The following is a 144179-nucleotide window of genomic DNA, read 5'->3' as shown; positions in this document are numbered from 1 at the left end:
TCTCTCAGTCAGGGTCTGGTGGTGATCTGTCTGTCATCTCTCAGTCAGGGTCTGGTGGTAGTCTGTCTGTCTGTCTTCTCTCAGTCAGGGTCTGGTGGTGATCTGTCTGTCCTCTCTCAGTCAGGGTCTGATGGTGATCTGTCTGTCCTCTCTCAGTCAGGGTCTGGTGGTAGTCTGTCTGTCATCTCTCAGTCAGGGTCTGGTGGTGATCTGTCTGTCATCTCTCAGTCAGGGTCTGGTGGTAGTCTGTCTGTCTGTCCTCTCTCAGTCAGGGTCTGGTGGTAGTCTGTCTGTCATCTCTCAGTCAGGGTCTGGTGGTGATCTGTCTGTCATCTCTCAGTCAGGGTCTGGTGGTAGTCTGTCTGTCTGTCCTCTCTCGGTCAGGGTCTGGTGGTAGTCTGTCTGTCTGTCATCTCTCAGTCAGGGTCTGGTGGTGATCTGTCTGTCATCTCTCAGTCAGGGTCTGGTGGTGATCTGTCTGTCCTCTCTCAGTCAGGGTCTGGTGGTGATTTGCCTGTCTGTCTGCCTGCCTGTCTGTCTGCCTGTCTGTCTGCCTGCCTGCCTGTCTGCCTGTCTGTCTGCCTGTCTCTGTCTGTCTGTCTGTCTGTCTGTCTGTCCTTTCTCAGTCAGGGCCTGGTGGTGATTTGTCTGTCCTCTCTCAGTCAGGGCCTGGTGGTGATTTGTCTGCCTGCCTGTCTGTCTGTCTGTCTGTCTGTCTGTCTGTCTGTCTGTCTGTCTGTCTGTCTGTCTGTCTGTCTGTCTGTCCTTTCTCAGTCAGGGCCTGGTGGTGATTTGTCTGTCCTCTCTCAGTCAGGGCCTGGTGGTGATTTGTCTGTCCTCTCTCAGTCAGGGCCTGGTGGTGATCTGTCTGTCTGTCTGTCTGTCTGTCTGTCTGTCTGTCTGTCTGTCTGTCTGTCTGTCTGTCTGCCCTCTCTCAGTCAGGGCCTGGTGGTGATTTGTCTGTCTGTCTGTCCTCTCTCAGTCAGGGCCTGGTGGTGATCTGTCTGTCTGTCCTCTCTCAGTCAGGGCCTGGTGGTGATCTGTCTGTCTGTCCTCTCTCAGTCAGGGCCTGGTGGTAGTGTGGGAGCTTCAACTTGAGCGTCGTGGCAGACCAGAGAGGGTCAGTGTTTCCTGGGAACACCGTGGCCAGACGCTCACCTCTCTCTGTTGGGACACCGCAGCCCTCAGGGTGTTTGCTGGGGACAAGGGGGGTAAGGTGTCCTTCCTCCGCGCTGGATCCTCCAAACTCGGAAAGGTAGTGGGAAACTAACCGTTTGGTTTTATTTTGGGGAGGTGAAAGATATATTAGCCTGGTCCCATCTCTATTTGTGCTGTCATGCCAACTCCTATGGTCTTTGTCATGCCAAATGTCTGGCATGAGAACACTGGTAATGGTTGGCTGTACAGCAAATCTGGCACCAAGCTAGGAATAGCTACTGCACTTAATGAATTGATTATCACGTACAGTTTTTTTTTTCCCTTTCCCATACCGTGATCTATTACAATCTCCATCTCACATATCCTATCTAGTCACATGATCCTTTGTTCTGTGTTGTCCAGGGCTCAGCGTTTGTGATCTTCCCCGTCCAGACCATCACTACTGTGGATTCCAGGGTGGTTCAGCTGGGTTATCTGGACGGACGACTGCTTGTGTCCTCTCTCAGCCGTTGCTACCTCTGTGACACAGAGAGGTGAGTGTGGGGACATAACTGGGGGGCAGTAGGCCGCCCAGATGTTACAGAAGTGTCGTGGAAGCATAGAATAAGATATTTTTTTATATTATATATTTAACATTTAAAAAAAATATATATATATAACATTTTAATATTAGTGAGTAATATTATCTGGTCTATAAGGTTAAAGGTACCACCCAGTTCCTCTCGCGATCCACAGAGAGAAGTTCTGGCGTGTCGGGAATAAGGAACGTGACGGGGAATACGGAGCGTGTTTCTTCCCTCTGAGCCGCGGCGTGACCGCTGGCCAACAACCTCCTCCTCTGCTGTACTGTGCCAGGCCTGGGTCTAGAGTCTGGGAGGCCAGCTTCAGTGGAGATGTCCTCAGCACGCACCAGTTTAAACAGCTGCTGGCCGTACCACCTGCACCTCTCATCAGCTACAGGTGTGTGTACAGTGGCCTTCAGGAAGTGTTCATACCATTTTTGACTTATTCTACATTTTGTTGTGTTACAGCCTGAATTCAACATGGACTGAATAGTTTTTATTTTATTTGTTACCCATCGACACACACTACCACATAATGACAAAGTGAAAACATTTATTTTGTTTTATTATTTATTGAAAATTAAATCCAGATATCTAATTTACAGAAGTATTCACACCCCTGAGTCAATAATACTTCATAGAAGCACCATTTTGGTGGCTATTTACAGCTGTGAGTCTTTCTGGATAAGTCGAAGAGTTTTCCACACTCCAAGATAGGCACTTTATTCATTTTTTTTAATTCATCAAGTTGGTTGTTGATCGTTGCTAGTCAGCCATTTTCAAGTCTTGCCATAGATTTTCAAGCCGATTTTTAAGTCCAAAACTGTAACTAGGCCACTCAGAAACATTCAATGTCGTCTTGGTAAGCAACTCCACTTGTTTTTACCCATCTACCAATAGGTGCCCTTCTTTGCGAGGCATTGGAAAACCTCCCTGGGCTTTGTGATTGAATCTGTGTTTGAAATTCACTGCTCGACTGAGGGACCTTAGAGATAATTGTATGTGTGGGGTACAGAGATGAGGCAGTCATTCAAATATTATGTTAAACACTATTATTGCACACAGAGTGAGTCCATGCAACTTATTATGTGACTTGTTCAGCACATTGTTACTCCTGAACTTATTCAGGCTCTTCGCCATAACAAAGGGCTTGGATACTTATTGACTCTAGACATTTCTACTCCTGAGCTTATTCAGGCTCCTCGCCATAACAAAGGGCTTGGATACTTATTGACTCTAGACATTTCTTAAAACATAATTCCACTTTGACATTATTAGGGTATTGTGTGTAGATCAGTGACCCAAAAATATATTTTTTTAAATTTGGGCTGTAATGTGTGTGTGTGTGTGTGTGTGTGTGTGTGTAAACTTCTAGGTCCTAGAATCTAGGGGGATTCACTCTGTACATTGTAAGCTAATATATATACAGTACCAGGTTTTTTTTTAAATTTAATATTCTCTACATCGTATAATAATTGTGAAGACTTCAAAACTATGAAATGACATATGAATCATGTAGTAACAAAAATAGTGTGCAACAAATCAAAATATTTGAGATTCTTCAAATAGCCACCTTTTGCCTTGACAGCTTTGGAAACTCTTGGAATTCTCTCAACCAGCTTCATGAGGTAGTTAGTTACCTGGAATGCATTTCAATTAACAGTTAAAAATTATTTGACCAAGATGGAGGGTGATGGTGTGCTGCATCAGATGCCCTGGCCTCCACAATCCCCCGACCTCAACCCAATTGAGATGGTTTGGGATGAGTCGGACCGCAGAGTAAAGGAAAAGCAGCCAACAAGTGCTCAGCATATGTGGGAACTCCTTCAAGACTGTAGAAAAAGCATTCCAGGTGATGCTGGTTGAGAGAATGCCAAGAGTGTGCAAAGGTAAAGGGTGGCTATTTGAAGAATCTCAAATATATATATAACACTTTTTTGGTTACTATGTGTTATTTCATAGTTTTGATGTCTTCACTATTATTCTACAATGTAGAAAATAGTAAAAAATAAAGAAAGAAAAATCCTTGAATGAGTTGGTGTTCTATAACTTTTGGCCAAATAGCTAGCATTTCGGTAGCACGACTGGGTAAGATGCTTCAGGAGGGCGGTCGCGTGTTTACGAGGCAGAGGTCCTGGGTTCGAGCCTCTGTATGAGCAGAAGGAAGCTGTACTCACTTTAAGCCGTGTGACGTCCTTTACACTAATACTGTTTTATTTTCATCTGCAGAAGTGAGCCCCATTACAACCGAGCCCAGAAGAGTTCCCAGTCCATAGCCTTCCCCAGACTGTTATACTTTGGGGATCAGAACCTGCTGACGTGGACAGACTCGGCTATCTATGTCTTCACTCCTCAGAGTGGCCAGGTACTGCTGTGGACCGAGGTCAAAGGTTAGTAGCAGTAGCTTTTAGGTAGTAGTTCAGCGTTCTCCAGTAACAACAAACTAACTACACTGAACAAAATATATAAACGCAACATGTAAAGTGTTGTTCCCATGTTTCATGAGCTGAAATAAAAGATCCCAGAAATGTTCTATACACACAAAAAATCTTATTTCTCTCAAATGTTGTGCACAATTTTGCTTTCATCTCTTAGTGAGCATTTCTCCTTTGCCCAGATAGGTGTGGCATATCAAGAAGCTGATTAAACAGCATGATCACAGGTGCACCTTGTGCTGGGGATAATAAATGACCACTCTAAAATGTGCAGTTTTTGTCACACAACACAATGCCATAGATGTCTCAGGTTTTGAGGGAGCGTACAATTGGCATGTTGACTGTAGGAATGTCCACTGCTTCTTCACCTTGTGGGATCGTCGGGGGAGGAGTCTGTCTCATCCATTCCTCTGTCACCTGACACGTGACCACCTGTTCACCTTCACTGTCAGTCATCCTACCTGTCCAGCTACCCACACAGATTCCACTAATCTTTCAATGTGTAATGGCTATTTCTGTCTGTAATAAAGCCCCATTGTGGTGAAAAACTCATTCTGATTGGCTGGGCACCCCTGCAAAGTCATGTGAAATCCATAGTTTAGAAATTGTTGCATGTTGCGTTTTTATAATTTTGTTCAGTGTAGATGTTGTATTTCAGTGTACATTTCAGATCTGTGACTATTTATGTCTCCTAGATGTTTCTAGATGTTTCTCCACTACCCTTCAGGTTAAAAAGCCCCCAAAAAGATGAATTTAATGTTCTGAAAAGAAAATGGACACTCAATTATTTTTCTTTTTTTTTTTTTTCTTCTCCAGACGTGGTTGAGATAGCGGTGTACCGCAACGAGCTGTTCTGTCTCCGTGGCGACGGCCGCATGTCCCACCTCTCGCTGTTGTCTGTGGAGCGGTGTGTCGACAGGTTGCTACGCAGGGAGGCGTGGTCTCTAGCGGCCACGGTCTGTGTGATGTTTCAACATGCGATCGCCCCCAGCAAGGTGAGACTCGTATTACTGCAGGTTTTTCACCCCAAACCCTGTCCTCAAAGTACTCTAAGGGCGTTTTGAGCTGTAGTTCGAATCAGACTTTTTTTGTTACCTTGTATTTTTTTTCTTCTCATTTGGTTCAGTTGGGTTTCACAACTACAGTGTAGTTTAGTAGGATGGAGGCTCCTTAGCTGTATGGGTCTGTAACTACTACAGTGTAGTTTAGTAGGATGGAGGCTGTATGGATCTGTAACTACTACAGTGTAGTTTAGTAGGATGGAGGCTCCTTAGCTGTATGGGTCTGTAACTACTACAGTGTAGTTTAGTAGGATGGAGGCTGTATGGATCTGTAACTACTACAGTGTAGTTTAGTAGGATGGAGGCTCCTTAGCTGTATGGGTCTGTAACTACTACAGTGTAGTTTAGTAGGATGGAGGCTGTATGGATCTGTAACTACTACAGTGTAGTTTAGTAGGATGGAGGCTCCTTAGCTGTATGGGTCTGTAACTACTACAGTGTAGTTTAGTAGGATGGAGGCTGTATGGATCTGTAACTACTACAGTGTAGTTTAGTAGGATGGAGGCTCCTTAGCTGTATGGGTCTGTAACTACTACAGTGTAGTTTAGTAGGATGGAGGCTGTATGGATCTTTAACTGCTACAGTGTAGTTTAGTAGGATGGAGGCTGTATGGATCTGTAACTACTACAGTGTAGTTTAGTAGGATGGAGGCTGTATGAATCTGTAACTACTACAGTGTAGTTTAGTAGGATGGAGGCTCCATAGCTGTATGGGTCTGTAACTACTACAGTGTAGTTTAGTAGGATGGAGGCTGTATGGATCTGTAACTACTACAGTGTAGTTTAGTAGGATGGAGGCTGTATGGATCTTTAACTGCTACAGTGTAGTTTAGTAGGATGGAGGCTGTATGGATCTGTAACTACTACAGTGTAGTTTAGTAGGATGGAGGCTCTATAGCTGTATGGATCTGTAACTACTACAGTGTAGTTTAGTAGGATGGAGGCTCTATCTGTACGGATCTGTAACAACTACAGTGTAGTTTAGTAGGATGGAGGCTGTATGGGTCTGTAACTACTACAGTGTAGTTTAGTAGGATGGAGGCTGTATGGGTCTGTAACTACTACAGTGTAGTTTAGTAGGATGGAGGCTCCATAGCTGTATGGATCTGTAACTACTACAGTGTAGTTTAGTAGGATGGAGGCTGTATGGGTCTGTAACTACTACAGTGTAGTTTAGTAGGATGGAGGCTCCATAGTTGTATGGATCTGTAACAACTACAGTGTAGTTTAGTAGGATGGAGGCATCTGTAACTGCTACAGTGTAGTTTAGTAGGATGGAGGCATCTGTAACTGCTACAGTGTAGTTTAGTAGGATGGAGGCTGTATAGCTGTATGGGTCTGTAGTTTTACTGATGAAAAAGACATTACAGACCAGACTTTACAATTTACATACATTTAAAAACATTAATAATGTAATGTATCTATCAGTTCCACATACATGTCAGTACACACACTCAACCAGTAGGTCACATGTCAGTACATACACTCAACCAGTAGGTCACATGTCAGTACACACACTCAACCAGTTGGTCACATGTCAGTACATACACACAACCAGTAGGTCACATGTCAGTACATACACACAACCAGTAGGTCACATGTCAGTACATACACACAACCAGTAGGTTACATGTCAGTACATACACACAACCAGTAGGTCACATGTCAGTACATACACACAACCAGTAGGTTACATGTCAGTACATACACACACTCAACCAGTAGGTCACATGTCAGTACATACACACACTCAACCAGTAGGTCACATGTCAGTACATACACACACTCAACCAGTAGGTCACATGTCAGTACATACACACACTCAACCAGTAGGTCACATGTCAGTACATACACACACTCAACCAGTAGGTTACATGTCAGTACATACACACAACCAGTAGGTCACATGGGGGAAAGGTGTTGTGCCGTGAGGGACAGACCTCTCCCCATCTCTTCATTACAGACAGACCTCTCCCCATCTCTTTATTACAGACAGACCTCTCCCCATCTCTATATTACAGACAGACCTCTCCCCTTCTCTATATTACAGACAGACCTCTCCCCTTCTCTATATTACAGACAGACTTCTCCCCATCTCTTTATTACAGACAGACCTCTCCCCATCTCTTTATTACAGACAGACCTCCCCCCATCTCTATATTACAGACAGACCTCTCCCCATCTCTATATTACAGACAGACCTCTCCCCATCTCTTTATTACAGACAGACCTCTCCCCATCTCTATATTACAGACAGACCTCTCCCCATCTCTATATTACAGACAGACCTCTCCCCCATCTCTTTACTATGGGACAGACCTCTCCCCATCTCTATATTACAGACAGACCTCTCCCCATCTCTATATTACAGACAGACCTCTCCCCATCTCTTTATTACAGACAGACCTCTCCCCATCTCTATATTACAGACAGACCTCTCCCCATCTCTTTATTACAGACAGACCTCTCCCCATCTCTATATTACAGACAGACCTCTCCCCATCTCTATATTACAGACAGACCTCTCCCCCATCTCTTTACTATGGGACAGACCTCTCCCCATCTCTTTATTACAGACAGACCTCTCCCCATCTTTTCATTACAGACAGACCTCTCCCCATCTCTTTATTACAGACAGACCTCTCCCCATCTCTATATTATGGACAGACCTCTCCCCATCTCTATATTACAGACAGACCTCTCCCCATCTCTATATTACAGACAGACCTCTCCCCATCTCTATATTACAGACAGACCTCTCCCCATCTCTTTATTACAGACAGACCTCTCCCCATCTCTTTATTACAGACAGACCTCTCCCCATCTCTATATTACAGACAGACCTCCCCCCATCTCTATATTACAGACAGACCTCTCCCCTTCTCTATATTACAGACAGACCTCTCCCCATCTCTTTATTACAGACAGACCTCTCCCCATCTCTTTATTAGGGACAGACCTCTCCCCATCTCTTTATTACAGACAGACCTCTCCCCATCTCTTTATTACAGACAGACCTCTCCCCATCTCTTTATTACAGACACACCTCTCCCCATCTCTATATTACAGACACACCTCTCCCCATCTCTTTACTATGGGACAGACCTCTCCCCATCTCTATATTACAGACAGACCTCTCCCCATCTCTTTATTACAGACAGACCTCTCCCCATCTCTTCATTACAGACAGACCTCTCCCCATCTCTTTATTACAGACAGACCTCTCCCCATCTCTTTATTACAGACAGACCTCTCCCCATCTCTATATTACAGACAGACCTCTCCCCATCTCTATATTACAGACAGACCTCTCCCCATCTCTTTATTACAGACAGACCTCTCCCCATCTCTATATTACAGACAGACCTCTCCCCATCTCTTTATTACAGACAGACCTCTCCCCATCTCTCTATTACAGACAGACCTCTCCCCATCTCTTCATTACAGACAGACCTCTCCCCATCTCTTTATTACAGACAGACCTCTCCCCATCTCTTCATTACAGACAGACCTCTCCCCATCTCTTTATTACAGACAGACCTCTCCCCATCTCTATATTACAGACAGACCTCTCCCCATCTCTATATTACAGACAGACCTCTCCCCATCTCTATATTACAGACAGACCTCTCCCCATCTCTCTATTACAGACAGACCTCTCCCCATCTCTTCAGTACAGACAGACCTCTCCCCATCTCTTTATTACAGACAGACCTCTCCCCATCTCTATATTACAGACAGACCTCTCCCCATCTCTTTATTACAGACAGACCTCTCCCCATCTCTATACTACAGGACAGACCTCTCCCCATCTCTATATTACAGACAGACCTCTCCCCATCTCTTTATTACAGACAGACCTCTCCCCATCTCTTTATTAGGGACAGACCTCTCCCCATCTCTTTATTACAGACAGACCTCTCCCCATCTCTATATTACAGACAGACCTCTCCCCATCTCTATATTACAGACAGACCTCTCCCCATCTCTATATTACAGACAGACCTCTCCCCATCTCTTTATTACAGACAGACCTCTCCCCATCTCTATATTACAGACAGACCTCTCCCCATCTCTATATTACAGACAGACCTCTCCCCATCTCTTTATTACAGACAGACCTCTCCCCATCTCTATATTACAGACAGACCTCTCCCCATCTCTTTATTACAGACAGACCTCTCCCCATCTCTATATTACAGGACAGACCTCTCACCAACTCTATATGGGGAGAGGTCTGTCCTGTAATCTTTACAACCATTGAATCTATATGTTTTGACCATGACAGTTTACAATCTAAGGTAACGCCAAGTAATTTAGTTTCCTCAACTTGTTCAACAGCCACACCATTCATTACCAGCTTCAGCTGAGGTCTAGTACTTAAGGAATGATTTGAATATCCTCCGTGCTCATCTGTTTACCGTTCCCAGGCCAGGAAGTCGATTCCCATCGACCGACTGGATCACCTGAGGTCACAGCTCAGTGTGACCACCCACCTGGATCTGATTGGCCAGCTGGAGGAAGTGGTCGCCAAGCTGGAGCCTCTAGACTCGGCCTCCAGCAGTCGCAGGAGCAGCATCTCCTCTCATGTGAGTCTGCCTGGAGGTCCTGTTTGTCCCTATCAGGACCCAGTAGTTCTGAACTATTAAAGGTAGTTGAAGAGATGTTATATTGGTATCTCACGATTTACATTATGTTCAGTGTATCTTAATTTGTTTAATGTCTACATAAAGACACTTTTATAACCCATACACAACACGGCAGGGTAGGCTAGTGGTTAGAGAGTTGGACTAGTAACCGAAAGGTTGCAAGTTCAAATCCCCGAGCTGACAAGGTACAAATCTGTCGTTCTGCCCCTGAACAGGCAGTTAACAGTTCCTAGGCCGTCATTGAAAATAAGAATTTGTTCTTAACTGACTTGCCTAGTTAAATAAAGGTAAAATAAAATAAATAAAACATGCAGGTCCTGTTTGTCCCTATCAGGACCCAGTAGTTCTGAACTATTAAAGCATGCATACATAACAAGCAGTGCAGAACATAAGCCTTTATGTCCTCCTTATGAATGTGTAATGAAGTCTTTGTTGGTACCCTCAATCTATTCTTTATTCAGGAGAGCTTCAACGTCCTGGACTGTGGCATCTACCGTGTCATTAGCCGGCGAGGCAGCCAATCAGACGAGGAGACCAGCTCCCTGGTCAGCCAATCGATGCTTGAGGAGGAGCGGCTGAAGGAGTTTAGCTTTGTTCAGGAGGAGGAGGAGCAGCAGGGGGCGGAGCAGCAGGGGGCGGAGCATGGTAAGAGACTGGTGAAATGTTCTGTTTAATAACCCACCAATAGCAGCCCTGAGGACGTTCTCTGACCAAACAGGGGGAGGGAGATAACAATGTTCTGTTTAATAACCCACCAATAGCAGCCCTGAGGACGATCTCTGACCAAACTGGGGGAGGGAGATAACAATGTTCTGTTTAATAACCCACCAATAGCAGCCCTGAGGACGTTCTCTGACCAAACAGGGGGAGGGAGATAACAATGTTCTGTTTAATAACCCACCAATAGCAGCCCTGAGGACGATCTCTGACCAAACAGGGGGAGGGAGATAACAATGTTCTGTTTAATAACCCACCAATAGCAGCCCTGAGGACGATCTCTGACCAAACAGGGGGAGGGAGATAACAATGTTCTGTTTAATAACCCACCAATAGCAGCCCTGAGGACGATCTCTGACCAAACTGGGGGAGGGAGATAACAATGTTCTGTTTAATAACCCACCAATAGCAGCCCTGAGGACGTTCTCTGACCAAACAGGGGGAGGGAGATAACAATGTTCTGTTTAATAACCCACCAATAGCAGCCCTGATGACGTTCTCTGACCAAACAGGGGGAGGGAGATAACAATGTTCTGTTTAATAACCCACCAATAGCAGCCCTGAGGACGATCTCTGACCAAACAGGGGGAGGGAGATAACAATGTTTTGTTTAATAACCCACCAATAGCAGCCCTGAGGACGATCTCTGACCAAACAGGGGGAGGGAGATAACAATGTTCTGTTTAATAACCCACCAATAGCAGCCCTGAGGACGTTCTCTGACCAAACAGGGGGAGGGAGATAACAATGTTCTGTTTAATAACCCACCAATAGCAGCCCTGAGGACGTTCTCTGACCAAACAGGGGGAGGGAGATAACAATGTTCTGTTTAATAACCCACCAATAGCAGCCCTGAGGAAGTTCTCTGACCAAACAGGGGGAGGGAGATAACAATGTTCTGTTTAATAACCCACCAATAGCAGCCCTGATGACGTTCTCTGACCAAACAGGGGGAGGGAGATAACAATGTTCTGTTTAATAACCCACCAATAGCAGCCCTGATGACGTTCTCTGACCAAACAGGGGGAGGGAGATAACAATGTTCTGTTTAATAACCCACCAATAGCAGCCCTGATGACGTTCTCTGACCAAACAGGGGGAGGGAGATAACAATGTTCTGTTTAATAACCCACCAATAGCAGCCCTGAGGACGATCTCTGACCAAACAGGGGGAGGGAGATAACAATGTTCTGTTTAATAACCCACCAATAGCAGCCCTGAGGACGTTCTCTGACCAAACAGGGGGAGGGAGATAACAATGTTCTGTTTAATAACCCACCAATAGCAGCCCTGAGGACGTTCTCTGACCAAACTGGGGGAGGGAGATAACAATGTTCTGTTTAATAACCCACCAATAGCAGCCCTGAGGACGTTCTCTGACCAAACTGGGGGAGGGAGATAACAATGTTCTGTTTAATAACCCACCAATAGCAGCCCTGAGGAAGTTCTCTGACCAAACTGGGGGAGGGAGATAACAATGTTCTGTTTAATAACCCACCAATAGCAGCCCTGAGGACGATCTCTGACCAAACAGGGGGAGGGAGATAACAATGTTTTGTTTAATAACCCACCAATAGCAGCCCTGAGGAAGTTCTCTGACCAAACAGGGGGAGGGAGATAACAATGTTCTGTTTAATAACCCACCAATAGCAGCCCTGAGGACGATCTCTGACCAAACAGGGGGAGGGAGATAACAATGTTCTGTTTAATAACCCACCAATAGCAGCCCTGAGGACGATCTCTGACCAAACAGGGGGAGGGAGATAACAATGTTTTGTTTAATAACCCACCAATAGCAGCCCTGAGGAAGTTCTCTGACCAAACTGGGGGAGGGAGATAACAATGTTTTGTTTAATAACCCACCAATAGCAGCCCTGAGGACGATCTCTGACCAAACAGGGGGAGGGAGATAACAATGTTCTGTTTAATAACCCACCAATAGCAGCCCTGAGGACGTTCTCTGACCAAACAGGGGGAGGGAGATAACAATGTTCTGTTTAATAACCCACCAATAGCAGCCCTGAGGACGTTCTCTGACCAAACTGGGGGAGGGAGATAACAATGTTCTGTTTAATAACCCACCAATAGCAGCCCTGAGGACGTTCTCTGACCAAACTGGGGGAGGGAGATAACAATGTTCTGTTTAATAACCCACCAATAGCAGCCCTGAGGACGTTCTCTGACCAAACAGGGGGAGGGAGATAACAATGTTCTGTTTAATAACCCACCAATAGCAGCCCTGAGGACGTTCTCTGACCAAACTGGGGGAGGGAGATAACAATGTTCTGTTTAATAACCCACCAATTTCAATGTCAGACTAAAATGACAAACCCAAATCTAACTTCCGGTAGCTCAGAAAACTGAAGCAAGGAGATGAGTATACTGAAAGTAAGTATTCTTGAAAGGAAACACTTTGAAGATTGTGGAAATGTGTAATTAATGTAGGAGAATATAACACAATAGATCTGGTAAAAGATACAAACGCCTCCAGCAACACATAAAACATCACATAAAACTATGACAAATGCTTTCAACTAGTGGGATAATGGGCAAGGTGAGTGGTGTTGCCGTGTGATAAGCAGTGTCCACTTTGTCAAAGACAGGGGCGTTTAAATATGTTGCTTATCCATTCCCAGCATGCCTCTCTCCATGGTGCTGTTGGAGAGGCTCGATGTAGCAGATCTAAGCCTATGGTAGGAAGAATATAACACCATTTAGTTCTGGTAAAATATAATACAAACAAATTCAAACTGTAGAACCCAGTTCCGACCAAAAATGAATTTTATCAAACAAACTAAGCTATATTTTATCTAAGGATGACAAATCAGAGCAAGATTACTGAATTGTAAGTACATTATTTACCTTCAGAGAGGAATGTATCAAACCAGTTGCCGTGATATAAGTGTCTTGTTGTTGTGCCCTCTCCTCAAACAATAGCATGGTCTTTTTTCTTACTGTAATAGCTACTGTAAATAGAACACCGGCAGTTAGATTTACAATAATTTAAGCTTTCTGTCCATAGAAGTCTTTCCTAGAAAGTTGGCTGTTGTTTACAACGTCATTCTAGTCACATGATCGGATATTGAACAACAACTGTCCCGGTTTAGGGACACCGATCCAGTAGTATCATCCTCTACACATTTACCACATCAGTTTTTTTTTGTGTTTACTGTCATCTTATTTATATTTTTTTGGGCAGTGTTTTTTTTTCTCCTTTTTTTTTCTCACTTTTTACAGCATCGTCTGCTTGCATTCTCTCATCCTCCCTCCCTCTCCTCTCATCCTCCATCTCTCCCTCCATCCCTTCTTCCTCCAGATCCCCAGAGCGGTGGTGGTTTGGAGGTTACTGAACCCAGCGGTAACCACCAGTTCCACCTCCCCCTGTCATTCCGCCCCAAACACTCCCGCATCGCCCTGCAGGCCGTCAGAGACAGGTGATACATCCATCTACAGAGCCTAAAGAATCCTCTGTGACGTGATACTTTTATCAGTCCAATGCTATGGTATATTCCTGTAACTTAGCCTTTAATTAACCACGATGAAAATCCTTAGAGGTTAAAAACCAACTTATGAATCACCTACTGATAGCCTACACGTTCTTGATAGGTGACATGTATCATTCTTTGTGTGGAAATCTTGTGGTGGCTAGTAATGAACACAATATAGATATCTCGAGTTAGTCCTTTGTGAAAATAAGTTCTTTACTAACAGGTTGTATGTAGACTGAAAGAGAAGTGAAAGTCGTCATTTTTAAATAACTTTGCTTCAAGGTGAAACCAATGAAAATGCAGATGTTCACTCTGATAGGTGGAAAAGGGAAGTAACCCTAACAACCACATTCAATAACAGTTTTTTTCCCAGACTTACATTCATTGCCTTTCGTCTACAGATGCATTCGGTACGTTTCACTTCACTTACGATTCAATTCAGATTCCACATTATTACGCTGTTTGTATTGTGTTGACCGTTACTCTGGTCTTAGTGTCTGTAGTGTTGACCGTTACTCTTGTCTTAGTGTCTTTAGTGTTGACCGTTACTCTTGTCTTAGTGTCTGTAGTGTTGACCGTTACTCTGGTCTTAGTGTCTGTAGTGTTGACTGTTACTCTGGTCTTAGTGTCTGTAGTTACATGTGACTGAGGTGGTGTTGACCGTTACTCTGGTCTTAGTGTCTGTAGTGTCGACCGTTACTCTGGTCTTAGTGTCTGTAGTGTTGACCGTTACTCTGGTCTTAGTGTCTGTAGTGTTGACCGTTACTCTGGTCTTAGTGTCTGTAGTGTTGACCGTTACTCTAGTCTTAGTGTCTGTAGTTACATGTGACTGAGGTGGTGTTGACCGTTACTCTGGTCTTATTGTCTGTAGTGTTGACCGTTACTCTGGTCTTAGTGTCTTTAGTGTTGACCGTTACTCTGGTCTTAGTGTCTGTAGTGTTGACCGTTACTCTAGTCTTAGTGTCTGTAGTTACATGTGACTGAGGTGGTGTTGACCGTTACTCTGGTCTTAGTGTCTGTAGTGTTGACCGTTACTCTGGTCTTAGTGTCTGTAGTGTTGACCGTTACTCTAGTCTTAGTGTCTGTAGTTACATGTGACTGAGGTGGTGTTGACCGTTACTCTGGTCTTAGTTACATGTGACTGTGTCACTGACTGTACCAGGGTTTCTTTTTCTAAACAGTGTTGCCATGTCTTGTGGTCAGGTAATGTCAAGATGTTTTTATTTAACATTTATTTAACCAGGCAAGTCGGTTAAGAACAATTTCTTATTTATAATAGCGGCCTACCAAAAGGCAAAAGGCCTCCTGCGGGGACAAGGGCCTCGGGATTACAAATGTAAAATATAGGACAAAACACACATCACAACAAGAGAGACAACACAACACTACATAGGAGACCTAAGACGACAACATAGCAAGGCAGCAACACAACATGACAACATGGTAGCAACACAACATGACAACATGGTAACAACATGACAACAACATGGTAGCAACACAACATGACAACAACATGGTAGCAACACAACATGACAACATGGTAGCAACACAACATGACAACAACATGGTAACAACACAACATGACAACAACATGGTAGCAACACATGACAACAACATGGTAGTAACACAACATGACAACAGCATGTTAGCAACACAACATGGTAGCAGCACAAAACATGGTACCTACATTATTGGGCACAAGACAACAGCACGAAGGGTAAGAAGGTAGAGACACCTTAAACTGTTGTATGGTTTTGTCTGTTTATTCTTTACCTACTACCGATACTCTACTTATGATGTGTCCTGTAGGAAAGATAAAGAGCTATATATATATATATATATATTTATTTTTTTCTAAAATGTTTACTGGGTCTATGTCATCAGCGACTCCATACTCCGTAGATAAAGGCACTACTTTAGACCAGAGGACGGTGGCATTTCAGAGTGGGTGTCACAGCAGAGCTTTCTACTACAGTCTAGATTCTAACTGTCCTGTGTGTCCTGTGTGTGTTTCTTTCTCAGTGTCTCCAGTTTTGTGAAGAAGACTACTGAGAAGATCAACACTCTCCAGATGAACTCTGACCTCTGGCCACGTCCCCCTGACCCTAAGGACGGGGGTCAAGGACATGTGGAGGCCATAGCTACCACTGTACCGTTCCCAGAGGACGGTGACCACGAGTGAGTTGAGATATTGGCTTGCTTTTTTTCTTCTTGTTCTGATCTATACTATTGATTCTATATACTATTGATTCTATATACTATTGATTCTATATACTATTGATTCTATATACTATTGATTCTATATACTACTGATTCTATATACTATTGATTCTATATACTATTGATTCTATATACTATTGATTCTATATACTACTGATTATATATACTATTGATTCTATATACTATTGATTCTATATACTATTGATTCTATATACTATTGATTCTATATACTATTGATTCTATATACTATTGATTCTATATACTATTGATTCTATATACTATTGATTCTATATACTACTGATTCTATATACTATTGATTCTATATACTATTGATTCTATATACTATTGATTCTATATACTATTGATTCTATATACTATTGATTCTATATACTACTGATTCTATAGTCTATATCCTATAGTCTGTCTTGGACAGCTTTAGCGACGTCCGCGCAGTAGGAAGCTGTCGTAATTTTCAAAGCAATGAAATGGATTTGATTCCAGACCAAATTATTGTCTCTCCCCCCCCCTTATTTTCCCTTGTGGTGTGTTTTACTCAGGGAGTGTCTGGACCAAGGAAATGCAGAGACTGATCAACAGGACCTGATAACAGCTACAGAGAAAGGGATGTGAGTACAGAGCAACACTACAACCCTGTTTATTATACAAGACTGTACAGTACATGGTAACCCTAGATACATACCCCTCTAGGACATGGTAACACTAGATACATACCCCTCTAGGACATGTTAACACTATACCCCTCTAGGACATGGTAACCCTAGATACATACCCCTCTAGGACATGGTAACACTAGATACATACCCCTCTAGGACATGGTAACACTAGATACATACCCCTCTAGGACATGGTAACCCTAGATACATACCCCTCTAGGTCATGGTAACACTAGATACATACCCCTCTAGGACATGGTAACCCTAGATACATACCCCTCTAGGTCATGGTAACACTAGATACATACCCCTCTAGGACATGGTAAAACTATACCCCTCTAGGACATGTTAACACTATACCCCTCTAGGACATGTTAACACTATACCCCTCTAGGACATGGTAACACTAGATACATACCCCTCTAGGACATGGTAACCCTATATACATACCCCTCTAGGACATGGTAACCCTATATACATACCCCTCTAGGACATGGTAACACTAGATACATATCCCTCTAGGACATGGTAACACTATACCCCTCTAGGTCATGGTAACACTAGATACATACCCCTCTAGGACATGTTAACACTATACCCCTCTAGGACATGGTAACCCTAGATACATACCCCTCTAGGACATGGTAACCCTAGATACATACCCCTCTAGGTCATGGTAACACTAGATACATACCCCTCTAGGACATGGTAACCCTAGATACATACCCCTCTAGGTCATGGTAACACTAGATACATACCCCTCTAGGACATGGTAAAACTATACCCCTCTAGGACATGTTAACACTATACCCCTCTAGGACATGTTAACACTATACCCCTCTAGGACATGGTAACACTAGATACATACCCCTCTAGGACATGGTAACACTATACCCCTCTAGGACATGGTAACCCTAGATACATACCCCTCTAGGACATGGTAACCCTAGATACATACCCCTCTAGGTCATGGTAACACTAGATACATACCCCTCTAGGACATGGTAAAACTATACCCCTCTAGGACATGGTAACACTAGATACATACCCCTCTAGGACATGGTAAAACTATACCCCTCTAGGACATGTTAACACTATACCCCTCTAGGACATGGTAACCCTAGATACATACCCCTCTAGGACATGGTAACACTATACCCCTCTAGGACATGGTAACCCTGGATACATATCCCTCTAGGACATGGTAACCCTAGATACATACCTCTCTAGGACATGGTAACACTAGATACATACCCCTCTAGGACATGGTAACACTAGATACATACCCCTCTAGGACATGGTAACACTATACCCCTCTAGGTCATGGTAACACTAGATACATACCCCTCTAGGACATGGTAACACTAGATACATACCCCTCTAGGTCATGGTAACCCTAGATACATATCCCTCTAGGTCATGGTAACACTAGATACATACCCCTCTAGGACATGGTAATCCTATACCCCTCTAGGACGGCAGGTGGCCTAGTGGTTAGAGCGTTGGACCAGTAACCGGAATGTTGCTAGATCGAATCCCCGAGTTGAAAAGGAAGAAATCTGTCGTTCTGCCCCTGAACAAGGCAGTTAACCCACTGTTCCCCGGTAGGCTGTCATTGTAAAGGAGAATTTGTTCTTAAAACTGACTTGTCTGACTTGCCAAATCAAAGATGTATAGCTAGTCTGATTTATAATACCCTTTTAAGTGAACATAGGGTTTTTAATGTTCCGTGTATTGTACCCATCTTAGCTCTCAGATCCAGGATCCCTTGGTTCTGTTGGACCCAGCCTGTCTCAAAGAAACTCTGCAGGAGTGGATCCCTGTGTTGGAGAGGGTTCTAGGTCCTGAGCTGGATCTAGGTCTGGGAAAGCAGAGTCCAGCTGGTGAGGAGGAGGAGACGGAAGATGCTGCAGACAACCGTCCAGAGAACGTTCAGTCTGAGATCCCCTCGAGCTCTCCTGAGGGCCAGGAGGAAGGGAAGAGAGGAGAGGATTCCCCACAACAAAATGGAGGACAAGAGGACCAGAGGGAGGCTCAGGACCATCACAGACCTGACGAGGCCTCCACTGAAGAGAACCTGAGGGTGTGGTCCCCCAAACCTCTCCCCCCAGACCTCCAGGCTCACCTTACCCAGCTGGCCACTCTGTACCTGGAGCTGGGTTATTTTGGGGACCCCGTTGTCCAGAAAGAGAGGGGTGTAGTAGGGGTCAATGCATTCTTGAGACGGTTCTTCTTCCTTCTGGACCAGGAGCGGGTGAGGAGGATGTGTCTACTCGGCTACGGGGACCAGCCTGAGGTCCACATCTCCTTCATGGAGGCCATGCTAGGTGTGTACCATGGACAGGTTCTATGAAACACACACACACACACACACACACACACGTTCACTATTAAAAGGGCATTTCTCCACTGCCAGAGCTAACCCAGTCCAGTAAGGTGGTAGAGGTGATCCAGAAAGGAGACCTGCTCAAATCTCTACGCTGTCTCAGAGAACTACAACCCTGGAGCGCTCCGATGCTCCTCGCTCACCTGCACAGGTAGATAAGCCCCTCTCCTCCCTCGTCCCCCTCTCCTCTCTCTCCCTCACCTCTCCTCCTCCCCGTCTACCCTCTCTTTCTCCTCCCTCTCTCCCCTCTTTCCCTCTACTCTCTCCCTCCTCTCTCCCTCACCTCTCCTCCTCCCCGTCTCCCCTCTCTTTCTCCTCCCTCTCCCTTCTTTCCCTCTACTCTCTCAACTCCTCTCTCCCCTCAACTCTCTTAACAGTCAACCACTAGCTTTATTAGTCAACCACAGCTTCACCTCACTTTTGACAGTCAACCACAGCTTCGCCTAGCTTTGACAGACAGTCAACCACAGCTTCGCCTAGCTTTGACAGTCAACCACAGCTTCGCCTAGATTAAGCAGTCAACCACAGCTTCGCCTAGCTTTGACAGTCAACCACATCTTCGCCTAGCTTTGACAGTCAACCACAGCTTCGCCTAGCTTTGACAGTCAACCACAGCTTCGCCTAGATTAAGCAGTCAACCACAGCTTCGCCTAGCTTTGACAGTCAACCACAGCTTCGCCTAGCTTTGACAGTCAACCACAGCTTCGCCTAGATTAAGCAGTCAACCACAGCTTCGCCTAGCTTCGACGGGTGTGGTTCCCGTGGGGGTTGCCATGGAAGCCAAGAAGGTGTGTGTGTGTGTGTGTGTGTGTGTTCAAACACACATGCATGTGGGGGTCTAGGAGAGGAAGTGTGTCCATCTGATGAATAGGCTTATGCCTGAACTAAATTTTGTAGACTAATTGTAGTCTCACCCATTAATGTCTAATGACCGGTCATTTTTGACCGGGAACACCACAGGTGTACAAAAGTTGAATCAAACACCCAAAATTTTATATGAAATTCATCAAAATGTATTTTGTGTGTTCAGATGCCCTGTGTGGACAAAGTCATGGAACCTAATGACAATCAGATTAAATTAACTAAATATTTCAGAGACAAAACTTTAATTTGGGGCAGCAAGGTAGACTAGTGTTTTTTTTTTATTTATTTATTTTTACCTTTATTTAACCAGGCAAGTCAGTTAAGAACAAATTCTTATTTTCAATGACGGTCTAGGAACAGTGGGTTAACTGCCTGTTCAGGGGCAGAACGACAGATTTGTACCTTGTCAGCTCGGGGATTTGAACTTGCAACCTTTCGGTTACTAGTCCAACACTCTAACCACTAGGCTACGCTGCCGCCCCAGCGTTGGACTTTGAATCCCCGAGCTGACAAGGTAAAAAATGTGTCGTTCTGCCCGTGAACAAGGCAGTTAACCCACTGTTCCTAGTTAAATAAAGGTAAAATTTTAAAAATCTATTAAAAAAAAGAATAGGTCCAATTGGACCGGAACACAGCAGTGAGGGTTAAGCCTACTGAGCATCATAATCTCTGTCTCACTCGTCTGTAGTTCATGATAACGTTCTCAAAAATCACCTTCCTCTCCTCTTTGTGTAGGTTGTATGAGAAACATGGAGAGTTAGCCGTTCGCTCCTTCACCCAGTTCTATCCCACAATCCTCCCCTCTGACGTCACAGCCATGGCCAAACATAGCCACTTCCTGGCTTACCTAGACAACCTTGTCCAATCACGGGCCGAGGAACAAAGGTAGGTTTACACTAAACCATGAAGTACAATGTTTTTATAGATCTTTCTCTCCATTTAAAGAGTTAATATATCAAAATCAAATCAAATAAATCTAATTTTATTTGTCACATACACATGGTTAGCAGATGTTAATGCGAGTGTAGCGAAATGCTTGTGCTTCTAGTTCCGACAATGCAGTAATAACCAACAAGTAATCTAACTAACAATTCCAAAACTACTGTCTTATACACAGTGTAAGGGGATAAAGAATATGTACATAAGGATATATGAATGAGTGATGGTACAGAGCAGCATAGGCAAGATACAGTAGATGGTATCGAGTACAGTATGTACAAATGAGATGAGTATGTAAACAAAGTGGCATAGTTAAAGTGGCTAGTGATACATGTATTACATAAGGATACAGTCGATGATATAGAGTACAGTATATACGTATGCATATGAGATGAATAATGTAGGGTAAGTAACATTATATAAGGTAGCATTGTTTAAAGTGGCTAGTGATATATTTACATCATTTCCCATCAATTCCCATTATTAAAGTGGCTGGAGTTGAGTCAGTGACAGTGTCAGTGTGTTGGCAGCAGCCACTCAATGTTAGTGGTGGCTGTTTAACAGTCTGATGGCCTTGATATAGAAGCTGTTTTTCAGTCTCTTGGTCCCAGCTTTGATGCACCTGTACTGACCTCGCCTTCTGGATGATAGCGGGGTGAACAGGCAGTGGCTCGGGTGGTTGATGTCCTTGATGATCTTTATGGCCTTCCTGTAACATCGGGTGGTGTAGGTGTCCTGGAGGGCAGGTAGTTTGCCCCCGGTGATGCGTTGTGCAGACCTCACTACCCTCTGGAGAGCCTTACGGTTGTGGGCGGAGCAGTTGCCGTACCAGGCGGTGATACAGCCCGCCAGGATGCTCTCGATTGTGCATCTGTAGAAGTTTGTGAGTGCTTTTGGTGACAAACCGAATTTCTTCAGCCTCCTGAGGTTGAAGAGGCGCTGCTGCGCCTTCTTCACGATGCTGTCTGTGTGAGTGGACCAATTCAGTTTGTCTGTGATGTGTATGCCGAGGAACTTAAAACTTGCTACCCTCTCCACTACTGTTCCATCGATGTGGATAGGGGGGTGTTCCCTCTGCTGTTTCCTGAAGTCCCCAATCATCTCCTTAGTTTTGTTGACGTTGAGTGTGAGGTTATTTTCCTGACACCACACTCCGAGGGCCCTCACTTCCTCCCTGTAGGCCGTCTCGTCGTTGTCACAGCCCATCAATATGAATACATCCAGGTCGTGTTCATTGGGGTACACAAGGGGAAACATTTTATAACGTTTTGTAACAGAAACTACTCAAATCCAGGTTATCCCTCTGTGCTTCAGTACATTCTTCTATTTGGTACCTAATGAATACCATGCTGTTCTGTTTCTCTCCCTTAGACTGTCGTTCCTTGGGTCCCTCCTCCAACCAGAGGCTCTGCGACAGGATTGGCTGGGGCTGGCCCTTACCCACGATGCACCTCAAAAGAGCGACACACTGACCACAGACGGACAACCGAGATGGCACTCCCATTTCTTCAGCTGGGGTTATGGTCGTCTCCTATCTCTCCTGATACGCCTTCCAGCTGACCTGGCCTCCAAACAGAAGATGGCTGAGACATGCAGGATCAACGGGTAAAGACTACACACACACACAGTACCAGTCGAAAGTTTGGACACACCTACTCATTCTACATTGTATAATAATAGTGAATACATTAAAACTATGAAAAATTACATATGGAATCATGTAGTAACCCAAAAAGTGTTTTAAATTTTTTTTTTTTTAAATAAATGTTATATTTGAGATTCTTCAAAGTAGCCACCCTTTGCCTTGTTGACAGCTTTGCACACTCTTGGCATTCTCTCAACTAGCTTCAACAGCTCAAATAAGCAAAGAGAAATGACAGTCCGTCAATCTGGAGAATTTCAAGAACTTTTAAAGTTTCTTCAAGTGCAGTCGCATAAACCATCAAGCGCTATGATGAAACTGGCTCTCATGAGGACCGCCACAGGAAAGGAAGACCCAGAGTTACCTCTGCTGCAGAGGATAAGTTCATTAGATTTACCCCCCGTAGATTGCAGCCCAAACAAATGCTTCACAGAGTTCAAGTAACAGACGCATCTCAACATAAACTGTTCAGAGGAGACTGCATGAATCAGACCTTCATGGACAAATTTCTGCAAAGAAACTACTACTGAAGAACACCAATAATAAGAAGAAACATGAGCAATGGACATTAGACCTGTGGAAATCTGTCCTTTGGTCTGATTTCTTGAGTCCAAATTTGAGATTTTTGGTTCCAACCGCCGTGTCTTTGTGAGACGCAGAGTAGGTGAACAGATGTTCTCTCCATGTATGGTTCCCACCGTGAAGCATGGAGGAGGAGGTGTGATGATGTGGGGGTGCTTTGCTGGTGACACTCAGTGAATTGTTTAGGATTATCGGCTCTTAACCAACCATGCTATTTTGTTTTGTTTTTTCACATTGTTCGTAACTTGTTTTGTACATAATGTTGCTGCTACTGTCTCTTATGACCGAAAAGAGCTTCTGGACATCAGAACAGAACATCAGAACAGAACATCAGAACAGACCATCAGAACAACAGAACAGGACATCAGAACAGAACATCAGAACAGGACATCAGAACAGAACATCAGAACAGAACATCAGAACAGGACATCAGAACAGGACATCAGAACAGGACATCAGAACAGGACATCAGAGCAGAACATCAGAACAGACCATCAGAACAGGACATCAGAGCAGGACATCAGAACAGGACATCAGAACAGGACATCAGAACAGGACATCAGAACAGGACATCAGAACAGGACATCAGAACAGGACATCAGAACTGGGATTACTCACCTCAAAATGGACGATGAGTTCTTCTTCAATGAGTCGGACGCTTCTTCTTTGGGATCCGAACACCTCAAACTTAGATTTGTCTGTCCATAATACTTTTTGTTCCAATCTTCCTCTGTTCTTGCCTTCTTCAACCATATATATATTTTTAATAAAGTAGTGTGTAGTTCCAGTAGTTAGCTACACCGCTACATGGTAAAACAGTAGTGTGTAGTTCCAGTAGTTAACTACACTGCTACATGGTAAAACAGTAGTGTGTAGTTCCAGTAGTTAACTACACTGCTACATGGTAAAACAGTAGTGTGTAGTTCCAGTAGTTAGCTACATGGTAAAACAGTAGTGTGTAGTTCCAGTAGTTAGCTACATGGTAAAACAGTAGTGTGTAGTTCCAGTAGTTAGCTACACCGCTACATGGTAAAACAGTAGTGTGTAGTTCCAGTAGTTAGCTACACCGCTACATGGTAAAACAGTAGTGTGTAGTTCCAGTAGTTAGCTACACCGCTATATGGTAAAACAGGGTTTGGCCGGGGGGGGGGGGGCTTTACTTTGCTCTTTGCGCTCTAGCGACTCCTTCTGGTGGGCCAGGCGCCTGCAGGCTGACATTGGTCATCAGTTGAATGGTGTTTCCTCCGACACATTGGTGCAGCTAGCTTCTGAGTTAAGTGGGTGGGTGTTAAGAAGCGTGGCTTGGCGGGTCATGTTTCGGAGGAAGCATGACTCGACCTTCACCTCCTAAGCCCGTTGGGGGGTTGCAGCGAAGAGGCGACTCTGAGATGCTGGCCTTCTAGGCAATCTTCCTTTGTCCTGTGCCTGTGTTCTTTTTCCCATCTTAATCTTTTATTTTTATTGGCCAGTCTGAGATATGGCTTTTTCTTTGCAACTCTGTCTAGAAGGTCAGCATCCCGGAGTCGCCTCTTCACTGTTGACGTTGAGACTGGTGTTTTGTGGGTACTATTTGATGAAGCTGCCAGTTGAGGACTTGTGAGGCGTCTGTTTCTCAAACTAGACACTCTAATGTACTTGTCCTTTTGCTCAGTTGTGCACCAGGGCCTCCCACTCCTCTTTCTATACTGGTTAGAGACATTTTACGCTGTTCTGTGAAGAGAGTGGTACCTAGCATTGTACGAGATCTTCAGTTTCTTGGCAATTTCCCGCATGGAATAGCCTTCATTTCTCAGAACAAGAATAGACTGACGAGTTTCAGAAGAAAGTCCTTTGTTTCTGGCCATTTTGAGTCTGTAATCGAAACCAACAAATGCTGATGCTCCAGATACTCCACTAGTCTAAAGAAGGCCAATTTTATTGCTTCTTTTGTCAGCTGTGCTAACATAATTGCAAAAGGGTTTTCTAATGATCAATCAGCCTTTTAAAATGATAAACTTAGCTAACACTTAGCTAACACAACGTACCATTGGAACACAAGAGTGATGGTTTCTGATAATGGGCCTCTGTACGCCTATGTAGATATTCCATTTAAAAAATCTGCCGTTTCCAGCTACAATAGTCATTTACAACATTAACAATGTCTACACTGTATTTCTGATCTATTTTATGTTATTTTAATGGACAAAAAAAGTTGCTTTTCCTTCAAAAACAAGGACATTTCTAAGTGACCCCAAACGTGTGTGTGTGTGATGTACTTAAATACTGATCATGGGTGAAGAGACATTACTTGATTTCTGCCAGAGGGGGGCAATATCATGTCACCATTAAATGCAGACTAATGTTTTTCCATGTGTACCTGTGTTAGGACTGTTATAATGACTGTGTTCTCTGTGCAGGTACTGGACTGGCTATGTGTACCTGTGTTAGGACTGTTATAATGACTGTGTTCTCTGTGCATGTACTGGACTGGCTATGTGTACCTGTGTTAGGACTGTTATAATGACTGTGTTCTCTGTGCAGGTACTGGACTGGCTATGTGTACCTGTGTTAGGACTGTTATAATGACTGTGTTCTCTGTGCAGGTACTGGACTGGTTATGTGTACCTGTGCTGTGAGCTCCAACGTCGTACAGAGGCTTTCTCTACCATCTGTAGACTGGACGACATGAGTCTGCTGGAGGAACCCAGTGGTAATGACTGTCATAGTAATAATTTGAATTAAGGGATTAACCTCTCAGTGTACTACTACTACGGTTTAGTAAATATTTGGTCTACATGATCACAACCCTGAATGCTCTTATTTCTCTCTCTATATATATATATATATATATGTCTAACTCTCTCCTGGTGTGATTCTCAGGCATGGTGCCTCAGACCATGGATGAGTGGAAGATGCTTCTCCAGCTGTCTCAGCAGTGTAGTAACAGCAGACCGTCTGACCATATCCCAACCCCAGATCCCAACCCCTCCTCGGCTCCCACCCCCTCCTCGGCTCCCACCCCCTCCTCGGCTCCCACCCCCTCCTCGGCTCCTACCCCTTCCCTGGCTCCTACCCCTTCCCTGGCTCCTACCCCTTCCCTGGCTCCTACCCCTTCCCTGGCCCTAGCCTCCAACGGGACCAGCCCCAGCCTGACCAACGGTGGCTCTGCAGCTGACCATATCCAGACAGAGGTGACTCCAGAGAACCTGGTCTTGCGTCTGGCCCGGGCTGTGGGCCCCGACCGGGCCTTTGAGGCCCTACAGGAGGTGGGGATGCAGTCGGACATGGAGCTGGGGCCACACTCCGCCCTGGTCTGTGAGCTTCTCCGTGTGGCTGAGAAGAGACAGAGGTGGGTGATGGATCATACCAGGGACTATGATACCAGATACCAGGGACTATGATACCAGATACCAGGGACTATGATACCAGATACCAGGGACTATGATACCAGATACCAGGGACGATGATATCAGAAACCAGGGACTATGATACCAGATACCAGGGATGATGATAACAGATACCAGGGACGATGATAACAGATACCAGGGACTATGATACCAGGGACGATGATAACAGATACCAGGGACTATGATACCAGATACCAGGGACGATGATAACAGATACCAGGGACTATGATAACAGATACCAGGGACTATGATAACAGATACCAGGGACTATGATACCAGATACCAGGGACGATGATAACAGATACCAGGGACTATGATACCAGGGACGATGATACCAGGGACGATGATACCAGGGACGATGATAACAGATACCAGGGACTATGATACCAGATACCAGGGACTATGATAACAGATACCAGGGACTATGATACCAGGGACGATGAAAACATATACCAGGGACTATGATACCAGGGACTATTATACCAGACACCAGGGACTGTGGTATCAGGGACTATGATATCAGATACCAGGGACTATGATAACAGATACCAGGGACTATGATAACAGATACCAGGGACGATGATAACAGATACCAGGGACTATTATACCATATACTAGGGACAGTGGTATCAGGGACTATGATAACAGATACCAGGGACTATGATAACAGATACCAGGGACTATGATAACAGATACCAGGGACTATGATACCAGGGACGATGATAACAGATACCAGGGACTATGATACCAGGGATGATGATAACATATACCAGGGACGATGATACCAGGGACTATTATACCAGATACCAGGGACTATGATACCAGGGACTATTATACCAGGTACCAGGGACTGTGATACACGATACCAAGGACGAGGATACCAGGGACTATGATCAGCTAGTTAAAAAAAACACGTCATTGATTGATATCATAACAATCATCCCCTAGACAACACCAGGTTATACAAATAGGGCCGTAGACAACACCAGGTTATACAAATAGGGCCGTAGACAACACAAGGCTATACAAATAGGGCCGTAAACAACACCAGGTTATACAAATAGGGCCGTAGACAACACAAGGTTATACAAATAGGGCCGTAGACAACACCAGGTTATACAAATAGGGCCGTAGACAACACCAAGTTATACAAATAGGGCCGTAGACAACACAAGGTTATACAAATAGGGCCGTAGACAACACAAGGTTATACAAATAGGGCCGTAGACAACACCAGGTTATACAAATAGGGCCGTAGACAACACCAGGTTATACAAATAGGACCGTAGACAACACAAGGTTATACAAATAGGGCCAGAGACAACACCAGGTTATACAAATAGGGCCGTAGACAACACCAGGTTATACAAATAGGGCCGTAGACAACACCAGGTTATACAAATAGGGCCAGAGACAACACAAGGTTATACAAATAGGGCCAGAGACAACACCAGGTTATACAAATAGGGCCAGAGACAACACCAGGTTATACAAATAGGGCCGTAAACAACACAAGGTTATACAAATAGGGCCGTAGACAACACAAGGTTATACAAATAGGGCCGTAGACAACACAAGGTTATACAAATAGGGCCGTAGACAACACAAGGTTATACAAATAGGGCCAGAGACAACACAAGGTTATACAAAAAACACATATGATACTAACGTTTCTCTGTTTTTCCTGTCTACCTCAGGGCTCTGATCCAGACCATGCTGGAGCGCTGTGATCGCTTCCTCTGGTCCCAGCATGCTTAGTGAGACAACACCAACCAACGCGCCTAGCGGGTCCTCAACCAACGCCATTCAGAACAACTATTACGGACAACTGCTATGGGGAGTAATGTCGGGGTCAATTCTATTTCCAATTCAGGCAGTTAAACGGAAATTTAATTTCCAGTTATCCACATTGAAAAAAAGCAATTTAATTGACTGAATTGAAATGCAATTGATCCCAGCCCTGATCTGATCCAGAGCCGATCTGATCCGAAACAAGTTAAATTACCCTTAATGTGACCACAATGCTTACTAACTACTTTTTAAAACTGGGCCCTAATCGTTTATGTTGTACCGTTCATGACTACTTTTTAAAGCTGGGCCCTAATCAGTTATGATGCACCATTCCGGAGTTCCATTCCGCACCAACATTCTAGAATGCGACTCTGGTTGACCTGGTACTGTCTAGACAGGTGACTGAATTCAAGTTATATTTATTTTATAGTTGCCAAAACCCTGCCTTGCCGAAGAAATATGGGATTAATCCTATAAATGATCTGAAAGTATTGTTTTTGAATTGTGAGGTCCTCGGATGCATTTTCAATCCTGATGATGGTATATCTGACTTCCTCCTTGGGTCAAACTACTGCAACATGGTTATAAAAGCACCTGAATGAATCGTTTTGAAGACATTTGTGAAAATATAATTTTATTGAAATGCTCTAGTCTATTAATATAATATTTAATGTGAATAATAAAATATATGATGGTGATCTGATCCACGGATTGTCATTATTACAAATCAAACTTTATTTAAAGAATGCTTAAAAATGGGAGAGAGGCTTACTCCCTCCAGGATAAATGGATGTTTTCATGTTGCTGTGTGTGGAAGAAGTGAACGACACATGCAGAGCGTCTCTTGTGCAAGCGGGTGAAGTTGTTGTGTTGGTAGCACTGTCATTAGAGATCGTATTAATAACGCTGGAATGAAACGAGTCTTTTGTTTTCTCGTGAAACGGTGCGTGATAAATCCACACCTGGAACATCAAAGAGATACAACGAGGAGGAACGAGGGAGAGAGAGAGAGACAGTACAGAAAAGTTGTAGCTGTATCTTGATGTCCTTCTAAAAGAATGTCTCAAATATAAAACATTACATTTTTAATTGGAACAAATTTGATTGACCTCAAAAAAAAAATTTGCTTGATTTTCCAGAAACAGTCCTCATATTATCTCTCCTTCTCCTCCTGTCCTTCGCAAAATCCTCTCCACTCACTCATCTCCTATCTCCTCCGGTCCTGTCTTGCCCACCTGGTCGTGTCATTGGAAGCCCCTGGCTCAGTGACAATCAGATTCAAAAGTTTCGACATTTGGGCAGAGCCACTGAAGACACTGACACTCAGTGTTTTAGAACAGAGAGACAGATAGATGGGCGAAACAGATAGACGGGACTTCTTTTTTTTTTTTTAATTGAAGACTGTGGAATAATATGGATGACGTCACCGTTACATTCCATGCTGTTTATCCTGATCGGAATTACAGCTGACTTTTTTTTTTGAAAGAGTCAAATCGGCACCTAGAATTATTGCTTCCTGATTCTTTGCAGTGGAATTCATAGCATTTCCATGTGGATGTATAAGAAAACGAGTTGTTTCGCCTCTAATGAACACATGTCTCTGGAGTTGTGCCTTCCTCTAATGAACACATGTCTCTGGAGTTGTGCCTTCCTCTAATGAACACATGTCTCTGGAGTTGTGCCTTCCTCTAATGAACACATGTCTCTGGAGTTGTGCCTTCCTCTAATGAACACATGTCTCTGGAGTTGTGCCTTCCTCTAATGAACACATGTCTCTGGAGTTGTGCCTTCCTCTAATGAACACATGTCTCTGGAGTTGTGCCTTCCTCTAATGAACACATGTCTCTGGAGTTGTGTCGTCCTCTAATGAACACACGTCTCTGGAGTTGTGCCTTCCTCTAATGAACACATGTCTCTGGAGTTGTGCCTTCCTCTAATGAACACATGTCTCTGGTGTTGTGCCTTCCTCTAATGAACACATGTCTCTGGAGTTGTGCCTTCCTCTAATGAACACATGTCTCTGGAGTTGTGCCTTCCTCTAATGAACACATGTCTCTGGAGTTGTGCCTTGAACACCTGGAGTTGTGCCTCTAAATGAACACATGTCTCTGGAGTTGTGCCTTCCTCTAATGAACACATGTCTCTGGAGTTGTGCCTTCCTCTAATGAACACATGTCTCTGGAGTTGTGCCTTCCTCTAATGAACACATGTCTCTGGAGTTGTGCCTTCCTCTAATGAACACATGTCTCTGGAGTTGTGCCTTCATCTAATGAACACATGTCTCTGGAGTTGTGCCTTCCTCTAATGAACACATGTCTCTGGAGTTGTGTCGTCCTCTAATGAACACACGTCTCTGGAGTTGTGCCTTCCTCTAATGAACACATGTCTCTGGAGTTGTGCCTTCCTCTAATGAACACATGTCTCTGGTGTTGTGCCTTCCTCTAATGAACACATGTCTCTGGAGTTGTGCCTTCCTCTAATGAACACATGTCTCTGGAGTTGTGCCTTCCTCTAATGAACACATGTCTCTGGAGTTGTGCCGTCCTCTAATGAACAAATGTCTCTGGAGTTGTGCCTTCCTCTAATGAACACATGTCTCTGGAGTTGTGCCTTCCTCTAATGAACACATGTCTCTGGAGTTGTGCCTTCCTCTAATGAACACACGTCTCTGGAGTTGTGCCTTCCTCTAATGAACACATGTCTCTGGAGTTGTGCCTTCCTCTAATGAACACATGTCTCTGGTGTTGTGCCTTCCTCTAATGAACACATGTCTCTGGTGTTGTGCCTTCCTCTAATGAACACATGTCTCTGGAGTTGTGCCTTCCTCTAATGAACACACGTCTCTGGAGTTGTGCCTTCCTCTAATGAACACATGTCTCTGGAGTTGTGCCTTCCTCTAATGAACACATGTCTCTGGTGTTGTGCCTTCCTCTAATGAACACATGTCTCTGGAGTTGTGTCGTCCTCTAATGAACACACGTCTCTGGAGTTGTGCCTTCCTCTAATGAACACATGTCTCTGGAGTTGTGCCTTCCTCTAATGAACACATGTCTCTGGTGTTGTGCCTTCCTCTAATGAACACATGTCTCTGGAGTTGTGTCGTCCTCTAATGAACACATGTCCCTGGAGTTGTGTCGTCCTCTAATGAACACATGTCTCTGGAGTTGTGTCGTCCTCTAATGAACACATGTCTCTGGAGTTGTGCCTTCCTCTAATGAACACATGTCTCTGGAGTTGTGCCTTCCTCTAATGAACACATGTCTCTGGTGTTGTGCCTTCCTCTAATGAACACATGTCTCTGGAGTTGTGCCTTCCTCTAATGAACACATGTCTCTGGAGTTGTGCCTTCCTCTAATGAACACATGTCTCTGGAGTTGTGCCTTCCTCTAATGAACACATGTCTCTGGTGTTGTGCCTTCCTCTAATGAACACATGTCTCTGGAGTTGTGCCTTCCTCTAATGAACAAATGTCTCTGGAGTTGTGCCTTCCTCTAATGAACAAATGTCTCTGGAGTTGTGCCTTCCTCTAATGAACACATGTCTCTGGAGTTGTGCCTTCCTCTAATGAACACATGTCTCTGGAGTTGTGCCTTCCTCTAATGAACACATGTCTCTGGAGTTGTGCCTTCCTCTAATGAACACACGTCTCTGGAGTTGTGCCTTCCTCTAATGAACACATGTCTCTGGAGTTGTGCCTTCCTCTAATGAACACATGTCTCTGGTGTTGTGCCTTCCTCTAATGAACACATGTCTCTGGTGTTGTGCCTTCCTCTAATGAACACATGTCTCTGGAGTTGTGCCTTCCTCTAATGAACACACGTCTCTGGAGTTGTGCCTTCCTCTAATGAACACATGTCTCTGGAGTTGTGCCTTCCTCTAATGAACACATGTCTCTGGTGTTGTGCCTTCCTCTAATGAACACATGTCTCTGGAGTTGTGTCGTCCTCTAATGAACACACGTCTCTGGAGTTGTGCCTTCCTCTAATGAACACATGTCTCTGGAGTTGTGCCTTCCTCTAATGAACACATGTCTCTGGTGTTGTGCCTTCCTCTAATGAACACATGTCTCTGGAGTTGTGTCGTCCTCTAATGAACACATGTCCCTGGAGTTGTGTCGTCCTCTAATGAACACATGTCTCTGGAGTTGTGTCGTCCTCTAATGAACACATGTCTCTGGAGTTGTGCCTTCCTCTAATGAACACATGTCTCTGGAGTTGTGCCTTCCTCTAATGAACACATGTCTCTGGTGTTGTGCCTTCCTCTAATGAACACATGTCTCTGGAGTTGTGCCTTCCTCTAATGAACACATGTCTCTGGAGTTGTGCCTTCCTCTAATGAACACATGTCTCTGGAGTTGTGCCTTCCTCTAATGAACACATGTCTCTGGTGTTGTGCCTTCCTCTAATGAACACATGTCTCTGGAGTTGTGCCTTCCTCTAATGAACAAATGTCTCTGGAGTTGTGCCTTCCTCTAATGAACACATGTCTCTGGAGTTGTGCCTTCCTCTAATGAACACATGTCTCTGGAGTTGTGCCTTCCTCTAATGAACACATGTCTCTGGAGTTGTGCCTTCCTCTAATGAACACATGTCTCTGGTGTTGTGCCTTCCTCTAATGAACACATGTCTCTGGTGTTGTGCCTTCCTCTAATGAACACATGTCTCTGGAGTTGTGCCTTCCTCTAATGAACACACGTCTCTGGAGTTGTGCCTTCCTCTAATGAACACATGTCTCTGGAGTTGTGCCTTCCTCTAATGAACACATGTCTCTGGTGTTGTGCCTTCCTCTAATGAACACATGTCTCTGGAGTTGTGTCGTCCTCTAATGAACACACGTCTCTGGAGTTGTGCCTTCCTCTAATGAACACATGTCTCTGGAGTTGTGCCTTCCTCTAATGAACACATGTCTCTGGTGTTGTGCCTTCCTCTAATGAACACATGTCTCTGGAGTTGTGTCGTCCTCTAATGAACACATGTCCCTGGAGTTGTGTCGTCCTCTAATGAACACATGTCTCTGGAGTTGTGTCGTCCTCTAATGAACACATGTCTCTGGAGTTGTGCCTTCCTCTAATGAACACATGTCTCTGGTGTTGTGCCTTCCTCTAATGAACACATGTCTCTGGTGTTGTGCCTTCCTCTAATGAACACATGTCTCTGGAGTTGTGCCTTCCTCTAATGAACACACGTCTCTGGAGTTGTGCCTTCCTCTAATGAACACATGTCTCTGGAGTTGTGCCTTCCTCTAATGAACACATGTCTCTGGTGTTGTGCCTTCCTCTAATGAACACATGTCTCTGGAGTTGTGTCGTCCTCTAATGAACACACGTCTCTGGAGTTGTGCCTTCCTCTAATGAACACATGTCTCTGGAGTTGTGCCTTCCTCTAATGAACACATGTCTCTGGTGTTGTGCCTTCCTCTAATGAACACATGTCTCTGGAGTTGTGTCGTCCTCTAATGAACACATGTCCCTGGAGTTGTGTCGTCCTCTAATGAACACATGTCTCTGGAGTTGTGTCGTCCTCTAATGAACACATGTCTCTGGAGTTGTGCCTTCCTCTAATGAACACATGTCTCTGGAGTTGTGCCTTCCTCTAATGAACACATGTCTCTGGAGTTGTGCCTTCCTCTAATGAACACATGTCTCTGGAGTTGTGCCTTCCTCTAATGAACACATGTCTCTGGAGTTGTGCCTTCCTCTAATGAACACATGTCTCTGGAGTTGTGCCTTCCTCTAATGAACACATGTCTCTGGTGTTGTGCCTTCCTCTAATGAACACATGTCTCTGGAGTTGTGCCTTCCTCTAATGAACAAATGTCTCTGGAGTTGTGCCTTCCTCTAATGAACAAATGTCTCTGGAGTTGTGCCTTCCTCTAATGAACACATGTCTCTGGAGTTGTGCCTTCCTCTAATGAACACATGTCTCTGGAGTTGTGCCTTCCTCTAATGAACAAATGTCTCTGGAGTTGTGCCTTCCTCTAATGAACACATGTCTCTGGAGTTGTGCCTTCCTCTAATGAACAAATGTCTCTGGAGTTGTGCCTTCCTCTAATGAACACATGTCTCTGGAGTTGTGCCTTCCTCTAATGAACACATGTCTCTGGAGTTGTGCCTTCCTCTAATGAACACATGTCTCTGGAGTTGTGCCTTCCTCTAATGAACACACGTCTCTGGAGTTGTGCCTTCCTCTAATGAACACATGTCTCTGGAGTTGTGCCTTCCTCTAATGAACACATGTCTCTGGTGTTGTGCCTTCCTCTAATGAACACATGTCTCTGGAGTTGTGCCTTCCTCTAATGAACACATGTCTCTGGAGTTGTGCCTTCCTCTAATGAACACATGTCTCTGGAGTTGTGCCTTCCTCTAATGAACACATGTCTCTGGTGTTGTGCCTTCCTCTAATGAACACATGTCTCTGGAGTTGTGCCTTCCTCTAATGAACACATGTCTCTGGAGTTGTGCCTTCCTCTAATGAACACATGTCTCTGGAGTTGTGCCTTCCTCTAATGAACACATGTCTCTGGTGTTGTGCCTTCCTCTAATGAACACATGTCTCTGGAGTTGTGCCTTCCTCTAATGAACACATGTCTCTGGAGTTGTGCCTTCCTCTAATGAACACATGTCTCTGGAGTTGTGCCTTCCTCTAATGAACACATGTCTCTGGAGTTGTGTCTTCCTCTAATGAACACATGTCTCTGGAGTTGTGTCGTCCTCTAATGAACACATGTCTCTGGAGTTGTGCCTTCCTCTAATGAACACATGTCTCTGGAGTTGTGCCTTCCTCTAATGAACACATGTCCCTGGAGTTGTGCCTTCCTCTAATGAACACAAGTCTCTGGAGTTGTGCCTTCCTCTAATGAACACATGTCTCTGGAGTTGTGCCTTCCTCTAATGAACACATGTCCCTGGAGTTGTGCCTTCCTCTAATGAACACAAGTCTCTGGAGTTGTGTCGTCCTCTAATGAACACATGTCTCTGGAGTTGTGCCTTCCTCTAATGAACACATGTCCCTGGAGTCGTGCCTTCCTCTAATGAACACATGTCTCTGGAGTTGTGCCTTCCTCTAATGAACACAAGTTGTACCTTCCTCATCTGACAGATCTGTATAGGTTTCTGTTTAATCTAGAGATTATAATCCAAATACTGGTGCTTGAGGAAACTTTTTTTTTTAAGAGGATGGTTTTAAATACAGGCATCTTTAACAAAATGCTCCGTAATGTCGCTGTTCTTTATGACATAAAGAAACTCAATTTTATGGATTGTAAAATTAATCAAATGTAAACATACTGTAGATGAATTTATTGCTATTGACTCAGTTAGACAAAATGGTTGAATGCCGAGAAGAATCTATCCACTCTCGCATTGCAATAAGAGCTCAAATGGTTCTGGTCAACAAGACCCGACAGAGAGTTCTTTGATGTTGAGGAGTTGTCACCAGACACACTGATAAGTGGATTCTGGACATTCCTAATGACCACACACACATGCGCATATACACACACTCACACACACACACACACCCCCCTGTTGACTGCTGCCAGGGTATAAATGAGTCTTCACCTGTTAAAGGAAGACATGCCACACACACACACACACACACACACACCTGTTGATTACAACCCACGATGCTTAGCAGCACCCTTTAAAGTACATATTATTAATTCGGACCTCCTAAACACCGTGTTTAGGTTGATAAGTCTGTATGGTACTAAATGACACAGCCGTTTCAAACGCCAGCACATTCAAATGAACACTGGTTGATGCCTGATTCAGACCTGCTTCTTTTGGAGACCTGCAGTAACAGATAGATGGACATGCCACCCATGGTAAGGATGACTTTTTAAAGATATGGCTGGATGTCACCTTCTACCTTATTTACCTTCTTTACCTTCTTTCCATTACGATATTTTAAGGCAAAATAAATGGACGTGAAAGTGTACTGCCTCTATGTTGATCTGAAAGTATACTACCTCTATACTGCCTCTATGTTGATCTGAAAGTATACTACCTCTATACTGCCTCTATGTTGATCTGAAAGTATACTACCTCTCTGTTGATCTGAAAGTATACTACCTCTCTCTATACTACCTCTATGTTGATCTGAAAGTATACTACCTCTATGTTGATCTGAAAGTGTACTGCCTCTATGTTGATCTGAAAGTATACTACCTCTCTGTTGATCTGAAAGTATACTACCTCTATGTTGATCTGAAAGTATACTACCTCTATACTACCTCTATGTTGATCTGAAAGTGTACTACCTCTCTCTATACTACCTCTATGTTGATCTGAAAGTGTACTACCTCTCTCTATACTACCTCTATGTTGATCTGAAAGTGTACTACCTCTATGTTGATCTGAAAGTATACTACCTCTATACTACCTCTCTGTTGATCTGAAAGTGTACTACCTCTATGTTGATCTGAAAGTATACTACCTCTATGTTGATCTGAAAGTGTACTGCCTCTATGTTGATCTGAAAGTATACTACCTCTCTGTTGATCTGAAAGTATACTACCTCTATGTTGATCTGAAAGTATACTACCTCTATACTACCTCTATGTTGATCTGAAAGTGTACTACCTCTCTCTATACTACCTCTATGTTGATCTGAAAGTGTACTACCTCTCTCTATACTACCTCTATGTTGATCTGAAAGTGTACTACCTCTATGTTGATCTGAAAGTATACTACCTCTATACTACCTCTCTGTTGATCTGAAAGTGTACTACCTCTATGTTGATCTGAAAGTATACTACCTCTATGTTGATCTGAAAGTGTACTACCTCTATGTTGATCTGAAAGTATACTACCTCTATGTTGATCTGAAAGTGTACTACCTCTATACTACCTCTATGTTGATCTGAAAGTGTACTGCCTCTATACTACCTCTATGTTGATCTGAAAGTATACTGCCTCTATGTTGATCTGAAAGTGTACTACCTCTACTACCTCTCTGTTGATCTGAAAGTGTACTACCTCTATACTACCTCTCTGTTGATCTGAAAGTGTACTACCTCTATACTACCTCTATGTTGATCTGAAAGTATACTACCTCTATGTTGATCTGAAAGTGTACTACCTCTATACTACCTCTATGTTGATCTGAAAGTATACTGCCTCTATGTTGATCTGAAAGTGTACTACCTCTATACTACCTCTCTGTTGATCTGAAAGTGTACTACCTCTATACTACCTCTCTGTTGATCTGCAAGTGTACTACCTCTATGTTGATCTGAAAGTATACTACCTCTATGTTGATCTGAAAGTATACTACCTCTATGTTGATCTGAAAGTATACTACCTCTCTGTTGATCTGAAAGTATACTACCTCTATACTACCTCTATGTTGATCTGAAAGTATAGTACCTCTATGTTGATCTGAAAGTGTACTACCTCTATACTATCCATATGTTGATCTGAAAGTATACTACCTCTATACTACCTCTATCTTGATCTGAAAGTGTACTACCTCTATACTACCTCTATGTTGATCTGAAAGTATACTACCTCTATACTACCTCTATGTTGATCTGAAAGTGTACTACCTCTATGTTGATCTGAAAGTATACTACCTCTATGTTGATCTGAAAGTATACTACCTCTATACTACCTCTATCTTGATCTGAAAGTGTACTACCTCTATGTTGATCTGAAAGTATACTACCTCTATGTTGATCTGAAAGTATACTACCGCTATACTACCTCTATGTTGATCTGAAAGTATACTACCTCTATGTTGATCTGAAAGTATACTACATCTATGTTGATCTGAAAGTGTACTGCCTCTATACTACCTCTATGTTGATCTGAAAGTATACTGCCTCTATGTTGATCTGAAAGTGTACTACCTCTACTACCTCTCTGTTGATCTGAAAGTGTACTACCTCTATACTACCTCTCTGTTGATCTGAAAGTGTACTACCTCTATACTACCTCTATGTTGATCTGAAAGTATACTACCTCTATGTTGATCTGAAAGTATACTACCTCTATGTTGATCTGAAAGTGTACTACCTCTATGTTGATCTGAAAGTATACTACCTCTATGTTGATCTGAAAGTATACTATCCATATGTTGATCTGAAAGTATACTACCTCTATACTACCTCTATCTTGATCTGAAAGTGTACTACCTCTATACTACCTCTATGTTGATCTGAAAGTGTACTACCTCTATGTTGATCTGAAAGTATACTACCTCTATACTACCTCTATCTTGATCTGAAAGTGTACTACCTCTATGTTGATCTGAAAGTATACTACCTCTATGTTGATCTGAAAGTATACTACCTCTATACTACCTCTATGTTGATCTGAAAGTATACTACCTCTATACTACCTCTATGTTGATCTCGTGACAGAGTGTAAAATGTGGTTCTGGGTTCCCAGATGTCCTCTATGACATTGTTTTTATGTTATACATGTCTTGTTGTTGTAGGGTCTCCTACTTGTTCTGTCTCTAACTCTGCTCTGCTGTCTACCTCACCCAGCTTCACCAACCGAGCTAGCTCACAATGACTCAGGTACACTGTTCTGTGTGTTAAATGGCCTGTTGAGAACACTTCATACTGTCATGAGATTATCCGACATTTTTAAAAGGGGGGGGTCATCCATGTTTATGACAAGAATTATCATTGGATCGTCTGTTGTATAATTAAAGGGATTGTTGGGAACCGATTATGTCGTCCAATATAATAAAGGCTAGTGTCATAAAGGGTAGTTTCATATCAGTTGTTATTGATCAGTATCATTAGCTAGGTTTCCATCCAAATGGTGACAGATTCGAATATTTAAAAAATCCGCACTGGACCAAACGGACTTGTTGCTGATAAAATATGTAAAGTCATTGTGTAGTGACATATTGCACACAAAACAAATGTTCTGCTTAAGTTTTGATGCTTTCATGTATCGATATCTAAAATTCAACATGTGTTTCAATCGCATTTTCCACTCTATTACTACCGAAACTGTTGCATTAAATAGCAAATGCTCCCACGCTGGTTCTTGGCCAGTTCGCTCTAGCCAACCACCGATTCAGTGCGGTTCGGCTCGTCTACATTATGGATAAAAGCAAAACAATAAGTGTATTTGTTAAGCGTCGATCCTCAGGTCACCAAAATAAGACCCTCGATATTTTATTGAAAAGGAGCATCAAGCTCACAACCTTGGACTTTCATCACCCTGTGAAGTTCATCATTTATTTATTCTGTAGCCTAATACACCGTGTGCTTTCCCGACGAGTTGTAGTGGGATGACCACACAGCTGGCTGCCACACATGTTAATGCGTGACTTACTTTGCGCGCATAAAAAAAAGGTCGGGTGGAAACCTGGTTAGAGAGAGTTTTCTGGAACATTTTGTATCTTAAAATGTATATGCACTCACTATACTTTAAGTGTGGCGATGTGGTTATTAAGGTAATTACACATGCGCGCCGCCAGGTGGTGCAGCAGGCAGATGTAGAGTACCTATTGCTAGCATTGTTAGAGTATTGGAACGAACCCCGGCACACGTTGAGTGCAGCCGCTTGCCTGTTACGCAACGCTCTGGGTGAGTAATAAACTAATCTGTTTATAAAGGGCTAATACTCCTTGACTCATTCCAAAAGGCACAAATAGTTATATTGGGTTATTCATTGTACTGTATCATTTCCAGGGGTTCCCTATCTGCCCTCTACGCTGGTAGAGGAGGCTCTGAAAAGGTCTTTAGAACGTACTAATGCTGCTTACGCCCACACCAAGGAGAGGTGAGCCAATAGAACAAGACTGTCGTCAGTAAATTGCTCAGATTATTTGTGAAAAGCCATTTTGATGTTTATGAAAAGAGAAATGCTATTTACCAATTAGGGTCTGCCTGTCTGTTCATCTGCCTGCCTGTCTGTCTGTTCATCTGCCTGCCTGTCTGTCTGTTCACCTGTCTGTCTGTTCATCTGCCTGCCTGTCTGTTCATCTGCCTGCCTGTCTGTTCGCCTGCCTGTCTGTCTGCTCATCTGCCTGTCTGTTCATCTGCCTGCCTGTCTGTTCATCTGTCTGTCTGTTCATCTGCCTGTCTGTTCATCTGTCTGTCTGTCTGATAATATGGGTACTGTCCTCTGTCCTTCCAGGGTGAAGACATCTCTGTCGGAGGGTGCTCTGAGACCCAGCGACCTCCTGGCTCAGTTCAAGCAGATCGGACCCCAGACCAGGAGGCACATCAGCGCAGCTGAGCTGCTGGACAATACAGTGGAACTGATCAGAGAGATGGTCTACACCAGTACCATGGCCCAGTCCAGTCTACCTGGTACTGTCTAACCCATGACCCAGTCCAGTCTACCTGGTACTGTCTAACCCTAACCCAGTCCAGTCTACCTGGTACTGTCTAACCCATGGCCCAGTCCAACCTACCTGGTACTGTCTAACCCTAACCCATGTCCAGTCTAACTGGTACTGTCTAACCCATGGTCCAGTCCAGTCTACCTGGTACTGTCTAACCCATGGCTGAGTTCAGTCTACCTGGTACTGTCTAACCCTAACCCAGTCCAGTCTACCTGGTACTACCTAACCCATGGCCCAGTCCAGTCTACCTGGTACTAAACTATAACATTACACATATACTACAGAGCCGACCTGATCCGAGCCTGGCTGTGTTGGCCTTGTTACCATAGTTGCTGGAACTATGTCAGAAAACACAGTATGGTTTGAGTCAGCGGTACGGTTTGGGTTGTGTGTAAATCTCCCCCAACAGACCTGTTGAATGAGGAGGACATGCAGGTTCTCCTGCAGGCTAAAAGCTGTTACCCAACAGACCTGTTGAATGAGGAGGACATGCAGGTTCTCCTGCAGGCTAAAAGCTGTTACCCAACAGACCTGTTGAGTGAGGAGGACATGCAGGTTCTCCTGCAGGCTAAAAGCTGTCCCCCAACAGACCTGTTGAGTGAGGAGGACATGCAGGTTCTCCTGCAGGCTAAAAGCTGTTACCCAACAGACCTGTTGAGTGAGGAGGACATGCAGGTTCTCCTGCAGGCTAAAAGCTGTTACCCAACAGACCTGTTGAGTGAGGAGGACATGCAGGTTCTCCTGCAGGCTAAAAGCTGTTACCCAACAGACCTGTTGAGTGAGGATGAGTGAGGAGGACATGCAGGTTCTCCTGTTACCCAACAGACCTGTTGAATGAGGAGGACATGCAGGTTCTCCTGCAGGCTAAAAGCTGTCCCCCAACAGACCTGTTGAGTGAGGAGGACATGCAGGTTCTCCTGTTACCCAACAGACCTGTTGAATGAGGAGGACATGCAGGTTCTCCTGTTACCCAACAGACCTGTTGAATGAGGAGGACATGCAGGTTCTCCTGCAGGCTAAAAGCTGTCCCCCAACATACCTGTTGAGTGAGGAGGACATGCAGGTTCTCCTGCAGGCTAAAAGCTGTTACCCAACAGACCTGTTGAGTGAGGAGGACATGCAGGTTCTCCTGCAGGCTAAAAGCTGTCCCCCAACAGACTTGTTGAATGAGGAGGACATGCAGGTTCTCCTGCAGGCTAAAAGCTGTCCCCCAACAGACCTGTTGAGTGAGGAGGACATGCAGGTTCTCCTGCAGGCTAAAAGCTGTCCCCCAACAGACCTGTTGAATGAGGAGGACATACAGGTTCTCCTGCAGGCTAAAAGCTGTTACCCAACAGACCTGTTGAATGAGGAGGACATGCAGGTTCTCCTGCAGGCTAAAAGCTGTCCCCCAACAGACCTGTTGAATGAGGAGGACACGCAGGTTCTCCTGCAGGCTAAAAGCTGTTACCCAACAGACCTGTTGAATGAGGAGGACATGCAGGCTAAAAGCTGTTACCCAACAGACCTGTTGAATGAGGAGGACATGCAGGTTCTCCTACAGGCTAAAAGCTGTTACCCAACAGACCTGTTGAATGAGGAGGACATGCAGGTTCTCCTGCAGGCTAAAAGCTGTTACCCAACAGACCTGTTGAATGAGGAGGACATGCAGGTACTCCTGCAGGCTAAAAGCTGTCCCCCAACAGAGCTGTTGAGTGAGGATGAGTGAGGAGGACATGCAGGTTCTTCTGCAGGCTAAAAGCTGTTACCCAACAGACCTGCTGAATGAGGAGGACATGCAGGTTCTCCTGCAGGCTAAAAGCTGTTACCCAACAGACCTGTTGAATGAGGAGGACATGCAGGTTCTCTATACAACGGCATGGCGCAGTGAAACATGGGAAGCCATTCACTTTCAATGGAAGTAAAGCGAGAGAAGTGGGATGGGCGGGGGAACCGTTGAGCGATGCGAGCGATGGCATTGGGCGAAGGAGCTGTACAGGGCGGGACTAAAGTTGGGGAAAGCTGAACTTTATGAAAATCCTCTGCAATAATGCAAAGCAAGGGACCAATCGAAGCTCGTCATAGCTTCCAACCCCTACTGGATTGGCTGTCAATGGCTGTTGATATGTAGCACTACCTAGCTCAATTGCTAGCTTGTTAGCACCCACATGAGGGTGGGTGGGGGCGGCAGGTAGCCTAGTGGTATAGCCTAGAGCGTTGGGCCAGTAACCGAAAGGCTGCAAGTTCAAAACCCCCGAGCTGACAAGGTACAAATCTGTCGTTCTGCCCCTGAACAGGCAGTTAACCCAGGCTGTCATTGAAAATAAGAATTTGTTCTTAACTAACTTGCCTAGTTAAATAAAGGGAAAATAAAAAAATGAGGACGAGGCTAGTTTGGCTAGGAGAGGCCGCTTGTGTAGTGTGAACGCTCATTAAGACTGTCTGTCTGTCCTTCGTCTCTCCCCCCCCCCCCCCCCCCAACAGACCCGCTGAGTGAGGAGGACATGCAGGTTCTACTGCATGCTACGGGCTGTTCCTCTGAGATGCAGAGACCCCTCTGTAAGACTGGCTGTCTGTCTGAACGCTACCGTTCATTCACCGGGGAGTGCAACAACAGGTCTGTCTGTCTGTCTTGTCTGTAGTACCCCTGCACATTGACTCGGTGCCGGTACTCCTTGTATGTAGCCTCGTTATTGTTATTCTATTTCTTATTATTTCTGTATTTTTGTTTCAAATATTGTATTTTTGTAATGTACTTTTTAACTCTTAATTGTTGGAAAGGACCCGTAAGTATTTCACGGTAGAGTCTACACCTATTGTATTCGGTGGCATGTGACAAATACAATTAGATTTGATCTCTGGCTGTCTGCTTGTCTCTTTTTCTCTCGCTCTGTCTGCCTGACAACGTCCAGCCAGTAGGGTTCAGGTTGAAACTACTGTGTGAAAAGGAAATTAGTGTTTGATTTGACATGACTTGTAGTTTGTGTGTGTCACCCACGTTGTCAACCCTCTCCAGACAGCACCCTAAGTGGGGTGCGGCCAACACCCCGTACTCCCGCTGGCTCCCCCCAGAGTACGAGGACATCAGAGGGGTCCCTAGGGGCTGGGACCCTGAACACACCTACTATAACTACACCTTGCCCCCGGTAAGAGTCCTATCCTATCTACCACACCCTGCCCCAGGTAAGAGTCCTATCCTATCTATCACACCCTGCCCCAGGTAAGAGTCCTATCCTATCTACATCCTGCCCCAGGTAAGAGTCCTATCCTATCTACATCCTGCCCCGGGTAAGAGTGCTATCCTATATACTACATCCTGCCCCAGGTAAGAGTCCTATCCTATCTACCAGCCCCAGGTAAGAGTCCTATCCTATCTACTACATCCTGCCCCAGGTAAGAGTCCTATCCTATCTACATCCTGCCCCAGGTAAGAGTCCTATCCTATATACTACACCCGGCCCCAGGTAAGAGTCCTATCCTATCTACATCCTGCCCCAGGTAAGAGTCCTATCCTATCTACATCCTGCCCCAGGTAAGAGTCCTATCCTATATACTACACCCTGCCCCATGTAAGAGTCCTATCCTATCTACCACACCCGGCCCCCGGTAAGAGTCCCATCCTATCTACATCCTGCCCCAGGTAAGAGTCCTATCCTATCTACTACACCCTGCCCCATGTAAGAGTCCTATCCTATCTACATCCTGCCCCAGGTAAGAGTCCTATCCTATCTACATCCTGCCCCAGGTAAGAGTCCTATCCTATCTACATCCTGCCCCAGGTAAGAGTCCTATCCTATATACTACACCCTGCCCCATGTAAGAGTCCTATCCTATCTACCACACCCGGCCCCCGGTAAGAGTTCCATCCTATCTACATCCTGCCCCAGGTAAGAGTCCTATCCTATCTACATCCTGCCCCAGGTAAGAGTCCTATCCTATATACTACACCCGGCCCCAGGTAAGAGTCCTATCCTATCTACATCCTGCCCCAGGTAAGAGTCCTATCCTATCTACATCCTGCCCCAGGTAAGAGTCCTATCCTATCTACATCCTGCCCCAGGTAAGAGTCCTATCCTATCTACCACACCCAGCCCCAGGTAAGAGTCCTATCCTATCTACCATACCCTGCCCCAGGTAAGAGTCCTATCCTATCTACATCCTGCCCCAGGTAAGAGTCCTATATACTACACCCTGCCCCAGAGTCCTATTCTATCTACCACACCCTACCCCCGGTAGGATAGGACTCTTACCGGGGGTAGCGTGTGGTAGATAGAATAGGACTCTGGGGCAGGGTGTAGTATATAGGATAGGACTCTTACCGGGGGCAGGGTGTAGTAGATAGGATAGGACTCTGGGGCAGGGTGTAGTATATAGGATAGGACTCTTACCGGGGGCAGGGTGTAGTAGATAGGATAGGACTCTTATCTACTACACACTGCCCCAGGTAAGAGTCCTATAACTACACCCTGCCCCTGGTAAGAGTCCTATCCTTTCTACTACACCCGGCCCCAGGTAGGAGTTCTATAACTACACCCTGCCCCAGGTAAGAGTCCTATAACTACACCCTGCCCCCAGTAAGAGTCCTATCCTATCTACTACACACTGCCCCCGGTAAGAGTCCTATCCTATCTACTACACCCTGTTCCCAGGTAGGAGTCCTATAACTACACCCTGCCCCAGGTAAGAGTCCTATAACTACAACCTTCCCCAGGTAAGAGTCCTATCCTATCTACTACACCCTGCCCCAGGTAAGAGTCCTATAACTACAACCTTCCCCAGGTAAGAGTCCTATCCTATCTACTACACCCAGCCCCAGGTAAGAGTCCTATAACTACACCCTGCCCCAGGTAAGAGTCCTATCCTATCTACACCCTGCCCCAGGTAAGAGTCCTATAACTACACCCTGCCCCAGGTAAGAGTCATATCCTATAACTACACCCTGCCCCAGGTAAGAGTCCTATCCTATCAACTACACCCTGTACTGGTAAGAGTCCTATCCTATTTCTGGCTACAGTATCCCTATATAGTGCACTGCTGTTGACCTGAGTCATCATAAGCCTCTGTTCAACATGGAATGTTTCCTCTGTCATTTTACTCTACGTCAGGTCAGCTGTAAAACCAAACTCACTGTAATAACCTCACCCTTCTCCTTCTCTCCTCCCTGCCCCTCTCTGTTCCCTCCTCTTTTTTCCCTCCTCTCATCCCACCTCCCTCCCTCCTCTCTCCTCCAACCTCACTCTCTCCTCCCTCCCCCTCTCTGTTCTCCCCTCTCCTCCAACCTCCTACCTCCCTCTCTCCTCCCTCCCCCTCTCTCCCCCTCTCTGTTCTCTCCTCTTCTCCCCCTCTCTCCTCCCTCCCCCTCTCTCCTCCCACCTCCCTCTCTGTTCTCTCCTCTCCTCCCACCTCCTACCTCCCTCTCTCCTACCTCCCCCTCTCTCCTCCCTCCTCTCCTCCCATCTCCCTCCAGGTGCGCCTGATATCCCAGAACGTTCTCTACACCCACAATGAGAACATCTCTCTGGACTCATCTCTGTCCCACCTGTTGGTGGAGTGGGGTCAGTGGATCGACCATGACTTCGCTCTGACCCCTCAGAGTCCCAGCACAGCTGCCTTCAGGACCGGGGCCGACTGTACCCGCACATGCAGCCGGGACACTCCCTGCTTCCCTATACAGGTGAGACACTCCCTGCTTCCCAATAGAGGCGAGACACTCCCTGCTTCCCTATACAGGCGAGACACTCCCTGCTTCCCTATACAGGTGAGACACTCCCTGCTTCCCTATAGAGCTACAGGTCAAATCAAATCAATCACAATTTATTGAAAGTGTAGTTGAGGTCTTAACACATTTTACAAAAAAATTCAATAATTTAAAAATGAATAACAAATGAGCAGGAGAGAAGTCCAGAACAGAGAAAGAGAGAAGTCCAGAATGCTAACCCACTTTCCCCTCCTAACACTAACCCACCTTCCCCTCCTAACACTAACCCACCTTCCCCTCCTAACACTAACCCACCTTCCCCTCCTAACACTAACTCACCTTCCCCTCCTAACACTAACCCACCTTCCCCTCCTAACACTAACCCACCTTCCCCTCCCAACACTAACCCACCTTCCCCTCCCAACACTAACCCACCTTCCCCTCCCAACACTAACCCACCTTCCCCTCCCCTCCCAACACTAACCCACCTTCCCCTCCCCTCCCAACACTAACCCACCTTCCCCTCGTAACACTAACCCACCTTCCTCTCCCACCTTCCCCTCCCAACACTAACCCACCTTCCCCTCCCAACACTAACCCTCCTTCCTCTCCCAACACTAACCCACCTTCCCCTCCCAACACGAACCCACCTTCCTCTCCCACCTTCCCCTCCCAACACTAACTCACCTTCCCCTCCCAACACTAACCCACCTTCCTCTCCCACCTTCCCCTCCCAACACTAACCCACCTTCCCCTCCCAACACTAACCCACGTTCCTCTCCCACTTTCCCCTCCCAACACTAACCCACCTTCCCCTCCCCTCCCAACACTAACCCACCTTCCCCTCCTAACACTAACCCGCGTTCCTCTCCCACTTTCCCCTCCCAACACTAACCCACCTTCCCCTCCCAACACTAACCCACCTTCCCCTCCCAACACTAACCCACCTTCCCCTCCCCTCCCAACACTAACCCACCTTCCCCTCCTAACACTAACCCACCTTCCTCTCCCACCTTCCCCTCCCAACACTAACCCACCTTCCCCTCCCAACACTAACCCTCCTTCCTCTCCCAACACTAACCCACCTTCCCCTCCCAACACGAACCCACCTTCCTCTCCCACCTTCCCCTCCCAACACTAACTCACCTTCCCCTCCCAACACTAACCCACCTTCCTCTCCCACCTTCCCCTCCCAACACTAACCCACCTTCCCCTCCCAACGCTAACCCACCTTCCTCTCCCACCTTCCCCTCCCAACACTAACCCACCTTCCCCTCCCAACACTAACCCACGTTCCTCTCCCACTTTCCCCTCCCAACACTAACCCACCTTCCCCTCCCAACACTAACCCACCTTCCCCTCCCCTCCCAACACTAACCCACCTTCCCCTCCCCTCCCAACACTAACCCACCTTCCCCTCCTAACACTAACCCACCTTCCTCTCCCACCTTCCCCTCCCAACACTAACCCACCTTCCCCTCCCAACACTAACCCACCTTCCTCTCCCACCTTCCCCTCCCAACACTAACTCACCTTCCCCTCCCAACACTAACCCACCTTCCTCTCCCACCTTCCCCTCCCAACACTAACCCACCTTCCCCTCCCAACACTAACCCACCTTCCTCTCCCACCTTCCCCTCCCAACACTAACCCACCTTCCCCTCCCAACACTAACCCACGTTACTCTCCCACTTTCCCCTCCCAACACTAACCCACCTTCCCCTCCCAACACTAACCCAACTTCCTCTCCTACCTTCCCCTCCCAACACTAACCCACCTTCCCCTCCCAACACTAACCCACCTTCCCCTCCCAACACTAACCCACGTTCCTCTCCCACTTTCCCCTCCCAACACTAACCCACCTTCCCCTCCCAACACTAACCCAACTTCCTCTCCTACCTTCCCCTCCCAACACTAACCCACCTTCCCCTCCCAACACTAACCCACCTTCCTCTCCCACCTTCCCCTCCCAACACTAACCCATCTTCCTCTCCCACCTTCCCTTCCCAACACTAACCCACGTTCCTCTCCCACTTTCCCCTCCCAACACTAACCCACCTTCCTCTCCTAACACTAACCCACCTTCCCCTCCCAACACTAACCCACCTTCCTCTCCTGCCTTCCTCTCCCAACACTAACCCACCTTCCCAACACCAACCCACCTTCCTCTCCCAACACTAACCCACCTTCCCCTCCCCTCCCAACACTAACCCACTTTGCCCTCCACTCCCAACACTAACCCACCTTGCCCTCCACTCCCAACACTAACCCACCTTCCCCTCCCAACACTAACCCACCTTCCCCTCCCAACACCAACCCACCTTCCTCTAGTAACCTTTCGGTTACTAGTCCAATGCGCCAATGCTCTAACCACTAGGCTACCCGTTGAAGCAACGTGGAATAGATGTTGAATTGACATCTGTCCCCAGTGGGTCACCTAAAAGCTGTCTGGGTTTAAAACATCTTCTATATTACAAAAATGATAGCGACATAATTAGATCACTTCACAATCAAAGATGAGGGTCGGCATTGGAAACACATCCATATAACAGCCTAATAATCGGGGCGGCAGCGTAGCCTAGTGGTTAGAGCGTTGTAGTAACCGGAAGGTTGCAAGTTCATATCCCCGAGCTGACAAGGTACAAATCTGTCATTCTGCCCCTGAACAGGCAGTTAACCCACAGGCCGTCATTGAAAATAAGAATTTGTTCTTAATAACTGACTTGCCTAGTTAAATAAAGGTAAACAAATTAAATAAGCCCTTAAATCACTGAAATATAGACATTTCATCAATTGCAAATAACATGGCCCACACTAAACCCTGCCCCTCCTGACTGAATTTGAAAAAGCGTGGCCCTCCTCCTATTTTCCTCCAGGTCCACATTTTCTACATTTAGAACCATCCCTAAACAAACACTAAATAGCCTCCAACGGGATTAAAACTATAATGTTGATATCATGGATGGTCAGTCTTTGCATCCATAGCTCTGTCTATGAATTTGAGAGTGGTTACATTTCTCCTGCCCTACCCCTCAGCTTTTTACCAAAACAGGGTCTGGGAGGACCCCTTTTAAAAATGGTTTTAACTGCTGATTGAAGCTTTAAATAGCTACTTCTGGCCAGTCTAATTCTTTCCTGCTCCGAATCTATTCAGTGTAAAGTGAAACGCACACATGCACACGCACACACTTCCCCTCTCCCCAGATCCCGCTGTCAGACCCTCGTACTGGTACACAGAGCTGCATGCCTTCCTTCCCCTCTTTCCAGATCCCGCTGTCAGACCCTCGTACTGGTACACAGAGCTGCATGCCTTCCTTCCCCTCTCTCCAGATCCCGCTGTCAGACCCTCGTACTGGTACACAGAGCTGCATGCCTTTCTTCCGCTCGGCGCCCAGCTGTGTCGGGAGCGAAGGCACACCCCACCATCACCGGGAGCAACTGAACGCCATCACCTCATTCGTGGACGCCAGTATGGTGTACGGTAGCTCCTCCCCCATGGCTGCGGCCCTGAGGAACCACTCCTCTCCACTGGGTCTTCTGGCCCTCAATGACCAGGCCTCAGACCAGGGTCTCGCCTACATGCCCTACCTGCCTCGCCTACAGGGACGCCTGGATCCCTGTGGGCCACGAAGCGGGTCTGAGGCAAACTCCACTGGAGCCACAAGTGCCTCTGACACATCTGCTACTGCACCAACAGAACAGGAGAATATTACATCCTGTTTCCAAGCAGGTATGTTACAATCCATCAATCAATTAATCAATCAATTAATCAATCAAACAAAAATGTATAATGACCTTTTTGCAACATCTCTCACAAAGTGCTTTACGGTAACAACCTAGTTACCTGCTGCTATAAACTGTGTGCCTAGATACATAATGTTTCTATAGCAACGCGCATGCCCCGCCCACCTGAGGGTCTGTCTTTTTCAGCAGTATTTGCTGTGTTTGATCGATGCAAAATCCACTTATCACTTTAAATCTGGCTGCGATTTATTGCTTTCCTTTGACTCTTGCTCGTGCCTGATGTTTTTCCCCCCGTTAACGTCACCACCGCGGAGATGTTCGCAACGACCCGTCACACACACCCCGGTAATGGCTGACATGGGCTCAATGGGATACACTGTCTTTCAGTTGAGTCTGTATGAACGCTAAAGTTTAGTCAGGGATTTAACGCACCTTCTCCACACTTACATCGCAAGAAAGAGTAGAAAGATAACTTTTATTTTGATGGGTGTACATTTTTTAAATTGTAATTTTTTTTACAATATATATATATTTTTTTCAGATGGTGTCCTGCTATTGACACACCTGTTGAATTATGCAACAGAACGTGGCAACAACAGTAATTAATGATGAGGCAGTCGAGACAGTGCAGATGAGTGCTAATAGGGTAGACAGAACAAGTGTTTAGTGGTTTGCAGCCCTACTACACCCATGTATGTTAATTCATTCATATACAGTGCCTTGCGAAAGTATTCGGCCCCTTGAACTTTGCGACCTTTTGCCACATTTCAGGCTTCAAACATAAAGATATAAAACTGTATTTTTTTGTGAAGAATCAACAACAAGTGGGACACAATCATGAAGTGGAACGACATTTATTGGATATTTCAAACTTTTTTAACAAATCAAAAACTGAAAAATTGGGCGTGCAAAATTATTCAGCCCCTTTACTTTCAGTGCAGCAAACTCTCTCCAGAAGTTCAGTGAGGATTCCTGAATGATCCAATGTTGACCTAAATTACTAATGATGATAAATACAATCCACCTGTGTGTAATCAAGTCTCCGTATAAATGCACCTGCACTGTGATAGTCTCAGAGGTCCGTTAAAAGCGCAGAGAGCATCATGAAGAACAAGAAACACACCAGGCAGGTCCGAGATACTGTTGTGAAGAAGTTTAAAGCCGGATTTGGATACAAAAAGATTTCCCAAGATTTAAACATCCCAAGGAGCACTGTGCAAGCGATAATATTGAAATGGAAGGAGTATCAGACCACTGCAAATCTACCAAGACCTGGCCGTCCCTCTAAACTTTCAGCTCATACAAGGAGACGACTGATCAGAGATGCAGCCAAGAGGCCCATGATCACTCTGGATGAACTGCAGAGATCTACAGCTGAGGTGGGAGACTCTGTCCATAGGACAACAATCAGTCGTATATTGCACAAATCTGGCCTTTATGGAAGAGTGGCAAGAAGAAAGCCATTTCTTAAAGATATCCATAAAAAGTGTTGTTTAAAGTTTGCCACAAGCCACCTGGGAGACACACCAAACATGTGGAAGAAGGTGCTCTGGTCAGATGAAACCAAAATGGAACTTTTTGGCAACAATGCAAAACGTTATGTTTGGCGTAAAAGCAACACAGCTCATCACCCTGAACACACCATCTCCACTGTCAAACATGGGGGTGGCAGCATCATAGTTTGGGCCTGCTTTTCTTCAGCAGGGACAGGGAATATGGTTAAAATTGATGGGAAGATGGATGGAGCCAAATACAGGACCATTCTGGAAGAAAACCTGATGGAGTCTGCAAAAGACCTGAGACTGAGACGGAGATTTGTCTTCCAACAAGACAATGATCCAAAACATAAAGCAAAATCTACAATGGAATGGTTCAAAAATAAACATATCCAGGTGTTAGAATGGCCAAGTCAAAGTCCAGACCTGAATCCAATCGAGAATCTGTGGAAAGAACTGAAAACTGCTGTTCACAAATGCTCTCCATCCAACCTCACTGAGCTCGAGCTGTTTTGCAAGGAGGAATGGGAAAAAATGTCAGTCTCTCGATGTGCAAAACTGATAGAGACATACCCCAAGCGATTTACAGCTGTAATCGCAGCAAAAGGTGGCGCTACAAAGTATTAACTTAAGGGGGCTGAATAATTTTGCACGCCCAATTTTTTCAGCTTTTGATTTGTTAAAGTTTGAAATATCCAATAAATGTCGTTCCACTTCATGATTGTGTCCCACTTGTTGTTGATTCTTCACACAAAAATACAGTTTTATATCTTTATGTTTGAAGCCTGAAATGTGGCAAAAGGTCGCAAAGTTCAAGGGGGCCGAATACTTTCGCAAGGCACTGTATATACGGCTATACAGAGACAGGTTATATTTGATTTAGCATAATTAATTAATCATTACCGGGGGTTTTTTTGTGTTTTTTTCCCCACCTTTATTTAACCAGGTAGGCTAGTTGAGAACACCTTTATTTAACCAGGTAGGCTAGTTGAGAACACCTTTATTTAACCAGGTAGGCTAGTTGAGAACACCTTTATTTAACCAGGTAAGCTAGTTGAGAACACCTTTATTTAACCAGGTAGGCCAGTTGAGAACACCTTTATTTAACCAGGTAGGCTAGTTGAGAACACCTGTATTTAACCAGGTAAGCTAGTTGAGAACACCTTTATTTAACCAGGTAGGCTAGTTGAGAACACCTTTATTTAACCAGGTAGGCCAGTTGAGAACACCTTTATTTAACCAGGTAAGCTAGTTGAGAACACCTTTATTTAACCAGGTAAGCTAGTTGAGAACACCTTTATTTAACCAGGTAGGCTAGTTGAGAACACCTTTATTTAACCAGGTAAGCTAGTTGAGAACACCTTTATTTAACCAGGTAGGCCAGTTGAGAACACCTTTATTTAACCAGGTAGGCTAGTTGAGAACACCTTTATTTAACCAGGTAAGCTAGTTGAGAACACCTTTATTTAACCAGGTAGGCCAGTTGAGAACACCTTTATTTAAACCAGGTAGGCTAGTTGAGAACACCTTTATTTAACCAGGTAGGCTAGTTGAGAACACCTTTATTTAACCAGGTAGGCCAGTTGAGAACACCTTTATTTAACCAGGTAGGCTAGTTGAGAACACCTTTATTTAACCAGGTAGGCTAGTTGAGAACACCTTTATTTAACCAGGTAAGCTAGTTGAGAACACCTTTATTTAACCAGGTAGGCCAGTTGAGAACACCTTTATTTAACCAGGTAGGCTAGTTGAGAACACCTTTATTTAACCAGGTAGGCCAGTTGAGAACACCTTTATTTAACCAGGTAGGCCAGTTGAGAACACCTTTATTTAACCAGGTAGGCTAGTTGAGAACACCTTTATTTAACCAGGTAGGCCAGTTGAGAACACCTTTATTTAACCAGATAGGCTAGTTGAGAACGAGTTCTCATTTACGACTGCGACCTGGCCAAGATAAAGCAAAGCAGTGTGACACAAACAACAACACAGAGTTACACAAAGAATAAACAATAAACAAGCCAATAACACAATAAACAAGTCAATAACACAGTAGGGAAAAAAAATAAAGTCTATATACAGTGTGTGCAAAAGGCATGAGGAGGTAGGCAATAAATTGGCCATAGGAGCGAATAATTACAATTTAGCAGATTAACACTGGAGTGATAAATGACCAGATGATGATGAGCAAGTAGAGATACTGGTGTGCAAAAGAGCAGAAAAGTAAATAAAAACAGTATGAGGATGAGGTAGGTAGATTGGGTGGGCTATTTACAGATGGACTAAGTACAGCTGCAGCGATTGGTTAGCTGCTCAGATAGCTGATGCTTGAAGTTAGTGAGGGAAATAAAAGTCTCCAACTTCAGCGATTTTTGCAATTCGTTCCAGTCACTGGCAGCAGAGAACAGGAAGGAAAGGTGGCCAAATGAGGTGTTGGCTTTGGGGATGATCAGTGAGATATACCTGCTGGAACTTGTGCTACTGGTGGGTGTTGTTATCGTGACCAGTGAGCTGAGATAAGGCGGAGCTTTACCTAGCATAGACTTATAGATGACCTGGAGCCAGTGGGTCTGGCGACGAATATGTAGCGATTATATAGTTTCATTCATGTGACAGACACACTTCTAGTTATTGTATGTCTATGGGTCAAACTTCCTGTATTCTGTTGTCTAGGTGACTCACGGGCCAATGAGCACCTTGATAGCTCTTCCTTCTAGTAACTGTATGTCTATGGGTCAAACTTCCTGTATTCTGTTGTCTAGGCGACTCACGGGCCAATGAGCACCTGGGGATGATAGCACTCCACACGTTGTTCCTGAGGGAACACAACAGGCTGGTCAGCGAGTTGCACCTCCTCAACCCTCACTGGAGCCCAGACACCTTGTACCAGGAGGCCAGGAAGATCATGGGGGCTGTCCACCAGGTACACACACTATGTGTTTGTTTCCCAGACAGGTTCCTCCAGGGTCTGGGTTCTAGGAGCTTCTGTTTCCCAGACACATGAAGCCTCCTCCGGGGTCTGGGTTCTAGGTGCTTCTGTTTTCTAGACAGATGATGCCTCCTCCAGGGTCTGGGTTCTAGGTGCTTCTGTTTTCCAGACAGATGAAGCCTCCTCCAGGGTCTGGGTTCTAGGTGCTTCTGTTTTCCAGACAGATGACGCCTCCTCCAGGGTCTGGGTTCTAGGTGCTTCTGTTTTCAAGACAGATGACGCCTCCTCCAGGGTCTGGGTTCTAGGTGCTTCTGTTTTCCAGACAGATGACGCCTCCTCCAGGGTCTGGGTTCTAGGTGCTTCTGTTTTCCAGACAGATGACGCCTCCTCCAGGGTCGTTGAGGGAGAGGTTGTTGTCCACAACGCCAGTTGGTTAAGTGATGATGGAGTTGGTGTTGTGTTTTCTGTTTTCTGTATCGCAGGCAGTGGCACGGATGTAAAGTTAGAATACTGCTTCACCCCTGATCTCCTCCTCCCTCAGATACTGACCTGGGATCACTATTAGAATACTGCCTCACCCCTGATCTCCTCCCTCAGATACTGACCTGGGAGCACTATTAGAATACTGCTTCACCCCTGATCTCATCCTCCCTCAGATACTGACCTGGGAGCACTACTTGCCCAGGGTCCTGGGTGAGACCCCCACTTCCCTCCTGATGCCTCCGTACAAGGGCTACGACCCTGAGATTGACCCCAGCATCGCTAACGTCTTCTCAGCCGCCGCCTTCCGCTTTGCCCACGTCACCGTGCAGCCGATGGTGGCCCGCCTGGGCCCCGGGTACAGCCTCGCCCCACAGCACCCACCTCTGCCCCTACACCACTCCCTCTTCGCATCCTGGAGGGTCGTACAGGAGGGTGAGACGTTTTAAATTAGGGCCTGGTTTCCCGGACATAGATTAGGGCTAGAACTGGACTAAAAAGCATTCTCAATAGAAACGATCCATTGAAATAGGGCCAGTTTCCCGGACATAGATTAAGGCTAGAACTGGACTAAAAAGCATTCTCAATAGAAACGATTCATTGAAATAGGGCCAGTTTCCCGGACATAGATTAGGGCTAGAACTGGACTAAAAAGCATTCTCAATAGAAAGGATCCATTGAAATAGGGCCAGTTTCCCGGACATAGATTAAGGCTAGAACTGGACTAAAAAGCATTCTCAATAGAAAGGATCCATTGAAATAGGGCCAGTTTCCCGGATCCAGATTAAGGCTAGAACTGGACTAAAAAGCATTCTCAATAGAAAGGATCCATTGAAATAGGGCCAGTTTCCCGGATCCAGATTAAGGCTAGAACTGGACTAAAAAGCATTCTCAATAGAAAGGATCCATTGAAATAGGGCCAGTTTCCCGGATCCAGATTAAGGCTAGAACTGGACTAAAATGCATTCTCAATAGAAAGGATCCATTGAAATAGGGCCAGTTTCCCGGATCCAGATTAAGCCTACTGCTGGACTGAAAACCTAATGTTTTTAACAGATGCTCTTGTCTTACCCGGAGAGACTTAAAATCAGTGCATTAAACAAAAGGGAGTAAAATGACCACATACAGTGAGCTCCAAAAGTATTGGGACAGGGAATTTATTTGTTGTCGTTTTGGCTCTGTACTCCAGCACTTTGGTATGAAATGATACAATGACTAAGAGGTTAAAGTGCAGACTGTCAGCTTTAATTTGAGGGTATTTTGATCCCAATAAGGTGAAAATTACATCACTTTTTGTACATAATCCCCCCATTTTTTCACCTCTCTCCTCTCTCCTCTCTCTCTCCCCCACCTCTCTCCTCTCTCTCTCCCCCACCTCTCTTCTCTCTCTCCCTCACCTCTTTTCACCTCTTTTCACCTCTCTCCTCTCTCTCCCACCTCTCTCCTCTCTCTCTCCCCCACCTCTCTTCTCTCTCTCCCTCACCTCTCTCCTCTCTCTCCCACCTCTCTCCTCTCTCTCCCACCTCTCTCCTCTCTCTCTCCCACCTCTCTCCTCTCTCTCTCCCACATTTCTCCTCTCTCTCTCCCACCTCTCTCCCACCTCTCTCCTCTCTCTCTCCCACCTCTCTCCCACCTCTCTCTCCCCCACCTCCCTCCTCTCTCTCTCTCCCCCACCTCTCTCCTCTCTCTCTCCCCTACCTCTCTTCTCTCTCTCCCTCACCTCTTTTCACCTCTCTCCTCTCTCTCCCACCTCCCACCTCTCTCCCCTCTCTCTCCCCCACCTCTCTTCTCTCTCTCCCTCACCTCTCTCCTCTCTCTCTCCTCTCTCTCTCCCACCTCTCTCCTCTCTCTCTCCTCTCTCTCTCCCACATCTCTCCTCTCTCTCCCTCACCTCTTTTCACCTCCCACCTCTCTCTCTCCCACCTCCCACCTCTCTCTCCCTCACCTCTCTCCTCTCTCTCTCCCACCTCTCTCCTCTCTCTCCCACCTCTCTCTCTCCCACCTCTCTCCTCTCTCTCTCCCACCTCTCTCCTCTCTCTCTCCCACCTCTCTCTCTCCCACCTCTCTCCTCTCTCTCTCCCACCTCTCTCCTCTCTCTCTCCCACCTCTCTCCCACCTCTCTCAGGTGGTATAGACCCAGTGCTGCGTGGCCTCCTCCTTTCCCCAGCCAAGCTCCAGATGCCTGGCCAGATGATGGTTGAGGAGCTAACTGAGAGACTGTTCCAGGCCCAGGGTGGGATGCCACTAGACCTGGGTGCCCTCAACCTGCAGCGAGGTCGAGACCACGGCCTGCCTGGTAATATTAGTACTATATTACTATATTATATAGACCACGGCCTGCCTGGTAATATTAGTACTATATTACTATATTATATAGACCACGGCCTGCCTGGTAATATTAGTACTATATTACTATATTATATAGACCATGGCCTGCCTGGTAATATTAGTACTATATTACTATATTATATAGACCACGGCCTGCCTGGTAATATTAGTACTATATTACTATATTATATAGACCATGGCCTGCCTGGTAATATTAGTACTATATTACTATATTATATAGACCATGGCCTGCCTGGTAATATTAGTACTATATTACTATATTATATAGACCACGGCCTGCCTGGTAATATTAGTACTATATTACTATATTATATAGAACATGGCCTGCCTGGTAATATTAGTACTATATTACTATATTATATAGACCACGGCCTGCCTGGTAATATTAGTACTATATTACTATATTATATAGACCACGGCCTGCCTGGTAATATTAGTACTATATTACTATATTATATAGACCACGGCCTGCCTGGTAATATTAGTACTATATTACTATATTATATAGACCATGGCCTGCCTGGTAATATTAGTACTATATTACTATATTATATAGACCATGGCCTGCCTGGTAATATTAGTACTATATTATTATACTACAATACTATATTAGTACAGGCCTACCTGGTCCCTGCTGGTATATTAAACAGTATACAGTACTTATAGTATACTCTCAAACGTACATGTTAGAAGATGGCCCAACTGGACTTATCCTTGTTGTTGTTTTATCTCCATTTATTTTCTTAATTCTTCTACCCCTCTTCTTCTTCTATTCCCTCCATCAATCTCTCCTTCCCCCTACTTCCTGCTCTACCAGGTTACAGCTCGTGGCGTGGGCTCTGTGGCCTCTCTGTTCCCAACACCACCTCTGACCTTGCAGGTAGATAGATAAACAGAATATTTGATCATTATAAAAATAAAAAATAAACATTCTAGCCAATCTCATTGAGAACTTGTTTTCATATTTGTATACACTGCACTTGTTTTCCATTGTGTTCCTCATAATTCATAGCACATACGTGTATACACTGCACCATACTACATTTAAAACCACAAAGGATAATACAGGACAATGAAAATGTGTTCCAACGTATTTCCATCACGTTCGTCTGACCTCTGACCTGGCAGGTATCCTGGGTAACCCTGGTCTGGCTGAGAAGTTCCTGTTGTTGTACGGGACGTCCCAGAACATCGACGTATGGGTGGGGGCCATCTCAGAGCCGCCTCTACCTGGGGGCCGGGTGGGACCCCTCCTGGCCTGTCTACTGGCCAAGCAGTTCAGAGCACTGAGAGACGGAGACAGGTGAGATGAGAGATGGTGGTTTGACTCTTATTGTGTAACAGTAAGGCTTCCATCCCTGTTCTACCTCAAACTGGGCTCCAACCTGGGACCCTCTGCACACAGCAACACTCTCCAAACGAGGTGTTACAAGGTTGTGAGACACAAACGCATGTAATAACGCATGTAATAACGCATGTAATAACGCATGTAATAACGCATGTAATAACGCATGTAATAACGCATGTAATAACACATGTAATAACACATGTAATAACACATGTAATAAGGCATGTAATAACACATGTAATAACGCATGTAATAACGCATGTAATAACACATGTAATAACACATGTAATAACACATGTAATAACGCATGTAATAACACATGTAATAACACATGTAATAACGCATGTAATAACGCATGTAATAACGCATGTAATAACGCATGTAATAACGCATGTAATAACGCATGTAATAACGCATGTAATAAGGCATGTAATAACACATGTAATAACGCATGTAATAACGCATGTAATAACAATTAGACTGGATGTAAGGGGTTTTCCTGTGGTGAAGTAGAGGCGGACCAAAACGCAGCGTGGTTATATTGATTCATGTTTAATAACAAAAAGATAAACACGAACACTACAAAACAATAACCAAAAACAGCCCTGTCTGGTGCAAAACACAGAGACAGGAACAATCACCCACAAACACACAGTGAAACCCAGGCTACCTAAGTATGATTCTCAATCAGATACAACTAATGACACCTGCCTCTGATTGAGAACCATACTAGGCCGAAACATAAAAATCCCCAAATCATAGAAAAACAAACAGACTGCCCACCCAACTCACGCCCTGACCATACTAAATAATGACAAAACAAAGGAAATAAAGGTCAGAACGTGACACTGGAATTCAATCCGATCGGCCCTTTGTGGGCTAAGCTCCGTTTAAAGGCGTTGTTACCGCTGTCGCAGAGATCATAAGTCTAAGTAAATGCTGCAAATGCCGGGTCAATCGGAAATGACCTTTAAATGTGACCCGCGCTGCAAAAATATATTTAAGTGCCTTTGAACCGGGTATGGTAGTAGGTGCCAGGCGCACCGGTTTCAGTGTCAAGAACTTCAACGCTGCTGGGTTTTTCACGCTCAACAGTTTCCCATGTGTATCAAGAATGGTCCACCAAGCCAACTTGACACAACTGTGGGAAGCATTGGAGTCAACATGGACCAGCATCCCTGTGGAACGCTTTCCACAGCGAACTGAGACTGTTCTGAGGGCAAAAGGGGGTGCAACTCAATATTAGGAAGGTGTTCCTAATGTTTTGTACACTCAGTGTATGTCTGAGATGCTGCCCACCCAATGTGTCTGTTTTGAATCGGCCCTACAGTATGTCTGCCTACCCAGTAACCTCTCCCCCTCTGTCAGTTTCTGGTGGGAGAGAGAGGCTGTGTTCACCAGCACCCAGAGAGCTCAGCTTCACACCGTGTCCCTGTCACGTATCATCTGTGACAACACGCACATCACACGTGTTCCCTCCGACCCATTCAGCCGTACGGTCAGCCCAGAAGACATGCTGGCCTGCAGCCACCCCCTCATCCCTCACCTTAACCTCTCTGCCTGGAAGGAGCCTGACACAGGTACTATTCTCCTAACCCTCATCCCTCACCTTAACCTCTGTCTGGATGGAACAGGTACTGTTCTCCTAACCCTCATCCCTCACCATAACCTCTCTGATTGGATGGAACCAGACACAGGTAGCGAAAGAGGGAGGGAAAATATAGAGATTGGACATGGAGTCAGTAAAGGAATCTAGCAACTACATGGTACGCAAAATACGTGTATTTAGTAGATCAGGGATTCTGTGCAGAGCCTTGCTCAGGCCGCTCCTCTCCAACAGGCCGTTGACTTTCATCTGACCTCCTCAGGTGTGGTCCAGTCCCCAGGTTACAGACAGGCTTCTCTCTACTGTGACCTCATCATCATTAGGTTATCACTGTACTTACTCCCCCTTCCTCCCTCCCTCCCTCCTCCTCCTCCCTCCTTCCTCCTCCTTCCTCCCTCCCAGATCCCAGTTGTGGTCCAATCCCCAGGTTACAGACAGGCTTCTCTCTACTGTGACCTCATCATCATTAGGTTATCACTGTACTTACTCCCCCTTCCTCCCTCCCTCCCTCCTCCTCCTCCCTCCTTCCTCCCCCTTCCTCCCTCTCAGATCCCAGTTGTGGTCCAATCCCCAGGTTACAGACAGGCTTCTCTCTACTGTGACCTCATCATCATTAGGTTATCACTGTACTTACTCCTCCTTCCTCCCTCCCAGATCCCAGTTGTGGTCCAATCCCCAGGTTACAGACAGGCTTCTCTCTACTGTGACCTCATCATCATTAGGTTATCACTGTACTTACTCCTCCTTCCTCCCTCCCAGATCCCAGTTGTGGTCCAATCCCCAGGTTACAGACAGGCTTCTCTCTACTGTGACCTCATCATCATTAGGTTATCACTGTACTTACTCCTCCTTCCTCCCTCCCAGATCCCAGTTGTGGTCCAATCCCCAGGTTACAGACAGGCTTCTCTCTACTGTGACCTCATCATCATTAGGTTATCACTGTACTTACTCCTCCTTCCTCCCTCCCAGATCCCAGTTGTGGTTCAATCCCCAGGTTACAGACAGGCTTCTCTCTGCTCTGTGACTCCGTCATCTACTACCAGTGTGGTCCAGGCTATCAGCTGATTGGTCCATCCTCTGTGACCTGTGACCCCAACAGCTATCAATGGAGTCCTGCTCCCCCAATCTGCCACGGTAGGGAGTGGGCTGGAGGGGTGTGTGTGTGTGTGAGAGAGAGAGATTTTAATTAAGGCACTACAGTCGACATGCATGTCTTTAGTTTTGTATTCTGACTGATTTGCTGTAGATGTCGATGAGTGTGCCGATCAGCCAACCCCGTGCCCCCAAAACACGGACTGCCTCAACACACCCGGGTCATATATGTGCACAGGTAGGAAATTCTATACATCTATACCTCTATATAATCTATTCATACTATACATCTATATAATCTATACATTCTATACAATTATATAATCTATTCATACTATACATCTATATAATCTATACATCTATACAATCTATTCATACTATACATCTATATAATCTATACATTCTATACATCTACAGTGCCTTGCGAAAGTATTCGGCCCCCTTGAACTTTGCGACCTTTTGCCACATTTCAGGCTTCAAACATAAAGATATAAAACTGTATTTTTTTGTGAAGAATCAACAACAAGTGGGACACAATCATGAAGTGGAACGATATTTATTGGATATTTAAAACTTTTTTTAAAAATCAAAAACTGAAATATTGGGCGTGCAAAATCATTCAGCCCCTTTACTTTCAGTGCAGCAAACTCTCTCCAGAAGTTCAGTGAGGATCTCTGAATGATCCAATGTTGACCTAAATGACTAATGATGATAAATACAATCCACCTGTGTGTAATCAAGTCTCCGTATAAATGCACCTGCACTGTGATAGTCTCAGAGGTCCGTTAAAAGCGCAGAGAGCATCATGAAGAACAAGGAACACGCCAGGCAGGTCCGAGATACTGTTGTGAAGAAGTTTAAACCCGGATTTGGATACAAAAAGATTTCCCAAGCTTTAAACATTCCAAGGAGCACTGTGCAAGCGATAATATTGAAATTGAAGGAGTATCAGACCACTGCAAATCTACCAAGACCTGGCCGTCCCTCTAAACTTTCAGCTCATACAAGGAGAAGACTGATCAGAGATGCAGCCAAGAAGCCCATGATCACTCTGGATGAACTGCAGAGATCTACAGCTGAGGTGGGAGACTCTGTCCATAGGACAACAATCAGTCGTATATTGCACAAATCTGGCATTTATGGAAGAGTGGCAAGAAGAAAGCCATTTCTTAAAGATATCCATAAAAAGTGTTGTTTAAAGTTTGCCACAAGCCACCTGGGAGACACACCAAACATGTGGAAGAAGGTGCTCTGGTCAGATGAAACCAAAATTGAACTTTTTGGCAACAATGCAAAACGTTATGTTTGGCGTAAAAGCAACACAGCTCATCACCCTGAACACACCATACCCACTGTCAAACATGGTGGTGGCAGCATCATGGTTTGGGCCTGCTTTTCTTCAGCAGGGACAGGGAAGATGGTTAAAATTGATGGGGAGATGGATGGAGCCAAATACAGGACCATTCTGGAAGAAAACCTGATGGAGTCTGCAAAAGACCTGAGACTGGGACGGAGATTTGTCTTCCAACAAGACAATGATCCAAAACATAAAGCAAAATCTACAATGGAATGGTTCAAAAATAAACATATCCAGGTGTTAGAATGGCCAAGTCAAAGTCCAGACCTGAATCCAATCGAGAATCTGTGGAAAGAACTGAAAACTGCTGTTCACAAATGCTCTCCATCCAACCTCACTGAGCTCGAGCTGTTTTGCAAGGAGGAATGGGAAAAAATTTCTGTCTCTCGATGTGCAAAACTGATAGAGACATACCCCAAGCGACTTACAGCTGTAATCACAGCAAAAGGTGGCGCTACAAAGTATTAACTTAAGGGGGCTGAATAATTTTGCACGCCCAATTTTTCAGTTTTTGATTTGTTAAAAAAGTTTGAAATATCCAATAAATGTCGTTCCACTTCATGATTGTGTCCCACTTGTTGTTGATTCTTCACAAAAAAATACAGTTTTATATCTTTATGTTTGAAGCCTGAAATGTGGCAAAAGGTCGCAAAGTTCAAGGGGGCCGAATACTTTCGCAAGGCCACTGTATACATCTATATAATCTATTCAATCTATACATCTATATAAACTATACATCTATATAATCTATGTCTATACATTATATACGTCTATAATTGAAACATTCTACACATCTATACATCATATACACATTCTATAAATTCTATACATCTTCTATACACATTCTATACACCTATCATTCTATACATTTATACATTCTATACATCATCTATACATATACATTCTATACATCATCTATAAATTCTATGCATCTATGCATCTATATACTCTATACATCTATGCATTCTATACATCTTCTATAAATTCTATACTTCTTATAATGTGTCTGACCATCAGCTGTTAGTCAATACTAATGTGTCTGACCATCAGCTGTTAGTCAATACTAATGTGTCTGACCATCAGATGTTAGTCAATACTAATGTGTCTGACCATCAGATGTTAGTCAATACTAATGTCTGACCATCAGAAATTACTTTTTTTATATTTGGCAACACTTTAGTACTACAGATTGAATAGAGTCCTTAATAAACAAGTGTTTGTTTTGTCTGTTTGTGGTGTGTTCCAGACCTGGACCTGTCCTCCCTGTCTACAGTCTCTGTAATCTCTGCAGTAATAGCTGTGGTTGGTGGTGTGGCCATCTTGTTTGTGATACTGACCTGTTGTAGAAGGTACGTCATTATTATGATGTTCAGGTGATAACGTTCATTGTAATGTATCTATCGGGTTTGGGGTCAATTTCATAATGTCCTTGTCAATTCAGGAAGTAAACGGAAATACGATGTCTTATTTCATTCATTGAAAAGTTTAACTTACTTAAAAATGTTTTATTGAAATTAAATTGACCCCAACCCTGGTAGATGTTGCTTAACACATGTTATGTAACATTTCAAAAACAGTATTTCTGTTGTTTTTTTTATTCTTGCAGGTATTTTCCAAAGAAGCCAGAATCGATAAACGGAACCGATAAACGGAACCGATAAACAGTGGTTGCTGTAAGAGGGACAGATAACCAAGAGACACCTCTGGAAATGTAGTCCTTAACATATTTTATTACATTTTAGTATTTTGTTTTTAAAAATGTGACATATATCCTAAAAGTATACACTTGACTGTGTTGATATTAAAACGTAACTTCAGATTATTTGTTAGATAATAATCTGAAAATAAGAAATAACTGAATTGTAAACCCTGTTTTAGACCACAGTCACATTATATATATAAAACCTCAAAAGATCTGACTCAAAGTACACAAAGTAATTCTCTGTATTTGGTGCATATGTCCCGTCGTACAGTATTTGGACAGTGACCGTTTGTTGTTGTTGTAGTTCTGTTTTAAATGACAAAAAAAATGACGCAATACATTTATTTATCATTTTTTTATTTCTATTGGCCACAAAAAAATAATCTGAAACACAACCAAAACAAACAGCAACTAGCTTAAATGACAAGCTTGTCGTTGTTATTGTTGTGTGATAGGAATATGGGACTCAACTTTTCACTACTTTAATACACATAAGTGAATTTGTCTAAATACTTTTGGTTGCCTAAAAGTTAAAATGTACAAAAAGTGCTGTAATTTCTAAACGGTTTACCTGAAAATACCCTCGAATTAAAGCTGGCAGTCGGCACTGAAATCCAACGTGCTGGAGTACAGAGCCGAAACAAAACAACACGTGTCACTGTACAAATACTTGGATATCAGTTGTCTGTTCTAGTCCACGTGTTTGAAGCTCATAAACCTGAACAAGCTAACAGCATTAAAAGGGTGTTACAGATTTAAAAACAAAATATATGTTTTGTCATCACATACCCCGGATAGGTGCAGTGAAATGTGTTGTTTTACAGCGTCAGCCACAGTAGTACGGCACCCCTGGAGCAAAGTAGGGTTAAGTGCCTTGCTCAACGGTGCATCGGCTGATTTTTCACCTTGTCGGTTCAGGTATTTAAACCAGATAATATTCGGGAAGAAACACTTGTCCGGAACACTTGTCCATTTCGCTACACTCGCATTAACATCTGCTAACCATGTGTATGTGACAAATAAAATTTGATTTGTTAAAAAATGTATTCTTCTTAGAATTCTTCTTAGTATTAGTATTCTTCTTAGTATTAGTATTCTCAGTATTCTTGGAACGCATGTCCCGGTTCGGTACCTATGACAGCTTTCCTGACCGGTAAATGCCACTCTGAGAGAGACAGGTCGCGTTCCAGGCTGACTATAGGCAGCATTTAATGGTTTGCGTGTCAAATTGCTATATCATATGATCAGTCAGGCAACTGCAATGTAGTCAGTCTGGAATGCCTTCGGCCACATTTATGATTACCAGTATGTTCTTGGATCTCTGTGCCATATTCCCCTCCCTTCAAACCTGTTTAGCAACAACTGTGGGCGTGGGAGGGAGTCGGCTGGAGGCTTTTTGTATTAGCGGGTAACTAAACCATCCACTTCTTGGTAACAACCTAAATCTAGTGACCTGCCTGGGCCCTGAGGTCAAATATGTCTCTTTATTGGAAGAATTCCACAGTACATGATTTGTAGGCTACTTCGGGCAGGGCTTCTGTGGGTTAAAGCCACACTAATGCTGAGCGATTAACTGGCATTTCGGTTGTATTTTTCATTTTATAAACAACTAATTGACAGATGTTGGTTCAATGATTTATTTTCCTCAATGCACACCGTGAAGAAGTTTCTCCTAGAGATTAAAAACAGATCCAGGCTGAACTCAGCGATGTAGTAGGGAGTTGTAGTTTCCAGCAGGCTAATATTCTTCATAGTTTAATCGCAGAAAACGTGGTAATTAACTACAATGACCATAATCCATTGCACACCTACTTGTCCGTTCTGTGTATATTTTATGCCTGCTACAGAAGAGACAAAAGAATGCATTATCATGAGGGGATATTGAGATGAGATGACTTGGAATTAAATAATAGTCATCAAATGTATTATACACTAACTGAAATATGTTATTAAGGTAAAGTAATTGTGTTGTTACAGCATTCAACCCACATAATGCATAGTGCATTTAATGTAAATATATATCAAAATCAGTGATTTATTTTTAAATAATCGAACGGACACCAAACCGACCTCAAAAAAGCACTAATCGCTCAGCACTAAGCCATGCTTTTTAATTTGCGCAAAGTGGCCAACCAAGGCACCCTAAAAAAAAAATGCAGGCAATGCAAGCAAATGCATCACATGGTATTTTCACATACAAATAGAACTCCGGCCTCGATCGCTGAAGCGGCGTTCCAGATCACTGGAGCGTTCCAGATCCCTGGAGCGTTCCAGATCCCTGGAGCGTTCCAGATCGCTTGATAGAAATGTAAACATAACAGCCGTCTCCACTATCACAGGAACATTGCCTTTACATGTATATAACGCTGAACTTCAGCAACATGGATTGAATAGAGCCCTTAATTTCTATGATACATTAATAAAAAAAAATGTAAACATGATTTGAGCAAATATAATTTGCCAAGACTAATCATTGCAGATTCAAGATACTTTAACAGACAGCAGACTAGACCAGACACAACTCACTGGTCACTATATATTTACTATCAATCTACAGCGCAACTGTGTGACTCTTGGAGAATACGATCGTACTGGTTGTTATATTGCCGGAACAAGGCAAAGATTCTGAGCTCATAAACATGACTCTCTCAACCAATCAGATCGAGCCTTTCGCTAGACCCGCAGTAACATCTGCTAAACACGTGTATGTGGCCCAATTAAAATGTTGATTTGTGTTTTTTTGATCAAGCATTTAGCTGACGCCGGCAATGCTGCTGTTTTGGCGGGGAGGGAACTGCGTTTAGAGCTGTCAAATCAGTGAGCAGTTGCTCACGAAGCCACACCCACCCCCAAGTTCAGAACGAGAAAGTATAGGCCATACAGAAATAATGACACTCAAATTGGAAATCATTCAACGAAATAATGACGTGTAGATGACATAGCACATTCCAGTGTTCGAATGGTAAACAACACTGGATTTCTCTTAATGAGACTCTGTGCAGCCAACGACAATGTCTACTTTAGGTATAATGCCGGGGAGCTGCTTGTTGATTTCACAGCTCTTAACGCAGTTGTTCCACCTCCGACAGCGTCAAAATATCAGCTATGCGGATGTCGGCTGTAGTGGATTTGATTTGAATCGGGCCCTAAGGCTACGTTTATACAGGCAGCCCAATTCTGATGTTTTCCACAAATTGGTCTTTTGATCAATCACATCAGATCTTTTCACATCAGATATTTTTCTGAGCTTTTAGCATGTTCCGCACAAATGACTGATGATTGGCTGAAATAAATTGATAATAAGAAGATTGTGGGAGTTGTTTTGTTAGACTTCAGTGCAGCTTTTGATGTCATTGATTCATAACCTTTTGCTGAAAAAACTTGTGTTATGGATTTCCATCCTCTGACCTATTATGGAATGAGAGTTAACTATCTAATAGAACACAGAGGGTTTTCATTAATGGAAGCCTCTCTCATGCAAATTCAGTTGACTGTGGTGTACCGCAGGGCAGCCGGTTAGGGTCATTATTGATTTCTGTTTTTACAAATAACCCTCCACTGACCTTGAATAAAACCTGTTTCTATGTACGTTGACAATTCAACAGTATACACGTCGGCTGCAACAGTAAACTAAATAACAACTCCAGTCAGTTTTAGAATGGGTAACTAGCAATAGGCTGGTGCTGAATTATGCTTTTAGTTTTTGAGATATTTTCCCGACAAATTACCCACTCAACGCTAAACCTTGTTTAGGTATTTTATTGAATAATGTAGCTATTGAGCAAGTTGAGGAGACTAAACTGCTGGGTGTTACCCTAGATAGCAAGTTTTCATGGTCAAAACATAGACTCAATGGTTGCTAAAATGGGAAGAGGTCTGGCCACGATAGGGCGTTGCTCTATCAAAGTGTCAGTAACATGCATGTCAGTCTCTCCTGGCTCAAAGTTGAGGAGAGATTGACTGCATCCCTATTGGTGTTTGTGTAAGGTGTTGAAGATACCAAACTGTCTGTTCAAGCAGTAGGCACACAGTTCGGACACTCGTTGATTCAACACAACACATGCCACCAGAGGTCTCTTCACAGTCCCCAGGTCCAGAACAGAGGCTGGGAAACGCAAAATATTAAATAGAGCCACGACTACATCGAACTCTCTGCCACCCCAGGTAACTCAAGGTAGGGGACCCCAGGTAACTCAAGCTAGGGGACCCCAGGTAACTCAAGCTAGCATTAAAAACAGATATAAGAACACCTTATGGAGGACTGTGAAGAGACACAGACATTTTGATATATCTTTGTATTGTAACCTGCGCTGTACTATGCATTAGACCTAGATACATGCCACCAGAGGTCTCTTCACAGTCCCCGGGTCCAGTGTGCCTACTGCATGTACTCATATGAAGGCTATGTGTGAAGTTTTAAATGCATGTACATTTCAGTCCTTGACTAAAAAATATTCTTTCCGTACTATGTATTGCTTCCTGTGGACCCCAGGAAGAGTAGCTGATGCTTTTGCAGCGACTAATGGGGATCCCCTAATAAATACCAGGACCAATTAGTGGACAAAAGACCAGAATCGAGCTGCCTGTGTAAACGCAGCCTAAGAGGAAAGCAGTTACTATTGCACGTTCAGACGTGAATAGTGTTAATTTAGTCTGATAAGGCTTTTCATGCAAGATATGGCTAAACACTACAGTGATATGGCGATGTATCCATGCAAAGCTACACATTATTTGGTCATAGGGCGGCAGGGTAGCCTAGTGGTTAGAGTGTTGGACTAGTAACCGGAAGGTTGCAAGTTCAAACCCCCGAGCTGACAAGGTACAAATCTGTCGTTCTGCCCCTGAACAGGCAGTTAACCCCACTGTTCCTAGGCTGTCATTGAAAATAAGAATTTGTTCTTAACTGACTTGCCTAGTAAAAGAAAGGTAAAAAATAAATGTAGGGCTTATATATTATATTATTATTATACAAAATAGAGAATTTTAAATGACGTGTAAATACAACTGTCAATTTAAAGTGATTATATTTCCCAACTAGATTAGTTTTTAAAAACCGAATACATCGGGAGTGTTAGGGAGAGGGAGAAACAACGTATTGGTTTATCACCCATGGTTGGTTTATCATTCCATTCAATAACAAATGACTGTAACCTCTATTTTCTAGGAAAAGTCATTGCTAAAACTGTCACAGCATCCAGAATGAAGACGAGGATATTTGAGAAGACTGAATAGGCATTTCGTTCAGGAACTTGTATTTCTGGTACCGTGTAACTGCAAGTCGCAGCACAAAAGTGGCAGCTCCTATTCATCTGGGTATGTGTAAATGTTCTTGGCAAATAAAAGTGAATCTGATTCTTTATTTGTTTTTTATTTAACTGAAGTACCTGAATGTAACGGGATGTGTACACACTATTTCTGAACTGGTTAGTACTAAACAGCCTAAATGCAGCTATTTTCAGAGTAAATTCCGGCCCTTCTATAACCCATTCTAACTACAGACATATTTTCTGTATTAGTCATGCAAGGCATTTACAATGTACTGCAAGAATCTATCAAGGTTAAAGTAAGAGGTGGTCTGGTTTGCTGCAGTGGTTCTAAGGTGAGAGGAGACAACGGTGGTTCTAAGGAGAGAGGAGACAACGGTGGTTCTAAGGAGAGAGGAGACAACTGTGGTTCTAAGGAGACAACTGTGGTTCTAAGGAGAGAGGTGACAACTGTGGTTCTAAGGAGAGAGGAGACAACGGTGGCTCTAAGGAGAGAGGAGACAACTGTGGTTCTAAGGAGAGAGGAGACAACACCTAGGGGTAATGCCGCAGTACTGGAGGGTATATGGCACTGTGTGAATGAAAAGTGAGCAGCATAGTTCTCCTGAAGCCTCCTTCCGGTTTCTGTGTCCCGCATGTCCTTCTGAGGGCTTCTCACACTACTGAGCCAAACCAAGCCAGCCCAGTTCAGTTTGGGTTGTCCTGACAGTGTGAAACCGGTACAGGTGATCTGACTCTCAAATCGTACAGTTGATTGGTGACTCCTGTCTTTTAGCCCTGGGCCGTGTTCACTGGGCACGAAGAGGAAGAAATGAGCTCATTTTCATTGTCCGTTGCACAACCATTTTTAAACGTTTTGCTCCGGTGTGCCCTAATAAACACGACCTAGGTCTACATCTCCTCCCATCTGTCCTCCTATTCCTGGTCTGTGAGGTAGAAGCCCAGCTTGGCCACAGTCATCTCCCTCCGTAGACGTGTCACCTCCCAGAACATCTGCTCCGCTGGAGGCGGGCAGAGACAAAGACAGAGAGAGACAGAGAGAGACGGAGAGAGACGGAGACAGAGAGAGACACAGAGAAACAAAGACAGAGAGAGACAAAGACAGAGACAAAGACAGAGAGAGACAGAGAGAGACAGAGAGAGACGGAGAGAGAGAGAGACAGAGACAGAGAGAGACAAAGACAGAGAGAGACAAAGACAGAGAGAGACAGAGACAGAGACAAAGACAGAGAGAGACAAAGACAGAGAGAGAGAGACAAAGACAGAGAGAGACAGAGACAGCGACAGAGACAAAGACAGAGAGAGACAAAGACAGAGAGAGACAGAGACAGAAAGAGAGAGACAAAGACATGAGGGTTGAAATAGTTTCAGTCAAGATTCAGAACGCCAGACAAGATTTAATGTCTGCAGTAACAAAGATAACTTATTGCCACTGTCATTTTTCACTGTTAAAATGGGTCTATTGTTGATCTCTCTCTGTGTCTATCTTTTAGAAGTGGGGACGTCTGACTTACCATCATGTCTGACCAGGCCCTGCTGAATATAGCGGATATAGGTGAAGAAGTTACACACGGCTGTGATCTAGAGGGGCGGAATTGAGGAATGGCTCACACACACTTACAAACACAAGTTCTCTCACATAGGCCTAAGTGATAAAAGTATTTATAAACATTAAAAAGTAGTCCTATTTATATGTCTGTAGATGTTGAGGAGGATAAGTTAAAACATACATTTTTATTTTCAAAACATTTTGAAATACATTTTTCAAAAAAATAACAAACATGGTTGCTAGGTACCCGTGCCCTGCTGGAGGGAGAGATATAGTAGTAACTCTCTTCGTCACCCAGTTTGATTTGGTGCTTACAGGACCGGGATATGCCGCTCAACGCACACTTCCTGTTATAGAGGCAGAGAGAAAAAAAACACCAACTAACTCACTCATTTATGGAATTCTACAGCGTCGGGTTTCACGGACACAAATTAAGCCTAAACATATACTTAAAAGCACTTTCAAGGGAGATTCTCCACTGAGCAAGTTCTTTCGTCGAGGACTAGGCTTAACCTGGGTCTGGGAAACCGGGCAATACATGTAGAAGGCATGACAACATGATGGTTAGTTGTTTAACATCAGAAAAGGAACAAATAAAATGGCCTTAAAAGCTGAACACTGGACAGATATGGAGTCGCTTCCTCCACACAGATGGAGTTAGATACATCTGAGAAATGTTAGGTATGTTAGACTACAGACACACCGGGAGGACAGACAAGATGCCTTAAAAGACCTGTGTATGTTAGACTACAGACACACCGGGAGGACAGACAAGATGCCTTACAAGACCTGTGTATGTTAGACTACAGACACACCGGGAGGACAGACAAGATGCCTTACAAGACCTGTGTATGTTAGACTACAGACACACCGGGAGGACAGACAAGATGCCTTACAAGACCTGTGTATGTTAGACTACAGACACACCGGGAGGACAGACAAGATTCCTTACAAGACCTGTGTATGTTAGACTACAGACATACCGGGAGGACAGACAAGATGCCTTACAAGACCTGTGTATGTTAGACTACAGACACACCGGGAGGACAGACAAGATGCCTTACAAGACCTGTGTATGTTAGACTACAGACACACCGGGAGGACAGACAAGATGGCAGTGATCAACAACAAGACATGCATGGCTGGACAGAGTGCTGGAGGGCATTCTGATGAGAGAGGACAGTGATACAGGACAGTGAACAACATAGAGCTGGAGGGCATTCTGATGAGAGAGGACAGTGATACAGGACAGTGAACAACATAGAGCTGGAGGGCATTCTGATGAGAGAGGACAGTGATACAGGACAGTGAACAACATAGAGCTGGAGGGCATTCTGATGAGAGAGGACAGTGATACAGGACAGTGAACAACATAGAGCACAGAACAAGTTTGTTGTTAGTGGAAAATAAAAAGGTAATGAAATGATTTGCTCCTAAAGTTACTTACATCTCTACTGCTGCCTTCAAGCCACTGGGGAAAATAATTCAATCAACATTTTGATTAGGAAACAGTGCCACATTATCAGTGTAGGCCATTGATTCAGCTCATTAGGACTCAGGAGGAAACCCCCGAAACCCATAACAGATTTGAAGAGAAAAACTAAACTAATCCATACAAAGTCAGACCAATCAAGTTCGCATAATTTTATCATGGAGTCATGAATAATGATATTCATTATAGATGACAGGTGCAATTGTGAAAAATCACCAAGAGGAAGGAGAGAGAGAGAGTTTATTTGAGCATGAATAGTTATTGAATGATGACTAGAGATGGGTGTGAGATGGCTAGATGACTAGAGATGGGTGTGGTTCAGTTGTGATTACTGTTGTCATGACCAATATCACGATACTCTCTGACGTATCACAGCAAAGAAACAAAACATGAAGCGGACTACATTTTCTGAGGAAAACAGCCTTAAAACATTATAATAAAGTTGTGATAACGTTTTAATAACATTGAGGGATGACTCACTTGGGCCCGCCACACTCTATGGCGTTGGCTCTGACCATGGGTAAAGCTGACATGGCCACCGGCTCGATGGTTAGAGAGTTGTTCTCCACTGCACTCTGGACTGACTGAGACAACTGTGCCCAGAACAAGGAGTCACATTGCATTAATAGAACAACAAACTATACATGCACACAAAAGCCTTTTGCCTCCCGACACATGTACATGTATTAACATATTATGCTAATATAATAGTTATGGTATTATATTATGCTAATATAATAGTTATGGTATCCTATTATGCTAATATAGTAGTTTTGGTATCCTGTTATGCTAATATAATAGTTATTGTATTATATTATGTTAATATAATAGTTATGGTATCCTGTTATGCTAATATAATAGTTATGGTATCATGTTATGCTAATATAATAGTTATTGTAGTATATTATGCTAATATAATAGTTATGTTATCCTATCATGCTAATATAATAGTTATGGTATCATGTTATGCTAATATAATAGTTATTGTATTATATTATGCTAATAGAATAGTTATGGTATCCTATTATGCTAATAGAATAGTTATGGTATTCTATTCTATTATGCTATTAGAATAGTTATGGTTATAGAATACCATAATAGAATAGTTATTCTATTAGAATAGTTATGATATTCTATTCGAATAGTTATGGTAGTCTATTCTATTATGCTATTAGAATTGTTATGGTATTCTATGTACCTCAGATCGTGTGAAGGAGAGGCAGGGGCCGATGTCCTCCCTGTATATCCGCACCAGGAAGGCTGAACTTCTGTCCAGACTAGGTCTGTTTTTCCAGGTCAAGAACTCTGCATACAGAATGCTGTCCATCTGAGAGGAGATATAATTGATTAGTTATTTTCCTGTATTTGATTTACTGTGAATATGGTTTGATATGTAATATCAACTAGGCAAGTCAGTTAAGAACAAATTCTTATTTACAATGACGGCCTAGGAACAGTGGGTTAACTGTCTTGTTCAGGGGCAGAACGACAGATTTTTACCTTGTCAGCTCAGGGATTCGATCTTGCAACCTTTCGGTTACTAGACCAACGCTCTAACCACTAGGCTACCTGCCACCTCTACACTCTAACCACTAGGCTACCTGCCACCTCTACACTCTAACCACTAGGCTATCTGCCGCCCCAATAGCTTACAGTCCTGTGAAAAAGTATTTGACTCCTTTCTGATTCTCTATTTTTGTATATTTTTGATACTGAATGTTATCAGATCTTCAACCAAAACTGAATATTAGATAAAGGGAACCTGAGTTTACAAAAAATACAATTGATACTTATTTAATTAACAAAGTTATGCAAAACCAAATTCCCCTGTGTGTAAAAATAATTTCCCCTTACACTCAATAACTGGTTGTGCCACCTTTGGTTGCAGTGACTCCAACCAAACACTTCCTGTAGTTGTTGATCAGTCTCTTACATCGCTCTGGAGGAATTTTGGCCCAGTCTTGCATGCAGAACTGCTGTCTGTGAGCTGATGCTGAAGAGCAGCTGGGTCATGCAATGAAACAATGATCCAAAACACACAATCAAGTCTAAAAAACAACACATTTAAAAGTGTTGAAATGGCCTATTTAAAAGTTCAGACTTAATCCCAATTGAGATGTTGTGGCAGGACTTGAAATGAGCAGTTCATATGCTTGAAAACCCACAAATGTTGCTGAGTTAATGTGAGCGATGTGAGAGACTGATCAACAACTCCAGGAAGAGTTTGGTTGGATTTAATACAGCTAAAAGGTGGCTATTTCTTTTCACACAGGGGCATTGGGTGTTGCATAACTTATCAGGTATGAAGATAAGACTCAGATTCAGACCACGTCGAATAAACAATAGTTTAATATTCCAACAGGGGCAGGCAATAGACAGGTCAAGGCAGGCAGGGGTCAGTAAACCAGAGGTGGGCAACGGTACCGGACAGCAGGCAGGCTCAGGGTCAGGCAGGGGTCAGTAAACCAGAGGTGGGCAACGGTACCGGACAGCAGGCAGGCTCAGGGTCAGGCAGGGGTCAGTAACCTGGAAACGGGAGATAAAGGGCTGAGAGACATGGGTTTGACCCTGGACACATGAAAGGTGGGATGTATACGAAGGGTACGGGGCATCAGAAGCAGAGGGTCTAATGATCTTGGAGATGGGAAACGGGCCGATAAACTGGGGGGAGAGTTTGCGGGATTCCACCCGAAGGGGCAGATCCCGGGTGGATAGCCACACCTTCTGCCCGGGTAGGTGGGGCAGATCCCGGGTGGATAGCAATACCTTCTGCCCGGGTAGGTGGGGCAGATCCCGGGTGGATAGCCATACATTCTGCCCGGGTAGGTGGGGCAGATCCCGGGTGGATAGCCATACCTTCTGCCCGGGTAGGTGGGGCAGATCCCGGGTGGATAGCCATACTTTCTGCCCGAGACGATACCGGGGAGTCAGGGTCTGATGGCGATCTGCTTGTCGTCGATACCTGAAGGTGGTCTTGAGGGCCGACTGGGCTCTCCTCCAGATACGACGACAGCAGCGGACAAACATCCTGGCAGAAGGGTATACCAACCTCCTCTTCCTGCTCAGGGAAGAGAGGGGACTGATACCCCAGGGAACACTCAAAATGGTGATAGGCCCGTGGCAGTGGGGCTGGCGGAGACTAGGCAGCGCAGTGGTCTCGAGGTCCTGGTTGATTTGCTCCGACTGGAGGGGCTTGAAGGCAGAGGAAATGAGTGGTAGCGGATAACGGTTCTTTACAGTGATGTCATTGAGTCCCCGGTAGTCAATGCACGGGTGCAGGGTCTTGTCCTTCTTCTCCACAAAGAAGAATCCTGCACCAGCGGGAGAGGAAGAGGGACGGATAAATCCAGTAGCTAGGGAGTCCCCAATTTAGTCCTCCATAGCCTTGGTTTCAGGTCCCGACAGCGAGTACTGACGACCCCGGGGTGGCGTGGTGCTAGGGAGAAGGTCAATCCCGCAGTCATAGGGGCGGCTCGGCAAAAGGGAAGTGGACCGGGACTTGCTGAACACCTCCCGGAGATCCTGGTACTCCGCGGGGATGGCGGAGAGATCCGGAACCACCGAGGACCCAAGAAGACATCCTGGGGCAGGTTGCGCGGACTTCAGACAATGGGCGTGGCAGAATGGACTCCAGCCCATGATGGCACCTGTAGACCAGTTGATGAGTAGGTTGTGTGGCTGGAGCCAGGAGAATCCCAACACCATGGGGATCTGGGGGACTTGATGAGCAGGAACTGAATGGTCTCGCTGTGATTCCCTGACACGCGTAGGTTGATGGGAGTGGTGCTATGGGTGACCCGACCTATAAAGCGCCCATCCAACGCTCTAACATCCACGGGAGTGGAGAGGGGCTGAGTGGGGATGTTCAGCTCGGAAGCCAGTGTGGCGTCCAAAAAGCTCTCATCGGCCCCAGAGTCAATGAGGACCCGGAGAGATTGGACTGGTTTCCCCACAGCAGAATGACATGAAAATGGGTTTGAGTAAGGGAAGCAGAAAAGTTCCCCATATGGCCCACTAGAGTACTCGCTCCTACCAGTGAGCCTGGTTTTTACCAGGCACGAGGACACAAAATGACCAAAAGTCCCGCAATACAGACAGCTCCTTGTGCTGATCCGATGTTGCCGTTCCGCTGGCGACAGCCCAGCCCTGCCCAGTTGCATGAGCTCAGGAAACAGTGCCTCGGCCAGTAACCCAGAGGTGGGGTAACGATACAGGGCGGCAGGCAGGCTCAGGGTCAGGCAGAGGTCGGTAATCCAGAAGGGGGCAAAGGTACAGATCGGCAGACAGGCTCAGGGTCAGGCGCAGGCAAAGTGGTCAGGCAGGCGGGCTCGGAGTCAGGACGGATAAGGGTCAAAACCAGGAGGACAAGAAAAGAGAGACTGGAAAAAGTAGGAGCTGAGACACAAAACGCTGGTAGACTTGAACAAACAAGACGAACTAGCACCAGACAAACAGAGAACACAGGTATAAATACACAAGGGATTTACACAGGGAAGACACCTGGAGGAGGGTGGAGACAATCACAGACAGGTGAAACAGATCAGGGTGTGACATAACTCTGTTTATGAAATAAGTATCCATTTCATTTTTGTAAACTCAGGTTCCCTTTATCTAATATTAGGTTTCGGTTGAATATTTGATAACATTCAGTATCAAAAATGTGGAAAAGTAGAGAAATTTTGAAAGGGGGCAAATACTTTTCCACAGCACTGTAAATAGTTTAGTGTCGACAGCACACTACAGCTCACTACCACTTCCACATTCTACCCCCAGGGGGCAGCAGCAACCTTGTCCAGATGCTGAGCCTGCTTGATAAGCGCATCAGGTGATGGTCGGTCAGTGTCCCAGTTGGCAGAGCCGTGAGGCTGCTGGTTCGTTTAGTAGCCAAGAGCCTTTCCGTTTGTTTTCGAGTTTGGGCATGGCTTTTAGTATATATTTATGTTATGCCACCATCTGAACAAATAACGATTTGCTTGGGCTGGCCGATCCAAGAGGTCAAGAGGTCAACCCTGGACTTAAAGGTAAGGTATCCTGGGTACATACATTTAACATCTAGGCACATACGCTGATTTCACACTTACAGTAGGTGAACATCTTAAATCAGGTTGAAGACTGGTTAACTGGGCCTAAGACTTAGCAGTGCAACGATATAAGTGCAACAATATTAGCAGGCTAGTTATCGGTTTGGTAACAACTGTAAGTGCGGGAAGACGCAAGACAGATGCCTTCCCTTGGGGGAAAGGGAAACGCGAGATAACCATTTATGTTCAAGTACCATATTTAATGTAGTTGTTACTTGTTAGTCTATAATTATCTGTTGTGTAATTAGGTACTGATGTCATTACTTTTAACCGGTTTAAACCGGTTTAACTGTCAGTACCAGGGTTGAATGTTATGGTTAAAGTTTGACACTGGACTGAATTCAAGGACACGCTGATAATGAATCTGTGACACTGTGTGTGATTCTGTAGAATCTGATGATGTCACTTCCTATAAGACTCTTCGGGCTGGTGTTTTAATATAGAGGTAACTACCAAAATAAAGGAAATACCAACATACTGTGTCTTAATAGGATGTTGGGCTACCATCAACCACCAGAACAGATTTAATGCTCCTTGGTATATATTCTACAAGTGTCTGGAACTCTATTGGATGTGACACCATTCTTTCACGAGAAATTACATCATTTGGTGTTTTGTTGATGGTGGTGGAAAACACAGTCTCTGGCGCCGCTCCAGAATCTTCCATAAGTGTTAAATTGGGCTGAGATCTGGTGACTGATACACACCCTCTATGTTCCTTTGAGAGCCCTCTTTCAGTCACTGAGATCTGGTGACTGTTTCACATCCTCTATGTTCTTTTGAAAGCCCTCTTTCAGTCACTGAGATCTGGTGACTGAGACACACCCTCTATGTTCCTTTGAAAGCCCTCTTTCAGTTACTGAGATCTGGTGACTGAAACACATCCTCTATGTTCCTTTGAGAGCCCTCTTTCAGTCACCGAGATCTCTTCTTCTAGCCATAATGGGCAACTGGGCATTTTTATACATGACCCTAAGCATGATGGGACGTTAACATGACCCTAAGCATGACCCTGAGCATGATGGGACGTTAACATGGCCCTGAGCATGATGGGACGTTAACATGACCCTGAGCATGATGGGACATTAACAGGACCCTGAGCATGATGGGACGTTAACAGGACCCTGAGCATGATGGGACGTTAACAGGACCCTGAGCATGATGGGACGTTAACATGACCCTGAGCATGACGGCATGTTAATTGCTTCATTACACTCAGGAACCACAACTGTGTGGAAGGAATCGCTTTCCATATACTTTTGAATCCCTCATTTACCCAAGGGTTTCCTGTATTTTGATAGTTACCTGTATAAAAGGGCTTCCTCAGAAAATAGACATTTTCTTTGCTTCTGCTCTGGAGATGTTCTCCCTGAATTCTTGTATTGACCGGATTGATGTTGATTGGCTTTACAGACCACTGTTCACCTTTTTTTCACCCTGAATTCCAGTTACACCCAGTCCCTTACATAGTCACTTAGGTCCATTTAAAAATTATCCAGATAACTCCATAGAGAGAACAAAGAGACATTCTCTTAGTCACTTAAGTCCATATAAATATTATCTAGATAACATTACTCCGTAGAGAGGACAAAGATACATTCTCTTAGTCACTTAAGTCCATATAAATATTATCTAGATAACATTACTCCGTAGAGAGGACAAAGAGACATTCACTTAGTCACTTAGGTCCATATAAATATTATCTAGATAACATTACTCCGTAGAGAGGACAAAGATACATTCTCTTAGTCACTTAAGTCCATATAAATATGATCTAGATAACATTACTCAATAGACAGGACAAAGAGACATTCACTTAGGTTCATATAAATATTATCTAGATAACATTACTCCGTAGAGAGGACAAAGAGACATTCCCTTAGTCACTTAGGTCCATATAAATATTATCTAGATAACATTACTCCGTAGAGAGGACAAAGAGACATTCACTTAGTCACTTAGGTCCATATAAATATTATCTAGATAACATTACTCCGTAGAGAGGACAAAGAGACATTCACTTAGTCACTTAGGTCCATATAAATATTATCTAGATAACATTACTCCGTAGAGAGGACAAAGAGACATTCCCTTAGTCACTTAGGTCCATATAAATATTATCTAGATAACATTACTCAATAGAGAGGACAAAGAGACATTCCCTTAGTCACTTAGGTCCATATAAATATTATCTAGATAACATTACTCAATAGACAGGACAAAGAGACATTCACTTAGGTCCATATAAATATGATCTAGATAACATTACTCCGTAGACATTCATTCACATGTACATTTTATTGTGTATTATTTTGTGTTTTTTTTGTGTGTAACATTAATGTACTTTGTCTTTTTTAAGCACATGAACAAATTAATTTCCCCCTGGTAGGAAAACAAAGTTGATCTATTCTAGTCGGCCGAATAAATAAATAAATAAAACTGACCCATGAACCATAATTTACATCCTGATCATACTTTTAAGCAGGAATAATGACTACAGAAATGCCTCCATATACAAAGCTTCCCACGATATAGAGTATTCTATAAGCTATGATCCCTTGATTGATGTCACTTGCTGTATCCACTTCAAATCAGTGTAGATGAACAGGAAGAGACAGGTTAAAGAAGGGTTTTTAAGCCTTGAGACAATTGAGACATGGATTGTGTACGTGTGCTTTTCAGAGGGTGAATGGGCAAAACAAAAGATGCAGGTGCACCGGTTTGTGTCAAGAACTTCAACGCTGCTGGGTTTTTCATACTTCACAGTTTCCCGTGTGTATCAAGAATGGTTCACCACCCAAAGGACATCCAGCCAATTTGACAACTGTGGTAAGAAGCATTGGTGTCAATGTGGGCCAGCATCCCTGTGGAATGCTTTCGACACCTTGTAGAGTCCACATGGGCCAGCATCCCTGTGGAATGCTTTCAACACCTTGTAGAGTCCACATGGGCCAGCATCCCTGTGGAATGCTTTCGACACCTTGTAGAGTCCACATGGGTCAGCATCCCTGTGGAACGCTTTCGACACCTTGTAGAGTCCACATGGGTCAGCATCCCTGTGGAACGCTTTCGACACCTTGTAGAGTCCACATGGGCCAGCATCCCTGTGGAATGCTTTCGACACCTTGAAGAGTCCACATGGGTCAGCATCCCTGTGGAACGCTTTCGACACCTTGTAGAGTCCACATGGGTCAGCATCCCTGTGGAACGCTTTCGACACCTTGTAGAGTCCATGCCTTGACGAATTGAGGCTGTTCAGAGGGTAAAAGGAGAGGAACTCAATATTAGGACGGTGTTCATAATGTTTTGTACACTCGTGTAACGGATGTGAAACGGCTAGCTTAGTTAGCGGTGGTGCTAGTGTAACGGATGTGAAACGGCTAGCTTAGTTAGCGGTGGTGCTAGTGTAACGGATGTGAAACGGCTAGCTTAGTTAGCGGTGGTGCTAGTGTAACGGATGTGAAACGGCTAGCTTAGTTAGCGGTGGTGCTAGTGTAACGGATGTGAAACGGCGCCGTTATAAAGTATTTTTTAATTTCAGTTGTCCCAAAGAGTTTTACGGTCACCCCATCCAAGGCGCAAAGACCAAGCAGAATCACAGTGGCAAAGAAACAACAAGAAGGAAACCTTGAGGAACCAGAGGTTTGTGGTTACCTGGCGGCCGAGAGACCGTGGCCTCTCCCCCTGCTCTGCCCAGTAGGGTTCATAGGTCACAGAGACAGAGTGACCCGGAACCAGACATAGAATCAGCAAGAGGAGCGCAGGAACAGTAGGCTGAGAAAGGAGAGAGGGAGGGAGGAAGGAAGGGAGAGAGAAAAAGAGAGATGGAGGGAGGGAGGGAGGGAGAAATGGAGGGAGAGAGAGAAAGAAATGAAGGATGGGAGAGAAAGAGAGATGGAGGGAGGGAGAGATTGAAAGAGAAAGAAGAAGAGGGCAGGGAAAGAAGACGATCAAGGAAGAAGGAAGAGGATCACATGATGTAAGGAAGAGGAAGATGAAAATAGAAAGGGAAGAGAGGAGAGAAATGAAGAAAAAAAGGGAAGTAAGGAGAGAAATACATTGACAAGAGTTATAGTAGGAATCAGTAGTAGAGGTATAGTAGGAATCAGTAGTAGAGGTATAGTAGGAATCAGTAGTAGAGGTATAGTAGGAATCAGTAGTAGAACTATAGTAGGAATCAGTAGTAGAGTTATAGTAGGAATCAGTAGTAGAGTTATAGTAGGAATCAGTAGTAGAGTTACAGTGCCTTGCGAAAGTATTCGGCCCCCTTGAACTTTGCGACCTTTTGTCACATTTCAGGCTTCAAACATAACGATATAAAACTGTATTTTTTTGTGAAGAATCAACAACAAGTGGGACACAATCATGAAGTGGAACGACATTTATTGGATATTTCAAACTTTTTTAACAAATCAAAAACTGAAAAATTGGGCGTGCAAAATTATTCAGCCCCTTTACTTTCAGTGCAGCAAACTCTCTCCAGAAGTTCAGTGAGGATCTCTGAATGATCCAATGTTGACCTAAATGACTAATGATGATAAATACAATCCACCTGTGTGTAATCAAGTCTCCGTATAAATGCACCTGCACTGTGATAGTCTCAGAGGTCCGTTAAAAGCGCAGAGAGCATCATGAAGAACAAGGAACACACCAGGCAGGTCCGAGATACTGTTGTGAAGAAGTTTAAAGCCGGATTTGGATACAAAAAGATTTCCCAAGCTTTAAACATCCCAAGGAGCACTGTGCAAGCGATAATATTGAAATGGAAGGAGTATCAGACCACTGCAAATCTACCAAGACCTGGCCGTCCCTCTAAACTTTCAGCTCATACAAGGAGAAGACTGATCAGAGATGCAGCCAAGAGGCCCATGATCACTCTGGATGAACTGCAGAGATCTACAGCTGAGGTGGGAGACTCTGTCCATAGGACAACAATCAGTCGTATATTGCACAAATCTGGCCTTTATGGAAGAGTGGCAAGAAAAAAGCCATTACTTAAAGATATCCATAAAAAGTGTTGTTTAAAGTTTGCCACAAGCCACCTGGGAGACACACCAAACATGTGGAAGAAGGTGCTCTGGTCAGATGAAACCAAAATTGAACTTTTTGGCAACAATGCAAAACGTTATGTTTGGCGTAAAAGCAACACAGCTGAACACACCATCCCCACTGTCAAACATGGTGGTGGCAGCATCATGGTTTGGGCCTGCTTTTCTTCAGCAGGGACAGGGAAGATGGTTAAAATTGATGGGAAGATGGATGGAGCCAAACACAGGACCATTCTGGAAGAAAACCTGATGGAGTCTGCAAAAGACCTGAGACTGGGACGGAGATTTGTCTTCCAACAAGACAATGATCCAAAACATAAAGCAAAATCTACAATGGAATGGTTCAAAAATAAACATATCCAGGTGTTAGAATGGCCAAGTCAAAGTCCAGACCTGAATCCAATCGAGAATCTGTGGAAAGAACTGAAAACTGCTGTTCACAAATGCTCTCCATCCAACCTCACTGAGCTCGAGCTGTTTTGCAAGGAGGAATGGGAAAAAATGTCAGTCTCTCAATGTGCAAAACTGATAGAGACATACCCCAAGCGACCTACAGCTGTAATCGCAGCAAAATGTGGCGCTACAAAGTATTAACTTAAGGGGGCTGAATAATTTTGCACGCCCAATTTTTCAGTTTTTGATTTGTTAAAAACGTTTGAAATATCCAATAAATGTCGTTCCACTTCATGATTGTGTCCCACTTGTTGTTGATTCTTCACAAAAAAATACAGTTTTATATCTTTATGTTTGAAGCCTGAAATGTGGCAAAAGGTCGCAAAGTTCAAGGGGGCCGAATACTTTCGCAAGGCACTGTATAGTAGGAATCAGTAGTATAGTTATAGTAGGAATCAGTAGCAGAGTTATAGTAGGAAGCAGTAGCAGAGTTATAGTAGGCAGCAGTAGTAGTGTTATAGTATGAAGCAGTAGTAGTGTTATAGTATGAAGCAGTAGTAGTGTTATAGTATGAAGCAGTAGTAGTGTTATTGTCGGAAGCAGAGTTGAGGTAGGAAGCAGAAGTAGAGTTATAGTAGGAAGCAGAGTTACAGTAGGAAGCAGATTTATAGTAGGAAGTAGTAGTAGAGTTATAGTAGGAAGCAGAGTTATAGTAGGAAGCAGAGTTATAGTAGGAAGCAGAGTTATAGTTGGAAGCAGTAGTAGAGTTATAGTAGGAATCAGTAGTAGAGTTATAGTAGGAATCAGTAGCAGAGTTATAGTAGGAATCAGTAGTAGAGTTATAGTAGGAATCAGTAGTAGAGTTATAGTAGGAAGCAGAGTTATAGTAGGAATCAGTAGTAGAATTATAGTAGGAATCAGTAGTAGAATTATAGTAGGAATCAGTAGTAGAGTTATAGTAGGCAGCAGAGTCATAGTTGGAAGCAGTAGTAGAGTTATAGTAGGAATCAGTAGTAGAGTTATAGTAGGAATCAGTAGCAGAGTTATAGTAGGAATCAGTAGTAGAGTTATAGTAGGAAGCAGAGTTATAGTAGGAATCAGTAGTAGAATTATAGTAGGAATCAGCAGTAGAATTATAGTAGGAATCAGTAGTAGAGTTATAGTAGGAATCAGAGTTATAGTAGGAATCAGAGTTATAGTAGGAATCGGTAGCAGAGTTATAGTAGGAATCGGTAGTAGAGTTATAGTAGGAATCAGTAGTAGAGTTATAGTAGGAATCAGTAGTAGAGTTATAGTAGGAATCAGTAGTAGTTATAGTAGGAATCAGTAGTAGAGTTATAGTAGGAATCAGTAGTAGAGTTATTGTAGGAATCAGTAGTAGAGTTATAGTAGGAAGCAGAGTTATAGTAGGAATCAGTAGTAGAGTTATAGTAGGAATCAGTAGTAGAGTTATAGTAGGAATCAGTAGTAGAGTTATAGTAGGAATCAGTAGTAGAGTTATAGTAGGAATCAGTAGTAGAGTTATAGTAGGAATCAGTAGTAGATTTATAGTAGGAATCAGTAGTAGAGTTATAGTAGGAATCAGTAGTAGAGTTATAGTAGGAAGCAGAGTTATAGTAGGAATCAGTAGTAGAGTTATAGTAGGAATCAGTAGTAGAGTTATAGTAGGAAGCAGTAGTAGAGTTATAGTAGGAATCAGTAGTAGATTTATAGTAGGAATCAGTAGTAGAGTTATAGTAGGAATCAGTAGTAGAGTTATAGTAGGAAGCAGAGTTATAGTAGGAATCAGTAGTAGAGTTATAGTAGGAATCAGTAGTAGAGTTATAGTAGGAATCAGAGTTATAGTAGGAATCAGTAGTAGAGTTATAGTAGGAATCAGTAGTAGAGTTATAGTAGGAGCAGATTTATAGTAGGAATCAGAGTTATATTAGGAATCAGAGTTATAGTAGGAATCAGAGTTATAGTAGGAAGCAGAGTTAAAGTAGGAATCAGTAGTTGAGTTATAGTAGGAATCAGAGTTATAGTAGGAATCAGTAGTAGAGTTATAGTAGGAATCATTAGTAGAGTTATAGTAGGAAGCAGATTTATAGTAGGAATCAGAGTTATATTAGGAATCAGAGTTATAGTAGGAATCAGAGTTATATTAGGAAGCAGAGTTATATTAGGAAGCAGAGTTATAGTAGGAAGCAGTAGCAGAGTTATTGTAGGAAGCAGATTTATAGTAGGAATCAGTAGTAGAGTTATAGTAGGAAGCAGTAGCAGAGTTATAGTAGGAAGCAGATTTATAGTAGGAAGCAGTAGCAGAGTTATAGTAGGAATCAGAGTTATATTAGGAAGCAGAGTTATAGTAGGAAGCAGTAGCAGAGTTATAGTAGGAAGCAGATTTATATTAGGAAGCAGAGTTTTTATAGTAGGAAGCAGAGTTATAGTAGGAATCAGTAGTAGAGTTATAGTAGGAAGCGGAGTTGTTGTAGGAAGCAGTAGTAGAGTTATAGTAGGAATCAGAGTTATAGTAGGAATCAGTAGTAGAGTTATAGTAGGAATCAGTAGTAGAGTTATAGTAGGAATCAGTAGTAGAGTTATAGTAGGAATCAGTAGTAGAGTTATAGTAGGAATCAGTAGTAGATTTATAGTAGGAATCAGTAGTAGAGTTATAGTAGGAATCAGTAGTAGAGTTATAGTAGGAAGCAGAGTTATAGTAGGAATCAGTAGTAGAGTTATAGTAGGAAGCAGTTATAGTAGGAAGGAGTAGCAGAGTTATAGTAGGAAGCAGTAGCAGAGTTAAAGTAGGAAGCAGAGTTATAGTAGGAATCAGTAGTATAGTTATAGTAGGAATCAGTAGTAGAGTTACAGTAGGAATCAGAGTTTTAGTAGGAAGCAATAGCAGAGTTATAGTAGGAAGCAGTAGAAGAGTTTTAGTAGGAAGCGGAGTTGTTGTAGGAAGCAGTTGTAGAGTTGTAGTAGGAATCAGAGTTACAGTAGGCAGCAGTAGTAGAGTTGGTTCCCAAGACCATTATTTTCATCAATAGTGTCCAGTGAATTCTACTAGATGAAAAGCCGAAATGAGTATGACATCCTGGCATTTAAAGCAGACAATAACAAAAATGCACATGCTATAAAATGTATATTTTTTGCAAAAACACAAAAAGTCTACTACTTAGAACAGCATTATGGGTATTCAGAGACACGGCCGGTCTGTACTCTGAAGGCAGCTGGCCCTACCTCTTTGTCCTCTCTGACTGGTTGCAGGTCAGAGGGCAGGTCTGAGTGCCCACCAGGGGCCAATGGGAGGGCACCACTGGCACTCTTGTTGCGTGCGTGTCCCCCTCCATGGTGGGGGCTGGCACCCCTGGACCTAGTGCCCGGGGAGAGGAGCTGAGGGTGGGCCCGGCGGTTAGGGGAAGACGGGGTGGAGGTCAGGACCATGGTCTTCAGGGCTGACACCTCCGCCTGCAGAACATCACTCTGGGGTGATACAAGAACACAAGTGGTTATAGACAGTAGCTATGGATTGTACCCATCCCGACACACACACACGCACGCGCACGCGCACACGCACACGCACACGCAGGCCCACCTCTCGAACCCTGAAGGATAAAGTATTTAGTTTAAACAGGAGACATAAACAGACCTTTCCCTGAGCCTCCTTCAGCTGTTTCTCTGCTGTTGCTTGTTTCACGTTGGCTTCACGCACCATCCTGTGAGCTTCCTAGGGAAACAGCAAAAAAAAGGACATGGTTAACATGCAAGATTCACACCTTTAGCAGGCCTCGTAGTCAGTCCTTCACTAGTTCAGCTAGCTGTAGATTGTAGCAGGCCTCGTAGTCAGTCCTTCACTAGTTCAGCTAGCTGTAGGTTGTAGTAGCAGGCCCTGTAGTCAGTCCTTCACCAGTTCAGCTAGCTGTAGGTTGTAGCAGGCCTCGTAGTCAGTCCTTCACTAGTTCAGCTAGCTGTAGATTGTAGCAGGCCTCGTAGTCAGTCCTTCACTAGTTCAGCTAGCTGTAAGTTGTAGCAGGCCTCGTAGTCAGTCCTTCACTAGTTCAGCTAGCTGTAGATTGTAGCAGGCCTCGTAGTCAGTCCTTCACTAGTTCAGCTAGCTGTAGGTTGTAGTAGCAGGCCCTGTAGTCAGTCCTTCACCAGTTCAGCTAGCTGTAAGTTGTAGTAGCAGGCCTCGTAGTCAGTCCTTCACCAGTTCAGCTAGCTGTAGGTTGTAGCAGGCCTCGTAGTCAGTCCTTCACTAGTTCAGCTAGCTGTAGGTTGTAGCAGGCCTCGTAGTCAGTCCTTCACTAGTTCAGCTAGCTGTAAGTTGTAGTAGGCCTCGTAGTCAGTCCTTCACTAGTTCAGCTAGCTGTAGGTTGTAGTAGCAGGCCCTGTAGTCAGTCCTTCACTAGTTCAGCTAGCTGTAAGTTGTAGTAGGCCTCGTAGTCAGTCCTTCACTAGTTCAGCTAGCTGTAGGTTGTAGTAGCAGGCCTCGTAGTCAGTCCTTCACCAGTTCAGCTAGCTGTAGGTTGTAGCAGGCCTCGTAGTCAGTCCTTCACTAGTTCAGCTAGCTGTAGGTTGTAGCAGGCCTCGTAGTCAGTCCTTCACTAGTTCAGCTAGCTGTAGGTTGTAGCAGGCCTCGTAGTCAGTCCTTCACTAGTTCAGCTAGCTGTAAGTTGTAGTAGGCCTCGTAGTCAGTCCTTCACTAGTTCAGCTAGCTGTAGATTGTAGCAGGCCTCGTAGTCAGTCCTTCACTAGTTCAGCTAGCTGTAGGTTGTAGCAGGCCTCGTAGACATTCCTTCCTACCTCAAACAGACTGGCAGTTAGCTCCTCCAGCTCCTGCTCTAGTTGATCCCGGATCTGTGACAGACGCTCGCACTCCTTATCCTTCAGCTTCAGCTCCTGGGAGGGGATAGAAGGGGTGTAGGGTAGAACTGGGTCAGAATAGAAGAGGTGTAGAGGAGAACTGGGTCAGGATAGAAGGCGTGTAGGGTAGAACTGGGTCAGGATAGAAGAGGTGTAGGGTAGAACTGGGTCAGGATAGAAGGGGTGTAGGGTAGAACTGGGTCAGGATAGAAGGGGTGTAGGGTAGAACTGGGTCAGAATAGAAGAGGTGTAGAGGAGAACTGGGTCAGGATAGAAGGGGTGTAGGGTAGAACTGGGTCAGGATAGAAGGCGTGTAGGGTAGAACTGGGTCAGGATAGAAGAGGTGTAGGGTAGAACTGGGTCAGAATAGAAGAGGTGTAGAGGAGAACTGGGTCAGAATAGAAGAGCTGTAGGGTAGAACTGGGTCAGAATAGAAGGGGTGTAGGGTAGAACTGGGTCAGAATAGAAGGGGTGCAGGGTAGAACTGGGTCAGAATAGAAGGGGTGCAGGGTAGAACTGGGTCAGAATAGAAGGGGTGCAGGGTAGAACTGGGTCAGAATAGAAGAGCTGTAGGGTAGAACTGGGTCAGAATAGAAGAGGTGCAGGGTAGAACTGGGTCAGAATAGAAGAGCTGTAGAGTAGAACTGGTCAGAATAGCAGAGCTGTAGAGTAGAACTGGTCAGAATAGAAGAGTTGTAGGGTAGAACTGGGTCAGAATAGAAGAGTTGTAGGGTAGAACTGGGTCAGAATAGAAGAGGTGTAGGGTAGAACTGGGTCAGAATAGAATAGCTGTAGAGGAGAACTGGGTCAGAATAGAAGAGTTGTAGGGTAGTACTGGATCAGAATAGAAGAGGTGCAGGGTAGAACTGGGTCAGAATAGAAGAGGTGTAGTGTAGTACTGGGTCAGAATAGAAGAGGTGTACTGAATAACAAGATGGGCCTCAGACACCTTCTGTGCAGCATCTAGCTGCTCTCTGAGGATCTCTGATCCCTTCTCTCTGATCTCCAGGGAAGAGCTCCGGAGGCGGGACACATTGTCTTCATGCTCCCCGCCCCGGGCACCCTCCAGCTGGGCAGCACGCTCCAGCCTGCTCCCCTCTCTCCCCCTGGCCTGGGTACGCTGCTCCTGGGGCCTGGTGGGCCTGGGGTCACCCTGCCCTCCACCCTCCACCCTGGGGATTGGACCTGGCTCCAGGTCTACCAACCTTTAGAAAACATCAAAAGATGAGATTTAAAAAGGTGTCTGTTAAGTGCAATGGCTACATGAACATGGATGCTAACTAGCCCCTTCAGCTGCTTGCTTGAGATATTGAGAAAATTAGGTAGTTAATAGGGGGGCTCCCGAGTGGCGCAGCGGTCTAAGGCACTGCATCTCATCTAGCCTAGTGGTTAGAGCGTTGGACTAGTAACCTTGACTGGCCCAGGCAGAGCACGGACTTTAACCTGATCGAACATCTCTGGAGAGACCTGAAAATAGCTGTGCTGCGACTCTCAAAATCCAACCCGACAGAGCTTGAGAGGATCTGCAGAGAAGAATGGGAGAAACTCCCCCAAATGCAGGTGTGCCAAGTGTGTAGCATCATACCCAAGAAGACTTGTGCCTGTAGTCACTGGCAAAGGTGCTTCAACAAAGTACTGAGTAAAAGGGGTCTGAATACTTATGTAAATGTGATATTTCCGGGTTTTTACTATGTCATTACTGGGTATTGCATGTAGAATAAGGCTGTGATGGTAACAACATGTGGAAAAAGTGAAGGGGTCTGAATACTTTCAGAATGCACTGTAGACATGTACATCAAGTACATCAAGGCCGGGTAAAGTGACTAGACATCAGGATGTATAATAATAATAATAATAATAATAATAATAATAATAATAATAATAATAATAAAGATCATAGTAGCAGCAGCAAAAGAAAAGGATGAATGTGAAAGTGTGCGCGCGTACACGTGAGTTGTCTCGATATGCGCGTGTGTGATGGGGTGCGGGGGGGGGGGGGGGGGGGGGGGGGGTGAGGGTATCAGTGTAGTGTGCGTTTACATAGACGCGTTGTTGTGAATAGAATCAGTGCAAGAGCAATTCAGTCTGTGTAGGTAGCCATGATCAACAACTAGATTCAGGCCCTGGACGATTTGTTTGTTTGTTTGTTTGTTTTAGATTTTTTTGAGCGATGGTCACGGTGCTTGAGCCTAATTACAAATACTTTGTAGACTGCAAACTGACCGCAAGAAGCCCAAACAGATATAATATTTGACTAAAGTATTAGGAAGGTGTTGATGTTTTGTACACTGTGTTAATCTCAAATTTTAATGTCACGTGCACAAGTAACAGTGAAATGCCGTTCTTGCTAACTTTAACCCCTAAAATGCAGTAATCAATAACAATGTAATACTAGGAGAAAAAAAACAAGATATAACAAAAACACACAAGATATACAAATAAGAAGAGCACACTTAAATAAACAGGGTCAGTTCCAGTAGCATATTTCCAAGGATGTTGGATCCATAGAGGTATAGGGAGGGGTAAGGTGACTAGGAATCAGAACATATGATATACAATACATCTCTATTATAAACTGGGTGGTTCGAGCCCTGAATTGGCTGACAGCCGTTGTATATCCTGATCGTATCATAACGTGATTCATAACATGAATCCAACGTCTGCCTATTTGTGCTGATCACGTTTGTCTAGAAGTACACACACACATCGTTATCAATGATTATGCTGAAAATATAATTGAAAACAATAACTTTATAAAACACCACACCGTCGTTTAAGAATCGCAACAACATGCGAGGCTGAACTTGTCCTAATGCCATTATGTCAATCGGAACAGAACACATTCACCGGATTTCCCATTCCAGCTCTCCGCCCTTACCCTCTCACCACCCGGCTAGAAGATTCACCTCGTACCGTCGCCGTGACCTCGATGGCATCAGTTTATGTTTCCATGAATTCCATAAATTGTTACAGTAACCGTTTACTTGCTGACGATATTATTCCATTTAGAAGGATGCAATCGTTTCAAAAACAATGTTACTATTAAATAATGCTGACGAAACGCCATGGGCTACAATGTTTCATCGAGATATCAAACTGAGTAAAGTTAGTCGAATGTTATTTTTGGTCCTCAAGTTTTGAGTCGCTGTATACGACGTTGTTTGCGATGCGTTGTAAGATAAGTCTATTTTCATTCCTGCTCATTCCGATTGTAAAAAGGGACGAGATGTGTTGTCAATCTGCCGCAAGTCACATGATGACAGGCATCCTCCCGTCCCAACCCGTTTCCAGTTTAAAAAGAAACGTGACCAAATATTTCCCTAGGGTGTTGTTAGAACACATCATTGTCAAACAGAATATTCGCGTTCTCCATATATCTGATATATGACTTTTATGTGGTACAAAATGAAGATTCGTTATGGTTATATATGAAGACAATCCTAAAAGCTACAGGCTTGGAACCAACCTACAGCTGTGAAGGACAATAACAAATCAAACCCATAATGGTGTCTTTACCTTCCAACCTCACACCTCTCTTCTTTAGTCTCCTCTCGGTGGGAGTGATATTTGGCTCTCCCTCTCTTCTGAGCCTGCTCTAGAACACTGGGTTTACCATAGAACGTGGTGTTGGAGTATACCTGGATACCAGATCTGGCTGATACGAGAACCTCATACCCTGGATTGGTGACAGAGGCAAGGGGTGGAGAGGAGGACAGCCGGACACTGTGGAGACCCTCAAACGTATCCATGTTTTCCAACTGCCGTTTAACGTCACTTCAGTTACTGTGAAGGTTGTGGCTTCTGTGAAATCATGATTAAGGGATGAGTTCTTCCACCTTCTTCTATTTTTTACTCTATCTCTTGTGTCTGGTGTTGTAGGAGGACCCCTCACTTGAGTAGTCTGAAACACACTTTCCTTGGTTCCACATTTTTTACCTGATGCCTACCTGGGAAAACATAAAAAAGATATGTAACATTAATAGAATAAATGATAATAGATTAGAATATAATATATTATAATTGAATTGAATAGAAAATACTTCGGTGGACATTCAACCTACCGAAACAATGAGGTCCTAGGCCTAATTTTAATCAACTGACCAGTTCACTCCACTCCCACCGGGGACTTCAACTCGCCCCTCTCCTGGCCAAATGAAACTCCACTCCCACCGGGGACTTCAACTCGCCCCTCTCCTGGCCAAATGAAACTCCACTCCCGCCGGGGACTTCAACTCGCCCCTCTCCTGGCCAAATGAAACTCCACTCCCGCCGGGGACTTCAACTCGCCCCTCTCCTGGCCAAATGAAACTCCACTCCCGCCGGGGACTTCAACTCGCCCCTCTCCTGGCCAAATGAAACTCCACTCCCACCGGGGACTTAAACTCGCCCCTCTCCTGGCCAAATGAAACTCCACTCCCACCGGGGACTTCAACTCGCCCCTCTCCTGGCCAAATTAAACTTAATGTGTTGTTTTCTTTCATATAAATATAAATATTCACGCTAAACAATGGGCATACTTATCAAATTGCGCTTTTATGTCATGTAAGCCTATTCGTTTAGGATGGGTTATTTATTCAGACAAGTTTACAGATTGACTGGCTATACAGAGTATGGACTGGCTACACAGAGTATGGACTGGCTATACAGAGTATGGACTGGCTATACAGAGTATGGACTGGCTATACAGAGTATGGACTGGCTACACAGAGTATGAACTGGCTACACAGAGTATGAACTGGCTACACAGAGTATGGACTGGCTATACAGAGTATGGACTGGCTATACAGAGTATGAACTGGCTATACAGAGTATGAACTGGCTATACAGAGTATGGACTGGCTAGACAGAGTATGAACTGGCTATACAGAGTATGGACTGGCTACACAGAGTATGGACTGGCTATACAGAGTATGGACTGGCTATACAGAGTATGGACTGGCTATACAGAGTATGGACTGGCTACACAGAGTATGGACTGGCTATACAGAGTATGGACTGGCTATACAGAGTATGGACTGGCTACACAGAGTATGGACTGGCTACACAGAGCATGGACTGGCTATACAGAGTATGGACTGGCTATACAGAGTATGGACTGGCTATACAGAGTATGGACTGGCTATACAGAGTATGGACTGGCTATACAGAGTATGGACTGGCTATACAGACTATGGACTGGCTATACAGAGTATGAACTGGCTATACAGAGTATGGACTGGCTATACAGAGTATGGACTGGCTATACAGAGTATGGACTGGCTATACAGAGTATGGACTGGCTATACAGAGTATGGACTGCTCGGCATACTTTTGCCAATGGAATGCAGAAGGTATAGCAACTCACCATGTATTGTCCAAACTTGGTAATCAATTAATGGCAAAATACTGTACAAAATACTGTACAAAATACTGAAAATGTTCTTAATCTTAGTAACATGTTATGTCATTCGACCGAAAGTTGCAGAGGACTGAAAAAACAGCACAGTCCGAAGTTCACCCTCCTGTTCAGTTCGTGTCATTGTTCTCTTCATCCACAGTGAACCGGTTAATATTACTAACACCTCACGCCTCCTGCTGACCTGCAATGCGCATTGCTACCCCCAGGTGGCGATGGAGCGGTTTGAATCACAATTACACTACATGACCAAAAGTATGTGGACACCTGCTCGTCAACATCTCATATCAAAATCATGGGCATTAATATGGAGTTGGTCCCCCCCGTTGCTGCTATAACAGCCTCCACTATTCTGGGAAGGCTTTCCACTAGATGTGGGAACATTGCTGTGGGGATTTGCTTCCATTCAGCCACAAGGGCATTACTAAAATCGGGCACTGATGTTGGGCGAATAGGCCTGGCTCGCAGTCGCCATTCCAGTTCATCCCAAAGGCGTTCGATGGGGTTGAGGTCAGAGCTCTGTGCAGGCCAGTCAAGTTCTTCCATACCGATCTCGACAAACCATTTCTGCACGGGGGGGGGGGGCATTGTCATGCTGAAACAGGAAAGGGCCTTCCCCAAACTGTTGCCACAAAGTTGGAAGCACAGAATTGTCTAGAATGTCATTGTATGCTGTAACATTAAGATTTTCCTTCACTGGAACTAAGGGGCCTAGCCCAAACCATGAAAAACAGCCCCAGACCATTATTCCTCCTCCACCAAACTTTAGTTGGCACTATGCATTGGGGCAGGTAGCGTTCTTCTGACAAACCTAGATCACTCCAGCCGAGCTTTACACCGCTCCAGCCGACGCTTGGCGTTGTGCATGGTGATCTAAGGCTTATGTGCTGCTGCTCTTCCAAGGAAACCCATTTCGTGAAGCTCCCGGCGAATAGTTCTTGTGCTGAGGTTGCTTCCAGAGACCGTTTGGAACTAGGTACTGAGTGTTGCAACCGAGGACAGACGATTTGTACAAGCTACCTGCTTCAACACTCGGCGGTCCCGTTCTGTGAGCTTGTGTGGCCTGCTCATGGCCCACTCATTTGAAGAGGTGTCCACATACTGCTGTATATAAAGTGTATAAATTCATTAGTTTCAACTATTTAAGTTATCGGTGGTTAGCATGGGGCTCCCGAGTGGCGCAGTGGTCTAAGGCACTGCATCTCAGTCTTAACTGACTTGCCTAGTCAAATAAATAAATGTAGCTATGCATGAAGAACTCAGAACTCAGCCCACCATTCTGATAGATCCTCTGGTCACAAGGATAGAATATACCATTTTCCTTTCAGAATAGATGGAAGGACACACACATGGCAAATGATAGAACAAAATTAAGTGTTTGTGTGTGTATGACGGCCAAGGCTCAAACCCATATCAGTAGTAGAGTCCGTTAGCCCGCTAAGCCAAAGCCCAGCACAACTCTCCGGGTCCCAAATAAGGTTAGAGTTACTAATCACCATGCCAACACTCTTACATGAGAAAGTGGGGAGATATTCATTTAATATGTGATCTTACAAAATAATTGGGTTACGGGTTTTTGCTTGGTTGCGATATGTTGCAGCGTGGTCTGGCAACCACTGAATCCTTTATTTTTCAATAGAAATGTAGTTGTTACTTTAAACATGTACTGTTATAATGTGTGTTATGTTGTACACCGATTTGAGATTAGCTTGGGACCAGGCCTTACAATGAAGCTTTGTTGCAGAAACAGCTTAACACATCAAGTGACCAGATGTCTACGAGTACTCTCCTTTCGGAGGTCTACGAGTCCCTCTCCTTTCCTCTCCTTTCAGAGGTCTACGAGTCCCTCATTCTCCTTTCGGAGATCTACGAGTCCCTCATTCTCCTTTCGGAGATCTACGAGTCCCTCATTCTCCTTTCGGAGGTCTACGAGTCCCTCATTCTCCTTTCGGAGGTCTACGAGTCCCTCATTCTCATTCTCCTTTCGGAGATCTACAAGTCCCTCATTCTCCTTTCGGAGGTCTACGAGTCCCTCATTCTCATTCGGAGATCTACGAGTCCCTCATTCTCCTTTCGGAGGTCTACGAGTCCCTCATTCTCATTCGGAGATCTACGAGTCCCTCATTCTCCTTTCGGAGATCTACGAGTCCCTCATTCTCCTTTCGGAGATCTACGAGTCCCTCATTCTCCTTTCGGAGGTCTACGACCCCCTCATTCTCCTTTCGGAGGTCTACGACCCTCATTCTCCTTTCGGAGATCTACGAGTCCCTCTCCTTTCCTCTCCCACATCTGTCTCTCCAACATTCTCTACCAATACTGGCAACACCCCTTCCCTTAACAGACAGTGAGTATATCATATACAATCAATTTGATCAATCATTGTATAATTTGTATTCAATAGGGTATAACTAAAGGGAAGTGAATACATATTCGATTGAGTTATTCATCTCTCTGTAATGTGTGTGTGATGCACAGTGAGTATATTGTAGATATGATACACAATCAATTTATGAAGATGTAGATAAATGAATGTGAATATTATGATCTCGATTGAGTTGGAAAGCTTCCGTCCGGGCACGTCTGATTTATTGTGGATAGCTCCGTATGTGATGCTGAGTGTCTACGAAATGACTCTCTGTTAACTACCACATCCTACTTCCTCTCTCTGCCCATCTGCTGAACTTCGCCTTTAAATAGCACCAGGTCTCCAGATAGTGGATCCATGAGATGATACCTGTAAGAATCCCCTCTCCTGTTAGTTCGTGTTTCAGTAGATGCGTGACCTCATATGATGTCAGTGTTTTGGAGAGTAGACTTGTGAAACAGACAAAGTAGAAACAGACAAACATTTTGATACACAGAGGACAGCTTTCTCAGTCTGTGCTGAAGCCAGCCCATCAACCAACCAACCAACCAACCAGCCAGCCAGCCAGTCAACCAACCAACCAGCCAGCCAGCCAACCAGCTCGTCAACCTGCCAACCAGTCAGCCAGCCTGGCCAGCGACTGGCCAGCCAGCTAGCTGGCCAGTCAACCAACCAGCTCGTCAACCAACCAGCCAGCCAGCCAGCCAACCAGTCAGCCAGCCTGGCCAGTGACGGGTAGTGATGACGGTAACATACTCGCGGAGGGTTGCTGACGCTGGGATAGGGTCCTTCTCTCATCTGCTCCTCCAATGGAAGGGGAGCATCTACAAGCTGCTGTGGAGAGAACGGATCAACTTCACCACACTGCAGGTAGGTAGCCTAGTGGTTAGAGTGTAGAGGAGGCAGGTAGCCTAGTGGTTAGAGTGTAGAGGAGGTAGGTAGCCTAGTGGTTAGAGTGTAGAGGTGGCAGGTAGCCTAGTGGTTAGAGTGTAGAGGAGGCAGGTAGCCTAGCGGTTAGAGTGTAGAGGTGGCAGGTAGCCTAGTGGTTAGAGTGTAGAGGAGGCAGGTAGCCTAGTGGTTAGAGTGTAGAGGTGGCAGGTAGCCTAGTGGTTAGAGCGTTGGACTAGTAACCGAAAGGTTCCACGGTCGAATCCCCGAGCCGACAAGGTAAAAATGTGTCGTTCTGCCCCTGAACAAGGCAGTTAACCCACTGTTCCCCTGAACAAGGCAGTGTTCCCCTGAACAAGGCAGTTAACCCACTGTTCCCCTGAACAAGGCAGTTAACCCACTGTTCCCCAGTAGGCTGTCATTAAAAATAAGAGTTTGTTCTTAACTGACTTGCCTAGTTAAATAAATAAAATATATATATATCACACACAGGTAACTTCATTTACACAGGTAACCTCATATATACAGGTAACCTCATTTACACAGGTAACTTTATTTACACAGGAAACCTCATATTATGCATTTATAACACTCGGATAATGAACTTCTTTCAATAATGCGTTTCACATTCTCTATTGGTTGAAATTAAGTCTCATTTGATTAAATACCACACCTATCCTGTGTCTGCCGATCAATGCAGATGAAGGGAGTTAGAAATTGAGATTAACCAGTTTTAGCTCATTTACATGCTTAGGAATTGTACGGTTTTTGATAGATAGATAGATATCTAGATAGATAGATAGATAGATAGATAGATCTATATATATACATACAGTGCCTTGCGAAAGTATTCTGAAGGCCGAACGAAACAAGATTAACCAATTTCCAGGTTTTAGGACTACACGCTGACGAGTTTTAATATACAGGTAATATACAATTATTCTGCAATTTATATACATTTTTCTGCACAGATTTTAAAATACTTATTTTCCACCATAATTTGCAAATAAATTAATTAAAAATCCTACAATGTGATTTCCTGGATTTTCTTTTCTCATTTTGTCTGTCATAGTTAAAGTGTACCTATGATGAAAATTACAGGCCTCTCTCATCTTTTTAAGTGGGAGAACTTGCACAATTGTTGGCTGACTAAATACTTTTTTGCCCCACTGTATATACATTTTTCTGCACAGATTTTTTTTTTTAAAGAATCAAGTAAATCTCACGCATGCGACTATAGATTTAATCAACTTATATTTTCGTACCCAGTCTACTCTTTACAGAGCATCATTGTGAAGATATGAATCTATTAACTTTTGCTGGTATGCATTGTTGACCTCTACATTCCGTTTGTATTTATGAATATGGAGGGGTGACCGCTGGACCAATACAAACACGTTTTTTGTGTGGAGGACTTTTATTTTGAAAGGTATTCTGACTTGTAAGTGATAGGAAGGAGGAAGGTTAAAGGTGAAGAGGTTAGCTAACATGCTGAATAGTTGCAAAGTAGCTCAACAGTAGTAATTAATTGCAAAGTTGCTAATGGGCTCAAATGCTAATGTTGTACCCTGATGAGATTCAAACTCGCAACCGTTGGCTTGCTTAGACATCCACCCCGACCAACCAACCAATAATTTTGCACGCCCAATTTTTCAGTTTTTGATTTGTTAAAAAAGTTTGAAATATCCAATAAATGTCGTTCCACTTCATGATTGTGTCCCACTTGTTGTTGATTCTTCACAAAAAAATACAGTTTTATATCTTTATGTTTGAAGCCTGAAATGTGGCAAAAGGTCGCAAAGTTCAAGGGGGCCGAATACTTTCGCAAGGCACTGTAGGTCTTTATACGTTTTGTTCTATGAGATACTCTCAGTTATTAACATGACCTTTATGAATGATGAAGCCTCTATGCGTTTTGATGACATAAAAGCTTCATAAAATTCACACAAAAAAATAGTGACATTAGCTGAAGACTATTATCTCATAGAACAAAACCTATAAGATCTCCTAAACCTGTGTTGACACGCAGACTTTATATTGAGTGTTTATCCAAAACAAAAATAATAATAATAAATAATTTCCCCATAGGCTTTGGCCCACAAGCCACGGCAGAGTTCGCCCTTCAATCGCAAATTTTAAATTAGATTACAAGACTATTCAGCATAACGTTTGTGGTTAGTTGAGACACAACAAATAAATAAAGCAACAAACAAACAAACAATATTCCATGACTGAAACTTAAGTCCAAGTTAACTTCCCCTTTAATGGAAAAAGTGACCATCATGCCTTTAAGTAAAGAGGATCATTTTGTACATGTATTTAAACTGGGAGGGTCCTCCCCAGTGTAACCGTTGTGAAAGGACACCGTGCTTCTACACCTGCATTGCTTGCTGTTTGGGGTTTTAGGCTGGGTTTCGGTACAGCACTTTGAGATATCAGCTGATGTACGAAGGGCTTTATAAATACATTTGATTTGATTTGTGAAAAGGCTAGCGGCTTTTTTGGTGCGATGGGTAACGATGCTTCGTGGGTGACTGCTGTTGATGTGTGCGGAGGGTCCCTGGTTCGCGCCCGGGTAGGGGCGAGGGGACGGACTAAAGTTATACTGTTACACCAGGAATTTTTTTTTTATGTAGAAGACTGAGAACATTTTAAAATCAAATGTTATTGGTCACATACACATTGTTAGCAGATGTTATTGCGAGTTTAGAGAAATGCTTATGCTTCTAGATCCGACAGTGGGGTAATATCTAACAGATGATATCTAACAATTTCACAACAAAACCTAATATCTAACAAATTCCACAACAAAACCTAATACACACAATCTAGTAAAGTAAAGGGATGAGAATAGATACAGTTGAAGTAGGAAGTTTACATACACTTAGGTTGGAGTCATTATAACTCGTTTTTCAACCACTCCACAAATTTCCTGTTAACAAAACTATAGTTTTGGCAAGTTGGTTCTGACATTTACTTATTAGTGCATTATTCTGTTTCATTTAAGTTGTTTCATTTGTCTGGAAGCAAGACGATGTCCGCGACGGGGCTGGTTCTCTCCTTATAATCAGTGATTGTCTGTAGACCCTGCCACATACGTCTTTGTGTTTGGGCCGTTGAATTGCGACATTTTACTCCGAAAATGTATGAAAAAAATAAAATAAAAGTTCTGACACTAAAAATATACATTTCAAGAAATGGGACCATTAACATATTGTTAAAAATATGAATGATTTTAACATATTGGAGCATGCATGGTCCATATTATCAGATGTGCTACATCATATGGCCCAAATATATCAATATCACCTGTAGTCCAACTGATGCAGCACTGTGGCTATAAATAAATTAGGCTGAAGCATGGGGTCGGCTTCATTTACCTCATTAGACACATCCTGATTGTTAATAATATTGTAAATATGAATATTCACTCAAAATTACATTAAAAAAAATAAACAAATACTACTACTAAAAGAATGTCATTGCCCAAAACGGCATTTGTAAAATGATGCCACACTCACAATTGCATGAGTAGACAAACGTGATAGCAATGTAAAAAGAAAAGGACAAAACTGCTTTTCAAAATACCAAAATGAACATGGAGACTAGGGGGAACATGGAGACTAGGGGAAACATGGCCAAAATGAACATGGAGACTAGGGGGAACATGGAGACTAGGGGGAACATGGCCAAAATGAACATGGAGACTAGGGGGAACATGGAGACTAGGGGGTAACTGAACATGGAGACTAGGGGGTCACTGAACATGGAGACTAGGGGGTCACTGAACATGGAGACTAGGGGGTAACATGGAGACTAGGGGAAACATGGCCAAAATGAACATGGAGACTAGGGGAAACATGGCCAAAATGAACATGGAGACTAGGGGGAACATGGAGACTAGGGGGTAACTGAACATGGAGACTAGGGGGTCACTGAACATGGAGACTAGGGGGTCACTGAACATGGAGACTAGGGGGTAACATGGAGACTAGGGGGTAACATGGAGACTAGGGGGTAACTGAACATGGAGACTAGGGGGTAAATGAACATGGAGACTAGGGGGTAAATGAACATGGAGACTAGGGGGTAAATGAACATGGAGACTAGGGGGTAACATTGAGTCTAGGGGGTAACATGGAGACTAGGGGGTAACTGAACATGGAGACTAGGGGGTAACAGAACATGGAGACTAGGGGGTAACATGGAGACTAGGGGGTAACTGAACATGGAGACTAGGGGGTAACTGAACATTGCCAAAATGAACATGGAGAAGTGTGAGCAACAAAATCAAGAAGTTCAGATCAACAGAGAAAATGATTTGGTAATATATTATATTTAGTCTGTATTAGACTGACATCTCCAAACCAAACTGTTATTGAAGATCTACACTTCTCCAGAATCCATATAGGATGGAAATCCATCCATTTCTGCAGGTGAGTAACAATATATAAATATATATAAATAAATATATATGTAAATAAATATATTATATTTTTATATTATATATTATATTATATATATTATATTATATATATTTATATTATATATATTATATTTTTGTATATATTTATTTATATTTATATTATATATATATTTTTATATTTTTTTTTTATATTTATATTATATATATATTTTTATATATGTATATTATATATATATATATTATATATTATTATATATATATATTATTATATATATATATATATATATATATATATATATATATATATATATATATATATGTATATTATATTATATATATATATTATATATTTATATTATATATATATTTTTTTACCTCACAGTCCCTTTTGTTATTGGTTGTACAGTTTGGAAGGCGGTAGCCGGCCCCTTCTCAAGTTTGTCACAGTTACACTGGATAATCCTTCATGTGAACAACGTAAAATGACCATCTTCAGAAGCGTGGACATGTTCTACTCATTTTATTCAAGATAATTTTTGAAATGTATACAACATTTATATAAAAAAAATACAAAATATATATATATATATAAAAATGGTTTGCTACATTTCTTGCACTTATCTGCAGTCACTTCAGGTGTCCGTCAGCCAGAGGGTTCTATAATATAACACACGTAAAAGAACAAAAACGCAACAAAAATACAATATAAAACCCATTCTATCCCAGTTCCCAGTGTTTAAATGGGCAGAGCCTCCATTTTAGGAGGAGAGTACCAGATACCAGAACTGGTACGTTTGAGGTAACGAGGTTTGTTCTTGTAGAAGATGTGGTTCAACATTGGAGGTTCAATCTCTCCATAGTGACAGTCCACGTCCGTTGGGTTGAAATATTGCCTCTTCATGGACTGTTTCAGCTGGTCGCCTAGAGGGGAGTACAGGTTTGCTTTAATAATATATGTTATACGGAGTTTTCTGGACCCCTCTTCCCTTTTCTAAAAAAAAAGGTCTCAGCTCTACTCCCAGAGAACACGTTACTCTAACGAATGGTGCTTGTTTAATTAAAAAAAAGCTAGATCAAAGCTGAATCAATGTCTACAAGATCACATAGTGATAGTATTGTACATAACAGAACCCAATGTAATAGTGTAACGCATGTGAAATGGCTAGCTAGTTAGCGGTGTTGCGCGCTAATAGCGTTTCAATCGGTGACGTCACTTGCTCTGAGACCTTGAAGTAGTAGTTCCCGCGGCTTTTGTGGAGCGATGGGTAACGATGCCTCGTGGGGTGACTGTTGTTGATGTGTGCAGAGGGTCCCTGGTTCGCGCCCGGGTAGGGGCGAGGGGGACGGATTAAAGTTATACTGTTACAATAGCGTAGTTTGTTACTGTAAGAAAAATATTTAATTTAATTTCATTTCCTATAAGAGTTTAGGATGATTGCGTGCTTCCACGACACCTGCATTGCTTGCTGTTTTGGGGGGTTTTTTAGGCTGGGTTTCTGTACAGCACTTTGTGACATCAGCTGATGTAAGAAGGGCTTTATAAATGCATGTGATTGATTGTGTGAAGTACCCGTTTGAGAGAAATACGACCAGACCCAACAACGAGAGCCACTAGGCAAAACATGTCCTTTCATTTAAACCACACACACAGGTATGCTACAGTTGATTAACACCACCTGCTCTGCAAGTCCCTCTCTGTGCCCAAGTCCCTCTCTGTGCCCAAGTCCCTCTCTGTGCCCAAGTCCCTCTCTGTGCCCAAGTCCCTCTCTGTGCCCAAGTCCCTCTCTGTGCCCAAGTCCCTCTCTGTGCCCAAGTCCCTCTCTGTGCCCAAGTCCCTCTCTGTGCCCAATGTGAAACACTGTACACATAAGAGCTAAATGCATATTCCCATAAAAACTGAGCTAAAAATGTTTGGCATGCAGATGCAGCATGGACGTTTCACTGGTAAAACTAACGATTCTCATTCACAAAATGACAATAAGAAATGTGAAGGGAGGGCGACCATTTTTTTTTTTTGTGGGGCGGGTCTTGCGGTAAAGAAATACATGCATAGAACATGATACGGCTCATTCTAGCTGGATCCAAGGGGAGTGGAACAGATGGTTACCTATGGATCCACAGCCTGTGTTATAACTCAAGGTAAGTTACCCAACATCAGGTTTAAAAGTAGACTTAGCAATAAGCCATAATACACAGTGGGGCCAATTCCTGCTTATAGAAAACAAGAATTGAAATTTACCCAAGACGGCCACTATTGGTTCTTTCCAATATGACCCTGGCTTGATGTGGAAATGGCTCATTTTAGAATCAAGAGACTTAAAAAATATATATATATATATTTTCACTAAGAATCCTCGCCGATTATGTAACAATTTATACCGATTATGTTGTAATTTATACCAATTGTCTTATAATTTATACCGATTGTGTTATGATTTATACCGATTGTGTTATAATTTATACCCATTGTCTTATAATTTATACCGATTATGTTATATTGCAGTTTTAACCGTCTTTGGAGGACAGTAAAATAAAAATATAGAGTTCCTCCTCAACCTACCCGTGGCCCATTTGGGGATGGGTTTGCTTGGTTTTAACTGTCTTTGGAGGGCAGTAAAATAAAAATATAGAGTTCCTCCTCAACCTACCCTTGGCCCATTTGGGAATGGGTTTCCTTGGTGCCGACTCATCATCAGTAGAGTCCTCACTGTTCTGATCCATCCCATAGTCCTCGGCGTTGGGGTTGAGAACAACGGGCTTGTCGCCCCCCTTAGGAGTGATCTCATACGACTGGGGAGACTGCTTGATATCTGCAGTGCCGTTGATTAATCCTCCCTTCCCTACGGGCGTCTTCGTCGTGGGCCATGGGAGAACATGAAGGTATATTATGGATACATTTTCTATTAAAAATAATTATTATGCCCCAATTAAACAAAGGAGGCTCTGTGCAGACCGACTAAACAAAGGAGGATCTATGCAGACCGACTACACAAAGGAGGATCTATGCAGACCGACTAAACAAAGGAGGCTCTGTGCAGACCGACTAAACAAACGAGGATCTATGCCTTTCTCAGAAGTAGAGCTAGCTCTAGCTGTTTTCCAGTGACCTTTCCACATCACTTACCCCCTAGTCTCCTCACCTGAACTTCAGCAGTCAGGTGACTCTTGGCAACAGTGGTGGCAGCCTCCGTTTCTGTCTGTCTGGCTGCTTCTCTCTGTCTCTCCTCCTCCGCTCGCCTCTGCTGTTCCTCCTGGTGGGTAGAACATACAAACTATTTAGTAAATAATACATAGAAAAAAGAGGTAAGAGAATCAGTTGTACATGTGATAGAAGAATGCACTGTGCATGCAGAGGGTTGCAATTCCATTGAATTGGGGATAGTTCAATCAAGACCTAGAATTGCCTTGTGTAATCCCTCAAAAAAGGTTCACTGTTATAAGTTAACTTTTTCGGTGAATTTAAGCAAAATTCCCAGGTTTAACTTCACATGGAAAAATTCCAGGAAATTTAAATCGGAAAGTTTCCAACCCTTTCTTTGCAACCCTAGTCGGTTCCCCTAAAGCATGACTTACCCTCCTCCTCTCCTTCATCCTCAACTCTTTCCTCTCTCTCTCTCTGGCAGCTCTGTCCACTTCTCTCTGAAGAGCAAAGGTCTGTTCCCTCTTCACCCTGAAACCATTTTCAGTAACAGCCTTCTGTCTCCACAACAGAAATAACATTCCTGCTATTTTTTATTTTTATTTTTTATTATATACAATGAGTAAAAATATCAACACGTAAAGTGTTGGCCCTATGTTTCACGAGTTGAATTATAAAATGCCTGAAATTTTCCTAGAGCACAAAAAAGCTTTTTTCTCTCAAATGTTGTACACAAATGTGTTTACATCCCTGTTAGTGAGCATTTCTCCTTTGTCAAGATAATCCATCCACCTGACAGGTTTGGCATATCAAGAAGCTGAATAACCATGATAATTACACAGGTGCACCTTGTGCTGGGGACATTAAAAGGCCATTAAATGCCACAGATGTCTCAAGTTGAGGGAGTGTGCAGTTGGCATGCTGACTGCAGGAATGTCCACAGGAGCTGGTTTTTATTTTACATTTTATTTTACCAAGTAAGTTGACTGAGAACACCTTCTCATTTACAGCAACGACCTGGGGAATAGTTACAGGGGAGAGGAGGGGGATGAATGAGCCAATTGTAAGCTGGGGACAATTAGGTGGCCATGATGACCATGAGGAAAATGGTGGTCATACCAGATAGTTACTGGTTCTGATCCACCTCCCTACTTTAAAACAAAAATAAAACATTTAAAAAGGTATCTGTGACCAACAGATGCATATCTGTATTCCCAGTTATGTGAAATTTAATAGACCAATTACCTTTTATGAACTGTAACTCAGGTTAAATCTTTGAAATTGTTGCATGTTGCGTTTAATATTATTTGACTTGTGTAGTTCACTATGGGGAAATGTACCTTTCAGCTGCATCTCGTCTCTCGCTCTCCTGTTCTTCCTCCATTGCTAGTCGGGCCTCAGCCATCTTGCGAGTCCTCTCCTGTTCTTCCTCCATTGCTAGTCGGGCCTCAGCCATCTTGCGAGTCCTCTCCTGTTCTTCCTCCATTGCTAGTCGGGTCTCAGCCATCTTGCGAGTCCTCTCCTGTTCTTCCTCCATTGCTAGTCGGGCCTCAGCCATCTTGCAAGTCCTCTCCTGTTCTTCCTCCATTGCTAGTCGGGCCTCAGCCATCTTGCGAGTCCTCTCCTGTTCTTCCTCCATTGCTAGTCGGGCCTCAGCCATCTTGCGAGTCCTCTCCTGTTCTTCCTCCATTGCTAGTCGGGCCTCAGCCATCTTGCGAGTCCTCTCCTGTTCTTCCTCCATTGCTAGTCGGGTCTCAGCCATCTTGCGAGTCCTCTCCTGTTCTTCCTCCATTGCTAGTCGGGCCTCAGCCATCTTACGAGTCCTCTCCTGTTCTTCCTCCATTGCTAGTCGGGCCTCAGCCATCTTACGAGTCCTCTCCTGCTCCTCTTCTGCTCTCCTCTTAGTCTGCAGCTCCTGGTGACGCTTCTTCTCCTCCTCCTCCTGGGGGGGGGGGGGGGGGGCAAGGGTTACATCCACAACCCACCCCTGCCTTAAAGAGATTTGTATTCAATTCTAGATCAACCCCTAGGCAGGTCTGAGATGATTGGATAGGTTGTAGCTTCGGCTTGCCCTCTAATAGGCCAGTCACCTATCCTATCCTAGAGCAGGGTCTCCCAAACCCTGGGTGCACGTTCAGTTTTTTTCAAATAACCAAAGCTTAAACAACGCCACTTAATATAATGTTTACATACCCTACATTATTCATCTCATATGTATATACTGTACTCTATACCATCTACTGCATCTTTATGTAATACATGTATCACTAGCCACTTTAAACAACGCCACTTAATATAATGTTTACATACCCTACATTACTCATCTCATATGTATATACTGTACTCTATACCATCTACTGCATCTTTATGTAATACATGTATCACTAGCCACTTTAAACAACGCCACTTAATATAATGTTTACATACCCTACATTACTCATCTCATATGTATATACTGTACTCTATATCGTCTACTGCATCTTTATGTAATACATGTATCACTAGCCACTTTAAACTATGCCACTTAATATAATGTTTACATACCCTACATTACTCATCTCATATGTATACGTATATACTGTACTCTATATCATCTACTGCATCTTTATGTAATACATGTATCACTAGTCACTTTAAACAATGCCACTTAATATAATGTTTACATACCCTACATTACTCATCTCATATATATATATGTATATACTGTACTCTATATCATCTACTGCATCTTTATGTAATACATGTATCACTAGCCACTTTAAACAATGCCACTTAATATAATGTTTACATACCCTACATTACTCATCTCATATGTATATACTGTACTCTATATCATCTACTGCATCTTTATGTAATACATGTATCACTAGTCACTTTAAACAACGCCACTTAATATAATGTTTACATACCCTACATTACTCATCTCATATGTATACGTATATACTGTACTCTATATCGTCTACTGCATCTTTATGTAATACATGTATCACTAGCCACTTTAAACAATGCCACTTAATATAATGTTTACATACCCTACATTACTCATCTCATATGTATACGTATATACTGTACTCTATATCATCTACTGCATCTTTATGTAATACATGTATCACTAGCCACTTTAAACTATGCCACTTTGTTTACATACTCATCTCATATGTATATACTGTACTCGACACCATCTACTGCATCTTGCCTATGCCGCTCTGTACCATCACTCATTCATATATCTTTATGTAAATATTCTTTATCCCTTTACACTTGTGTGTATAAGGTAGTAGTTGTGGAATTGTTAGGTTAGATTACTCGTTGGTTATTACTGCATTGTCGGAACTAGAAGCACAAGCATTTCGCTACACTCGCATTAACATCTGCTAACCATGTGTATGTGACAAATAAAATTTGATTATTTGAATCAGCTGTGTAGCGCTATGGAAAGAAAAAAAAACACCCAGGGGTGGGGACAGGACCAAGAGCAGAGATCATCCAACTTTTCCCCTGAGTCACGATCACTTTGAGTCAAACTGCAAGCGGAGATCTACTGCTCAGATTGTTTTTTTGTTTTTTTTAATATACGTGTGTTGGCAGTGCTGAATAACAACAGCAGTGTTTTGCTGTCTCTCTAGTCATTGTTTTAAAAAAAGGTTTTACATTTTTCCAGTGTCAACTTTGCTGTGCGTTCAAGGCGTCTTTTTACATTCAAGAAAGCTCTGCACAGTTATCTGATTGGCTAACGGTAGGCCTATAGGTGCGCTTGATTTGCTCTCAGGGCCTGCTGGATAGGCAGAGTTCTACCTTCAGACATATGAAATGGTTCAAAAAGAAATGGGAACACTTTGCCTTCGCCGCACTAGGGCTGCTGAATCAAGTGCACCTACCACCAAAAGCACAAAAATGAAAGAAAACAATAGGAATGGAATGATTTATCTAGTTGTTTTTGTTTTTTTACAGAAATGTTTGTCGATCGACTAGAAACGCCTTGGAGATCGACCAGTCGATCGACTAGAAACGCCTTGGAGATCGACCAGTCGATCGACTGGAAACGCCTTGGAGATCGACCAGTCGATCGACTAGAAACGCCTTGGAGATCGACCAGTCGATCGACTAGAAAACGCCTTGGAGATCGACCAGTCGATCGACTAGAAAACGCCTTGGAGATCGACCAGTCGATCGACTAGAAAACGCCTTGGAGATCGACCAGTCGATCGACTAGAAAACGCCTTGGAGATCGACCAGTCGATCGACTAGAAAACGCCTTGGAGATCGACCAGTCGATCGACTAGAAAACGCCTTGGAGATCGACCAGTCGATCGACTAGAAAACGCCTTGGAGATCGACCAGTCGATCGACTAGAAAACGCCTTGGAGATCGACCAATCGATCGACTAGAAACGCCTTGGAGATCGACCAGTCGATCGACTAGAAAACGCCTTGGAGATCGACCAGTCGATCGACTAGAAACGCCTTGGAGATCGACCAGTCGATCGATGGGAAAACAAAATGAGTGGATGGTCATGGGGCCAGAACATAAATTACAAATCATTTGAAGAATGCAAATTGACCACAAGTACCCCAAACAGATATTTGGCTAAAACAATCATTTCAAACCTTGCTCACATCCTAAATATATGATATTTTTCCATCTCTATGTGTGGTAATACTTTGGAACAGATTACCTAAATTAAAGTAGCTTGGAGCTGATTTGGTGTTAACAGTCTTATGTCCAACAATAAAATAAAAAAATATATATTATTACACTTTTTTTGTTCAGAAAACTTGGGGGGGGGGGGGGGGTCAAATATAAATCACCTCATATTCGCCTCATATTCGGCCATATTCAGCCAGTTAGGACCTTGGGGGGACAAGGGGTTGATTTGACATAGCCAGGGATGCAATTACAATATGTTTATATTATTTGACCAGGTAAAGTTGACTGAGAACACGTTCTCATTTACAGTAATGACCTGGGGAATAGTTACAGGGGAGAGGATGAGCCAATTGTAAGATGAGGATGATTAAGTGAACGTAATGGTAAGAGGGACAGATTGGGAATTTAGTCAGGACGCCAGGGTTAACACCCCTACTCTTACGATAAGTACCATGGGATCTTTAGTGACCACAGAGAGTCAGGAGACCCGTTTTAACGTCCCATCCGAAAGACAGCACCCTACACAGGGCAATGTCCTAATCACTGCCCTGGGGGAAATTAGGATTTATTTTTTTTTAGACCAGAGGAAAGAGTGCCTCCTACTGGCCCTCCAACACCACTTCCAGCAGCATCTGGTCTCCCATCCAGGAACCGACCAGGACCAACCCTGCTTAGCTTCAGAAGCAAGCCAGCAGCATCTGGCCTCCCATCCAGGGACCGACCAGGACCAACCCTGCTTAGCTTCAGAAGCAAGCCAGCAGCATCTGGTCTCCCATCCAGGGACCGACCAGGACCAACCCTGTTTAGCTTCAGAAGCAAGCCAGCAGCATCTGGCCTCCCATCCAGAGACCGACCAGGACCAACCCTGCTTAGCTTCAGAAGCAAGCCAGCAGCACCTGGTCTCCCATCCAGGGACCGACCAGGACCAACCCTGCTTAGCTTCAGAAGCAAGCCAGCAGCATCTGGTCTCCCATCCAGGGACCGACCAGGACCAACCCTGCTTAGCTTCAGAAGCAAGCCAGCAGCATCTGGTCTCCCATCCAGGGACCGACCAGGACCAACCCTGCTTATCTTCAGAAGCAAGCCAGCAGCACCTGGTCTCCCATCCAGGGACCGACCAGGACCAACCATGCTTAGCTTTAGAAGCAAGCCAGCAGTGGGATGCAGGGTGGTATGCCGCTGGCATTGTAAACTACATATAAAATATAAACCAAACAATGTCAGGATATATTTGTCTCACAGCTTGTTGAATCTTCTTCCTCCTCCTCCTCCTCAGTTCCAGCTCGTCCTGGCGTTTGGCGGCCACCTTCTCCTTGGCTTTCTCCTCTGCCATGTGCTCCACTTGCAGCTGGGGAACAACAGGGGAAATGGTTGAGCACTTTTGCGTTAATAAATACAACACAGTTCTGCTTCTCATAAAAATCTAATTCAAGTTAATTGTCAAGCTCTCCTACTGTGTCGTGTTTCTCAATCTGGAGAATCTTCTTATCTTTCTGTTCCTCCTTCACCCGGGCCTCGACTACCCTCCGCAGCCGTTCATCCCTCTTCTTCTTCTTCATCTCCTCCCGTTTTCTCCTCTCCTCTTCTTGCTCTTGCTTCTTCTTCAGTGCTTCCAGTTTCAGGCATTCTCTTTCCTAGAAATCAAAAACACACTGATGTCATAGAGGAATCAGCTCTCCTAGTACATTGACAGTTTACCATGCATTCTAGTGGCAACTCATTGGGGACTGAGTGAAAGCAGTGGTAGTATTTATTTATTTGTTTATTTGTTAAATGGGACGATAAGTGGAAAGGGAAAAGTGAGTAAGATTATTATGACTAAAAGGCACCATGAGTGATTTCTGAAATAGAATCCATCAAGATGTGCCTTAAAAAAAAGATTTGCAGAGTAAAAGTCCATGTATTTCAATGATAACCATTTAGTTGGCGAGGAGGGAACGTATGTGCTTCAGGCTCATGCAGCAAATGCCTTAAAACAAGTTAGACATAAACCCTTTGGAACCTAACACCATTGTTACAGATGGGGAGGGAGGAAGGAGGGGGGGCGGACGGACGGACAAGTAGAGCTGTACCAGTGAAGTGACAGACGAAACACACCCCCACATATCCCACTAGATTCCTCTGATACGTACCACGAGACCACTGCCCGACTGTAGATGGGACCGGGAGAGAAAGACCCAGTTAACAAGGCTGCATATGTTCTGGTAAGATTGGGATTCATGTTTGTTTTTTTTAACAAAAAAATAATATATATATAAAAAATAAAAATCACACTAAAATCCTTTTGCCTCAAAATGAAAAACAACAACACACTAAGGGTGTAACGGGTCGGTACGTATTGCGGTTTTGGGGGTCACAGTTCGATTACGTAGTACCGGTCTTGACTTTATCAAACGGAAATAAGCAACAAGGCTAAGTTAGCTAGCTAGTCTAATTTAGGCTGCATGCCCTTTTCCCCCTGTCCTTCAGTTAAAACACCTCAGGTTATTCACTAGCAGCCTCTTGGTCATTCTAGGCTCTTGGTCATTCTAGGCTCTTGGTCATTGTAGCATATCCTTCTCATTAAACTTTTAATTCAGTCTTCCATTGATGAGATAATCTCCTAAATTGCTTTGCCACACCATGGAGACACTGTGTACTGTAGAGGCGCTTTTGATGACTTGTGATTGGCCAACAACAAGCTACACGCGCCACTCTTGCGTAGGCTATTCTCATTGAGCAGTGACGACATACTGTTTACATTTTATCCACGATTGTGACCATCGACGTTGTGATCTACCGAAAAATGTTTCCAAACTGGAGATTTAAAACGATGGAAGATCCTCAAATTCTGGTTTAAAATAGTACGCACCAGTCGACATCCTACAGAACTAGTTCTTGTTATCAGCTCAGATTTACTCAAGAGGCAACGGCATACAATGCAGCATAGGCATTACCTATAGGCCTAGTGTTTATATTAAGCAAAAAATGATGTATTTATTCTGGTTCACAGCGCGGACTGAACAGATGTCCTCGTGGCGAACGGTTCAATACGTTACACTTAACAGTTTTATGAGATGTGATCAGGACAACATTTGGACAAAGGGATAGGTCAGTTATGGAATAAGGGCCGAGGGGGTGTGGTTTATGGCCAATATACCACGGCAAAGGGCTGTTCTAAGGCACGACGCCAACCGACTATAAATCACAAACGCCCAATTTTTCAGTTTTTGATTTGTTTAAAAAAGTTTGAAATATCCAATAAATGTCGTTCCACTTCATGATTGTGTCCCACTTGATGTTGATTCTTCACAAAAAAAAGACAGTTTTATATCTTTATGTTTGAAGCCTGAAATGTGGCAAAAGGTCGCAAAGTTCAAGGGGGCCGAATACTTTCGCAAGGCACTGTAATTAGAGCAGTAAAAATGTATGTTTTGTCATACCCGTGGTATACGGTCTGATATACCAAGGCTGTCAGCCAATCAGCATTCAGGGCTAGAACCACCCAGTTTATAATGGCCATATACCACAAACCCCCGAGGTGCCTTATTGCTTTTATAAACTGGTTACCAACATAATTAGAAAAAAACAAGAACATTTTGCCACACCCATATATCACGGCTGTCAGCCATTCAGCCATTCAGGCATTTGAACCACCCAGTTTATAATTTTAAATTATATATGAGCGGAGGATGTCCGATAAGGAGGACTTCCTTATTCCTCAGGAAGTAGCACATCCCAAGGGCTCCTAAATAAAACAATGAAGAAAAATAAAACCGAACCTTGAGGTCGACTCTGTCCGGCGTGGTGTGTTGAATGAAGGGCTTCATGACCGTGCTGCGTCCCAGAGACCCAGGGGTCATCGGCATCATCTGGTTCTTCTGGACCGTGTGGAGGACTGACCTCACGTTGGGCCTCACCTACAGTAGACAAAAAAAAACCCACACAGGCTGTATTTACTACATCAGGGTCTATAGAATAGAAAGTAGCCTACACATGACACTATGATTAAAAACCCTTTAACCCCCGTGGAAGAAGTAGCCCACTCTGTGCCAGACAAGCTAGAGGGAAAACATGATTGAAAAATGTCATTACAACAAATATACAACCACAAAATGGTTTAAAATGACATCAATTCCAATGTTTGTATTTTTGCACACTAGGAAGACCTACATTTTTCACTCAAAACACTTTTGGGAAAAAAAAAAAAAAAAAAAAACAACATTGCTATATCCAAAAGAGAGCCTTATGTCTTAGTTCTTACACTCTGGCTCTTCTTGAGGGGTGAAGGCTTCTTCCCGGGGGTCTGGAAGTCCTCTTTAGCTTCCGCTGCTACTCTGCGCTTGGCACTGAGACGAGGACCCAGACTTGATGGTGGCTTCTTACCGCTGCCATCTAGGAATGGATGGAATAAGGACGTTAACCACCAAGAAATCTAATAAAAAAAATCTTATTGCTTGCACACACACACACACACACACACACACACACACACACACACACACACACACACACACACACACACACACACACACACACACACACACACACACACACACACACACACACACACACACACACACACACACCACACACCACACACCACACACCACACACACGGCAGATATTAATCGCAGGTGCAGCAAAAATGTTTGTTTTTTGCTCCAACAGTGCAGTAATAATGAATAATACACAAATCGCCAAAGAGAAACTAAATTAAGAAATATAAGAAGAGTCCGGGAATATAGATACGATGGCGTGTAGAGCAGCAGTTATACAAGATGGTGGGTAGAGCAGCAGTTATACAAGATGGTGGGTAGAGCAGCAGTTATACAAGATGGTGTGTAGAGCAGCAGTTATACAAGATGGCGTGTAGAGCAGCAGTTATACAAGATGGTGTGTAGAGCAGCAGTTATACAAGATGGCGTGTAGAGCAGCAGTTATACAAGATGGCGTGTAGAGCAGCAGTTATACAAGATGGTGTGTAGAGCAGCAGTTATACAAGATGGTGTGTAGAGCAGCAGTTATACAAGATGGCGTGTAGAGCAGCAGTTATACAAGATGGCGTGTAGAGCAGCAGTTATACAAGATGGCGTGTAGAGCAGCAGTTATACAAGATGGTGTGTAGAGCAGCAGTTATACAAGATGGTGTGTAGAGCAGCAGTTATACAAGATGGTGTGTAGAGCAGCAGTTATACAAGATGGTGTGTAGAGCAGTAGTTATACAAGATGGTGTGTAGAGCAGCAGTTATACAAGATGGTGTGTAGAGCAGCAGTTATACAAGATGGTGTGTAGAGCAGCAGTTATACAAGATGGTGTGTAGAGCAGCAGTTATACAAGATGGTGTGTAGAGCAGCAGTTATACAAGATGGCGCGTAGAGCAGCAGTTATACAAGATGGTGTGTAGAGCAGCAGTTATACAAGATGGCGCGTAGAGCAGCAGTTATACAAGATGGCGTGTAGAGCAGCAGTTATACAAGATGGCGCGTAGAGCAGCAGTTATACAAGATGGCGCGTAGAGCAGCAGTTATACAAGATGGCGCGTAGAGCAGCAGTTATACAAGATGGTGGGTAGAGCAGCAGTTATACAAGATGGTGTGTAGAGCAGCAGTTATACAAGATGGCGTGTAGAGCAGCAGTTATACAAGATGGCGCGTAGAGCAGCAGTTATACAAGATGGTGTGTAGAGCAGCAGTTATACAAGATGGCGCGTAGAGCAGCAGTTATACAAGATGGCGTGTAGAGCAGCAGTTATACAAGATGGCGCGTAGAGCAGCAGTTATACAAGATGGCGCGTAGAGCAGCAGTTATACAAGATGGCGCGTAGAGCAGCAGTTATACAAGATGGTGGGTAGAGCAGCAGTTATACAAGATGGCGGGTAGAGCAGCAGTTATACAAGATGGTGTGTAGAGCAGCAGTTATACAAGATGGTGTGTAGAGCAGCAGTTATACAAGATGGCGTGTAGAGCAGCAGTTATACAAGATGGCGCGTAGAGCAGCAGTTATACAAGATGGCGCGTAGAGCAGCAGTTATACAAGATGGCGCGTAGAGCAGCAGTTATACAAGATGGCGTGTAGAGCAGCAGTTATACAAGATGGTGTGTAGAGCAGCAGTTATACAAGATGGTGTGTAGAGCAGCAGTTATACAAGATGGTGTGTAGAGCAGCAGTTATACAAGATGGTGTGTAGAGCAGCAGTTATACAAGATGGCGCGTAGAGCAGCAGTTATACAAGATGGCGTGTAGAGCAGCAGTTATACAAGATGGCATGTAGAGCAGTAGTTATACAAGATGGTGTGTAGAGCAGTAGTTATACAAGATGGTGTGTAGCGCAGTAGTTATACAAGATGGTGTGTAGCGCAGCAGTTATACAAGATGGTGTGTAGAGCAGAGTTATACAAGATGGCGTGTAGAGCAGCAGTTATACAAGATGGTGTGTAGAGCAGTAGTTATACAAGATGGCGTGTAGAGCAGCAGTTATACAAGATGGTGTGTAGCGCAGCAGTTATACAAGATGGTGTGTAGAGCAGCAGTTATACAAGATGGCGTGTAGAGCAGCAGTTATACAAGATGGTGTGTAGAGCAACAGTTATACAAGATGGTGTGTAGCGCAGTAGTTATACAAGATGCTGTGTAGCGCAGCAGTTATACAAGATGGTGTGTAGCGCAGCAGTTATACAAGATGGCGTGTAGAGCAGCAGTTATACAAGATGGTGTGTAGCGCAGTAGTTATACAAGATGGCGTGTAGAGCAGCAGTTATACAAGATGGTGTGTAGAGCAGCAGTTATACAAGATGGCGTGTAGAGCAGCAGTTATACAAGATGCTGTGTAGCGCAGCAGTTATACAAGATGGTGTGTAGAGCAGCAGTTATACAAGATGGCGTGTAGAGCAGCAGTTATACAAGATGGTGTGTAGCGCAGCAGTTATACAAGATGGCGTGTAGAGCAGCAGTTATACAAGATGGCGTGTAGAGCAGCAGTTATACAAGATGGCGTGTAGAGCAGCAGTTATACAAGATGGCGTGTAGAGCAGCAGTTATACAAGATGGCGTGTAGCGCAGCAGTTATACAAGATGGCGTGTAGCGCAGCAGTTATACAAGATGGCGTGTAGAGCAGCAGTTATACAAGATGGCGTGTAGCGCAGCAGTTATACAAGATGGCGTGTAGCGCAGCAGTTATACAAGATGGCGTGTAGCGCAGCAGTTATACAAGATGGCGTGTAGCGCAGCAGTTATACAAGATGGGATGTAGAGCAGTAGTTATACAAGATGGCGTGTAGAGCAGCAGTTATACAAGATGGTGTGCATAAACAGTATATGAATAGAAAAGGTGTACAGCAGTAGTTATTTAGGATGAGCCTCGACTACAGTGCATTTCAGAAAGTATTCAGACCCCTTCCACATTGTTACATTACAGCCTTATTCCAAAATATATATTTTGAATTGTTTTCCCCTCAAATCTACACACACACACACACACACACACACACACACACACACACACAAAATACCCCATAACGACAAAGCGAAAAACAGAAGGGCCTTGGTCAGGGAGGTGACCAAGAACACGGTGGTCATGCTGACAGAGCTCCTCTGTGGAGGAGGAGCTCCTCAATCAGGCCTTTATGGTAGAGTGGCCAGATGGAAGCCACTCTTCAGTAAAAGGCACATGACAGCCCACTTGCAGTTTGCCAAAAGGCACCTAAAGGACTCTGTGACCATGAGATTCTCTGGTCTGATGAAACCAAGATTCAACTCTTTGGCCTGAGTGCCAAGCATCCCGTCTGGAGGAAACCTGATACCATCCCTATGGTGAAGCATGGTGGTGGCAGCATCATGCTGTGGGGATGTTTTTCAGCGGCAGGGAGACTAGTCAGGATCGAGGGAAAGAGGAATGGAGCAAAGTACAGAGAGATCCTTGATGAAAATCTGCCCCTGAGCACTCAGGACCTCAGACTGGGGCGAAGGTTCAACTTCCAACAGGACAACGACCCTAACCACACAGGAGTGGCTTCGGGACAAGCCTCTGAATGTCCTTGAGTGGTCCATGCAGAGCACGGACTTAAACCCGATCAAACATCTCTGGAGAGACCTGAAAATTGATGTGCAGCAACACTCCCCATCCAACCTGACAGGATCTGCAGAGCAGAATGGTAGAAACTCCCCAAATACAGGTGTGCCAAGCTTGTAGCGTCATACCCAAGACGACGCGAGGCTGTAATCGCTGCCAAAGGTGCTTCAACAAAGTACTGAGTAAAAGGGTCTGAATACTTATGGAAATGTGATATTTCAGAGAAAGTGAAATTTTCCTCTATATTAAAAAAGAGCAGCAGTAAATCATAACGCAAGCTTATGGACACACTTTGTATTTCATTGAAGCTGCAGTGCTGGTTGTAGCATGAGTGGAAGTAGGGAGAATGCAAATGTTATGGCTGTTTAACAGTGTTGACAGTGCTGATCAACAACTTAAACATGAGCTAAACGCATAAACAGCAGCTTGTTACTGCATTCGTTGAGTCTTGTCATGATTTTATTAGTTTTGGAATCTCACATGATCAACTTTGCTGTGCATTCAAAGCTTCTTTTTACAGTTTATGGCACGAGGAAACTCCAGACACGGGGATCTGAGCCATCGGATTAGCCAGTGGTAGGCCTATAGGTTCACTTGATTTCCTTTCTGGGCTTGTTGGGTAGGCGTAGTTCTACCTTCAGACACATGAAATGGTTAAAAAAAATGGGAACACTTTGCCTTCCCGGCACCAGGGCTGCTGAATCAAGTGCACCTACTACCAACAGCACAAAACAAATGAAAAATAATAGGAACGCAAGGCTTTATCGTTGTTTTTTTTAATAGAAATGTTTGGTAATCAACTAGGAATGGCTTGGTGACCACTGGTCTAGGGTGTTGGGTAAGGTGGAGGTGATTATGATCCTCAACTTGCCTCACAAAGCAGTTCTTGATGACAGAAGTAGTGAGTGGGTAAAGGAACAATGGTGGACATCTTGAAGCAAGTGAGGACAACACACTGGGATAGGGGCTGCCGCCTGGGCCGGCAGCCTTAAAATGTCTTAGTCACACCGTCTGAGGAGAATGAGAGCTCAGTCCTCGTGAGCGGCACTCGTTTCCTTGAAAATGGGCAAATTAGGTGCTTAGCTTGTCCAGGAGCAAGGCGCCGGTGGCACGATGTTGTTGGTTATCCCTTTATAACCTGTGATTGTCTGGAGTCCATGCCACATACATCTCGTGTCTGAGCCGTTGAATTGCGGCTCCACTTTGTCCCTGTACTGTCATTTTGCCTGTTTGTTTGCCTGAACAGAGGGCATAGCTGGTCTGTTTGTACACGCCCATGTTTCCAGTTACCTTGTCGTGGTTAAATGCCGTGGTTCGCACTTTCAGTTTTGTGTGAATGCTGCCATCAATCCATGGTTTGGATAAGTTCTAATCACAGTAGGAACAAAATCCTCTATGCACTTCCTGATTAACTCAGTCACCGAGTGTATACGTAAATACTATTTTCAGAGGCTACCCGGAACATATCCCAGTCCACGTGATCAAAACAATCTTGAAACATAGATTACAAATTGGTCAGACCAACGTTGAACAGCCCTTACCACGGGTACTTCCTGTTTAAGTTTCTGCCTATATGAGGGGAGGAGCAAAATGGAGGTGTGATCCGATTTGCCGAAGGGAGGGCCTTGTAGCCGCCCAAGAAGGGGGAGTTGCAAAGGTCAAGACTGCTCGATGAGCGAGTAGCACAGGAGACGTACTGATGAAACTTCAGTAGAGTATTCCTTAATTCAAGAAAGCAGCTACAATAAATGTGGCCTCAGGTTATGCAGTTTCCAGTTTGCACAAAGTCCAGTGTAGTTCCTTGACAGGCATCGCGGCGTTGGCTCGGGGGGAATATACACGGCAGTAACTATAACCAAAGTAAATTATCTCGGGAGGTAACGAGGTAGGCATTTGATGGTGAGGTATTCCAAATCAGGAGAACAAGAGGACTTGAGTTCCTATATGCGATCACACCATGAGTAGTTAATCATGAAACATACACCTCTACATTTCTTTATCCCCCTAGAGAGTTTCTTTTTCCCCGTCTGCGCAATAGACAGAGAACCCCGCTGGTTGAACAGACGGGGACAGTATATCGGGAGAGAGCCATGATTCTGTAAAACAGAGTATGCAAGAGTCCCCAATGTCTCTCTGGAAGGAGATCCTCGCCCCGAGCTCGTCTACTCTGTTGTCCAGGGTTACGTTAGTGAGTAGTATGCTCTGAAGCGCCTCCTGAGTCAGACTAAAAGCCCACTCCAATACTTCACGGATCTGTTGTGAGAGCGATGACACCAAATTTAACACACCTGCTCCCCGTTCACACCTGAGACCTTGTATACTGTGTGCGTGTGTGTGTGTGTATATATGTATAGGTTTTAAAAATAGGTTATATTTGACTAAATTCTATGACATACACTAAAGGCATTGTTGGCAGAATAGATGGATGCAGTTCAATGCATGATTAATATAATTCACCAATACATTTCTTGGTGGTCCAACAACTAGTGCTATCAGGTTTTAAATCCCAGCTGGCCTGGTACATTATTTGCTGCTTCCATTCAGGATGCACGGTTTCAGTTTTAATGACGGAGTTTAAATCAGATGTAAATTAGGCTGGGAACGTCAATACAATCAAACTACCAAGGGTAATGATCACAACTCAGTCATAACGTCACTAATAGCCTAGCGTATCTATTTATTTAGCAGACTAAAAAACACAGAGCCTAACGTTAGCTAGAGGCAGGGAGGATGTCATGTAATTGGAGTGGCTGAGTAAAATACTTATTTTCCCACTAAGTTTTTCAGTGGCTACAGCTAGAGATGCAGGTTAGCTAGCAAGAAATGTGAATCGCTTTGCTAGCAAGCTAGCTATGCTGAACGAATGTTAGCCAGATTGAATTTATGAAAACACTCTGGCTATCTAATCTGATTTCAGAGCACTCGCGTCTGGGTTTGCCAGAGCTCAGAATACCCGATGAATTTACAAACGCGCAATACCCGCTGAACGTGAACGCTGCGGGTAAACGTTTGCAGAGCCTATCCAGCTCTGCTAGAGTGAGTAAAATGGTCAGAGTGAGGTGTTCTCTCATTTCTGTCTGGAAGTAGCTAGCCAACTTTAGCCAGTTAGGTTGGGTGCTTGACTGCCGTTAGAGTTAGACTTGGATCAACCCTACTCCTCGGCCAAAAGGTCCAGTGACATTAGTGCCGTGTGCGCTCTGATTTGACCAAGCAGACAAGGCTCTGATTTGACCAAACCGTCAAGGCTCTGATTTGATCAAACCGACAAGGCTCTGATTTGACCAAACCGACAAGGCTCTGATTTGACCAAACCGACAAGGCTCTGATTTGACCAAACCGACAAGGCTCTGATTTGACCAAACCGACAAGGCTCTGATTTGACCAAAACAGACAATGCTTACGACCGCACCCTTAGTTTCCAATCAAAATGTTTTCTGGCATTGATCAAATGAGTGGGCAGGCAGGGAAGTGTTTTTACAGACACCTATGATTACACAGGTTAGAACCAATGCATTTACTTCCTTGTTGTTTCCACTCCCCGTTTGAACAGGGTCATAATGGGAAAACGTGATTGGGTGTGTGGTACGACGCAGCTTTGTTATGTTACAGATTTGGTAGGTGTGTCAGTCTTGCCTTGCCTTGCTGATGGTGATGTGTGGCATGATGTTGTGATATGGTGGTGATGGTGCTGTGTGAGGTATGGTGGTGGTGGTGTGAGGTATGGTGGTGGTGGTGTGAGGAATGGTGGTGTGAGGTATGGTGGTGGCGGTGTGAGGTATGGTGGTGGTGGTGTGAGGAATGGTGGTGTGAGGTATGGTGGTGATGGTGGTGTGAGGAATGGTGGTGTGAGGTATGGTGGTGATGGTGGTGTGAGGTATGGTGGTGTGAGGTATGGTGGTGGTGGTGTGAGGTATGGTGGTGGTGTGAGGTATGGTGGTGGTGTGAGGTATGGTGGTGGTGGTGTGAGGTATGGTGGTGTGAGGTATGGTGGTGGTGGTGTGAGGAATGGTGGTGTGAGGTATGGTGATGGTGGTGTGAGGAATGGTGGTGGTGGTGTGAGGTATGGTGGTGGTGGTGTGAGGTATGGTGATGGTGGTGTGAGGTGTGGTGAGGCATGGTGGTGTGAGGTGATGGTGGTGTGAGGTGATGGTGGTGTGAGGTATGGTATGGTGATGGTGGTGTGAGGTATGGTGATGGTGGTGTGAGGTATGGTGGTGTGAGTGTAACGGATGTGAAACGGCTAGCTTAGTTAGCGGTGGTGCGCTCTAAATAGCGTTTCAATCGGTGACGTCACTTGCTCTGAGACCTTGAAGTAGTAGTTCCCCTTGCTCTGCAAGGGCCGCGGCTTTTGTGGAGCGATGGGTAACGATGCTTCATGGGTGACTGTTGTTGATGTGTGCAGAGGGTCCCTGGTTCGCGCCCGGGTATGGGCGAGGGAACTGTCTAAAGTTATACTGTTACATGAGGTATGGTGGTGGTGTGAGGTATGGTGGTGGTGTGAGGTATGGTGGTGGTGGTGTGAGGTATGGTGGTGGTGGTGTGAGGTATGGTGGTGGTGGTGTGAGGTATGGTGGTGGTGGTGTGAGGTATGGTGGTGTGAGGTATGGTGGTGGTGGTGTGAGGTATGGTGGTGTGAGGTATGGTGGTGGTGATGTGAGGTATGATGGTGTGAGGTATGGTGGTGCGAGGTATGGTGGTGTGAGGTATGGTGGTTGTGGTGGTGTGAGGTATGGTGGTTGTGGTGGTGTGAGGTATGGTGGTGGTGATGTGAGGTATGATGGTGGTGATGTGAGGTATGATGGTGGTGATGTGAGGTATGATGGTGTGAGGTATGGTGGTGCGAGGTATGGTGGTGTGAGGTATGGTGGTTGTTGTGGTGTGAGGTATGGTGGTGGTGGTGTGAGGTATGGTGGTGGTGGTGTGAGGTATGGTGGTGCGAGGTATGGTGGTGTGAGGTATGGTGGTGTGAGGTATGGTGGTGGTGATGTGAGGTATGATGGTGGTGATGTGAGGTATGATGGTGTGAGGTATGGTGGTGCGAGGTATGGTGGTGTGAGGTATGGTGGTGTGAGGTATGGTGGTGTGAGGTATGGTGGTGTGAGGTATGGTGGTGTGAGGTATGGTGGTGTGAGGTATGGTGGTGTGAGGTATGGTGGTGGTGATGTGAGGTATGATGGTGGTGATGTGAGGTATGATGGTGTGAGGTATGGTGGTGCGAGGTATGGTGATGGTGTGAGGTGTGGTGATGGTGTGAGGTATGGTGGTGTGAGGTATGGTGGTTGTGGTGGTGTGAGGTATGGTGGTGGTGGTGTGAGGTATGGTGGTGTGAGGTATGGTGGTGGTGGTGTGAGGTATGGTGGTGGTGGTGTAAGGTATGGTGGTGTGAGGTATAGTGGTGGCGGTGTGAGGTATGGTGGTGTGAGGTATGGTGGTGTGAGGTATGGTGGTGTGAGGTATGGTGGTGGTGATGTGAGGTATGATGGTGGTGATGTGAGGTATGATGGTGTGAGGTATGGTGGTGCGAGGTATGGTGGTGTGAGGTATGGTGGTTGTGGTGGTGTGAGGTATGGTGGTTGTGGTGGTGTGAGGTATGGTGGTGGTGATGTGAGGTATGATGGTGGTGATGTGAGGTATGATGGTGGTGATGTGAGGTATGATGGTGTGAGGTATGGTGGTGCGAGGTATGGTGGTGTGAGGTATGGTGGTTGTGGTGGTGTGAGGTATGGTGGTGGTGGTGTGAGGTATGGTGGTGGTGGTGTGAGGTATGGTGGTGCGAGGTATGGTGGTGTGAGGTATGGTGGTGTGAGGTATGGTGGTGGTGATGTGAGGTATGATGGTGGTGATGTGAGGTATGATGGTGTGAGGTATGGTGGTGCGAGGTATGGTGGTGTGAGGTATGGTGGTTGTGGTGGTGTGAGGTATGATGGTGGTGGTGGTGTGAGGTATGGTGGTGGTGGTGTGAGGTATGGTGGTGGTGGTGTGAGGTATGGTGGTGTGAGGTATGGTGGTGTGAGGTATGGTGGTGTGAGGTATGGTGGTGTGAGGTATGGTGGTGGTGATGTGAGGTATGATGGTGGTGATGTGAGGTATGATGGTGTGAGGTATGGTGGTGCGAGGTATGGTGATGGTGTGAGGTGTGGTGATGGTGTGAGGTATGGTGATGGTGTGAGGTATGGTGGTGTGAGGTATGGTGGTGTGAGGTATGGTGGTGTGAGGTATGGTGGTGGTGGTGTGAGGTATGGTGGTGGTGGTGTAAGGTATGGTGGTGTGAGGTATAGTGGTGGCGGTGTGAGGAATGGTGGTGTGAGGTATGGTGGTGGTGGTGTGAGGTATGGTGGTGGTGGTGTGAGGAATGGTGGTGTGAGGTATGGTGGTGTGAGGTATGGTGGTGATGGTGGTGTGAGGTATGGTGGTGTGAGGTATGGTGGTGGTGTGAGGAATGGTGGTGTGAGGTATGGTGGTGGTGGTGTGAGGAATGGTGGTGGTGTGAGGTATGGTGGTGGTGGTGTGAGGTATGGTGATGGTGGTGTGAGGTGTGGTGAGGTGTGGTGAGGTATGGTGATGGTGGTGTGAGGTATGGTGATGGTGGTGTGAGGTGTGGTGAGGCATGGTGGTGTGAGGTGATGGTGGTGTGAGGTGATGGTGGTGTGAGGTGATGGTGGTGTGAGGTATGGTATGGTGATGGTGGTGTGAGGTATGGTGATGGTGGTGTGAGGTATGGTGGTGTGAGTGTAACGGATGTGAAACGGCTAGCTTAGTTAGCGGTGGTGCGCTCTAAATAGCGTTTCAATCGGTGACGTCACTTGCTCTGTGACCTTGAAGTAGTAGTTCCCCTTGCTCTGCAAGGGCCGCGGCTTTTGTGGAGCGATGGGTAACGATGCTTCATGGGTGACTGTTGTTGATGTGTGCAGAGGGTCCCTGGTTCGCGCCCGGGTATGGGCGAGGGAACTGTCTAAAGTTATACTGTTACATGAGGTATGGTGGTGGTGTGAGGTATGGTGGTGGTGTGAGGTATGGTGGTGTGAGGTATGGTGGTGTGAGGTATGGTGGTGGTGGTGATGTGAGGTATGATGGTGGTGATGTGAGGTATGATGGTGTGAGGTATGGTGGTGCGAGGTATGGTGGTGTGAGGTATGGTGGTGTGAGGTATGGTGGTGGTGGTGTGAGGTATGGTGGTGGTGGTGTGAGGTATGGTGGTGTGAGGTATGGTGGTGGTGGTGTGAGGTATGGTGGTGGTGGTGTGAGGTATGGTGGTGTGAGGTATGATGGTGTGAGGTATGGTGGTGCGAGGTATGGTGGTGTGAGGTATGGTGGTGGTGTGAGGTATGGTGGTGGTGTGAGGTATGGTGGTGGTGTGAGGTATGGTGATGGTGTGAGGTATGGTGGTGGTGGTGTGAGGAATGGTGGTGTGAGGTGTGAGGTATGGTGGTGGTGGTGTGAGGAATGGTGGTGTGAGGTATGGTGATGGTGGTGTGAGGAATGGTGGTGGTGGTGTGAGGTTTGGTGGTGGTGGTGTGAGGTATGGTGGTGGTGTGAGGTATGGTGGTGGTGTGAGGTATGGTGGTGGTGGTGTGAGGAATGGTGGTGTGAGGTGTGAGGTATGGTGGTGGTGGTGTGAGGAATGGTGGTGTGAGGTATGGTGATGGTGGTGTGAGGAATGGTGGTGGTGGTGTGAGGTATGGTGGTGGTGGTGTGAGGTATGGTGATGGTGGTGTGAGGTGTGGTGAGGCATGGTGGTGTGAGGTATGGTGGTGATGGTGGTGTGAGGAATGGTGGTGTGAGGTATGGTGGTGATGGTGGTGTGAGGTATGGTGGTGTGAGGTATGGTGGTGGTGGTGTGAGGTATGGTGGTGGTGTGAGGTATGGTGGTGGTGTGAGGTATGGTGGTGGTGGTGTGAGGTATGGTGGTGGTGTGAGGTATGGTGGTGGTGGTGTGAGGAATGGTGGTGTGAGGTATGGTGATGGTGGTGTGAGGAATGGTGGTGGTGGTGTGAGGTATGGTGGTGGTGGTGTGAGGTATGGTGATGGTGGTGTGAGGTGTGGTGAGGCATGGTGGTGTGAGGTGATGGTGGTGTGAGGTGATGGTGGTGTGAGGTATGGTATGGTGATGGTGGTGTGAGGTATGGTGATGGTGGTGTGAGGTATGGTGGTGTGAGTGTAACGGATGTGAAACGGCTAGCTTAGTTAGCGGTGGTGCGCTCTAAATAGCGTTTCAATCGGTGACGTCACTTGCTCTGAGACCTTGAAGTAGTAGTTCCCCTTGCTCTGCAAGGGCCGCGGCTTTTGTGGAGCGATGGGTAACGATGCTTCATGGGTGACTGTTGTTGATGTGTGCAGAGGGTCCCTGGTTCGCGCCCGGGTATGGGCGAGGGAACTGTCTAAAGTTATACTGTTACATGAGGTATGGTGGTGGTGTGAGGTATGGTGGTGGTGTGAGGTATGGTGGTGGTGTGAGGTATGGTGGTGTGAGGTATGGTGGTGGTGGTGATGTGAGGTATGATGGTGGTGATGTGAGGTATGATGGTGCGAGGTATGGTGGTGCGAGGTATGGTGGTGTGAGGTATGGTGGTGTGAGGTATGGTGGTGTGAGGTATGGTGGTGGTGGTGTGAGGTATGGTGGTGGTGGTGTGAGGTATGGTGGTGTGAGGTATGGTGGTGTGAGGTATGGTGGTGGTGGTGGTGTGAGGTATGGTGGTGGTGGTGTGAGGTATGGTGGTGGTGGTGTGAGGTATGGTGGTGTGAGGTATGATGGTGTGAGGTATGATGGTGGTGTGAGGTATGGTGATGGTGTGAGGTATGGTGGTTGTGGTGGTGTGAGGTATGGCGGTGTGAGGTATGGTGGTGGTGGTGTGAGGTATGGTCGTGGTGGTGTGAGGTATGGTCGTGGTGGTGTGAGGTATGGTCGTGGTGGTGTGAGGTATGGTGGTGGTGTGTGGTTTGGTGGTGTGAGGTATGGTGGTGTGAGGTATGGTGGTGGTGGTGTGAGGTATGGTGGTGGTGGTGTGAGGTATGGTGGTGGTGGTGTGAGGTATGGTGGTGTGAGGTATGATGGTGCGAGGTATGATGGTGCGAGGTGTGGTGATGGTGCGAGGTGTGGTGATGGTGCGAGGTGTGGTGATGGTGCGAGGTGTGGTGATGGTGCGAGGTGTGGTGATGGTGGTGTGAGGTATGGTGGTGGTGGTGTGAGGAATGGTGGTGTGAGGTATGGTGGTGATGGTGGTGTGAGGAATGGTGGTGTGAGGTATGGTGGTGATGGTGGTGTGAGGTATGGTGGTGTGAGGTATGGTGGTGGTGGTGTGAGGTATGGTGGTGGTGTGAGGTATGGTGGTGGTGTGAGGTATGGTGGTGGTGGTGTGAGGTATGGTGGTGTGAGGTATGGTGGTGGTGGTGTGAGGAATGGTGGTGTGAGGTATGGTGATGGTGGTGTGAGGAATGGTGGTGGTGGTGTGAGGTATGGTGGTGGTGGTGTGAGGTATGGTGATGGTGGTGTGAGGTGTGGTGAGGCATGGTGGTGTGAGGTGATGGTGGTGTGAGGTGATGGTGGTGTGAGGTATGGTATGGTGATGGTGGTGTGAGGTATGGTGATGGTGGTGTGAGGTATGGTGGTGTGAGTGTAACGGATGTGAAACGGCTAGCTTAGTTAGCGGTGGTGCGCTCTAAATAGCGTTTCAATCGGTGACGTCACTTGCTCTGAGACCTTGAAGTAGTAGTTCCCCTTGCTCTGCAAGGGCCGCGGCTTTTGTGGAGCGATGGGTAACGATGCTTCATGGGTGACTGTTGTTGATGTGTGCAGAGGGTCCCTGGTTCGCGCCCGGGTATGGGCGAGGGAACTGTCTAAAGTTATACTGTTACATGAGGTATGGTGGTGGTGTGAGGTATGGTGGTGGTGTGAGGTATGGTGGTGGTGGTGTGAGGTATGGTGGTGGTGGTGTGAGGTATGGTGGTGGTGGTGTGAGGTATGGTGGTGGTGGTGTGAGGTATGGTGGTGTGAGGTATGGTGGTGGTGGTGTGAGGTATGGTGGTGTGAGGTATGGTGGTGGTGATGTGAGGTATGATGGTGTGAGGTATGGTGGTGCGAGGTATGGTGGTGTGAGGTATGGTGGTTGTGGTGGTGTGAGGTATGGTGGTTGTGGTGGTGTGAGGTATGGTGGTGGTGATGTGAGGTATGATGGTGGTGATGTGAGGTATGATGGTGGTGATGTGAGGTATGATGGTGTGAGGTATGGTGGTGCGAGGTATGGTGGTGTGAGGTATGGTGGTTGTTGTGGTGTGAGGTATGGTGGTGGTGGTGTGAGGTATGGTGGTGGTGGTGTGAGGTATGGTGGTGCGAGGTATGGTGGTGTGAGGTATGGTGGTGTGAGGTATGGTGGTGGTGATGTGAGGTATGATGGTGGTGATGTGAGGTATGATGGTGTGAGGTATGGTGGTGCGAGGTATGGTGGTGTGAGGTATGGTGGTGTGAGGTATGGTGGTGTGAGGTATGGTGGTGTGAGGTATGGTGGTGTGAGGTATGGTGGTGTGAGGTATGGTGGTGTGAGGTATGGTGGTGGTGATGTGAGGTATGATGGTGGTGATGTGAGGTATGATGGTGTGAGGTATGGTGGTGCGAGGTATGGTGATGGTGTGAGGTGTGGTGATGGTGTGAGGTATGGTGGTGTGAGGTATGGTGGTTGTGGTGGTGTGAGGTATGGTGGTGGTGGTGTGAGGTATGGTGGTGTGAGGTATGGTGGTGGTGGTGTGAGGTATGGTGGTGGTGGTGTAAGGTATGGTGGTGTGAGGTATAGTGGTGGCGGTGTGAGGTATGGTGGTGTGAGGTATGGTGGTGTGAGGTATGGTGGTGTGAGGTATGGTGGTGGTGATGTGAGGTATGATGGTGGTGATGTGAGGTATGATGGTGTGAGGTATGGTGGTGCGAGGTATGGTGGTGTGAGGTATGGTGGTTGTGGTGGTGTGAGGTATGGTGGTTGTGGTGGTGTGAGGTATGGTGGTGGTGATGTGAGGTATGATGGTGGTGATGTGAGGTATGATGGTGGTGATGTGAGGTATGATGGTGTGAGGTATGGTGGTGCGAGGTATGGTGGTGTGAGGTATGGTGGTTGTGGTGGTGTGAGGTATGGTGGTGGTGGTGTGAGGTATGGTGGTGGTGGTGTGAGGTATGGTGGTGTGAGGTATGGTGGTGTGAGGTATGGTGGTGTGAGGTATGGTGGTGGTGATGTGAGGTATGATGGTGGTGATGTGAGGTATGATGGTGTGAGGTATGGTGGTGCGAGGTATGGTGGTGTGAGGTATGGTGGTTGTGGTGGTGTGAGGTATGATGGTGGTGGTGGTGTGAGGTATGGTGGTGGTGGTGTGAGGTATGGTGGTGGTGGTGTGAGGTATGGTGGTGTGAGGTATGGTGGTGTGAGGTATGGTGGTGTGAGGTATGGTGGTGTGAGGTATGGTGGTGGTGATGTGAGGTATGATGGTGGTGATGTGAGGTATGATGGTGTGAGGTATGGTGGTGCGAGGTATGGTGATGGTGTGAGGTGTGGTGATGGTGTGAGGTATGGTGATGGTGTGAGGTATGGTGGTGTGAGGTATGGTGGTGTGAGGTATGGTGGTGTGAGGTATGGTGGTGGTGGTGTGAGGTATGGTGGTGGTGGTGTAAGGTATGGTGGTGTGAGGTATAGTGGTGGCGGTGTGAGGAATGGTGGTGTGAGGTATGGTGGTGGTGGTGTGAGGTATGGTGGTGGTGGTGTGAGGAATGGTGGTGTGAGGTATGGTGGTGTGAGGTATGGTGGTGATGGTGGTGTGAGGTATGGTGGTGTGAGGTATGGTGGTGGTGTGAGGAATGGTGGTGTGAGGTATGGTGGTGGTGGTGTGAGGAATGGTGGTGGTGTGAGGTATGGTGGTGGTGGTGTGAGGTATGGTGATGGTGGTGTGAGGTGTGGTGAGGTGTGGTGAGGTATGGTGATGGTGGTGTGAGGTATGGTGATGGTGGTGTGAGGTGTGGTGAGGCATGGTGGTGTGAGGTGATGGTGGTGTGAGGTGATGGTGGTGTGAGGTGATGGTGGTGTGAGGTATGGTATGGTGATGGTGGTGTGAGGTATGGTGATGGTGGTGTGAGGTATGGTGGTGTGAGTGTAACGGATGTGAAACGGCTAGCTTAGTTAGCGGTGGTGCGCTCTAAATAGCGTTTCAATCGGTGACGTCACTTGCTCTGTGACCTTGAAGTAGTAGTTCCCCTTGCTCTGCAAGGGCCGCGGCTTTTGTGGAGCGATGGGTAACGATGCTTCATGGGTGACTGTTGTTGATGTGTGCAGAGGGTCCCTGGTTCGCGCCCGGGTATGGGCGAGGGAACTGTCTAAAGTTATACTGTTACATGAGGTATGGTGGTGGTGTGAGGTATGGTGGTGGTGTGAGGTATGGTGGTGTGAGGTATGGTGGTGTGAGGTATGGTGGTGGTGGTGATGTGAGGTATGATGGTGGTGATGTGAGGTATGATGGTGTGAGGTATGGTGGTGCGAGGTATGGTGGTGTGAGGTATGGTGGTGTGAGGTATGGTGGTGGTGGTGTGAGGTATGGTGGTGGTGGTGTGAGGTATGGTGGTGTGAGGTATGGTGGTGGTGGTGTGAGGTATGGTGGTGGTGGTGTGAGGTATGGTGGTGTGAGGTATGATGGTGTGAGGTATGGTGGTGCGAGGTATGGTGGTGTGAGGTATGGTGGTGGTGTGAGGTATGGTGGTGGTGTGAGGTATGGTGGTGGTGTGAGGTATGGTGATGGTGTGAGGTATGGTGGTGGTGGTGTGAGGAATGGTGGTGTGAGGTGTGAGGTATGGTGGTGGTGGTGTGAGGAATGGTGGTGTGAGGTATGGTGATGGTGGTGTGAGGAATGGTGGTGGTGGTGTGAGGTTTGGTGGTGGTGGTGTGAGGTATGGTGGTGGTGTGAGGTATGGTGGTGGTGTGAGGTATGGTGGTGGTGGTGTGAGGAATGGTGGTGTGAGGTGTGAGGTATGGTGGTGGTGGTGTGAGGAATGGTGGTGTGAGGTATGGTGATGGTGGTGTGAGGAATGGTGGTGGTGGTGTGAGGTATGGTGGTGGTGGTGTGAGGTATGGTGATGGTGGTGTGAGGTGTGGTGAGGCATGGTGGTGTGAGGTATGGTGGTGATGGTGGTGTGAGGAATGGTGGTGTGAGGTATGGTGGTGATGGTGGTGTGAGGTATGGTGGTGTGAGGTATGGTGGTGGTGGTGTGAGGTATGGTGGTGGTGTGAGGTATGGTGGTGGTGTGAGGTATGGTGGTGGTGTGAGGTATGGTGGTGGTGTGAGGTATGGTGGTGGTGGTGTGAGGAATGGTGGTGTGAGGTATGGTGATGGTGGTGTGAGGAATGGTGGTGGTGGTGTGAGGTATGGTGGTGGTGGTGTGAGGTATGGTGATGGTGGTGTGAGGTGTGGTGAGGCATGGTGGTGTGAGGTGATGGTGGTGTGAGGTGATGGTGGTGTGAGGTATGGTATGGTGATGGTGGTGTGAGGTATGGTGATGGTGGTGTGAGGTATGGTGGTGTGAGTGTAACGGATGTGAAACGGCTAGCTTAGTTAGCGGTGGTGCGCTCTAAATAGCGTTTCAATCGGTGACGTCACTTGCTCTGAGACCTTGAAGTAGTAGTTCCCCTTGCTCTGCAAGGGCCGCGGCTTTTGTGGAGCGATGGGTAACGATGCTTCATGGGTGACTGTTGTTGATGTGTGCAGAGGGTCCCTGGTTCGCGCCCGGGTATGGGCGAGGGAACTGTCTAAAGTTATACTGTTACATGAGGTATGGTGGTGGTGTGAGGTATGGTGGTGGTGTGAGGTATGGTGGTGTGAGGTATGGTGGTGTGAGGTATGGTGGTGGTGGTGATGTGAGGTATGATGGTGGTGATGTGAGGTATGATGGTGCGAGGTATGGTGGTGCGAGGTATGGTGGTGTGAGGTATGGTGGTGTGAGGTATGGTGGTGTGAGGTATGGTGGTGTGAGGTATGGTGGTGGTGGTGTGAGGTATGGTGGTGGTGGTGTGAGGTATGGTGGTGTGAGGTATGGTGGTGTGAGGTATGGTGGTGGTGGTGGTGTGAGGTATGGTGGTGGTGGTGTGAGGTATGGTGGTGGTGGTGTGAGGTATGGTGGTGTGAGGTATGATGGTGTGAGGTATGATGGTGGTGTGAGGTATGGTGATGGTGTGAGGTATGGTGGTTGTGGTGGTGTGAGGTATGGCGGTGTGAGGTATGGTGGTGGTGGTGTGAGGTATGGTCGTGGTGGTGTGAGGTATGGTCGTGGTGGTGTGAGGTATGGTCGTGGTGGTGTGAGGTATGGTGGTGGTGTGAGGTTTGGTGGTGTGAGGTATGGTGGTGTGAGGTATGGTGGTGGTGGTGTGAGGTATGGTGGTGGTGGTGTGAGGTATGGTGGTGGTGGTGTGAGGTATGGTGGTGTGAGGTATGATGGTGCGAGGTATGATGGTGCGAGGTGTGGTGATGGTGCGAGGTGTGGTGATGGTGCGAGGTGTGGTGATGGTGCGAGGTGTGGTGATGGTGCGAGGTGTGGTGATGGTGCGAGGTGTGGTGATGGTGCGAGGTGTGGTGATGGTGCGAGGTGTGGTGATGGTGCGAGGTGTGGTGATGGTGTGAGGTGTGGTGATGGTGTGAGGTGTGGTGATGGTGTGAGGTGTGGTGATGGTGTGAGGTGTGGTGATGGTGTGAGGTGTGGTGATGGTGTGAAGTATGGCGGTGGTGGTGGTGTGAGATATGGTGGTGGTGGTGTGAGATATGGTGGTGTGAGGTATGGTGGTGGTGGTGTGAGGTATGGTGGTGGTGGTGTGAGGTATGGTGGTGGTGGTGTGAGGTATGGTGGTGGTGGTGTGAGGTATGGTGGTGTGAGGTATGGTGGTGTGAGGTATGGTGGTGGTGGTGTGAGGTATGGTGGTGGTGGTGTGAGGTATGGTGGTGGTGGTATGGTGGTGTGAGGTATGGTGGTGGTGTGAGATATGGTGGTGTGAGGTATGGTGGTGGTGGTGTGAGGTATGGTGGTGGTGTGAGGTATGGTGGTGGTGGTGTGAGGTATGGTGGTGTGAGGTATGGTGGTGGTGTGAGATATGGTGGTGTGAGGTATGGTGGTGGTGGTGTGAGGTATGGTGGTGGTGGTGTGAGGTATGGTGGTGGTGTGAGGTATGGTGGTGGTGGTGTGAGGTATGGTGGTGTGAGGTATGGTGGTGGTGATGTGAGGTATGGTGGTGGTGGTGAGAGGTATGGTGATGGTGGTGAGAGGTATGGTGATGGTGTGAGGTATGGTGATGGTGTGAGGTATGGTGGTGTGAGGTATGGTGGTGGTGGTGTGAGGTATGGTATGGTGGTGTGAGGTATGGTGGTGCGAGGTGTGGTGATGGTGTGAGGTATGGTGGTGGTGATGTGAGGTATGGTGGTGGTGGTGAGAGGTATGGTGATGGTGGTGAGAGGTATGGTGATGGTGTGAGGTATGGTGGTGTGAGGTATGGTGGTGGTGGTGTGAGGTATGGTATGGTGGTGTTGGTGTGAGGTATGGTGGTGCGAGGTGTGGTGATGGTGTGAGGTATGGTGGTGTAAGGTATGGTGGTGTGAGGTATGGTGGTGGTGTGAGGTATGATGATGATGTGTGGTATGATGATGGTGTGAGATATGGTGATGGTGTATGGCGGTGTGAGGTATGGTGTATGGTGGTGTGAGGTATGGTGATGATGGTGTGAGGTGTGATGATGATGATGGTGTGAGGTATGGTGATGTGAGGTATGGTGATGTGTGGTATGGTGATGTGTGGTATGGTGATGTGTGGTATGGTGATGGTGGTGTGTGGTAGAGAGAGAGGTATAATCGTCTGTACCTGATCCAGAGCCTGGTGTGCCAGTCTTGGCCTTGATGATCGAGGCTGGTGTTGGCATGGTGGAAGGTGTCTGGGCCAACGAGCGAGTGAAACAACGAACCGCAACACTAACAGCCCCTTGGTGGTTCGACACCATGTTAAACCAAAATAAGAGATGAGTTTAGACCATAAATTTCACTACGATACGTCAATATATTTACATGTGGAGAACACAAGAAAATGGTAAAAGCTAGATAGACATGGTATAAATGACTAAACAGGGTTGTCAGGATACCTGAATTTTGACTTCGATAACAGGTTTTGTATCATGATACCAAAAAACACAACAACAAAAAGTAAGAATTAAGACTGGGCATAATTTTTTCAAACAGATTACAAGGGAAAACCCAGTAGGGTTGGGCGATATATAGAGTTATATTTGATTAATTTGAATATACACTACCAGTCAAAAGTTTTAGAACACATCATTCAAGGGTTTTTCTTTATTTTTACTATTTTCTACATTGTAGAATCAAAACTATGAAATAACACATGGAATCATGTAGTAACCCAAAAAAAGTGTTAAAATATATCTTGATTTGTTTATATTTGAGATTCTTCAAAATAGCCATCCACTTTGCCTTGACAACTTTGCACACACTTGGCATTCTCTTAATCAGCTTCATGAATGCATTTCAATTAACAGGTGTGCCTTAAATGTTACATTTGTGGAATTTCTTTCCTACTTTAATGCGTTTGAGCCAATCAGTGGTGTTGTGACAAGGTAGGGAGAATGTCATGACTCTCCTGTGAAGATCTGAGGGATCAGGTTACAGTGGGGGGGGGGGTCGGCTGTTTTATGGTCGGTCATAAAATACGCTGCCCATGCGCTCTGTAGTGTTCGAGATTGGAATGTAAACTGTGGAACAGAGAGATTCTTGGACATCAAAAGTTTGACTAATTAAGCAATATTTATATATTTTTGAGAACGTGGGAGTGGTCCGTGGACGCTTAAAGAACAATCATGACGAGTGTCTCTCATTTGGTGATCTCATGAAGGACTGAAAACGCACAACTGTATCTCTTAATGTGTACAATTCCCAGGTTTACATCTAGATGTCGGATAAAATGAGTAAATATTAAACTATTTGGGAGAAGATGGGTTTCTCAAACGACTGCCTCGCCTGGTTCACCAACTACTTCTCAGACAGAGTTCAGTGTGTCAAATCGGAGGGCCTGTTGTCCGGACCTCTGGCAGTCTACGGGGGTGCCACAGTTTTCAATTATCAGGCTGACTCTTTTCTCTGTATATATCAATGATGTCTCTCTCGCTGCTGGTGATTCTCTGATCCACCTCTACGCAGACTATACCATTCTGTATACATCTGGCCCTTCTTTGGACACAGTGCTAACAAACCTCCAAACGAGCTTTAATGCCATACAACTCTCCTTCCGTGGCCTCCAATTGCTCTTAAATACAAGTAAAACTAAGTGCATGCTCTTCAACCGATTTTTTGCCCGCACCCTCCCGCCAGAACTAGCATCACTACTCTGGAATAGAGGTCGACCAATTATGATTTTGCAACGCCGATATCAATTATTGGAGGACCAAAAAAAGCCAATACCGATTACTCAGCCGATTTTTTTGGTTATTTATATATATAATAAAAATAAATGACAATTACAACAATACTGAATGAACACTTATTTTAACTTAATATGATACATAAATAAAATCTATTTAGTCTCAAATAAAATAGTGAAACATGTTCAATTTGGTTTAAATGATGCAAAAACACAGAAAGTAGAAGTGCAATATGTGCAAATGTAAAAAAGCTAACGTTTCAGTTCTTTGCTTAGAACATATGAAAGCTGGTGGTTCGATATTCCAAGGTAAGAAGTTTTAGGTTGTAGTTTTTATAGGAATTATGTCGCGTCGACTATTTCTCTCTATACCGTTTGTATTTCATATACCTTTGACTATTGGATGTTATAATAGGCACTTTAGTATTGCCAGCCTAATCTCGGGAGTTGATAGGCTTGAAGTCATAAACAGCGCTGTGCTTCAAGCATTGCAAAGAGCTGATAGCAAACGCAGGAAAGTGATGTTTGAATGAATGCTTACGAGCCATGCAGCTTAATCGTTCAACCTCTAGTTTGTTTGTTATGTAATTCTGTGTGATTATTTAGTGAGTAAATAAATAATTAAGCCAATTTGTATATCGCTGATTCATATTTAGGCTAGGGTTTGTGCAGATATCCAAGGGTTTGTGACGTTCAGTATCTGAAGAGTTAGTTGGGAAATTGACACTATAAACATGTTCCCGTGGTGCCCCGACTTCCTGGTTAATTAAAGTTGCATGATTAGTTTAAAATCGGTAGTTAAATTGATTTGATAATATACAGTCTTCACATTTAATGATAGGCCAGACACAACAGGGGTATAGAGAAGACAGCCCTATTTGGTAAAAGACCAAGTCCATATTATGGCAAGAACAGCTCAAATAAATGAGAAACCACAGTCCATTACTTTAAGACATGAAGGTCAGTTAATATGGAACATGTCAAGAACTTTGAAAGTTTCTTCAAGAGCAGTCGCAAAAACCATCAGGCGCTATGATGAAACTGGCTCCCATGAGAACCGCCACATGAAAGGAAGACCCAGCGTTACCTCTGCTGCAGAGGATAAGTTCATTAGAGTTACCAGCCTCAGAAATTGCAGCCCAAATAAATGCTTCAGAGTTCAAGTAACAGATACATCTCAACATCAACTGTTGCAAAGAAACTACTACTAAAGGACACCAATAGTAATTGACTTGCTTGGGTCAAGAAACACGAGCAATGGACATCAGACTGGTGGAAAATTGTCCTTTGGCCTGGAGTCCAAATTGGAGATCTTTGGTTCCAACCGCCGTGTCTTGGAGACGTGGTGTGGGTGAACAAAAAAATATATATTCTTGGGAAAGAAATAGCGCCCCTTCTGTGCACAGCCAGTAATACTCTGGTATGGTACAGGCACAGCATGAACATCTGGATACCAACAAACCGTATGTAGCCGATGTGAAATGGCTAGCTAGTTAGCGGTGGTGCGCGCTAATGACGTTTCAATCGGTGACGTCACTTGCTCTGAGACCTTGGAGTAGTAGTTCCCCTTGCTCTGCAAGGGCCACGGCTTTTGTGGAGCGATGGGTAACGACGCTTCGAGGGTGACTTGACTGTGTGCAGAGCGTCCCTGGTTCACGCCCAGGTCGGGGCGAGGTAACGGACGTAAAGTCTGTACTGTTAGACGTACATCAACTCTATTCACAGTGTAATGGCACAACGCAACAGGTCATATTTCATCACTCACCAAGCCCGCTGACGTTACTGCTGCAGGTGGAGCTGCCCAGCCGAGCCTTCTTCAGGAAGGATCTCCTGGAGGCCCTACGGACAGACTCCTGGGTCATGCTGTTTCTCAGCCCTGCCAGGGAGAGCCGTACAGAGCTCCGTCTGGGGCCGAAGTGCGTGGCAGCAGCAATGACTATCTTAATGGCGGCGCGGCCTGGAGAGCGCTCTGCGTTGGGGTTCATCTGGAGTTCTGCAGACTGCCGCTCGGAGGCTGAGATCTTAACTACGGCTTTAGTTATGTGGCTTTGGGTCAGAGGGGGGCGACGGGGTGGGGGGCGACGGGGTGTGAAACATGGGGGCTGAAAGGAGTCTGAGCTGGACTCCCCCCTCTTACTCTCAGCCTCCTCCTCCAGGATCTGGCTGATGGAGCGAGACACCTGCTGCTGTGCCTCCTCCAGCTGGAAGGAGGAGGTCTGAGCAGCTCCTTTGTGGGTGCTGCGTACAGGTGATGCCACCTCAGGCTGGGTGGTCTGTTTGGTTCTGCGAGCGCGTGAGGGTTTGACCAGCTCTTCCCTTGTGACTGGGGACCCTCCTTCATCCTCTGCTATCAGGTTCAGGGAGGTGGACACGGAGGAGCGACGCAGGTCGCTGCGCTTTCCCTTGGAGAAGCTGCAGGAGGGAAATGAGAGAGAGAGACACAGACTGTTTATTGTAACGCATTGTCAGCACCATTACACACCAGGTTAAGTTCCTGGTACATGCAAATGTGTTGAGGAATAACAGTGATTCTGATAACTGTACAAAATTTTTATTTTATTTTACCAGGTAAGTTGACTGAGAACACATTCTCATTTACAGTAAAGACCTGGGGAATAGTTACAGGGGAGGGGGGGTGAATGAGCCAATTGTAAGATGAGGATGATTAGGTGACCGTGATGGTATGAGGACCAGACTGGGAATTTAGTCAGGACACCGGGGTTAACACCCCTACTCTAACAATAAGTACCATGGGATCTTTAGAGACCACAGAGAGTCAGGACACCCGCTTAACATCCTATCTGAAAGACAGCACCCTACACAGGGCAATATCCCTGATCACTGCCCTGGGGCATTGGGATGTTCTTTTAGACCAGAGGAAAAAGTGCCTCCTACTGGCCCCCCAACACCACTTCCAGCAGCATCTGGTCTCCCATCCAGGGACCGACCAGGACCAACCCTGCTTAGGTTCAGAAGCAAGCCAGCAGCATCTGGCCTCCCATCCAGGGACCGACCAGGATCAACCCTGCTTAGCTTCAGAAGCAAGCCAGCAGCATCTGGTCTCCCATCCAGGGACCGACCAGGACCAACCCTGCTTAGCTTCAGAAGCAAGCCAGCAGCATCTGGTCTCCCATCCAGGGACCGACCAGGACCAACCCTGCTTAGCTTCAGAAGCAAGCCAGCAGCATCTGGTCTCCCATCCAGGGACCGACCAGGACCAACCCTGCTTAGCTTCAGAAGCAAGCCAGCAGCATCTGGTCTCCCACCCAGGGACCGACCAGGACCAACCCTGCTTAGCTTCAGAAGCAAGCCAGCAGCATCTGGTCTCCCATCCAGGGACCGACCAGGACCAACCCTGCTTAGCTTCAGAAGCAAGCCAGCAGGATCTGGTCTCCCATCCAGGGACCGACCAGGACCAACCCTGCTTAGCTTCAGAAGCAAGCCAGCAGCATCTGGTCTCCCATCCAGGGACCGACCAGGACTAACCCTGCTTAGCTTCAGAAGCAAGCCAGCAGCATCTGGTCTCCCATCCAGGGACCGACCAGGACCAACCCTGCTTAGCTTCAGAAGCAAGCCAGCAGCATCTGGTCTCCCATCCAGGGACCGACCAGGACCAACCCTGCTTAGCTTCAGAAGCAAGCCAGCAGCATCTGGTCTCCCATCCAGGGACCGACTAGGACCAACCCTGCTTAGCTTCAGAAGCAAGCCAGCAGCATCTGGTCTCCCATCCAGGGACCGACCAGGACCAACCCTGCTTAGCCATCCAGGGACCGACCAGGACCAACCCTGCTTAGCTTCAGAAGCAAGCCAGCAGCATCTGGTCTCCCATCCAGGGACCGACCAGGACCAACCCTGCTTAGCTTCAGAAGCAAGCCAGCAGTGGGATGGCGCTGGCATAAAACAGTATCACTATGATTAACGTGAAGGATCATAAATGAAAAGGTTATACTGAGACATGTCTGGACAGGACACAACACAGGAGCCTACCGTCAAGGCTTAATTAACTGGATAACCTACCGTCTCTTGTTGCGATTTTCATTCTGACCCACAGATAGACGTTTCCTACGATTGCGCTTCTTCTGTGATGGAGTCTTTGGCATCAATTCCGGTTCTGCACTAAAGTCACTGATGCGGGAAGAAAACTAAAATGTTAATATGAATGACTCCAGAAAGAAAGGTCAACAGCTGTAGGATGAATTCCTTCCTTCTGCCAATCATTACTTTACAGAATTAAAAATGACACAAAACAATGAACTCAAAGTGTGTCTATGACAACGGTGGGTTCTTTATCCTCCCACCTTGAGAATATGCGGTTGGCTTCGTGCTGGATCTCAAACAGCCACACCATGTGGTCATTTTCAATTTCATTGGCAAACGCTTGTATCTTCACATCGAACATCTGCAGCAGGGTGCGTGTTGAGGACAGTACAGAGCTCATAGTCGCCATCTGTGAAAGATCGGTTTAAAAAAAAAAAGACTGATTATTACATATTTGGTGGGATGTGTTAAACCTCCTCTCGTAGATAAATTAATCGTTTCTCCCATCTAAAATGGGCTATCTAGGAAGGACAATAAACAAAAAAGAGTTGTTTAGTGAACATAATATCGCACAAGATATTAAACGTAACTTTCATGCTTTTTAACCAAATATTGCAGATAACATGACATCAAATGACACACAAAGAATAAACAAAGTGACACGACAACCATCCAGACAATTCATGACAATAATAAAAAAACAATGTACAAAACAAATATATGTATTGTATCAAATGTTAGCAAATTTGGGATTTATCATTACAAATTGGCTAACAAGTGAACTAGATCATTTTAATTTGAGCTATTCCGTACATTTCCACAATGTGGCCTCAAATGGTCATGAATCAGAGCTGACTATCATGCAGTTTAAAAAATATATACGTAAGTAAATAAATATGTTGAAGAAAAATAAATCTAACTAATGCCGGTTTGGACAAAATAGCGAGTTGATAAAATGTTAGCTGCCCGGTGTATTTATAGCGAATGTAGGCTAAACCTTATTTAGGGCAAATACAACTCGCATACCATAACACTCTCCCGGGTTCGACAAAATACAATCCGTTTCGCTGAGATAGCAGTTCACTCTACATTGCAGATTACTTCGATAATGTTCATAAAAGTATTCGTCGTATAATCCACCATTATCATTCTCTGCACAACATAATAGTCAGTCTTTCCTCCAATTTGATTTCAACACCCGCTGAAACCCGTTTAAATTGTTCTAAACAGTCTGAGCCAATTGGGGACTAGTTTGTAATGCCGAACCCCAGTCTGCTCCTCCCCATAGCCAATAAAACCCGAGAGCACATGTCCGGGCTCGTACGCTGAGGGGATTCGATTATCTGGCCCGGGTTACACCGCTAGGAGGAGTTTGTATCCGGTGAACGAATGTGATTGCGTTCGTTTTGGCCCCTTTCAAAGCCCACTGGGAAGTCGGCTCAAAACCTTAGTGATGTAGCCTAGGCTAGATTAAGCAAATTGACTAATAAAGGCATAACTTGTCCTGATGTCTGTCTTGTCCTATATTTGTATTTAATTTACTTTTTATTTTAAATGCCAGCCCCTGTCCCCGCAGGAGTCCTTTTGCCTTTTGGTAGGCCGTCATTGTAAATAAGAATTTGTTCTTAATTAACTGACTTGCCTAGTTAAATAAAAGTTCAATAGAAATGTAAATAAATCAAAGGGCATGAATGAAATAACTATCTCCAGCTGAACAGCAAAATGACTATGTTTATTGGAACATCCAAGCAGGTAACCAGTGCTGGAAAAATCTGCCCGACAATTAACACAGTCAAGCCGTCCATCTGTCCTCTGTCATGTCCAACATGGGAGTCAAGTTTGATCCTTCTCTGTCCTTTGATGCTCATATAAAACACATCTGCAAACATCATTTCCCCCCCCCCCCCCCCCCCCCCCCCCTCTAAGAGATATCGCCAGGCTCAAACCACAGCTCCCCCAGCCAGATGCAGAGAAACTCTTCCACCTTTCATCTTCTTCCGGATTGACTACTGCAAAACTGTGTGTTCAGCCAAATCACTTCAGAGGCGTCAACTTCTCCAGAATAGTGCTGCCAGAGTCCTGATCAGGACCAAGGAGTCAGCCCCCATCACCCCCATCCTTACTGAACTCCACTGGCTACCTGTCACCTATAGGATGTACTTTAAAATCCTCCTCCCAGTGTTTATAGTCCTGAATGGGACGAGTCCCACAAACATCAAGGACGTCCTTCCTATCAATGAGCCACATTCCACTCTCAATGAGCCACATCCCACTCTCAATGAGCCACATCCCACTCTCTCTCGCCTCTAGCAACTCCCTTACTGCGTCAAGTCCCCAAGACACATGTCCGTACTATTGGGGACCGAACCTTCTGCTCCCGTACCCCTCGCCTATGGAATGCTCTCACTGACCATCCGAAAGCCGCTCCATCAATCTGAATGTTTAAAACAGGCTTTGAAACACATTTCTACAGACCGTCTTTCTTAAAGTCCTAACCTGGAAAGTCATTTTAGGATGTATAATTGCTAATTCCTGCCTTGATTCTAAATGTACGATGTTCATATCGTATTTATTTTAATTTTATTATCATTATTTTATTTTTGACTATGTGGAGCTTTTGAGATGACACTGTAAAGCGCGCTACAAATTAAATGTATTATAATGTTTTATTATTATTGAGTAGGATTATTTGTTTTCAAATGTAAAAGTAATTTCATTTGATGAAAACGCTTTATCTGCCTTTCCATTGAAAACATTTAATGGAAAATAGATAGTATGTTTCAGGACGATTCTGGACGACGCAGCGTGTTTGACAACTTGACCGAACGGCGCAGAGTGTTCGATTTGAGAAGGGCGCTTCTCCCGGCTTTGCCAGTTCACGTCACCGCTCAGGTTAATAGGTTCCAGTCACTGATTCAAACCATCCAATCAGATGAGTGTTTTTTGTTCAAGATATAAAAATCTTTTGTCTCTTTGATGTTATTCATGTTTCAGCAAATAATACTAGTCAATCATGTACTGTAGCCGGCTAGCTGCAAGTCTGAGCATATCGAGGTAGAAAGGCTTGGCAGATGTTTTTTTAATGTTTATTATAATGATGTGAAAAAAACAAACTATGATTTTCACAAGACATAAACTACAAAAGTGTAAACATTGGCGCAAATGCATCTCTGAGTTCATCTAGGTTTAGCTAGGTCTGCTATGATATTAGACACAAAGAATTCAGATTATAAAATGTCTTTAAAATGTCATAAACAATACATTTAATTTTGATTTGTTAGCCTGAATTAAAAATGGATTAAATCGTTTTTTTCTCACACCCATCTACACACAATAACCCATAATGACAAAGTGAAAACATTTTTGTAGAAATGTTTGCAAATTGATTGACAATGAAAGACATAAATGTGTCATTTGCATAAGCATTCACACCCATGAGGTAGTACATTGTAGAAGCACCTTTGGCAGCCTTTCTGGGTAAATCTCTAAGAGCTTTCCACACCTGGATTGTGCAACATTTCAAGCTCTGTCAAATGTGTTGTTGATCATTGCTAGACAACCATTTTCAGGTCTTGCCATAGATTGTCAAGTAGATTCAAGTCAAAACTGTATCTCAGTCACTTAGGAACATTCACTGTCTTCTTGGTAAGCAACCCCAGTGTAGATTCGGCCTTGCGTTTTAGGTTTATTATCCTGCTGAAATGTGATTCATCTTTCCAGTGTCTGGTGGAAAGCAGACTGAACCAGGTTTTCCTCTAGGAAAATACTCCCCAGTACTTTACGATTACAAAACATACCCATAACATGATGCAGCCACCACTATGCTAAAAAAATATGGAGAGTGTTACTCAGTGATGTGTCGTGTTGGATTTGCCCCAAACATAACACTTTGTATTCAGGACAAAAAGTGAATTGCTTTTGCCATATTACTTGAATGCCTTTTTTCAAACAGGATCCATATTTTGGAATGTTTTTATTTTGTACATGCTTCTTTTTACTCTGTCATTTAGGTTAGTATTGTGTGTTGAATGTTTTCTCTCCTATCACAGCCATTCAACTCTGTAACTTTTGTTAAATCACCATTAGCCTCATGGTGAAATCCCTTAATGCATTCCTTCCGCTCCGGCAGCTACTGAGTTAGGAAGGACGCCTGTATCTTTGTAGTGACTGGGTGTATTGATACACCATCCAATGTGTAATTAATAACTTCACCATCCTCAAAGGGATATTCAATGTCTGCTTTTTTTTGGGGGGGGGGGGGGGGATTGGAAAACCTCCCTGGTCTTTGTGGTTGAATCTGTGTTTGAAAATTATTTTTCAGAGTAACCAGTTGTCGTGAAAGCACCATTAGCTGTGGAATCGGGCCCCATGATTTGTCAGTGTGCAAATGTGCAGTATATGAGAAGCAACCTCACCGCAGCACACGGTACGAGGTGGAGTCAACCTGCCCACCACACGGTACGGGGTGGAGTCAACCTGCCCACCACACGGTACGGGGTGGAGTCAACCTGCCCTCCACACGGTACGGGGTGGAGTCAACCTGCCCACCACATGTTACGGGGTGGAGTCAACCTGCCCACCACACGGTACGGGGTGGAGTCAACCTGCCCTCCACACGGTACGGGGTGGAGTCAACCTGCCCACCACACGGTACGGGGTGGAGTCAACCTGCCCTCCACACGGTACGGGGAGGAGTCAACCTGCCCACCACACGGTACGGGGTGTAGTCAACCTGCCCACCACACGGTACGGGGTGGAGTCAACCTGCCCACCACACGTTTTTCCTTTACGGAGGCTTTGCAGACAGACAAACGGACAAGCGGAGCCGGGTTCATAGCTCAGTGTGTTCGCCTGGACATGTTCAGTACAACAAAAACGTCTTGGAACGTTCCATATAGAAATGCCATGAATAGAACTGAGGCGATTCATGAGAATCAGAGACATGTTTGTTCTACATAACACATCTCTATCCATAACACGCACACACACATTCATACTGTGTCACGTCTGCTCCCGCTCTTCCCTTCCCCCCGGCCGCTTGAGGGCGCTAGATTACCCTGCATCACACGCTACCTCCATCACTCCAGTATCCCTGTTACCTTCCCCCTATACATATCTACCTCCATCACTCCAGTATCCCTGTTACCTTCCCCCTATACATATCTACCTCCATCACTCCAGTATCCCTGTCACCTTCCCCCTATACATATCTACCTCCATCACTCCAGTATCCCTGTCACCTTCCCCCTATACATATCTACCTCCATCACTCCAGTATCCCTGTCACCTTCCCCCTATACATATCTACCTCCATCACTCCAGTATCCCTGTTACCTTCCCCCTATACATATCTACCTCCATCACTCCAGTATCCCTGTTACCTTCCCCCTATACATATCTACCTCCATCACTCCAGTATCCCTGTTACCTTCCCCCTATACATATCTACCTCCATCACTCCAGTATCCCTGTCATCTTCCCCCTATACA

At 44.8% G+C, this 144179-nt stretch overlaps 4 protein-coding genes across 6 annotated transcripts in view; 2 read left to right on the top strand and 2 right to left on the bottom strand.

Annotated features, from left to right (window-relative positions):
* LOC139406336 (HPS5 biogenesis of lysosomal organelles complex 2 subunit 2) overlaps positions 1–29257 on the top strand; it is a 38612-nt gene extending 9355 nt beyond the window's left edge. The window contains exons 5-21 of one of the 2 annotated variants that reach the window (XM_071148838.1): positions 1063–1255; positions 1561–1691; positions 1894–2118; positions 3951–4111; positions 4973–5151; positions 9647–9805; positions 10327–10510; positions 13899–14016; positions 16093–16248; positions 16848–16916; positions 18714–19291; positions 19381–19501; positions 20950–21099; positions 22525–22758; positions 25960–26066; positions 26237–26705; positions 28461–29257. In XM_071148838.1, the coding sequence (XP_071004939.1) occupies positions 1063–1255; positions 1561–1691; positions 1894–2118; positions 3951–4111; positions 4973–5151; positions 9647–9805; positions 10327–10510; positions 13899–14016; positions 16093–16248; positions 16848–16916; positions 18714–19291; positions 19381–19501; positions 20950–21099; positions 22525–22758; positions 25960–26066; positions 26237–26705; positions 28461–28521 (3295 nt within the window). In that variant the 3' untranslated portion in view covers positions 28522–29257. The other variant, XM_071148839.1, reaches the window with a different exon arrangement.
* Positions 29258–39069: 9812 nt separating this feature from the next.
* LOC139407472 (eosinophil peroxidase) lies at positions 39070–64617 on the top strand. The gene is made up of 18 exons (XM_071151267.1): positions 39070–39078; positions 39996–40104; positions 40210–40300; positions 40658–40833; positions 43332–43464; positions 43864–43993; positions 46315–46521; positions 49876–50275; positions 54545–54705; positions 55368–55626; positions 57317–57487; positions 58358–58420; positions 58669–58843; positions 60257–60468; positions 61464–61628; positions 61741–61824; positions 64190–64292; positions 64550–64617. The coding sequence occupies exons 1-18, from the start codon at positions 39070–39072 to the stop codon at positions 64602–64604; spliced, it is 2703 nt and encodes a 900-aa protein (XP_071007368.1). The 3' UTR covers positions 64605–64617.
* A 5380-nt stretch (positions 64618–69997) lies between these two features.
* LOC139406335 (RAB3A interacting protein (rabin3)-like 1) lies at positions 69998–92255 on the bottom strand. Of its 2 annotated transcripts, XM_071148836.1 has the most exons (12): positions 91834–92255; positions 89267–89522; positions 88258–88353; positions 87104–87181; positions 86695–86937; positions 81686–81805; positions 74149–74277; positions 73431–73543; positions 72906–72929; positions 71706–71805; positions 71424–71490; positions 69998–70910 (listed from the first exon to the last, which is right to left on the bottom strand). In XM_071148836.1, the coding sequence occupies exons 1-12, from the start codon at positions 92064–92066 to the stop codon at positions 70825–70827; spliced, it is 1545 nt and encodes a 514-aa protein (XP_071004937.1). In that variant the 5' UTR covers positions 92067–92255; the 3' UTR covers positions 69998–70824. The 2 variants fall into 2 exon arrangements, with proteins under 2 accessions (XP_071004937.1, XP_071004938.1); XM_071148837.1 differs by lacking the exon at positions 81686–81805.
* Positions 92256–102039: 9784 nt separating this feature from the next.
* Positions 102040–139843, bottom strand: LOC139407471 (inner centromere protein-like). The gene is made up of 16 exons (XM_071151266.1): positions 139717–139843; positions 138951–139099; positions 138670–138777; positions 136418–137064; positions 133090–133206; positions 113421–113551; positions 112939–113076; positions 111310–111327; positions 110632–110811; positions 110418–110525; positions 106341–106469; positions 105871–105899; positions 104965–105091; positions 104532–104642; positions 104040–104241; positions 102040–102312 (listed from the first exon to the last, which is right to left on the bottom strand). The coding sequence occupies exons 1-16, from the start codon at positions 139717–139719 to the stop codon at positions 102128–102130; spliced, it is 2382 nt and encodes a 793-aa protein (XP_071007367.1). The 5' UTR covers positions 139720–139843; the 3' UTR covers positions 102040–102127.
* Positions 139844–144179: the final 4336 nt, after the last annotated feature.

Source organism: Oncorhynchus clarkii, chromosome 4 (genome assembly GCF_045791955.1).
Source record: "Oncorhynchus clarkii lewisi isolate Uvic-CL-2024 chromosome 4, UVic_Ocla_1.0, whole genome shotgun sequence".
In the NCBI taxonomy this organism is placed as follows: domain Eukaryota; kingdom Metazoa; phylum Chordata; class Actinopteri; order Salmoniformes; family Salmonidae; genus Oncorhynchus; species Oncorhynchus clarkii.
Note: the sequence above shows the minus strand (reverse complement) of the source record. Positions and strands in the feature narration are given on the sequence as shown.

Coding starts and splice junctions, on each gene's coding strand:
- LOC139407472 (XM_071151267.1), top strand. Junction 46,522..49,875: donor CTCCCTGCTTCCCTATACAG/GTGAGACACTCC, acceptor CCCTCTCTCCAG/ATCCCGCTGTCAGACCCTCG. Junction 50,276..54,544: donor TACATCCTGTTTCCAAGCAG/GTATGTTACAAT, acceptor TCTGTTGTCTAG/GCGACTCACGGGCCAATGAG.
- LOC139406335 (XM_071148836.1), bottom strand. CDS start 92,066: ATGGATACGTTTGAGGGTCTCCACAGTGTCCGGCTGTCCTCCTCTCCA. Junction 86,938..87,103: donor TGAAGGAGGCTCAGGGAAAG/GTCTGTTTATGT, acceptor GTATCACCCCAG/AGTGATGTTCTGCAGGCGGA. Junction 71,806..72,905: donor TTGAAGGCAGCAGTAGAGAT/GTAAGTAACTTT, acceptor CCTCTATAACAG/GAAGTGTGCGTTGAGCGGCA.
- LOC139407471 (XM_071151266.1), bottom strand. Junction 137,065..138,669: donor GAAAATCGCAACAAGAGACG/GTAGGTTATCCA, acceptor TCCCTCCTGCAG/CTTCTCCAAGGGAAAGCGCA. Junction 104,643..104,964: donor GGATGAAGGAGAGGAGGAGG/GTAAGTCATGCT, acceptor TCTACCCACCAG/GAGGAACAGCAGAGGCGAGC.